Genomic DNA, 129731 nt, shown 5'->3' with positions numbered 1-129731 from the left:
GTAAGGCCAGGCACTTGCTGCGTGCTTTAGGAATGGGAGATCCTGAAGTCTTTTCACATAATCTTCCACCGTTGGAGCTGGCCCAGTGGCGAGATCCCTCTGCAAAAGGTATGTGAGACATTTGAGGGTCAAGGAGAGGTGCGAGTCGTAAAGTGTCAGTTTTGTGAAGTCTCTTCGTCCAGTATTTGCATGGTCCGATGACAGCAAGTAGTCTCGAACAGAGAGATGGGCGAGATTAACGTGTCCAGCGGACGACAATTCGAAGAGGGAATTCCCCAGCGTGAAAATATCTTTGGGGCTGCACAATCGATCTTCGTGGTCGATATGGTCACTGTCCAGATCAATCGCAAGTGCCTCATGCAGTTCATCTAGAGAGACTGGTATGAAAGAAAAGCAGAGCCATTCCAGAGTGCTTTTCATCGTTGGCTCCATATAACGAGGTACTGATGCGAGGATTCGGCCATACGTCTCTCCAAGACCCGAAGGGAGCTCCTCGAGAGCTTTTCGGATCGCTTTGACCGACTTCAATGGAGCGATAGAATCGAGTTGGCATTGAACCCAGAGAAACCTGATCCAGGTCATGTCAGCGCGGATCTCGCCTTTTCCAGCCACAAAAGATATCGCTTACATCGAGTTGGATTCTGGATTCAGCCGCCGAAGGATGTGTTCCTTGATCTCAAGGGGTAATCGCTGGAAATCCGAATCAGATTCAAATCTGCCGTTGATGTACGACTCAATGTCGTCCCGAATCTCCTTTGTGTGGTCGGTTAGGCGTATCTGCAAGTCATCAATAAAGCTCTCTTCCAAGCTCTCGATTCTGCGCCCAGTGACTAAGATTTTGGCGTTGAGATGCACATCCTTCCTCACGATCTCGTGAAGGAAGTCACCGAGTTTCTTCACCCGTGGCATCTCATCAACTCCGTCTATCAAAATATAGACTTTGTAGGCCTCAAGCATCTCTACTATAGCGTCCCGGAGCAAGGGAAGTTGTGGCCCCGCATGGTGACCTGCCGATTTCGACGTCATATATGCAGATCTGACACCTTCAGGTATGAGATCGAGTTGCGAACAGCATTGAGCAACAATGCTACCCAGGAGCTGGGATGGCTCAAGTGATTCGGGCTTCCGAAAGTCGCAGTATGCATATGTTACAACACGGCGCTGTGATTCAGTGTTTGAGTTGGCGAGAATATGTTCGACCAGTTGAGAGAACAATTGCGTTTTCCCCGTTCCGGCTGCGTTGGACGTTAGCATATCAAAATCCCCTTGTTAAACACGTCTACTAACGCGGTCCGCTCATCCATAACAGGCTTGCATCACCACGGTGCCACTGGTCAAATTCGTCCGACGTTGTTATCCAGCAGCTGGTACCATTTTGATGATGCTCCAGGTTGTCATTGTGGCTGGTGCTGTACTTCAGACCGGACAGCCATGTGAGGATTTCGTCTTGTGCTAAGTAGACAGCGTTAGGGTACCGTCATCAGTGTTTAGAGCTGTGTTGAGGTTTCACGAAGCAAAACCAACCTGAGGTCTGAGAGGCAATGGAATCTAGCTTCTCATCAAAACGAGAATGTGCCGCTTCGACTTTGGCGTGCAACGAAATGTTCGTCGTTCGGATGTCAAGAAGAAGCGAACTAACAGCCATCAATCCGAGGAATATTCACACACTGATCATACAGAATCACTTACGACTGGAACACCGATAGCCCTACATTTAGACGCGACTTGAGTCTCTCAAGCTGCTCCAAGAAAGTCTTCACGAAAGGTTCTTTCAAATGCCAGCGCACTGCTGCGGTAAGTCGGTTGTTCGGTGTGACCACTGCGGAGGTGGTAGTGGAATAGCCATTCCCAAGCTCATTGTTCAAGTCTTCTAGCACCTTTTTACACTGTGTCATTGCTTCGCTGATAGACCTCCAGGTTTTTTCATGAACCGGAGCACCTGCTGACGGAGATTGTAGATTCTGAGAATTGTCAAGCGCCAGCTGAAGGGCTTCAAACATGTCTCTCAGACCCCTCGTCTCATCGATGATACGGGTCAAGCCAGAGGGCGAGTCTCTCAGAGTGGCTCGGAATTTCAAGCAGAAGGAGAGAGTCTTGCTGACCGCTTCTATCATGGCAATGACGCCTAGAGTGATGCTTAATGGATCCATCGCAAGCGCTCAACTTGCCAGAGGATTGAGTTGAGAAACACCGACCGCTTTAGGAGCGCAAGCACGAGTTTACAAGAGCAATCACTCGACCAGATAATGTCTGAATTTCTAGCCTGATGTGCATGGAGGTAGCGGCAAAAGGCAGCCAACCTTTGGGGCGTCAGTGGCGTTGCTTGGGCAATTCTCCAATCACACAAGTCGGGCGTTGACCATGTCGCCGAAATCCTAGCAAGCCGACCTCTTGTACGAGGAGAGGGGAGGAGAGGGGCCAGGCTTTCAGTTTTTAGCCCCCAGCCGTCTCTTGCACAGCCCAGACAGACCCCTCTGATTCACGCCATCAAGTCGCTCCATTAACAAAGTGCCTTGGCTGACAGGGTGGAGGCTGAGCAACCACTGTGTTGGCCCATTGGAGCACTTGTTTTATGTGGCTCCTCCTCGATAAACTCTATGATCGCCCTTAGACAAAACTGTGATGAGAATTCTAAGTTCTGCTGGTGTAAATAATGATATTTCGAACGAGGTATAGGGTAGTCCTAAGCTAATGCTTGGTCCAAGCAAGTACTGCATTTCTCGCCTCCAATTGCAAACTCTTGTAGAGGGAGGCGAGCAATGTGCGCCTCATAGTCTCCAGTAATGGGTAATGTGACTGCGACTTTGTGAAGCACGGAGCTGGAGCTATCGTCATGACCGCTGACGATCATGAAAATGTTCCTCTTGTCGACTGTACGTGCTCCAAGATCAATGACACCAAGCCTAGCCGTTGGGACGGGACGGTCCGGCGGAAGAACTATGACCGTCTCCACAACGAGCGACTGATGGCTGACGTCGACTAGATATGCGATGCCCTCGTTGATACCAGGCATTTGTCCCATCTGAAATTCAACAAAGTCGGTCCAAACTGTTTCATTTCGCGCACTGAGTCCGCGCATGCGGAAACTCGCCTCACTGCCCTGTCGCACTGCTTTGACAGCCCAACGCCAATTCCGGGTCAATAGCTGTGCAATCATCTCGAGCTGTCGCTCATTATATCTTCCAGCGCCGAAAGCTCGAGCTATTTTGGAAGCTCTTGCCAGTCGTCCTTTGCTGAAAAGAATCAGAGTGATGTCGCGATGGATTCGGTTAGGGATCGGCTCGTGTACAGTGCCCAGGCGCTTCTTGATTGTGCAGTCTCCAATCCAGCGAGCATCGATGATGGCGGTACCTTGCTCCATGCGTACTCTACCCAGGGGTTCAACCTTATTCAAGGCACTTCCTGCTGAAAGCTTGTGCCTCATCTCAAAAGGCGGCAATATGCAGCTTTGCTTCCCTCGATGGGTCAGTGCGGTTGAACTTGCCACTGGCATTAACAACCATCTCATGTGGCCTTGCAAAATGGCTTGCTCGAACCATTTGCTCCAAGCATCTTCTCTGATTTCGGTCGTTTCCGGCAGGATCTCAACGCCGGAAGCTGCCATGATTCCATAGACTTCGTCGCGAGGCAGCTCGGCTGAACGATTCCCCAGCAATTCCATCACACGCGTGGGATCGCACCAATCTTGAGACCTATCGAGACGCTGGGTAGCCATGCCGCTCAGGTAGCCATAGAGCCTGTCAAACTCATCTGTGATGCATTCATCAATGCTCAAGGTGTCGCATATGTCCGGCAACGCGGCAAACAGGATGTCGTTGATCTTGAGGGATACGAGATCGCTGCCGATCCAGATCACCTGGCTTGCGAGAATATATTCTTGCAAAGTCCATACTCTGGTGGCCCAAGCAGTCGTAGTCACTCTCGCAAGGCCCCTCATGCCGAGGTGGAGGAGCTCCCTTCCTTTGCCATTCTGCCACTTGGTACCAGATTCCTTCCAAGCTTCTTCTTCGCGCATCCAAACTGCTGGTTCAAGTCGTCGGGACAACAAGTCAATGTCTTTTTGGCACATTTGTAAGTCACAGCTTAGAATCATGACCACGGCCAAGGCTCCACCAAAGATCTGCCCCATGAGAGGGATCTGTTCATTCATGTCTGCATCGCTGTTCTGATCGATGCAAATCGTGTCAACCCAGCAGTAATCCACACCACCTGCAAATCTCTGGTCATTGGTGGCGATTATAGCTTTGCGACCTGCGCTGTCGAGAAAGCTGACCCCGAGCGGGAATCTTTGTTCACTCCATGCGTGAGACGCTGCAAGGTATGGCGGGGAGTTGCCCAGGGAATATCTACTAACTTGCCCAGTAGCGATCTCGATCAGTCTAAAGGATGCCATGGTGTCCGTCAAGATTATACACCTGCAATGAGAAGTTTGACTTTTTCTATCAGGCTTGAACGAGTCTCAATAATGCATGCGCACATAGGAACTCGCGACAGGAAGACGACTGTGACTCTCCGCTGGCTGGTTTTTTGAGGCTGCGCCACCAGCCTGTACCTAACTAAATCGGGTGAGACCCTGAGAGATTGTGTGTGTGTAACCGACAGATGCTCAGTTCGATGCAAATTCTTAGGCTTCAAATGCCTGACTACACCTCACCGCCCGCCCATGAATTCAGTCTTGTGGGCCTGAATACCACCTCTGGAAAGTTCTCTCAAAGCAACTGTTGCATATTGACTTGATCCAAGCCGGAACTTCAACACCGCTGCCAGCTTGTGGGGTTTCTCCAAGATATTGCCGTTCTCGCCACCCCGCTCGATGTTCTGGCTGTGGTCTTGAGGTTTTCCGGCACCAGTGTCTTGAATGGTTTCCAAGTCTGTCTTGACAAATTGCTTATCGCCGTCAGAGTCGTTGTAGGTATGAACCTGGACATCGAAATCTTGGCCAATGCGAGCCATAACTTTGCGGTAGCCTCCACTCAGACTAAAGTCCTTTTGCTTTCGACGCATGTTCATCGGATCCAAACCCCCACCGAGATCACTAGCCATGAATGTTTTATACCATTCACCGACCGCATTGCTGGGATACTCTACGTCGAAGCCGGGCAGCGGGAGGACAATGTCGAAGATGGTAAAAGCGCCACTTGCGGCTTCAGCCGCAGAGAGTGGACGGGCGCGCTCAAAACGGTCTTCACGGTCGGTAGCACGGTCGTCGCTGGAGGGTTGGATGATGATCTCTCCATCAGCATCGATGTTGTGTGAAAGATTGGATGCTTGGGCAGCAGGATCCAGCGCCTTGTGTTCATGGGTCAGAATCAGATCGCCTTCGACGACCTTGCTGCCGCACAATCTCCATCGTTCACCGACAGCCAAATTCCAGACCAGGGATTGGTAAGCGTGGACGTACATTAGTCTCAGGTTCCGCTGGATACTCATGAGGGCTCCAAGATAATCATTCCTGACCCGTCCTAGGTGCCGAATGATGGAAGTCTCGGCGGAGAACCGACGAGGAAGGATGTCGAGAGCTTTCTGCCACTTGCCTGTGGTTTGCCATAAGTGTAGAGCCTCGGCGCGGGCACGATCGTCCTGGCCGACGACGATAGTCGAATCGTCTTGCTGTGACTGTGCGGCTTGCAGTGCGGCTGAGGAATAGTGAAGTATGACTTCGACAGCCGCATGATAATCTCCTTGGAGGATCTTGACACCGACGACATCGGTGCGCTGCGCGAATGTGCCGAATCGCTGTAGACCATAATAGTTGAGAAACCCGTTGTCATGAAGACTGCGAAGCGCCTCAGAGATGTATTTCTGCGTAACAGAGGCGGGGTCTTGATCTGTCTGAGAAGTCTTGTCGTTGTCACCTTCGTTTCCAATCCTGCACTCTCGCAGTGTAATCAGGAATTCATTCCCGGTCAGGTCACCAAGCTCAAGTCCTTGTTTTTCATATTTGAAATCTCCTATTGCAGCAAACTTCAAAGTTCGATTCAACGAGGCCAGTCGGCCTGAATCGACGCGGTATCCACTAATTCTTTGTACAGTAGCCGCGCGGCGATCCTTGGTGCCAGCGAATTGAAAAGTCTTGGGGTTGACTTTGAGTTGTCGACACAGGTAGCTGAGGACTTCCATGGTGTCCTTGTTTTCTTTGTAGAGATTGAAGTGGAGATATTCGCCACCACGGTCCTGCCAGGTCAGCTTGTTGTGGGCGCCACGCTCACCAGATCTCTGTGGCGCTCGGCCATGCTGATTCTTTGGGACGGTGGCGGTGAGTACAAGAATACCTTCATTGTCAGTAGATGAGTCAATCTTCCCTCCAAAGATGCGGCGGATATCCTGGTGGATTTGAGAGCGTACAGTACGGTCTGATGTGAAGGGAGTGCGGACGGTTGGGTGGTCTCTAGATTTCTTGTTGGGTGCGCGGAGAATTGCTTCGTACAGGGAGGTCAGTTCCTCGACAATATCTTCACTGAAGTATGCCACTAGCTTTGCGCGATCCTCGCTTGAGATCTGCGATTGTTAGTGATCAGTTGGAGAGTGAAAATGCACACGGCAAGACTCGCCTGTCCATCTTCGGCTGGGGCACTTGGTTCAGACTCTTTGGCTTTTGGTTGGGAGCCAGAGATTTGGGACGTAGTACCATCCTCCTTCACAGCTTCACTCTCAATGTCAACCCCTCCCGGAACTGGGGCTGTGGTGTCCGTCGGTCCATTCGTGGCTTGAACAGAAGCCTTAGTGTCCACATGTCCGCTAGACTTGTCTGTGATCTCACGCAAGTGCGCAACCGTTCCATCTGGTAGAACTTCATTGACCAAGAAGTCAGTGTATCGCTTCTTGAGGATAGCGTGGAGAGAAGGTCGTGATTCGTTGACATAAGAGGTGATGCCAACCTCAAGTTCCTTCGTTGTGTCAGCACTGGCTGTTGGCGGGGGGAGTGCGCCATCCGTGTCAAGCTTGACTCTTTTTGCAGGCCGGAGCTCTTCGCTTGGATCTGCCATGACTGGGAGGGTAGTGTTCAGCAGGAAATGGTATCAGACATGTTCATACTCACGCTGCCAATGTGAGGAATTCGACGTCGGTTGCAAAATCTAGATATGCCAAGGCTGAAGATGCGCTAGTTCAACATCGGATAAAAAATTCTCCCTTTCCGGAACAAAACTGCATCAAAATGTCATCCAGAGCCTGACTTTTACTACAATATCACCAGCAATAGAATTTCTTCAGTACTAGTATGACCAGCACAATGCTGACTATCATCAAAGTTAATGCTACCGACCACTGTCCTTGTGGGCATTTCAGCCGAAGCAAAAAGGTAGTGCATCGTGTGACTGAAGCATGATCAGCTGAGAAATCCAACTGCAGCTAACGTCGGTTCAAAGCCTCCAAATGCCTGCGAGAGTCGGCCTACTAAGGGGAATTGACCGCCATACCAAGCAGTCTCAAGTTTCGTTATCGACAATCAGCCACGGTCGCTCGAAACCTTTGAATTCTTGCTCAATCAACGCCTCCGTCTCCTCCCAGGGCACACCAAATGCGCCACTATTAAATTTGCAGGCTCGAATCTCACCTGGCTTGTCATCATCAGTATCCCAGGCCGTCTCTTCATCAAAATTTGATGGTGTGAAATCTTCAAGCTGGGAGCGGAAATTTTCGAGAGCAAGAGCAGTATGATAGAGGATCTTGGCCTTGGTATCTCGACCTGGGTTGTTGTGGCGCATGTTCTTCTTCCCATATCCCAGGCTCGTGAACAGACATGCAATCCAGAAACGTGGGTGATAGCTTTCTGACTCTCTTGACCCAGCTTTGTCGTCTTTCGGCGGTCTCCCTGAGGAATGTTTCATTCTCAATGTCTGCTCTCTGACGTCTTCCAGTTCTTCGGGGTCGATCAAGAGACATGTTCCCAACAGATCGAAGGGCTTGGCGGCTCTCTTGCAATGATCTCGGTAGATCTGAAAGGCGCCGGGGCGCTAATTCTTTGTTAGCAAAAATAATTAACATTCAGATGAATTCGAACCTGGCGTTTCAAATGTGACGCGAAGCCATATCCCCAAACACCCTGACAGTTGACCGCATCTAGGAAGAGTTATTCATCAGCAGATCTTGTGCGCCTGTGTGGCAACTTACGAACAATGACAGTCCGGTCGGGGCCGTCGAATACATCACCTTTGACTCTAATGATGGAAAATCCCGGTGCCAACACCTTGTCAGGCTCACTCGATGGCACGGGTCTGCTCAGACTCGTCAGCCTTCACGCCACGCCAGGGTTTATTTGTGGGTCGAACCTAGGCGGGATGTGTTTGTGAATCCAGAGATCCTCGAGTAAGGCGGCTTTGCTGAGCGGCACGGCCATTCGATCAATGCCTTGCTCAATTTGTCTATGTGTTAGACTGGTCTTGGCGGGTTCGAGTTGCTGAGTAGCGATGATATGCCGTAGGACTTCGATATACGCGTTGTCGATGGTGCGAACCTGCAGTTGAGCGAATTCATCATCTCCAGGATGATTTGGTACTGCCCAGATACTGATGAGATCGAGGTATCGCTGATCCAACTGCGCCAACGTGGCGTGACTGGAGATGCCAAGAATGGTATAATATGGAGAAAGGCGTTCGGAAGACGTCGCCATGATGCTGATTCAGTGGGAGAATCAAAGTGACTAATGGAATAAAAGAGTATGGGTACAAGATACTCCGTGCATTGACAGTGATGGTCTACATCAAGAGGGTCGAGGAGGCTTTCAACAGATGAACAGCGGAGAAAAAAACGTGAAAATGGCACCAAGTCAGGGAAGGCACAGTGAAGAAGATGGAGTCAGAAGTGACAGACTGATTTGCAAAATTGGAGGCGTTGGTTTTGATTTATTGGACACGTTAATGCTGGTTTCAAACAGGGTGAGGTAGAAACGATGCACTATGAACTCGGCGCAATGCACATGTACGATACAGTGTACATGGCTGGCAAAGAGGGAGTTCACATATCCACTCCTCTTATAGATATTCAAGGTGATGGTTGCTATCCTGTACAATGCCAATGAGCTGTGTCCAGTACTTGATAGTTGCGTTGTCATGCTCGAATCCAGAGTTGCTCACCGGGAGCACCGAGCCCATCCTGACATAACTCTATCAAAGGGTGCCCATGCCCCCTCTCTGTGTACATAGGGATGGATGAAGTAGAACTGGCTTTTCTAGACTCGATACGGCAAAGAGACATCATCTCTTGAAAAAGGCTAATATACTTTTCCTGCTCTTGACTTTCTTGTGCAATGGCGCGCTCGTGACGGTTGACTTTGGGTTACTGTCGGTTGCAATGGTGGCGTAGTGCTGGTGAGAAGGCGTCCCGGTTCGCAAAGAGGGCAGGCCAGCACGAACTCTTTCAGCCAACATGGGTACACCGCTGCTCGACTTCTTTGCCCTGCGGCTCTGACGACTCATGGCACGGAATCTGGAATCGTCATCCATGGACTGGCGCTCGAGGTCTTCGATCTCCTGCAGCGCAGTCAAGCCATTGGTTGCAAAGTTTTCCTCAGCCATGGTCTCAAATCTCACCACGCCTCTCTTTGGGGGAATGTCTAGGTTGTCCAGCATGAATTCTTGAAGTAAGAAGGCACTCCTTTTGTTCTTGGTGGCTGCGATTTCAGAGGACAAAGCGGTGAGGTTGAGACTATAGGCCGGCTCCAACGTGCCTGCCAAAAGCATTGTGACTTCGGTATTGAGAATGACCATGATGCAGGAGGCCGGGCGTTGGTAGATCTCAGACAATCTGAAAGACAAGTCAATCATGAAGTCCTTCTCCAATTCAACCTACAAAATGGTTAGCACTGGTGGGAAACCTTGATGGTCGACTTACGTAGCAGTTGGTTTTGATCTCCGCGACGATGACAAAGTCCTTTGTCACACGCTCTCTGGCGGTGTTGTTGATCTCTCGATAGGCAAAAGCATCGCTGTAGTACTGGCTCCTCTTTTTGGAAGTGTTCAAGCGCTGCCAGGAATTTTCCAGTGTAGCCACGTCGGAGAGCTGACTGTCCGTGGTCTTGGTCAAAGTGCCGAACTGATAGGCGTGGGTGATCTCTGGAGGTGTCGATTGGGCGCGTTGTACATTGAGGAGCCGCTGTGGGGCAGGAGAGAGTCTGCCTTTCAGGCGGTAGGTGGCATTAGGGTTGGTCTCGCCGGTGGGTGGAGTGGGAAATGCATTCTCCACAGGGGTGGCATGGATGCGACTGGTGGAGGAGGGCGCCGAACTCATCGCACAAGAGGGCACTGGTGTGAAATGGCCAGAGAGGCAAGGGGTTTCTGGAGATGCTTGTAGAGGGTTTTATTCAACAAGGCATGCGAATGTGGGCTGCGTAGGAGGAGCAGGAAACATGACCGCAAGACCCAGCTAGAGAAGCCTTGATGGCGTCGACTAATGATGAGAATGCTCCAAGGAACCAAAGAAGAATCCAAAAAGCCAACCAGGGTGGCCAAGTCGCCGATTGACGATGCCGCGTGGACGTTATGGAATGGAAACGTGCACAACAAGAGATGTGAGCAAAGACGAGTTTGGGGGATGTGGAAGACAATTGAAGTTGAGACGAGGTTGTGATGCGCCTTCCCATTGTCAGATGGCAGTGGTTCCTGCCGAATAAGGGCTGAAGGGTTGCACATGCACCGGTACAATTTTCATCACATCATTGGCAGCTGCGACCCAAGTACCGGAAGGTGAAGTCACCAAGACAGAAGACAGAAGACAACTCGATGTTCATTGCCACTGTTATGGTCAGAAGTTGCTAGTCCGACAGTGGAAGAAAACACACAGAAGCAACGAGGGTTGTGCGAGGCAATTGATCCGTCTCATTTCCTCGTAGACGGTGCTTGGTACATAGTTGTATATTGTTTGCGGAAATATATCGAACTAGGATCACGAAGTGGAGTTATGGTAGCACGGTGTGACCATTGAGATCTGGGCTTGTCGTAGTCGTCGTCGCCGTTGTCGTCACCGTTGTTGTTGTTGTTGTTGTGAAGATGAGATGTCGTCATGTATACTTCCTGCGTAAGTTGGAAAGAATGGAAACTTGGGAACAGCACGTGATTGCCCACCGATTTAGCCATCTTCCCTCTGTGCCTCTTCTATCTTTGGAGATGTGGATGATTCCCAGCAAGCAGGATTGGGGATACTCGTATTCTCTAGGCGTACCAGGTCACGATACTAGAAGGTTCATTGACGTCAGTACATCGGTCACCAAGTAACATGATGTCGTCGACTTTGAACCCCCCTTCCTCACCACACACCCCCCAAACTCTGAGCTTGGTACTTATAATCATATAATCCTCAAGCTATTAAAGCCTCCGTGAAGTGTAAGTCGTTCATCCTTACTCGGTGTCGCAGAAAGGCAGATATGAACCGTCTCGCAGGTATTCAAAATCCGGTAAAGTCGCTACTTGGATCAAAAAGATTGGGACTACTATCGATCTCCAGAAAAAGTCAGTCTACCATCATATCCTTGCCACCGTGCCGGCAAGAGAACTGACACAATGCAGAAATGTCGGACAAACCATCGAGCCTCGATGCCGACCAGGGCAAGGTTGGCGCTGCTTTTGACTCCGACGGGGCCATTGGAAAGCAAGGCGAGAAGCTTGGTAGGAAATCCCATCCCAATTTTGAATCAACATCTCCCCGACGGCTAGATTCGCTGACCACTCACTTCAGGCGGCCCTTTCTCCAGTCAAGGCGCCATTGGTAAAGAGTTCAAACCAGATGGCGCGATTGGAGGCACGGCTCAGGCTGGTGCGTTGGATCTCCCTGGCTCTGATTCATATGCTCACAGACTTCAATAGCGGCAGATCAAAGTCAAGGCAACAAACCCCCTCTTTTTGATAAGGACGGTGCCATTGGAAAGGCGTTCACCGGTGGGTTCTGCAAATCTTGTCCAACTCTTCACTGTAGCTAATTCTATGAAAGCCGAGGGCGCAATTGGTAGCGTGGGTGAGGTAAGCAACTTCCCTGTTCTACGAACCAGAGTGTTAACTTGATCTTGCCCTGGTGGCTGACTCATTGAGTGTAGAAGATTGGGGGTCCGTTTGCGTCAGATGGGGCCATTGGAAAGAATTTCAATCCGGACGGAACAGTGGGTGGAACAGTCCAAGAGAATCTAGGAAAGGGAAGCAAGTGAGGGAGAGCGACGTTGACGAGTTTGTGTAACGAGAAATATGTTTGAGATGGATGAGTTGGACAATGAAAGGAGACCAAATCTTATACCATCCGGATAATTCTTTGCCCGTACTTCCGGGACAAATGTTTCAAACCACTCATGATCACCGACCTTAGGACCTCAGATCATTTCTTCACCTGTAGAGGACACTCTAGGGAAGTTTTAACAAGGACGAGTCTTCTTAATATCGTATGCACGATATCTGGACCGCCGATGGCTGCAGCAGAAGTGGAGACTACCTAACAGCCCCCAGGTTCGATGCTCGAGACAGGTGATGTGCCCACTGTTGGCGCTTAGGCTGATGACCTGATGGAAGCCTCGCCAATGACCACGCCGCTGTACGTTGAACGGGGCCAAGTTTAGCAACAACTTCATATTTAATGGGACACCGTTTCATTGGCCGAAAATCGTGTACGCGCTCGCGACGTTTCACAACCTCGCCTCACATGCAATGCATGCTTGCTGTAAGTGCTGTGTCAAGTTTCAATGATATCCAGCATCTTGACTCCTGCATGCATGGTTGTCGATATTATAGGCCAATATGACCAAAATAGACCGCAAATATTGTCGTTTTTGGGACTCGAAGGACCACATCCCATCCAGTCACACGTGACAGTCAAGATACGTCGATGCTAAGGCAACCACAGGGCACCCGAGGCAAGCGCGATGAGAAGCGCCTGCCTACCTTACCGAACTACAGAAAGGGCAGGCACGACCGGGAATCAGGGCAGGTGCTTCATTTCGACGACGACATTATAGCAACACACGCCATCCACCAAGAACAGAAACGCACGTTCATGACCACGATGAACATGTTTAAGTGGCATTGACTGAGATAGGGTCTTCATCTCCGCTGCCGCCGGCGCCTGTGAATCGCATTCTCGCAATGCATCCACTTCCTGGCAATTTCACGCTTGTGCTCTGGAGAGACTGACCCATGGTATCTTCATCATTATATCAGACCAAATCTCAACCCCAGAGGGAGCTAATTCTCTTGGGGTGAGCCAGGCCACCCAGTCGATCAGCTATAGGAGATTTGCAGACCTCAAATGTTGCCATTGGACCTGGACTGGCTAGGGTCAAACATACCTGCGGCTCCCGCGTGGTGATGCATCTTGCATAGCCGCCGAAATGTACTGCACTGGCCGACCACCCAACGCACGTGGCCAGGTCTTCTTATCAGGAAACAAATCCCCGAGTTTTTGGTCGCTGTCAGTTCTTTTGCCTTGTTATTTTGGTCAACCTGGTGGAGGTCTCTCAATTCTAAACAATTGTGTTACAAGATCTGGTCATCCTACGGCCTCACGGGTGGCCGCAACTCTGGTCATACAGGCCTGCATTTGCCTCCCTTCTCATCAAGCCCCCATATAGCAACAATGAACGGGGCCAGTCCATCCTTTGACAACACAGTCTCTCTCATGAGAGCAATTGACGGCAGCCATCTTGTTTGGTCCGAGTTTCGTAATGTTGTTCTGGCTGCATTCCAAATCGTCCTGGCCGACGACCTCCAGTTATCCCACCTCTCAAGGCCCCTGGCCGATCGGCTGAAGGTTTCACTTCAAGATCTCGGTCGATTTAATCATCAACAACGACAGTGGCGGGACCAAGTCGAGAATGGGAAAGGTTTTGGGCCAACATTGCTCTTCCCTCCCAATATACTCCCACCGATTGCCGCGCATCATCATCTCCAACGTTGTTTGACCCCTAAACTGAGCCGTGAGGCTTTGCCTCCGAGAGTTGCACGAGCCCGAGATAGCCTGTTCGAACTGCCGGCCCCTCGACCTGGTCTGCTCACCGGCTTCACTCCTTATGCATTCAATGAAAGAGAGCTCTCCATACTCCCCAACTGTGTCTCCACAACCGGCACTGTGGTTGACTTTGCTTCTGGCTGTGTCTCACCTGGCTCCACCGCTTATTGCCCGTTTCTGGTCTTTGAGCGAATGAGGGTGGTGTCGGATGATGCAGTCCAGGCGACCAAAAATCAATGTGCCATTGCTGGAGCTCATTGTGTCCGTGCGTTTCAGATGCTGTTCAAACGATGCTGCGGACCCATTCCTGCTCTCGACAGACCGATTGCATTCTCATGTGCATTGGACAACTCGGTCGCCTTGATCAACCATCATTCGATTGATAGCGAAGGCCGCTACTACATGTCCGAGATGTCACGCTTCAACCTCGAGGACACGGATGGCTTCAACGAATTTCAAGCCTGGATTGAAGCAATCGAGCAGTGGGGCTTGACGTATATCTTTCCCATCGTTAAGATTGCATTGCAGCAGCATCTGAAAGGAAACTTCACACCGCCCATTTCCCCTATGCCTTCACTGACCCTCTCTATTGACACTGCACCGGGAGGTGAAGAAATATTGATGAAGATCTTGCGTGCGACGTATGGAAGCATCAAATGGAGATGCGATGGTGAATACGAAACACCTCTCAACAGCAGTATTGCCCATTGTGGCACGCCTTTCGGCGCTCGAAAGATGAGGACAATGGCGTTGTCTCCCGCCACACCAGCAGACGTCATGAGCGCTGTTTCTGGCAGAAGTGGCACCATTTCGAGTTGGAGAATGAAGCCCGACTATAGTGCCAGATCTCCGGTCCAGCGTCGTTTTCTTCCGCCTTCTCCTCTACGACTCAAGCATGACTTTCCAGATTCCCCAGTTCGGCGTGCTACCTTGTCTCCATGTTCACCTCCTCCCGATGCGCCTTGGACGGCGAAATCACCCATGCTTGTTTTGCAAAGGCGCATGGACTTGGCAATGGACGAAATCCAAGAACTGCGGACTCTGGTACAATTACTGCAGCGGGAGTTGCAAACAGAAAATCGGTCACCTGAGGCGACGCAGAAGCAACGCCCCAAAGCCACGACCATTGTCAACGAAGATTGGATCAGCACCCCCACTGCACCAACCTTGACTAGCCCCATCAGCTGGAATGAAGCCTTGGATCGAGCGATGCACCTTCAGGCATTTGAAGCACAGATCATACCTGCCCAGGACCCCGTCTGTGACATGTCTTCCCCGGGGATTTACTTGACTTTTATAGCTTTGTCATGGCTGCTGAAGGCTGGCATGGTGGAGAGTCTTCTGAATGTAATTGCAGCATATGCCACGTGGACCTTGATTCTAGACATGGTTGAGCGTGCTGGGGTTGCCTCGGATAGGCTCAAGGTATTCGCCAACACCTTGCTTTCCGATGAGCAGACCTCTGCCGAGTAGTGCAGTCCACATTCAACCCAGACACATAGATTGTATGCTAAACCTAGTACATAGGCTATCGCCCGTATGTAAAATAGAACAACTGAAAGCATGTCGCCGTTGTGGCTCTAGATCTTTTTTTGACTAATTGAATAGAAATAGCGGAACGGCTTTCCACCCTATCCAAGCAGGCTGGCGTGTCATCGTCCTGCATTTTTCACACTCCTCCAACTAACGCAGGATCTCAACGCCAATCTTTAACAATGCCCTGCCCGAATGTTGTTGGCTCGATGGTCCCGGATTCAGAGGCAGAGAAGTCACGCCAGCCTTGGCATAGGACGAGGTTTCTCAGAGTCATTTTGTTAGGGAATTGATACTTGGGGAATATGCGGGGATGAGGCCGAGGGGCGTGACCACGCGTTACGCGTTACGCGCCGTCGCTTCCTTCCCTCACACGACACGCGTTTTGGGCTATAGTGCTTTCCCAAATACAACATCCATGATGCATGTACTGGCAGCCAAACACCCAGCGCAACAATTGGAATTCCTCTGACTCTCAAGACTCTGGAGGGCTCTGGAGGGCTCCAATATTGCAATGTTCTCCAAGCCATTCAAACCTCTAACGATCAAACGGTCCAACACCAGCCACGAGAGCCCCTCTGAACCACCATCGAAGCGAAAGAAGTCGAATCCTGATGCACCGATTCCAAGTACCGCCGAACTCTCGTCTAAGAAACCCTCGCACCATGTCAACGAAAGGAGACCTCTGAAGAACATATATAATCCGCCCAGTCCAGAAAGAGGTACGAGCAATTCCAGCCCGGACGAGATCCAGAGTTACTATTCAGTTCTTTGGCGCATTCCCACCAACAAGAAGAACAAAACCTGGACGGACGATGGAGTCCTCGCTGTCGGTAGTGGGTATGCCACTTTATACAACAACTCCGGAAGAAGTGTTGGCCGCACTCCCTTCTCTGCACCGCTTCTCCCAGGGTCCAACTTGTCCTTAGGTGGCAAGGAAGTGGAAGTCGATTCCTGTCTCACAAGGGACCAGTACCTTGGGATGATGAAGCCAAAAGCTGCCCATGCGACCCCTGCTGTAGAAACCCAACAAGGCGATCCGCAACAAACAGAAATCCCAAAGACCAAACTGAGCATGAGAGATCAGATGAAAGCTCTAATGAAGAAAGAGAAGAGCGAAGCATCCAGGCGACCGTCACAATCTGCACTGTCAACCCAGACGTCTGTCCTAAAACAACTTCCGAAGCCTGATACACTGCAACCACGAGCTTCTGTTGCACCGCCGAAACCTCGACATGACCCCATGTCTCCAGGAGCAATCGTATTTCAAAGACCGAGGCAAGTACCAACAGGACGCCAGTTGGTCGACGTGGTGCTGGATCCGCTCCTTGGAAAGCTTCTTCGACCGCACCAGAAAGTTGGTGTGCAATTTCTCTACGAGTGCGTGATGGGCCTACGGGATTTCAACGGCCAAGGCTGTATTCTCGCTGATGACATGGGACTGGGAAAGACCCTAACCACCATCGCGTTGTTGTGGACATTACTCCGACAAAATCCTGTATACAAGGATCCGCCCGTGATACGAAAAGCCTTGATTGTGTGTCCAGTCTCCCTGATCCGAAACTGGAAGAGGGAGTTCAAAAAGTGGTTGGGCCTTGACAGACTCGGTGTTCTCGAATTTGAAGACCAACACAGCCGTGTGCGTGACTTCGATGGAAGAGTCTACCAAGTGATGATCATCGGGTATGAAAGATTACGCTCTGTTGCAGATGATCTCAACACTGGTCATCCAATAGACATTGTCGTTTGCGATGAAGGTCATCGATTGAAAACCATGAAGAGCAAGAATGCCCAAGCTATCGAATCTCTCAACACTAAAAGACGCATCATCTTGTCCGGAACACCTATCCAGAACGATCTGGGAGAATTCTTCGCCATGGCCAATTTTGTCAACGACGGGTGCCTTGGATCCCAAAAAGGCTTCGTCAAGGACTTTGAAGCCCCAATCATGAAAAGTCGTCAACCCAACGCAACCCCTGAAGACATGGAGCGTGGGCAATACGCGAGCGAAGAGTTGGCCCGTACCACTTCTCCCTTTATTCTCCGCAGGACTGCCGACATCTTAGCAGACTTCCTTCCACCAAAGACAGAGTATGTCTTGTTCTGCAAGCCCACTCCGGCGCAGGCCAAGATCTACCGAAATGTCATTCAATCACCCATGTTCCACAGTGCACTTCGAAGCAATGAGAGCGCTTTCCAGTTGATCACCATTCTCAAAAAGCTGTGCAATAGCCCGGCCCTCATGGACCCAGCTTTCGGCAACGACGATAGCACTCCATCATCCTCGCTCGTCGCCCTCAACGAAATGCTGTCTCCGGGGCTTTCCAAGTTCTATCGCAACTCGATGTCGTCCAAGATCAGATTACTCGATCATCTGTTGCAACACATCAAGAGCGACACCAGCGAGAAAATCGTGGTAATTTCCAATTATACTTCTACCCTCAACCTGATTGAACAGCTGCTCTTGAACTCCAACCTCACATACCATCGTCTTGATGGTTCAGTACCTGCCAAAAAGCGTCAAGGCATCGTCGACAAATTCAACAACTCGAATGCGAACGAGGCATTTGCGTTCTTGCTCAGCGCAAAAGCTGGAGGGGTCGGTCTCAATCTCGTTGGAGCGAGTCGACTGGTGCTCTTCGATGTTGATTGGAATCCTGCAACCGACGACCAAGCCATAGCACGTATCCACCGACAAGGCCAGAAACGTGCATGCAAAATCTACCGCTTTCTCATCAAAGGAGGTCTCGAGGAACGCATTTGGCAAAGGCAGGCCGTCAAAAGAGCTCTGGCAGACAGCATCATGCAAGCTAGCTCAGTGGCCATGTCCGGTGACGGTGAAGTTGGGAATGGGAAGACAAGCACCTCCTCATTCAGTCAAGAAGAACTCCGGGATTTGTTCAGGCTCGACGAAAGTGAGGCTCTCCAAACACACGATCTCATCGGATGCAAATGCGATGGAACTGGATTGGACACACCAACGGGTGAAAGTGGCGTCGCAACTCCCAACGAAGCACGACATGCTCTGCTAGATGAGTTAGGTGGTGAACTTCCGGACTTGGAGGACCTTCTCAGACATGGTGAAACACCCATTTTCATCGAGAAGCTGAGGGAAAAACTGGAAACTGGAAAGTTGCCTGCAAAGGTTGAAGTGCAGGCAGAAAAGATGGAATTGATGAAATACACCCATCTTGATACCTCGAACCTGAGACGCTCGAGCGTGGATCCAGATGTCAATGGCGGTTTGGCCAGTCAATTGCTGTCCGCTGTTGATGATGCTTGTCTGGAGCGTGTTTTGCAATTGGACTCTGATGAAGTTGGAGGCGGTGGAGTGGCATATTTGTTCAAAAAGACCAAAGGGTCCCTGGCTTGCGGTGGGAAAGACAAAAACTCGTAGGTACAAGCAGTCTTTTCTCACGGAAGGCATGCATTTCAACGAATCATGGACATGACACACATAGACACAGCCCGAGCATACTACAGCGGGAAAGCCATTCGAATGGATCTTGATTGGATTATAAACTATTCAAAATTTAGTATCGGCTTGGACTCTCATTGTTATGGGTCTGTTTGATCGTTTCGTTCCGCAGTAGATGTCCTTCATGCTGCCTCAAGGGAGCAATTTGCCTCTCACCCTTATAAAGAATGAATTCCTCGACCATAGATTCACTCCACCGGCGTAGGCCAACACCACAGGTCTTCGCTCTCGAGAGGGATCCCACTCCATTGCCCATGCAAGAGGGGCCTTTCAGAAAATATGGGGATGCCTGTGGAACCTGTCCTTGTGCCAAATTTCAACAAGACGACATCTAGTTGCTCATAGAAGGATTTACTCAAGCCATAAAGAGTTTGATGGGAGAAATGTGGTGGTCAAATTCACGCGGGGGACAAAGGCCCGATGCGCACTTATCTATGGCGGGACACAATGCTTCTAATGTTGTCTTGGCATGCAAGTTGACGTCGGCCCATGCAACAGTGAAGCCGTGAAGTAGTGGATGTGGTGGTTGTCTTTGTCCACAGGCATGTAAACTTGCCTAATCTCGCATTCTTACGCCTTGATATAAAATGTCTCCTCCTAGATGACATGGGCATCAACATATTCCAGAAATGGTGAATCAAGCTCTCAGAATCGACACTAGCAATGAGTCTCCTCCACCGCGGATTGCGGCAGCTTTCCTGGTCAACTTCGACCACCGCAAGGGGTATGCTGAACCAGATCTTGAAGTAAACAATGATTCTGACTGACGGATATCAGGTACACCCTGACCTGGCACAGATCGATCGATGGCGGTCAGTCAACAACCTGACGCACGCTTACCCTCCTTACTCACGCTTCCGGCGCAGTTCAAGTCGAAGGGGTGGTGGAGTTCAAGTCTCTCCCCTCGGGCCTCCACAATGTCAAAGAAGACTTAGTGTGAGTGGTCTGCACTTAGACCGTGTTAAATAGGTCCTGATTGTTCTGCAAGATACTTTGTCCATCAAGGCTATGTCGGTCTGAGTGCTTTCCTCAACCAACCTGATAAACAATCTGAACGCAAAGCACGCATGCTAGCCGTTGGCGTGTTGGTACCTCTCGACCACGGACGGATAGGACGAATATGGCTCCATGGTCAAGGTCTGAAGGATATTGCAAGGTAGCATACATTCCGAACAGAGGCGGTGTGGTGGGTTCACTGACCTTTGCAGGTCGCAGATCCAGGACGTTCAGAATACATCCAAGCTGGAAGATTTCTGGAACCAGAACAAACTTGAGCCAGGCCAGGATACTGCCAACACACCTGCCGAATCGTCGGACCAACTCTCAAAGTCCAGAGGCTATCAAAAATCGCAGTCAATGAGCTCGGGGACACATTTCATCTCTTCCCATCATACTCTCACTCCCTATCATCCTGCAACGACCCTTTTAGAGTCACTGAAACTCTTTGGGCCGCTTATCTTCCCTGTCTTTAGAGCTTCACTGCTTCGCCAAAAGATCTTGATCGTGACTGACGCCCCGGTCGAGTTTACTTGTAACCTAGGTCTGTCAACTTTGATTGGGTTCATTTTGCTTTCTAACAGTCACTCAGTGTACAACCTCTCCATCTTATCATCCATCTCGCCACAGACGTCATCGGCAAGTGGGATTCCCGACGCTTTTCACTCGAAACTTCGGCCTCTGTATACCATTGGTGTTTCCGACATCACGAGTCTGCAGGAGGACGCTAGAGACCGGAATGATGCCGCGACTACGGAGCAAGGTTGGGTTGCATGTACCACTGACGATGTCTTGAGCACCAAGCCAGAGCTCTACGACTTACTCGTCTTGATGCCGCCATCCCAATCACAACAAAGCCATGCAAGAGCGTTCCCCAAGATTGTCAGATCATCACCCTCACTCGACAAGAACTTCCCTCGGAATGGGCTCAAAGCTACACAGCGAGATCTCCACCGCTATCTTCACCTACAACAAGGTTTGGGTCAGTTTGAACCCAGCCACGTGACAAATCTGAGCAAACCGTCATCTGACGACGACAATACATCTATCTTGTCGGTCTCATCGACCTACTCGACCCATCGAACAGTAGTAGAATCTACGTCATGGTCACGAGTGGCATACACTTCGCTCGTATGGTGGGCCTCGGCTGGAGATCGACGAAGTGGATTGGCCGAATTGGAAGAGATGGAAGCTGAGCATGACCTCTCCCTCCTGCAAGACGAGGGGGGAAATGAGGATGAAACCAGAGAAGTTGCTTTGGTGGCCTACTTCCATCGGATGACGAGACTAATATTCCAGACCATAGCCGAAGCCATCGCCCGTGCAGATGGGCTCGACGGAAATGAGGATAGTTATCATGACGAGGACGATCCCAGCGAGGATGGAAGCGTCGGGGATGATACCACCTCCACCGATCAAGAGTTCAGCGGTGAGCAAGATGAGACTCAAGCTCTCCTACAGAAGGAAGAGGAACAACCGGTGGTAGAAATTTCTCAAGAAGACATGGTGATGATGGGTCTTGATACTTGGAGCGCCTCAGACAAACAGTTTATCGAGGAGTTAACAATGCTTTGGTGGGGTCGTCAAGCGCATGTTCGAGCTGCGACTGTTGAGTGCTGTGGGTTGAGAATCCTGTAGATTACCTGTCATATGGGCTGCCTGTTCGTCGGCCTGTGTCGATACAAGGAAGAAATGAAACCACGATTGTACAAACCAAAAACAAGTCATTAAGATTGGATCACAGTGTATGATTGTTTGATTGTTTCTACCAAAGAGGAGTATTGAATTCGAGTACATCCTCTGCCTTGGTTTCGAGACCAGATGAGAACGATGAAGATGAATGGCACAATTTGACTCAAAATGAATCTCCCTTGACATTTTGACTTTGCAGTCTGGATTTGGGCTCTGGGATCTGGGATCTGGGATCTAGACACGGACAAGCACATGACCAAATCTTTGAGTGAGAGTTGAGTATTAATCCAAATGGGTCCAAAGAGGATTAACATCAACTATAGCCAGACGGCGGTAGCTGCGCCAGCACCTTGGTCCAACTGAGTACGGGCAACCTCGACGAGAGTAGAACCGTCCCAGGACAAGATGAAGACAAAGCCGAGTTCACTATCAGTCAAAGCCAGATATTCTTTCCCTTGAATGGTCGGACCCGGTTGGACGGCATTGGCCCAGCCGCCACTCGTTGGGGTTTCGTACATGTAGGCCAAACCGGCGTAGGGATCCTGGTTGGCAGCAGAGGAGATGATGGGAGCGTTGACGATCAAACCATCGTCATCCAGGCCATAAACAGCGACATATCCCTTCTTGTCGGACGTCAGCCCTCTAGTGCTCGCGTACATCCATTTTGGTCGATCGCCCGCGCTAAGACTGGTTCTGACCTCATCGGCCCAGAAGTCGCCTTCTTGTTCGGTTTCGGGGATGATGCGCACGGCTTGGACGTGGGTCAGTTTCGTGCCTGTTTCGACATCTACCGTGAAGACATCCACCATGCTGGTGTGTTCCTGCAAGACGTAGACGACACGACCGTTGGGATGGGGCCATACGTGACGTGGACCGTCGGTCGGTCGAGGCGAGATGTGTTTCTCGCCTAGTTGCAATGACCCTGTCGAGGGATCGATCGAATACGTCCAGATACAGTTCCGCCCGATGTCAGCAATGTACAGGGCTGAGCCTGAAGGTGATAGGTCGACCGAGTGTGCTCCATGCCGGAGGCCACCGAAGTCCATGACCGATCCGTCGTCTCGTTGTGATTGGGCGTCGACAAAGGAGAGGAGTTGAAGAGGTTGTACGGGGGTGGCTGGATCGGTGCTTGTGGACTCGGAAGATGATGCTTTGGGGTTGACAAAGGCACCGGTGTCGTGGTCAAGAGCAAAAACCTCACCGGTGGCGCCTCCCGCAGAATAGACGGCAATTTCACTTGCAGCGACATAGCCACTACGTGATTTGGTCTGGGCTTGTCCAAGGAGTTGGATGTCGGTTGGGGAATTGACAGAGTAGGCCACCACAGAGGGAGGTTCTGTCCATGCTGTGGCGTAGAGATTGCGGATTCCATTCTTTCTGCGAGGCGATAGATGAAGCCATGAGTGGGAGCCGATGGCGGGAGATCGGTGTAGAATGTCGAGAGTGCCTTGTTGTGACTTTGCTGATGATGACGAGGAGGAAGAGTTGTCTGGTGGTGTAAACCTTAGGGTGTAGAGATGGGGAGTATTGAATGTTCCCACGAACAAGTCATGGTATGTAGATGATGATGATGATGATGCCATGTTGGGCATGTGCTCGAAGAATTCGAGATGGTGTGATGGTATGTTTATGAGCTGGTGATTGATTTGGTTCAAGATCCACGATCGACCAACGTTTAAGCAGTGTCACTATCCGTCTCCCCGCGTCGACTCCAGAATGACAGGGATTAATTAAAATGTGGTTCAATTTGAAATGTTTATAAGCCAACTATGCAGCCACATCAAGTTCAAGTAACCTTCTGTTCTGCTCTGGTGTTCATCCTCGGAGAGAAGTAGCAATATAAGATAAACACTACTAATGTACGTCGGGATGTCCCCGATCCGACGGGGTAAAGGGATGAGGATGGTGTGGGTGGCGCACGTGCTTCTAGCCGACAGGAACATATCCGACATTTTTTGCATTGCAGATTTTGGCTGCAGGAACCAAAATAATAAACCTGTACGTAGTACGCCGAGGTACGAATAGTCACGGTACCCAAGTAATTAAGCGAATTAATTGGCTTTGCGACGGTCGCTCCTGCCATGTCGAGGGGGGGTCCCAATAATCACCCCGCACCTGCCTCAAGTACACACACATGTCAAGGAATGATCACGTGGATGGGACCACATGTTCGCCCGTTGAAAGGAAGGCACTATGATCAAGAGTGATGATATCAAGGGAAGGTGTGGTCAAGTGTGAGTCAACGTCACCAAAGCATCTCAAATTCTATGCCATACAAATACCGCATTATTAATTTCGTAAACAAAGCTAAAACTGTCACGCTCGCGCTAAACAAGACTGTACATATTCACACTCCCACAGACCAATTGTTCATTCTGGCCAGAGGCAGTATGTATCCAACCTGGGTCGTCAAGTTATCGTTTATACCTGAGTCTCTGACTTTTCCGTGGTATTTGGACTGACGACAGGAGGTGCAGTCGTGGTGGCTCCTGTTTGGGTCATAGTACGGGTTCTTGTTCGATTGCTCACAGCGTCATGATGTGCTCGGCTTCTGGTGGCGTGCAGGGCAGACATTTCCAACTCCGAGTCGCTTGAGCCGTCTTCCTCAGTTGGCTTCTTGGGCGTCATGGTGGGCGCGAATTTGGACTTGAGTCGGAGTTTCTTGCCGTACAGGTAGAAGATGACGGGAATAGGCACTAGGCAGAAGGCAAAGGCTCCCAACAGAGTGCTGGCCCATTCAATCCCCATGCCATTGAACATCTGTCGTGCAAACAATGGGAAACCTGCTGCGGCGATCGACCGGAGAAAGGTGTTGGCCGCGATGGCGGAAGCGGCGCTGTCAACAAGATTAGTTGATGGGTTGTGGTCAATAGGTTAGAATCTCGACTTACAACATGAGATAGGAATCAATAATGTAGTTGAAACACTGGATGAAAATGGCCAACAGACCAAAGCCAGTGAAAAGTCCAGACAGGGTGGGCACGATCCAGTGAACAGATTGCTTGTAACCACTCCAGCCGAACCAGAAAAGGCCGATTGCAAAAAGAACACCGCCTGTGAAGAGTTAGCAATTGGACGTCATTCAATGGGAGGCAATGCACCTACCAACGATGACGGGTGGCAGACGCCATTCTGGAATAGGGATACCGCCATTTGCTTCCAACTTTTTGTTGTACTGACGCGAGGTGAAGATGATGTATCCAGCGACAATGAAGATACCCACCACCATGCCAAAGAATGGAAGTCCCGAGACACCGGGGCGAAAGTGATGAACGCCTTGAAAGACGAGGGGATAGGCGGTCAAGAAGAGATAGAGAAGTCCGTAGATGAACGACATGTAGATGGTGATGGCGAGGATGATGGGTTCGGTGATCAACAATCGAATAGGACGGGAAAAATTCTTAGTGATGAGCTCCCTGAAATCAACCTCGACTTCTTCCTGTTTGGCGTGGATACCCCAGTTCTTGGTGCGGCGACGCAACTCGGCTGCTTTGCCGACCAACACAACGGGTGGATAAGACTCCTTGAGGAAAAAGACATTGAGAATCAGGGCGGCGGAACCCATGATGCCGGGGAGGTAGACATTCCACCTCCATCCCAAATAGGAAGTATTGATGAAACCGCCGATGAAAGGACCTAACATGGGACCCATGAAGACCATGGAGGAGAAGATGACAATGGCGGGTCCACGCTGCTGGTTGTCAAACATGTCGGAGAAGACGGCGGCAACGACCGCGAGTGGACAGGATCCAAACATGCCGGTGAAAAAACGGCAAATGAGGACGGTCTGGAGATCTTTGCCCGTGGCACAGCCAAAGCAGAAGATGCTAAAGCCAAACATGCCGACCAAAATAGGTAGCCGTCTACCCTGCAACTCACTGAAGGGGCCCCAAATCAGGGGACCAAAGGCATAACCAAGGACGTACAGCGAGGTACTGAGAGTAGCGACCTCGACACCGACGCCAAAGACAGCAGCGACAGTGATGGTCGAGGCGGAGAAAATGGACGAGGTAAAGGTGGAACAGAGGCAAGTGAAGGCGAGGATAGCGCCAATGATGAGTTTTCTTTTAAACGGCCAATTCTGGGGATGTAAAGGGTCATCTTTGCCATCGAATTCCACCACATATTCTTCTCGCTCAGGTAGTAGAGGAGGAAACGGTTTGCCACCACCAAATTCTGGGAGAGGCCGTGTTTCAGAGCGCGACTTGACACTTGCACCGACGGTCTGGATATGTTGCAATCTATGCGTCTCAGTTCGGTAGTCCTCGACAGGGTGTGTTCTAACGCGACCTAGGGTCCCGGCAGAGGCGGTGGGAAACCTCTGCATGACATCTTGATCTGTGGTGGTACTGGAAGCGGAAGACGATGAAGCGACAGAGCGCTGAGACCTTTGGCTACGGAGGGATTGACGATCTTTGCTTTGTTGTGACCAAGTCCTCGTCGCCTGTATTTCGGCCCTCTCCACGCCCCGGTCAACAATATCCATCTTGTATTGCGGCGTTGGTTCGACGCTCTTGAATGGTGAGGATACGGTGGGTTAAGGATGTGTTTATGGGGGGATTAACGAGAGACGGGACACTGGCAGATTGAGTGACGGTGACTGCGACAGTGACTGCGGGTGGAATTGGAGGGTGGGGGGCCTGGATGGTGGATGGTGGGTGGGAAATGTGACAGTCAGTCAATCAATGTCGAGCAATTGTGATGGGGATAATAAGGACAGTCGAGGTCCAATATTACAGCATGGACGTCAAGATAAAGGTATAAGGAAAAGTGTGAAGATGGCAGGTTGAGGGAAATGTGATGAATTCAAATTGTGTAAAGCCGTCGACTGGAGTTAATGACTTGGCTGCGATTGCTCCATGTAATAAGTTATTATAGGTATTGTACTACCTTATTTGTTAGTTTACTTGGGGCAGATGATGGATGATGGATGATGGATGGTGGATGGTGGTGGACAGTGGGCGGTGGATGGTGGATGCTGTTGATCCACGATGACATAAGGGCGCATTCGCCAAAGATTTAGCAAAGATTTAGCGGCAAACATGCCTGCGGGTAAGCATTCATCACCTGGGCCGACAGCCCGAAAGGCCAAGTGAATTCGGGCGTCCTCCACATTCTAAGTAGAGTCTAGAGCCTACGGAGTAGAACTCCTTAGAAACCCCATCCCTATCTGGCCCTTAAGACCCTCCTGACCCACCAGATCCAGTGTTGCTCGGCCTTTAAGGCTTGACTGCGATTAGCATACTTAATAGCAATCATTCAGGCTTCGGCCAGGGGTTTAGTAACCATTATTATTGCTGGTCGGAGATCAGATTATTTTGCAATAGCATATGCTCCGTAGATGATGAATTAGAGATAGCTGCAAGTGACCATCAAGTTAACATCAGCGTATGCCTGAAGTGGTCAAGTGGTATCTTGTCTGCATCGCATAAGCATGTTTCTCGTTTAATAATGTCCACCTTAGCTTCCACGAGTACCTTATGCAGCCAGTATGGGCATAAGTTAAGCCTATTCTCAATGGCGGAAGAGCCTAAAAAGGGTGGGGGAAAGGATTCTTTAGGGTGCACAGGCGACACTTGAAATGGCAACGCAACCCAACGGCAACTCGGCGTTTTAAACTTCAAGCTCTCGAATTGTGCCTGACTCTCAATTCTTTGTCATGGGCGCAGGCAATCATCATCATCATCATCGTCGTCATTTTTCACTCAATCCCTCTCTCAACATTGCCACTTCACCGTCACCTCACTAGCCCTGTCTCTGATCTGCGCATACCCTCTTTTTGATATCCCTCACAACGACTCCAGTTCTTGGTTGTTCACAACTAAACCTGTCTACTATATTGACCACCAAAAAACAGAGAAAGAGACTGGAAAAGAGAAACCTCACTCCTTAGGCGTCCATCCACTTTTCCGTAGGTACCTACCTACCTACTTTTTCTCTTCCTCGACAACTACTACTCCAAGCAGTTAGTCCATTCTATTTGCATTCTTCCCACCCTACGGAGTATGTACGATCTCTCCCTCTCTCTCGCTCACTGGCCAAATCCCCCCCTGCTTCTGCTGACTCACCAGTCTCTAGGTTCCTCCAAAACTCAACCACCCTCGCACTGACATACATATGTCACACTCAATCCCACCGCTGACGCAACTCGTGCCTGGCCATCAAAGTTTCTAAAGTTCCTATTCCTACCCTACTCGTGCCTACTGTGCCTATGTACACAATAATGTCCACATTTTGATCGCCACCTAGCCCCAGCCAACCCAACACTCCGGAGTAACAGCTCCACCACCTATGCCCTCTATCTATCCAATCCGTTGATGCGACGGATCTCCGACCACCGAGACTGATCTCCCATCTCCAGAATGCTCAACTTGCGCGTCAACCCGCTGGGGCTCCCCAACACCACAGGCTGCCAACCTGCATCTCCACTCCGTCGTCGGTCGTGTCGAGCAGGAATCATTTGAACGCTCTTCCATCGAACCACCACCAAGCCAAACATTAACGTCAGAAACAACAACACCGAAGCCACAATCGCCCCCGCCTGCATCGCTCCATATCGTCTCTCTACCCGTCCACAGATTCCTGTCGCGATCGCTCCAAATAAAAATTGTAGCGTTTGCGTCACTGCCACCCCGGCGCTCACCCGTGGGTAGCATGAGAAGTTGGTCCGCCCCCAAGAATTTCGTCGCCCAACTGCTCGTCGAACTGGCCTACCAGTCATTCCCGGCTGCAGATCTGATGTGTCAAATGTCTGCATCATCAATGAATATGCCTCAGCACCCGTCAAGTTCGATGCTGTGCCGACCAGACCTGCAAACACGCATGGCACCGCCACCGGCATACTGGGACCTCGTGCTGTTAGAGCATATCCAATCGCCGCCAGTGGAAGGAGCAGAGTGAACACCGTCCTCCGTACCGTATGAGATTCCTAGATCATCGCCTTCTGGAATGTCATGCTATCCGTTCGCGGCGGATAGTATCGGGCTCGGCTGAAAAAGGACGCCTTCTGAAAAGGCAGTGTCAAAGCCGACCCCAGCGTCAACGACATTCCGCAAAGACCAACTCTCACAGGCGGATACCGATATTGCGTCGACACAAGCGCCCCCAGCAACTGATACACGTCAGCATTCACATCTTGGTTCTCCGACACATACGCTCACCATCAATATCAAGGTAAATTGTGCATACACCCATGCCGTGTAGATGGACAGCAGCAGAAAACCAGGCTGCTTCACCATTTTCCAACTCAGTTGCAGCCCAGCCTTGACTTCTTCTCCCCACCAGTACGGCCCGTTTCCCGTGAGATGCATCTTTACCTCGCCTCGCCCGATGCGGCTGAATCCACCCTGCTCCCCCATCATCTCCTGGATTGTTCGTCGGAATGCTGACCTCCGTACCTCGGGCGCAACGAGATTAAGTAGAGTCCCAATCATGAGAACCACTAATATGATCCAGAACCCCCAGTCCACCGACGTGCCACTGATGATGAATGCACCAAGCATGAATCCCAGGCCGATCGAGCCAATGTTGCACCATGACCAGATTGCCAGCCACACACCCTGTCCGCCACCATGTCGTCGCACGTCATTGGGATTGACTAGTCCCTCCTCCGCATGGCTGCTTTGCAATGATGCCCCGAAAACGTCCAGCAGTGTTGCGAAAGAATTGATGCTGGCGAAGCCAAGTGCTAGCCCCAACACCCCGCGTGATATCAACAAGATTGTCCGATATCTCGTCATGTCAGGGTCTCTGAAACTGCCCAGTGCGAGGCCTTGCGGTATCTGTAGACACAACGAAACCAGGAGAGAACAAAGAGTGTAGAACTTTCGGCCGTGTAGTAAAGGTAGTGGCCAAAAGATCATGGTGGAGATACCGAGTCCCACGTATAATGCCACATTTCCGAGGATGGCCACTCGGTCGAAATCAACAATGACATACTGAATTGCCGGCACTTCACCTGAGTACACCCCCAGGATCAGTCCCACACAAGCTGTATTGAAACAACTCACAAATGCTGACAGTCGCTTGCGTGATCTTGGCCAATTCCGCGCAATCGGTGCATGGTGTGAGGTCTCGTACACGTCGAACTCATCGGGGCCTTCTGGCACGTCCACATGTCGTGTACCGTTCAGATCGATCTTGTAGATGGGCGACGCTCGATCCACACCAGTGACATGCATGCTCCCCTGTCTGGAGTTGATTGCAAAAATGTGAGAGTAGTGCCGTTCATGTCCTGGCCGAGCACGGAGAAAACTGTCCTCTTCCCCAGGCCCCTCGTCTTTGTCATCCTTTAAGTCATCCTCTGAGGGTCCCAACGCCAATTTGGAACGAGCATACGGCCTGGCTGACGAGTCCTGATGGCCACCGCGTCTGCCCACTCGTGCTGAAGTTGTCCGCAGACCGATCTCCGGACGCCGCTGAAATCTGGTCTTCCCCAGCCTTGGTGTGAGTTTTGACCTGTTCCGGCTATCTAATGAGACTCTCTCAATTGTCGAGTCTTGGTCCTCCTCATGGTCTTCCACAACCGGTCGTGGTTCGAGCAGGAGTAGGTTGTCGACACTGCAGGCTCCACGACAGGTCAATGCACTCTTGCTGCTGTCAAAGGATCTGACAGATTTTGAATCTTCTAAGCCTCCTTTCTGTGGACGCTTTGTTCTTCCAGAGAAGCTAACATGACGTGGGACATTGGCATCGGCCACAGAGTCTGGATATGGTAACTGTAACTGTCGACGAGACGATGATTTGGTCGTCTTGTTGAGGTTTCCTTCTTGTTCGACCATTTTTACGGCCTCCGCCAGCAAGTTTTCAAGGTCTTGGATGGTTTGGTCGATGGTGGCAGATGCTATGCGAGGAGGTGTCTGAGCTGCATCGTCGGAGAGGGATCTCAAAGCCGAGAGTGACTTTTCTGCCGTCGGCCTGGGTGGATCAGAGGGATCTGGAGCCGCTGCGCGAGCGTCTGCAGAGGGGCTATCCTCCATTGATACATTACGCTGCGCTCATCTTGAGGCGGAAATGTCAGTTGGTGATAGAAAGGGTAGTTGTAGTAGACTGAATCATGTAGAACCACGTAGGATTGAAGGTATCTGAAACGATAGTGTTGGCAGGAGAATCATGAGGAATACCGATATGGACGAGGATTGAAACTGGTACAAATACGTGAGGCGGTTCTCTGACGATGAACAAAGGGCCTCGAGTCGAGATGCAGATTCCTCTTCGAATTCTGACTGAGAGACTTTTGACAACAGGAGGTTCCTTCCTTGCCAGAGAATCGCCGTGCCAAAGGCAGGAGCATACCTATCTTATCATTCCCCCTCGACTTCCTTCCAACACATGTTCTTTTCATTCCCAGTGGAGCTGACTCACCACCACAAGGATTTAAACCTTCAGACTGTATGCAAACGCTATGGTGGCTAAACTGTCCCTCATGAGAAGCATGGGTGGTAGAATATAGTACAATAGCATAAGATTTCGTTCCCTGATATCACACCATCATAATTCTCTCTGACAGTCTATCCAATCATGAGAGAAGAACCAAGGACCTAGACGAGAAGCTGTGAGGTTGGATTGGTCCCTAAGAATCACGTTTCCTCAGTCCACCACAGAGGCGGATTTTGGGATGAGGCGATGTTCATCATCAGAGTTACGCTGTCGCTTAATAATTATTGCCCACAGGCTGTCACGAAGGTCAAGAGTGGAGTTCCATCTGTGTAGCTCTCTGTTTTGCCTTTGATTGGGGCTTGGGATCCTTCATGGTCATTTGGTATCATTTGATCGAGACAAAGGGTTGATTCCTCTATGTGCTCAGCTAGCTATCTCTCAGATTGCATTGATATGGTAGCATGATATCACAATAAACAGCTTTTGACACAAAGCGACATCATCTCACCAGTGTAGTATCTCTGTAACCTTGTAATAGCACAGAGAGCGACCCAGAAAGCCCTTTAGCTGCGTACTCATGAACGTCTTCCAAGGCTGAAAGTAGGGATATACAAAGCTCAACATCACCCCAGTTCAGGTCGGAGGGGGGCAGCTCTTGACGATTTGCCAAGTTTGAAGCCAGAAAAGTTCCAGCTATACAAAGTGCATGTACCATCATCCACGTTATCGGATGGTTTACCGGAATTGAAGCTTGTAGAGGGTTCTTGATGTCTGTGACTGCACATCGCAGCAGATAAAGTGTTGAAAAGCAACGAATCATGGTTCCAGCCGCGGCAACCGCCTCTGTCAGGAGAACCGCTTCAGGTGCTACCTGGTGATATAAGATCATGGCTTCACAGTGGTAGAAAGTCCCGTAAGCTTCGAGTGAGGACTGGTAATTGCCGTTGTTGATATTTTCAGACGGAGGGGATTCATAACGAAGCGACATCACAGCTATTTTCCATTTTGGTAGCCATGCATTCAAGGCGTCTCGACAGCCAAAAAGCCGCCGTTCGACCAAGTAATGACTTGCGAGCGGGGTGGATAGAGAGATAAGAAGTCGATGCTTCCACCGACTCAGCTCGTAGAGCAGTGATGGAAGACGTTGTGGCCCCTCCAGGGTACAATTGAACTGTGGTCTGATGAGTTTTCTTCTATCAAGGCTGCCATTCCTTGCCTCAGACTTACCTTCGCTGGGGTCTCCACCTCGATGATTTGTGGGGGGCGTCCGAAAGCTACAGCGACATCGCTTGTGCCATGAATGTCAATAAAGCATATCGACATTTGAATAGAGAGCAGCTTACCATTCAATTCGGAATATTGTCGTAAACAATGTCCATTCCTCTAGACTGCCTCCTCCAGCAGAATTTAGTTGCCGCCGCAAGCTTTGGACTGAACGACATATGTGGCCGAGCATTCGCCAAATGCTACCAGCCGCAGGATCAAGGGCAAGATACCAGCATACGAGCGTTTCGAGCTGCAACCATGTATGAGACGGATTATGTTGTTTCGAAATTAAATGCGCATAGCTTTCAGTCGCCTTGGCAAACATCTGTCTTGACATTTTCCCAGACTGATTGCACTTCTGATCTGAGAGGCGGCAACCTACCGCTAAAGTTAGCCAGAGGATCGCCTCTTCCCACGACGGGGTCTCCACTGCTCGTTCTTTCTCAGCATAACAAGCATCGATGATACTGTTGATTGTTTCTGAGCCGAGATTGGGGCAATGGCGTTCTATACTGTAATAATACTGTTGCGCTAGCTGTCTTGCAGTATGCTCGGTCGGTAGCTCGACACCAGCCCGCGTTGTCGACTCAGAGATATGGTCTACGTGCGTCGCAGCCGTTGAAAACAACTGGCTAGTTTGATTATCGATACTCTTGTTGATTTGTGAGAGAGTGGAAGCTGCAGTTGAGAGACATGAGAAGACACTGGCCTTGCCAAAAAGAAAATGAACGATCGGGACGTGTGACTTTTCATTTTGGTGGGTGCAAATGACGGGTGGGGGTGATAGTTTGACGCTCGAGTCAGCTGAATCCAAAGCATTCTCACTCTGGATCAAGGATACTGCGGAGGATCCCTTAATTGATATCTCATGCTGGTTGATCAGCTCAGTAAGTCTTTGGACCAGCGCGTGGAGGTACCGGCGAGGCGTCTCCTGAGACAGGACTGGGTCGTAATTCTTGCATTCTTCCTCGGACTTGGCACATTGGTGACAGGAGGGTAAAAGCCTGTCACATCTTGTCCGCCGTCTTTTGCACTTGGTGCATGGCGGAAGCTGGGCTAATGCTTTGGTGAGATAGCTTTTATCGACTGTAAAGTCAACCTTGGTTGCATCAGAAGTTTGAGTCAACCGTGAAGATGATATTTGTGCAGGCGGGAATAGTTCATTCTGCGGAAACTCTCCGATAGCCAACGTTGGCGTGGTAGAGTATGCCCAATTCATATTCTCGAACTCGATTTCGGAGAACGAAAAGTCGAACATATCCCAGTCAACAGTGTCATTGAGATTGCTGGTAGAGGTTGGCCAGTGGTTAAAAGCTTCTCCCCAAATATCGACATTGTTGGTATCCTTCACATACTGCGTGTCGCCTGGCCGATGTAACACCATGTCATTTAATACGTTCAAATTGATTGTATTGGTATTGGCGATTGCGCCAACCCCGAAGAAACCTCGAAGCGTCTCTTTCTTCAGGGTGTCGAAGAACTCTGCGCATCTCAATGCCGCCGGCCACCTACTTGAGAGAAGGCAGAGGACGTTGAATACTTGATTGGTGACATCTAAGGCAGCCGCGATTGTCGTCTCGCCGATTTTCTTAAAGATGCGAGGATAGTGTATGATGAGATGAAGTAGAACTGTCCCTGCTTCGAAACAATTGTGTACGCAATGCCATACGAACTTGAGGCTATCATTTAGTGTAGTTTCCCAGTAGCCAGCCACAAGCTTCTGAATTGCACGGAAGCATGAAGCAATTGATTCTTCACAGGGATGCGGGTTTGCCTCACACGGTCGGTGGAGCATGAAGTCGTTGTAAGACGCTTTGATGTCAATAGAGTCGCTGGGATCACCAGTGTTGTCCATCGCTTTGGACTTCCATTCCTTGCATCTGGTCTCAAGCTCACTCACCCAGTCGGCGTAGGAAGGGGCAAGGAAGGGCTTGTTACAAAACTGAACCCCGCTGATTTCCGACTGTAATCGGCGACATTGAATCGCATGTTGAAAACAGGACAGATTCCGTTCGGCGATGGACGAGTCACTCCCCAAACTGGAGTAGATCTGATCAGGAACCAGTACTTTTATAGCCTCATCCCTTATGGCAAAGCAGCGATGGCCGGTGATGTTGGCAGATCTCTCAAGAGTGTAAATCTACATGAGCGTCAGTGTGATTTTTCCAATTCGTGGTGAGTTGCTACTGACCACCCAAAATAGCCCTCGCCGGAAGTTTGCTTGGCTAGAAGTCAACTCAAACGCAGACTCCTCGTGTAATCCAAGCTCCACGGCGATCCTCATTGCCTCACCTACCAGGTACACAAGTTCTCCGCACGCAGGAAGAACATATGTAAGCTGGATTACCAGGCAGAAGGACTGCAGTGCCTCTACACTAGTAGTATTCAGGTGGCCTGCATGGCTCAAGCTTTCTTCATAAAGCGACCGCGCCAAAGACAGTGACCGCTCCACATCTGAGGACTTGGATAATACCGCAGTGATAGCCAGAATCTGAAGTACGATGAAAAGATTTGATTCGGATCGTGGATGCTTGTCAGCTAAAGGGCTGTAGACGTCTTCCAGCATCTCGTTCAAGTCGTCGAGCTGAAAGATGGGATACTGGGGCAAAACTTTCTCAATGTACACATCGAACAATCTTCGGGCGACATCAGCAGGGACTATTGCCGCAATGCTTCTTTTTACATTTGATTTGCTCCGCTCATCTTCCAGGCCTTTGCAATGTGTTAGTGGAGTTGGCAAGTGAGCCTCTGCACGAAGTTGATCCAGGTATGGCAACTTTGACAGACTTGCAATCACTGGTCGCGCCGATAACATTTGTCGTGCCTCAAGCGTGGTTGCTGCTATTGTTTCTGAAAGGCTTGCTGAAGGTTGGGTTTGTTCGGGCTCAAGCAATCCATCGGAAGGAGGATCCAATGTATCGCCCTCCAGGATGGTTTGTTGTCCCACTGTGGTCGCCGAAGCAAGAAGTGCCAATTCAATTTCCAATTCTGCGATGGACTGCTCAAGGTACTGTACTAGGCTGGTAGGCTGTGAGCCTGTGGCACTAGATGTGTACCACTATCTGTCATCTACACCCTGAACACTTACCTTCGAGGTATATCATGCTCTGACTCGCGGTCAAGGGACACACATTGAACACCGGCCGCCGCGCAATTTGCGCAGGCTGGGAGTTTAGCATCACACCTTTTCTTCTTTTTGTAGCACCGAGAACAAGCAAATGTTTGACGCCGGCGCATAGCTGCAACTTGGAGATCGGTGACTCTAGAAAAGCAAATCTCAGCGGCCGCGCCCCATGACAAAGACGCCTTGTAGAATCAGAATGTCAATGGTGTCATTTTTGGACCATCGTCAGCTTCTCTCATACCTAAATAAATAGGGCGACTTGCCTGGCCGAAGTTTAGGCAAGCCTTAACGCTGAACTGGGATGACCGTAGTTCCTGGCTGGAATTTCAGTACTTTTGAAGCTGATACAACGTTCCTAGGGATGTATCTGGGACATAGATTTCAGACATGGTCAGCCGCAGGGGCAATTCGGACTAAGGCGTCACAGCACAAATACGTAGCCACCAAGGCTGAGAAAGATCTACGTTCCCTGATCAGAAAACAATGGGCCAGCCTCAGCCTGCGGGATAAGGCGAGGATTTTAGTAAAGATTTGATTGGCGGAGTGATCAAAATTTCGGTATATTCGGTGTCGGACTTGAGCGATTCGCTTGGCCCCAACTGTTGACATCAGTGTCGAAGCATCAGAGGGTCGAAGTTACCGCTAATAATCGTCTTCCAGTGGAGACCATCACGGACTGAGTGGAAGATCCCAGGTGGCCGAGGCGGAGCTAGTGCCCACTTCAACCTTTACGTTGGCTGGCCACGATCAACTCAGCCGCTGCGTGTAACTTATATCTGCTCTTTAGGAGCAAGAATGTTGAGAAAGATAGGTTCTCCGCGGTCGAACTTCAAGTCAAGCCATACACCTTGTATACGACTACACCGTCAATGAGTAAGGTCCAGCGCGTGTTAGTCGTTGGGGGAGGCCTAGGTATTGGCGCAAAGCTCACAGAGTTCCTCCTCCGGCGGCAGGATATCAAGATAGTTATCCTGGGCCTCGATGTCTCTCGAGAGGTTTTAGACCTGACACGCAATAATGACACACGCGTACGTATCGTTCGTGGCGACATTTCCATGCAAGCTGTCAGAGAAAAAGCGAGACAAGTGGTGCTTGAGTTCATGGGTGGTCTTGACACCCTAGTATGCACTGTGGGCATCATGGGCGAGATACAACTTCTCGAGGAAATGAAGCCAGCAACGATTGAGCACACCTTCTCCGTCAATGTGTTTGCTCCTATGCTACTAGTAGGTTCCAAGACTTGGCTAGGTCACCCGATCACTAAGATTTCGTTGCCATAGACTCAACTCTTTTTACCAGACTTGTCCAAGTCGCGTGGCAAGATCATCATCACATCTTCAGCCGTTGATAGGACTGTTCAATACTCTGGGTGGATCCAGTACTGTTCTACCAAAGCAGCTTTGACCAGGTTCATTGAAGTGTTGGATCATGAACAGCCAGATGTCAGAGTCTACGGAGTGTATCCCGGATTGACCCGCACCCGGATGGTAGATGACATGATTGCCCGGAAATACAAGGGTATCATGAAGGAGGATGAGATGGACAAATTTGTCAACAGTGACAAAGAGAATAGTATGGAGCCTCCAGAGTGGTGTGCGAACGCTTTGGCGAAGATGACTATGGGAGAAGTTGCCCTTATAATGAGTGGTAGAAGCAGATACTACTACGACTACGACCCAGGCTTTAAAGATTTGGACAGCTGGGCTGCCAAATTATAAACTCTATAGGCGTATCTAGCTCTAAGGTTTATGGGTTTTGATCTTCCGACTATACAGCGCGTGTGCTTGAGAGCTTAGTGGATTTTATTCCAGGAAGGGATTTCAATACAAACAATGCCCAGCCGGCCAACCCCGAATAATCCACTCAAGGGCTTCTTAGGATATAATCTATACTTCTGCAGGGATAGAAGTGTGTCGATCCAGTGTGCCGTGGATTTTTGCATAAATAGTTGAGCCGTCTGGCAAAATGGCACTTCAGGGGCTCACTTTTTGGTTGGTCTGAAACAGTGAGAGTGCCAAAGAACCCGCGGGATGAAAGTTGCTGAAGATCTATATTGCACGAGCTTAGTCTAAACCCCCAGTATTGTCGAATTCCTCCATCTAATTTCGGCTTATAAATGTGCTCAAAAGCTTTGATTCAAGCACATGACCATTTCCGCGACAATTTATGCCTTCCTCGGGCAACTTTGACTGTCAATCTTGCCATCAAATTGTCTTTCCATCCCACAGTTTTGATCGCCTCACACTTTATCGTTACCTTCGACATTTACTCGGACGGGATATTCTGTCTCAAGCTCTCTCTGTGGGAGACCTGATGCTACTTGTTCCTTTTCATTCTCCCGGTCGATAACATCTGCTGTGGCCTTGCCATCGTGAAGAGCGATCTCCTTCACGAGATTCGGGGCAATAACACTAGTCTCCGTAAAGTAGTTTGTATCTGCCACATACTTGAAGAGTACGAATATGATGCATGGAATACCGATGGTGTATAACCTAATTCGCAGTTGTCTGTCAGCGAAATTTTGTTCAGTCGTCATCGGCAGGGAGGAGTAGCTTACACAAGCTGAATTATAGTCTGATCAAGGTACTCCACGTGCTGAGCAGCAAGGACAAACGAAACAAGCATTCCACTGGCAGACCAGAACTTGAAAATGGCGGCAATCCGTGCTAGGATCTCTGGGTCGTTCGTTGTGGCCGCAAGGGTCCACTCAGTAACCATCTGGTACCCAGAGTATATGCTTCCCATGAGAATATAGATAATTCCCAAGCCTGGGTATTGTGGTCCAGACCAATCCCATGAGCGTGGTATCGAGGACCCGTCAATGTCATGAACTTGCAACCAGCCAATTAGTCCAGCAGCCGTCCCAACGGCGATGGTTCCCATGATACCAATGCCCGCTAGACCCCGGTATCTCCTCGACGAAAGAGAATGACCATTATCGAGAATGAACATAAGCACAGGAGGCACTAAGAACTGGATGACATTGAACAAAACATTGTTAAGTGCCCGAGTGCGCAGGTTGAAAGCTCGAGCTATGATTTCGTATTAGAAGGATCGTTGTGGATACGACAATTCCAGAAACTGACCGTTGACACTGCTCATGAGGCCAAGAGCCATCTCGCAGCAAAACATTGGTATAATCAGAATGATGTAGCGAACATTACACATGATCTTCGCCATTTCTTTGAGCTCAGAGAGCAACGGTGGCCGACGGAAAATTGCGAGATGGGTACCATCGTCACGAACAATCTTCTTCGGATCCACAATCTGTCCACGGGAGACTCCAGAATCAGCCATGTCTAACTCGCCCACGTTTGATTTCTGGGCTACTTACAAAGAAGAATACGATCAAGATGGCACAAGACTGAATGGCGACATATGTAGCAAATACTCCGTTAGAGACACCTTGTGCCGTCATTGATCCGAAGTTGACTCCAAAGGCAATAAATGAACCGACGGTGCCGCCGATGGATTTGATCATCCATTGTATGCCAATGTACTGGAAATGTCAATGAAAACTCTTCTCATATGCGAAATTCATTTCTCACCATTCCCTTTTCGTCTTCCTCTGGGTAGCAGAATTGGATGAAGGCACATGCTGTCCATAAAAACGCAGCCGACACACCAGAGATCGCTCCAGTAATGTAAATGAACCAGGTCTGGCCCGTAGAGTCATAATGCCATAAGCCACCAACGTACAAGGGATAAGTCGCAGCTGCGAGTAACAAACATGCTCTAGGTTTCAATACATTCAAAATAGGTCCAACGCAAAGAGAGCCAGCTGCAAATGTCGCGTAAACGATGGCGTTGTTGGTGTTTGCAACCTCGAGCGAGGAAGGTCTACCGCCACCAGCGCCGAGTCCGGTGACAGCGACGTAGATACCAGGGAGGCAGAAAAGCAAACTAAATACACTGTTAGCGTGTGATTTTTTCTTTCTGATGAAGTTTGACTGACGACGCCGCCACGAGATTCTGGTTGAACGGCCGATTCAGCCGCAACTTTCCACTGAACAATGTTATGGTCATTTTGTCAACCTTCGACTCTATTCGAGACTTGTGGACAGTATGGACTCAGGGAAAGAGAATACTATCGACATATATATCAGGTTGGATTGGATGGTCTCGGCTGTTCGAATAACCGTGTCGCTCTGTGCCGCTGACCAGTACTTTTGGCAGGGATCTTGACGGCGTTCAGCGTGCACTCGTGCTATTGCTCATACTCCCAGATACCAAAGATAGGCGGTGTCGGATATTCAAGATAACAGAGCCAGACTCCCTTATTAGTTATTCCGCCCTGTGATCCACTATTGGGGATTATCATGTTCATATCGCTGTTCTCCATTCATTGCCCACCGATCGCTGTGAATGGATTGTCAAAACCACTACGCATGAGGATCTGACTTTTCGAACGCCCAACTTGCATACCAGTCGCATCAACTGTATTTGCTGCTCCAGAATTTGTTCTCAATTGAAGAAGCATACCAACGTTGTTCAATATAGTGATGGACTTGAAACAACGGAGGGCTATTGTGTCTATGGGCAGGCCAAGGAATATCATAGAACAAGTCGCCCTCCAGTGTTAGCTCGAGAAAGTACTGGGATCAAAGAGTATGTCACACATCAAGACTAGGAGATTCATGCTTCAAACAAGGCTGCTTGACCGATAAACAAGATATTGTAAAAAGACAAACTTTAGAGTCTGGTACCTCATACATGAGCTCTCAGACTTCTCTTAGCGGATTAAATGTGAATTTAAGCCCTCATAACGGTCTCCTTCTTTCATTCACACAACCCTTCATATTGTCAAGAGATTCTAGTTACCGTATCTTCGACCTTCCTCGTCGAGCTGCTTCGCAAGAGCCTCCTTGTTCCTTGGAACAAATCTGATATTGAAAGGCTTGGGTGCATTTGCCACTCCTTGAGGTGTTGCCCCATAGGTCAGATAATCCTTTGGAGGCGGCAGGGCTTCATCAGGATGCATCTCAAATGTCAAAATCAACCGTAATAGCAACCCGTATATGATCCGATTGCTGATCTGCCACGCAGGGCATGTTCGCGAGCCAACACCGTAAGAGTAATGCGGCATTCCCGGTCCATTGATTGCTGCATCATCCAACCACCTGTCAGGCTTGAATATATGAGCATCGGGGCCAAAACGAGCGGTATCTGAGGCGAAACCAAGCATTAGCAAATGAAGTGATGTAGTAATATCATTACACCACACATCCTTACCGTGGTTCCCAGCTTCAGCGTTCATGTAGACGTAGGTCCCAGCCGGAATCTCAACTTCAACTCCGTCTTCATTCTTCAATCTGACCGTCGCCGTAGTCTCTCGTGGAAGTGAGAATGGCACGATGGTGTAATATCGCAACATCTCCTTGTATATAGCGACTAAATAAGGGACCTTTTCTTCTTGAAAGCATTTTTCGAGGGCATCTTCATCTGTAGCATAGATCTGCTGGATCTCCTTATAAGCCCGTTGCTGCATCTGGAGACCTTCCTTAGACAGCAAGCCTCCAAGTCCAGCAAAAATGTGTGACGGAATGGTTTCCAGTCCTCCTTGGAGCATCGACATACTGCATTTTATAGCCTCCTTCAGGCTGAGTCCAGCTTCCTTATCCTGCAAGACTGATGATGCAACACAATTCACTTCTTGGCCTTGATCAATCTTACTCTGAAGTTCCAAAACCACTTCTGCAATCATTCTGTCCCGGTTTTTGGAAGCATTCTTGGCTCTCAAGGCATCTTTGAGTGAATTGGGCCATAACCGCAACAGTGGGACAAAGTCAACCCATGTATTCGAACCTCCGCGAACCCTGTGAATGATAGTTAGCACCTGCCTCTGTCGGTATACGATTTCCACTCACGACGTGATTGTCTTCGCATACGATATATACTCTCTCAGCCAAGGATCATTAGCATCCCTGAAACGCTTGCCAAACGTCAGTTGGAAGGCCAAGTTCAAGCTGATCTTCCGAAAGAGTTCCAACACGAACAACGGCTTGTCTCCGAATTCACCATCATGCGTGATTGTCTGCACTAATTCAAAACCTTCTCTAGATAGCATGGAGTAGTATGACGGCCATTTCTTAGGTAAGGCAGATCTCAAGGCGGCCATGCGCTGTCTCTTAAATGGTTCGTTGAGGCTATGTGTGCCGAGATCAAAGCCTGTTAATCTGTCAGCTTCTGTCAACGCCAAACTGTGGTAATGACAAGACTCACCGACAAAATGTTTGAAAATATATTGACCAGGCCTCCCTGATGTTTGGTTCGAGTTTCGCACAAAGAGCTCTCGAACCATGCCGAAAGAGTTGGCAACCACAATTCGCCTGGTGCCATATTTGACTTGCAACAACCCCGTTCTCAACTTCTCGCCCCATTTCATCCAAAGGACACCGTCATTTACTCCACTTGCTCCTCCGTGAAGGTGCAGATGGCCGATGAACGGCCTCGCGCCGGGAAGTTCTGGTATTCCTTTTATTTTCCCGATATCCGTCACAAACGCTTGCTGTGTCCACACGATACTTAGTCAAGTTTTTTAAAACAATGCTCTCATTTACTCACCTTGAACAGGAGGAGTACAAGGCTGAAGATGATAAGTCCAAATATCAATACGTTGGCCTTGGAATATGTGGCGAGGCTTACGCCCTCTGACTGGGGCTCCAACATTGCGCAATGAGCTTATCTCTGAGGTTGCAGAAAACGACGTTCTGCCTCAACAAACTCGGCAAGATCTCTTTTGGGCAATATAAAGAGTTCATCATTAATGAAACCCACCGAAGATATGCCTGTCGAACGCAAAAACTGTGAGTTCGGTATCTCGCAGGTCACTGTGCGGCATAATCCGGAGAAGATCAAGTTTGTCCGCCTGACACGCCACGCCGCCCGTACCGAATTGTCGCTTTATTCCGCCGCGCTTCCTCCCAAGAACTTCAGCCCACATAGTGTGCTATTCTATTGCCGCATACATTATGATCAGAGAGCGATAACTGAAAGGCTCACCTAAGGATCCAGTCGTGTGGTCGAGCATAACATCGAAGATCTAGTCAACAAGTCAAATAGCTCTTGACTCACATCACAGTAAAATATACGCTAGGGTGGTTGCCCACTACTCACCCAGCATATCTCTGGTCTGGTTGACAGTGCCATGGTCGAAAGGGTGTTGATATCATACTGAATCGACGTTGACGCATGTGCAGGATGATTGAATACCAGGACTGGCATTGCAGCAAATGCAAGTGACGGCTAGAGGCGTGTGAGGAGCAAAAGCCAGGGACGGGCGTTGAGGACGTAGGGAACATTATGGTCCTCCCCTCCTGAGAAAACCGAGGCATCATATCTCCATTCTCATTATAATATTTCCTGCCATGCTTGATGCAGATTCAACGGAAAGCCCTGCCTTTAGACCGAATATTTTATTCGTCAGGAACTAACCGAATGCTCTCCACTGTCAGTAGCTTGTAATCAGATTCGTCCTTCCAATGATTGTCGCCGAGAGACTCTTCCATCTATGCAGCATCCATGCCGGCCAGCAACTCACTGTGGGGAGGTGTCCTCGTCAGCTCGGTTCTTGTGCAACAAAATCGGATTTTGGAGGCTGCTGATCAACTTACTGATCTTCACAGAGCACCTCGAGCCCAGGAACACAATCAATCAGGGTATAAATGGCGAAGGAGACCCCGAATGCCCAATTGAACCCAATAACAGCCTCAAGGATTTGGAAACCAAGCTGTCGAATATTGCCATCAAATACAGCCCCTCCAAGGATCTCTGTGGCGCCATCGTAAGCAGCAACCTAGTTTGTCCTTCATGACATAAGGACCTGCATTTGCGAGTACGACAAGTGAATACTTCACCATCATAGGCCGGCTCGTCGTATAAGTGGACCTCGTATTCGTAAGAGGCTCAGGGGATACAGCGATTCTGCTCAGCCTTGCGAAGCGAGACCAATCACAACAGCGAAATCGTCCGCCATGACGTCAAGTCTTCATTCGTACTCGTTTGCGTACAAAAATTCACCCTGCATCTCATTGGAATTTAAGGCGAGCTCGGTTGAGCGTTTGTGCCTTGGTCCTTGCCTATTCAGCATCGGAAGCAATTTAGAATTGCACAGAACAAGACCAAGGACTGTGTGATACTCTTCTTGGCTGAGGTAGACTTGTCGGCTGTAGAAAATCGTTTACAAAAGTCCACTGTTGTGCAGAAGTAATTGCCCAGTATAACCATGCCTACCCGTAATCGTAATTATCAGGACAAGGCGCGTGGAGTTGTTCATCACCTAGGTGGTATAAAATTGGCCACCTGGTACATAACGCCGTATTTATGCCACCAATATTGCAATGCTCCTCTTTCCGACAAACTCCAAGAACCGCTGTTTCTGGCATGCATGGATGGCGGGTGACAACTTTGCTTGTCGCCCGGGAGAACGCTTAGACAAGGATGGACACGCCGCCCACCTGGGCAAGGCCTTGAAGCTCAGCTTCGTTTCTCGCCCACAGAATGCCCTCCTCCCATTCCGGAGCGTAGTCATTTTGGAGCAGAGCCAAAGATACGGACAATTCTGCGACTAGATTCTTGCCCGCCGGCCGCGCCCACCACGCATCGTGGCCGAGTCGTGCCAGAAGCACTCCCCAGTGCATCAAGATGAAAAGTGCCATGGGATTTGATTCCGCCACAGCGGACGTAAACTCCTTTCCGCACAGCCCTGGAAATGCTGTACATATACAGCGGATTTCATCTTCGATTTCTTTGGCAAAGAGGAACTCGAGATTGATAATACAATTCTTGAAGAGCTGTCTTGTAGCATCAGAGGTCTTGGCTAGCCCCTGTCCGTTAGGGGTTCGATGGGCTTCGTTTACAGCGTGGAGACGCTTGATCGACTTCTTGGTGTTGTCATCTAGCAGGTGGAGCGGGTTCCGACGGAATTCTTCCAACGGAAATGTGATTGGGCCATCTTTGAGCCAGTCCCAGCAGCTGAGCGTGATGGCCGAGATTCCATGAAGTAGATCAAATGCCACCAGAACGTGGTCCAATGTGCTCGTTTGTTCGAGCCCGTCAGAGACACAATGGGGAATGACAAGGTTGATGGCCACAGCCAGCAGACCAAAGAGAAACACCGCCTGATGATTTTCTTTAGTCAAATTACTAAGTTGCCACCGGTACTGGCCACTGGCCTGTTCATAATATTGGAGAGCTGCTTGGACGTAAACGGAGACGTCAGCTGCGCAAGGGGAAACAGCAATGTCTAAAGCCGAAAGAGCCAAGATGCCGTCCATTAAGAAGTCGAATTTTAGGGCGTCTTTGGGTGCCAGAGTTTGCCAGAGTTCAATGTCATCGGGTATCCCTACAAGGCTCCGAAAGGTACGTGTCGTCCACCGATGCATGAGCTCTAACTCGAGATGTTTGCGTGTCGGCAGTGCTATGGTTGACATCTGACAGGGCGTGCTCTGCTCGCTACTCTCATGGCCCGGCTGTAAGGATGCCCTTCTATCTTCCTTTGCCTCGGGCCAGATTTCTGGCGACGCACTATAGCTGCATGGCGTGTTTCGATTCTTGCAATTTGTGCATATTGGAGTCTGCTCATCGCACTACTCCGTACAACACCAACGGTGTTAGCGTCTGTCATTTGGTCCACCTCGTAACATACCATAGCCCACCATGCGACTCATTCACTTCGAATATAGACAATCACTTACTTTCACGTGCCTAGCTTTACACCTCTTACAACCGTTTCGAGACTTGGGGTGAGACTTTCTGGTGGACATGGGGAATCGCATTTGCGCATGAGTGTCAGGATTGTGCATGTTCTAGCATAATTCCTTCTCTAATGGTGTTTGTGTCATTGGGGTGACCTTCCACCCTGATTTATGGTCCCGTCGGAAGTTGAGGCGTCCCAAGTGGACTGTCCGTCGGTAAATGGCAGCAATGATTGGTCACGATCGGCTTCCATTGCTTGGAAACGGCGGAAACCGTCGGATCTTTCCAAGAAAGGGAACGTCTGGGCATTGCAACCGTCGCATTTCGACGAATCTAAGACGAACACTGCATGTTGTAGAGTACATATACAGGCACTAGACTATCCCGAAATCTCACAACTGGGCTCGAGAAAGCGGCCGAACCACGAACCCAACCTTGGGGAAATGCACTCTCACTTCGCCCACTGCTGGGCGTTGGCTACCGATGCCGCCAGGAGAAATGACTATCTCCTCTGGGGTAATCGCGAGCAAGTTACCGGTCGTAGGGTTCCCGCGGCCAGTGTCATCTGGAGCAATACTGACCAAGCTGCCGGGTTTGATACCATTGCGAGTATCGAGAGCTGTATGAGGTGGTGCAGGGGTTGGCAAAATGGTCACCTCTTCGCTTAGGTTGGTTGATTTCAACTCTGCCAGGATTTGGCGGATGCCGTTCTCATCGTTTCTTTGGATTCTGGTCTCCGTAGAAGGAAGGCTTCCAAGGTACTGAGAAAATCGTCGAAACCATTCTGACAGGTGCGGGTACCGCTCAGCATTGAATACTACAGCGATGCCCTCCCCGCTCCCATCAACCGCCCCTCCACCCGTAAGGTCGCCGACGCCTTCGCCCCGACTAATCTTCTCAGCCCAATCCAATTGATAGAAAAGGGCGACATCTCCAGCGCTAGGGGTGGCTGTGTGGAAGAGCCACTTGTGGCCAGTGAGTTGAGGTTCCAGAATGCTTAGATGATCATCAAGCCCACTAAGATTCAGTGGCACTTTGCGGCCTAGTTTCTCTGCATCAAGCTTGTGTCCTATCAAGTTGGCCCGGTCCTGACCGAATGTGGTACGCCACACCTCCACTGGGATGACTCCAGTTGTAAGGCGGAAGAATGGTCGATCAACCCAGAAGGAGGCAAATCCTCGAATCAACGGGCGAAATGCCGGGTTGGGATATACCGTACCAAATCCTCGACTCGTAGGGAATCGATGCTCTAGTACTTCGATGATGAGAGACGTGTCGATGTATATCTGTGGAAGGAAGTCAATGCTCAGCCATGGAAGACCCTCCATATTCCAAGAAAGTGAGACCTACATCCTTCCCAATGGCAAGCACAGGGATCTTTCGGTATGTGACATTGAAATTGTCCTTCAATATTGGTCGAGGCATCATAGATGGCACAATAATGAAGGCTTTCAAGATCAGTCAAGTCGACTTGGAGTCTGGGGCTGCTTACTATAAGGGATTTGCTTCAGCCTCAGGACATGCCTGACCTTTTGGGTGAAAGGGGAGGCTGAACGTTTTGTATGAGCATTTCAACAGGTACATTAAGACGTGAAAACACTCTCGAACTCACAATCATATCCAAACAGTACCACTGGCAGATTTGTCGAGTTCGAAGAGGCCATGTTCAATTTGGTCGAGACCTACTGGTGAGGCCAAATTCACAGACGGTGATAATACCTGTTGAGATCTGACTGAGAATATTGATTTGTCTAGGTGAGGAGCACAGAGATGTTCTATGTCGTCTGGAAGACATGCAACTCTCATATATGTTTACTTGACGGATCAAGTGACGAATTTGGTGATTTTGTCGAGGCTGATGGAACAGAAGTTGATCTCCGCATATGCAAAAATTACCTCGGATGTGATCAGCACACGTCATTACAAACCTGTGTGGCAGATCTCCAAGTACATCCGCGTCCAAATTGCCCAGGTGACAATATCAAAATGTCATTTGAAAGATGGTGTCATTTCTGCCGAAAAGCTCAAGGTACCTAGATACGTAATCAACCTTCGTATTCAGTTGGCAGCGGTTCTAAGAGCACCATATAGCAGATGAGAATTCTCACGTTGCAGCCTCGCTTGGCTCATGCCATTGTTATGGTGTCATCTCTGCATGCGCCGAGGTTCATTCCCATGGAGCTGGTGCAACAGGGCATTCATGGTCCACTCGGCTATGGGACCTCGTGACCTGTCGCCGAGCTCGAAGGGCGTCTTTTTGAGTCAAGTTCGTTGATATAGAACTCCTGCACGAGGTACGGTCAAATGGATGGAGATGTTTCGGTCAGCAGTTGTTGCCGTTTGTTTCTAGAGCCGAGCCCGATTTGCCGAGCTTTCTCCTCTAGACAAAATCATTCCTCCATCACAGGCAGCTTGAGCAAGGTATGCAAGTCTGGCCATCGATTGCTCATAGAAATATCCTAATGCACAGGAGCCAAATAGGTTCCTCTCAGTGTCAGGGAAGCAAGAAATCATGCCATGATTGCATTGTGTTTGGCAAGATCACCATCAAAAACGGTGGGGACATGGACGTCCAGTATACCGCTGGCAGAAGTATATCATTCCCCGTGCAAGGCGGTTAGGAGGAACGATGGCACGTGGCAGTGTAAGTCGTCTTTGACAGTTAGATTCTCCATTTTACAATGATGCATTGAGAAAGCAACCAGAGGGCTGGACATTCTCCTAGAGATCATACTGAGCGACATGCAGAGCTCGACATCAACGATCCGTCAAGACATACCGCAGAAAGGCTTGAACTATAAATCTTAAAATCCAGCGGATCGAATCATTGCGACCAAGTACTAGGCCCCTTTAGGTTGGCAGGAGAATGCTTTGTCGTCTCCTCTCCTTGACCTAGAGAGGACCATACTCGGGCTAACAGAGTTGGCCTAGAAGAAAGTTGTTCCAGAACGGCCTTCCCTGGTTGTGCAGCTAAAATAAGGACTCATGGACGAAACCAAAGGAGAACTGCAGCCCGGTCTGGACCCCTCGTGTTGTTGTTGAGTTAGGCGCAACATTGTCAGGACCTAAGCCCAAGAAAAGTCATTGCCAGCATCAGCAACAATGGAGACAAACGTATAGGATGGCACGGATGGGGCGTGAGTCCGTCGAGTGCGAGTCCGAGCGTTCGACCGACATCGATCAAGGATTCAAGGCCGTGAGGATGTGGGGCCCATCGCCCTCTGGCGAGCTCAAAGAATTCGCAGTTTATGAGGGTAGGCGATTGTCCAACAGAGTGCACCGACAAAGTTTTCATCTCTCTCTCTCTCTCTCTCTCTCTCTCGACGCTAAATGTCGACGAGATACGTGGTCGCTTTCGGTGCCATGTGGAATTAGAAGCATGAAGAAAGGTGCTACCGTTACCCTTTCTGCTCTCTACCCACCTGGTCAAAGCTTTGAGGCCAGTGCGCCAAAGGTTCCAGAAGACAATAGTTTGATCCAAATCCGGAGACACCGTTCCAAAATGATTGATTGATAGGCTTCAAGTAGAGACCTCCACTTTTGAGCCTTTCTAACGCCTGCCATGGGTCTGATAACGAAACTCAGTGTATGCCCAGCGGGCAACCGCGAGCAAAATTCGGACTTAGACTCAGACAACAACATTAGCAAAAAAAATCTTCTGGTCATAAGTTAGTTGCTCCGGTCTTGCCAAGGGAAGGGGCTGTCCTTCGTCTTCGGCCCCATCGACAGGCATATAGCAGCACCACGGGATAGGTCTAATGGCATTACTTTGATGAAAGGCCTGATCAATCACGTCGTGCAAAAGGAATCCAAGAATGTAGACAAGTCTTGTGTCATAGACCAGCAATCTGAGTAGGCAGTCGCTAATAAGAATCGTCCCGATGCATGTTCGCTCAGAACCAAAAAGACAAGATGAACACTACAGTCATGTACAGCGTGATACCCGAGTTCTGAGCCTCAAAGGCCCAGGCAGCCCAGGTAGTTTTGGTTTTCTTGGATTCCTCCTTGGGGTATGCCACCCCAGTCACAGGGTCTCTGTCCAACAAGTCCTGCCTATCCGGCATCGATGGTGGGAACAGGGCATAATTGATGGGAACCCAACACGACAGGACACAGGTCAGCCAGATAATGGGTGGCCAGAACGCATGCGTCAGCAATGACAGCAAGATCTCCTTGGCGGTGTTGTTCTCGGGGTCAGACACATTCCAGTAGATACTCACACCGACTGCAGCCACGACGAACATGATATAGATCAAATGGAGGTAGCATTGGCAGTCCCAGATCGTCACCCATAACCGACGCCAAACAGGTGCCCGGAGGATGGGGTCTCGTTCATTAAGGTCGGCTTTCTGCGACCCAGAAGACGTAAAGACGGCGACTTTGCCACCAAGCCATTTGGGTAACAAGAAGGTGCGAATGACGGACAAGGCATGGACTAAGACTGTTAGTACATCATCGAATACGGTGCCTCGCAAAAAGCTTACATGGAGCCATCCACATCATTGCTCGCGCATCTCTTTGGCCAGTTCGATAGCCTGATGGTAGATATGAGATAAATTCGTTGACTCGGTTCAAGACAGTTGTCAAGAAATTTGCTCGAATAAGCCATTTTAGTTGGTTCATTGTCGTGTACGGAACCATATTGCCGCCCGCAACCAGGACGATTGGAGCTGTGAACATGGACATAACAAGGAAGATTGTAAAGAGTGAAGATATGGTGTACACAAATCCACAGAGGCGCTGAGGAAATGTCATGTGTTTAACGAGGGGCCCGAAGATACTGAATCGCAGTTTGAAGGATGTCTGCACGGTGCCAATCGTCTAATACGTATTAGTGGGAGAGATACCAGTATTAGAACGGACGCTCTTACCCATCGTGTACGTTGCTTCAGATGGCTGGTGAGTGAATCGGGAACTGTGCCAAACTGGAGTGGCTCATGGATAAAAGCGGTATTCCAGCCTGACCCGAGAAGCATACTAGAACAGCAAACATCTTCTGCGAGAGATCCAATGGGAAATCCTCCAATGGACTGCAGTGCAGCTCTTCTTAGCACGTAACCAGAGCCAGTGCACCATGCCACGCCCATTGAGTCCTTGATCGGCTCTGAGATGTGGACAAATGTATCAAGGCTTTGGCACAGCGGATCGTCCGGAGGGACATTGTAGAACAGCTTGGATTTCGTTAGCGATGGACTACACCCACAGTGGAGTCAAACAAACCTGAGGAGGACAAGCCATCGAACACTTTGGATCCTGAAGCATATGTGGGATCAAAGCTCTCAGCCAGTCTCTCATTGGTATCATGTCGGCGTCGAGAGCAGCAAGGAAATTTGCGGCACCACCAGGAAGTCTGGCAGTCTCTTCCAGTGCATCGTTCAAGTTACCAGCCTTAAAGTGGTGAGGGACCCCAGGATACTTGGGCCGTGATCTGTAGTAAAGATTGTCGAACTGATTGAGGGCCGTTTTCTCCGTCATCTCCTGCAGGGTTTTGGACTTGCCATCGTCACAAATAATCACCCGGAACCTCTCGGGGGGGTAGTCGATGTTACACGCAGCCTTGGCTGTGTCGAGCACCAGATCATCATCCTCACCGCAGCAGGTGATGATGACATCGACGGATGGGACATTGTCGCCAACGAGTCGTAACCTGGGTCGCTTTCGAAGGCCTACAACGTGCCAACCCCACATACGATGCAGCAGCATCGGTATCGAGACGAAGAGCTCGACCACGATAAAGGCCCAGGCCATCCAGTAGGTTTTATGTGCTGCCGATTCGGCTTGGCGTGTGAACTTAACACGCAGGGCAAAATAGATGAAGTAGGCGGCAATGGTGACGACAACCAGGATGGGGCATAACCGGTAGAGTAATCTTTTGGCAGGTGACAAAAGTTCAATGTCATCATGTGCGGCGAGACGTTGGATGGAATATTCGGCCTCTTCTTCACTCATTCCCTGTCGGACGTAGTCCACAACCGAAGTAGAAGATGGGACTGTCTTAGCGGGTTCTGGTGACTCAATAATGTCCAGGCTTGCTGAAGTGCGAGAAAACCGGCGCGCATTGAATTGACCGGGTGGAGAGTAGCCGGCAGAGGAAACTCTGCGTATTTCGTTCACTTCGAGGCCGAGCGGATTGCCTTGCGTTACTGTCAAGGGATCAAGCTTCTCCACGGCATCAACCAAGGCCACCGACGCCCTCCGCATAGTGTGCGACATTCGCCGGCGCATTTCATGCGCATTTGACATCCTGCGTGATCTTACTGGAGCAATACTTTCATTCCATGAGTTGCGGTTGGAGGTGAAGGGGTGATGCCAGTGAAAATGAGCATGTTGGCTATGGTGGCTGTGGTAGCTGTGAGGTCTTCCCGTTGTCGAGTTGGTCTGTTTTGATCAGCATCGGAGATCCAAGGCAGGAGGAAAAGAACCTCTACACACATCCTTTTTCTCCATGTTCTCTGTTTTCTCCGACTCGTCTTCATTTCCTGAGGATACCTCCACATCAGCAACGGGAGATAGTCTGCCTTCACTTGTGTCCAACGAGTGCATAGGCGACCTCGTCGACGAGGTCCTAGAATGTCGCGGGGTAAGACGATTATCCATCACTGCGTATTGCTGAAGCAAGTCCTACCTGCCGAGTCGGTATCGTCTCAGGAGCGCCGCAGCAGAGCTGAGGATATATCAATGTTTGTCGATATGGTGAACTACGATGACCAACCATATTGATTGCACCATGCAATAGTCTTTGGGACGCATGGATCATGTCTCCACCGGAGTAAGCCACTGATTGGGCCGGTATGGACAAAATTCCATCATGGCTATTAAGCCTAACGCCGATATTGTGCTTCGGTGTCTGTCCAGACCTGGTCGAAATTTGAGTTTTTGAGGTTGATAAAGACCCGCCAGATAGCCAGGCTCCTGGTGGGGTCGGACTCGGTTGCAAGATCCTCGCACGAGGTCCGGAATTTGTAGTAATGGCGTCGATTCTAGCGCAGTGCGCAGGTCCAGATCGTAGGACACCCACTCCTACCACGTTTAGCATAAAACTTCTTGCTTGATACTAGCCCAAGAGAGTAGGCATGAATCGCCTGTGACGACTAGTCTCTGAAGTCGGAGCTGGATCCAGCGAGGTTAAGGTCCTATGTGCAGAGTCCGAGGCATGAGCAAGATGCTGAGACTGGCACCTGGGCGGCACCCGGATCCTACCTGTTGTGAGACCCCAGAGAAAGACCAAATGCTTTTCGATGCTCTTCGAGCCCACAGAATGGGCAATTCTGACCCAAGATGCTGCTGTCCCGTCCCACTCGATGGGACTAGCAGGACTGAGTGCATAGCGGTCCATGCGCGACTAGAAGCAATAGCTTGGAGTGACAGTTGGTGAAAATCAGTCCACCGAGTGCGTGCACGAGCATGGGGCACGGATCACCTGTTGCCGGGAGGACCGACTATTGAGAGGGACAACGGCAACAACACAGGTTAGTAGCGGGTGTCGAGATCTCTTGTCATGTACGTATAGATCTTGGGAAACTTTTCTAGATCGCACTAGGAGTAAAGTACTCCGTATGCGTGCTAGAGAAGGGTTCAATAATGATGAACGGTCGTCATGATGTCTCTGGTACGATCGAGAATCCGATACGCGAAAAAATCGAGATATCTTGGCAGTATCTTCACGTGATATCAAGTCTTGGCACTGTTTCCACTAGGCTTAGTCAAGCGGAAGGAAGCGATTTTCATCTTCTTCAGCCTTTTCAGAAATGAATGATATCTTCTATCAACCCTTGAGCCTCTAGCTTGATGGAGACCTCAGTCCGCTCCTTTTAGACTGACTTGTACATAGTGTTGTATCCACCCGCTTTTCCTTAATGCCAGACTTGAACTCGCTGAGGCTGAAGTGGACTTGTACATGGAGGACATGAAACCCTGGGCCGCGACGATTCGACTCGTCTTCACTATTGAAGCTTTACCGGATTCATATGATTGGATTGTGAGTCATAGAAAAGATATTTTGCTTTCTACACCCCAAACGCGTCTTTGATCTTTTCATTGCCAGTTCCCATCAAGACTCAACAAGCACTCCATCAACTTGCTTCTCATCAGGTCCTAGTTGGCCCAAAGCCTCCCTTCGTGTCGGCGCAGCAGGGTCAAAGTATGGCACTTCTCCAAGAGACGTGACACGTGTACCGTGGCGCGGATAGTTGCCGGCATAATCCCAACTGGCGTTGTGGATGGTAATTCTTCTCTTGGTCAGCGTACGTCTTCAGCACGGGCATGTAAGACAAACCTGTTATCCCAGATGGCGCTTGTTCCTGGTGTCCACTTGAACCTCACCTGAATATCAATGTTCCGTTCATACACGTCGTACAGATATCCCAGGATGAGATCGCTCTCGGGTTTGTCCAAACCAACGATTCTATCGGTCATTGCCCTATTTACCCAGAGCGCTTTCCAACCTGTGGCAGGATGAACCCGAACCAGAGGATGAGTGCGCTCAATATATCGTGGGCCGGCTGTTGGGTTTTCGCGGTCTATGTAAGCATGTGCCGATCTATACACGGCACGCTTGCCGTCAATCAGCTTGCGAAAATCCGGTGACAGCTTCTCATATGCTGCGTATCCGCTGGCCCATAATGTGTCACCTCCAACAGGAGGTGCTGTGTCAAGATGCAGATGCGTGATCGAGGCGGGAGCGGCCTCGTGAACGAGATCTGAGTGCCACCGGGAAGCCCCACCGGGGCGTCTATATCCTGCTGGATATTCTGTGGCCTGCAGCGCTGGCCAAATTACGGTGGCCCCTTCGACACCAGGAACCTGTGGGACTTGGGGCTTTCGGAAACGTTAGTCAGATTTTAAGCATGACCACACTACTATTGAAGGGATCAAGGAAGTGGCCCGCACTCACATGGACTTCCACTTCACCCCAGTACTCCCCAAGAGACTTCTGTTGCTGAGGACTCAAGTCTTGATCTCGGAAGAAAACCACGCTTCGTTCAGCAACTAACAGTGCAAGTTCATCCTTTTGTTGGTCGGACAAATCTTTGAGCTGGAGTCCTTCGATCTCGGTGCCAATGTAAGCTGTCAAATCTGTCACCTTGGTTGCCGCAGAGAACAAAGCCTTCTTTTCCTTGTCTGCTCGGGCACCGCGTTCGTCATGGTCACCCGGGGAGTCTCTGATCTTGTAGACGTCCTGAAGGTAAAGAGGCTTGTTTGGTCTGTAGGGATAACCATTTGACAGATCAATTCCAGCCTTCTCAAGTCGCCTGCGAGTCGGCTCTGGGAGTGCTAAGGTATCTTTCTTCTGAACGACATAATCACTGGGCGGAAGATCAATTAAGGCTGGAGCCATTTTGATTTGAGTTACGATTTAGAGAAGTGCTTACTGAATTACATGTCAACAGGAAACAAGTGGAAGTCCACATCCTTATTATGCAGACCCTGACGCTCAACTTCGGCCGAGATCTCCTCCGGGTCAGCAGTTGGTGGGTGTTGCTGATAGATTCATTCAACTAATGATGGAATTTGTCCTAGGAATTACGTGCCGTGGAGCTCGTTCTGGACGTCAGTCTATCTTCTGACACGAAACGGATCAAGATACCAACCTTGACTAGCAGAAGCCAGAGCAACTGCGGCACAGAAGTTACACCAATCTTACAACACCTTCGCTGGCAACCCCGCCTGTTCGAAGGCCTTGTCCAGCGAATAGGTATCTCAATATTTGTGCGTTTGCAATCCCAGGCAAGCCTTCGATCTCTGACTGGATGAATGGCGATGTCGTGCCCGTCACGTGACGCATTGCGTGCTTGGACGGTGTCAGGGGGTCCTCCGCTTGCGATCTATCTTACAAACAGGGAACATGTCAAAATTGAAATGGCGATTCTGGAGTACATGGAGGTTACATTGAAGTGACTGGAGTGACTGCGTCAAAGATTCGACGTTCTCTACCGATCAATTGTGTTTACTCGCTGGGTCACACGACAAGCACAACTGTCTATGTCTCCATCGTGGCCGAAATGCTTGGAAGAGCTTAATTCACAGCCAGGCTCTTGCAAAAGCCGGGGCATGAGCGTGATCATTTACAGCACGCAATAGTGTCTCTGAATTTGACTATCCAGTCATTTTGGGAGGATGACACAAGATGCTTGATTCCCGAGGTGAAATTCATGTCTGCGAAACTGGCCCGAAAGCAGTCTTCTTTTTCGACATACTTTTCACCTTGTGCCTTTGGGGGAGATACTTGCTTAAGTGAGATCCTGAATGCGTGTGTCGTGAGAGGCTTAGTTGGCTGTGTTTGGCTTTACCTGTGAAACAAGTATTCAAGGGTTTGAGTACGCTAAGGCCGCAGTCAAAGATCAAGGGAGCAACCTCATTACACGAGTTGATACAAGGCTGTTTATTGCCTAATCAAGACAGCTTAGGCGAAAGCCACTTGTTACGTGTGTATACTGATGATCAAAAGGGGCCGTACAGTAATCTCGAGGCAGCTTTCCTTGCCTCGCGATCTGACCATTTTCGGCCTCTACATCTGATGATCCACGAACTTCTATTTTGAATACTTAGAGCCATGAACAGTGAATGATGCGTTATGGTCTCGACTTCCGCCTTGCCCAGCGTTCACTTACAGCTTTTGGGAGCAGCCGAATGTCTATCTTGTTCCCCAACTATCAGCGGGTCATGCCGCAAAACAACCTCGCTCTACAGGCGAGGATGGGTTCATTCTCTCTAGAGATGTCTAATAGAAAAGATTCGAGACCTGTACCCAATACGACTAGTGTAGATGAATGTCTCGTGCTCGCGGGACGATGAACCGGTCTAGACTCAATGTCGACAAGACGGCGTCGATGCCGCCATTTGGGCGTTTTATGAGGTCGATTTCAGACTGAAGAATGTGAAAACATCACTCCACTGACATCAACCCACAAGTATAATCAGACGAAAGTCTGGTGTTGGAGCACATGTCGTCGGGAACTCGGCAGGACCACCGGACGAAATAAGGCCGCCGTCAACGTGATGGGGCCTGAAGATCATGTTGCGCTCGTAAAACTAACGCTGACCGCACAAATCTATCTACACTTTGGAAGCCTAGTCTTACTCGGAAGCACGCAAGTAGACAATGGGATTGATAATTCAGTTGTTGGGTTTGAACTAAGGCGGACAAATATGGCGCCATGCAACCCATATGATGGCGTGATTAGGAGTTGGTTTCGATATGGACATTGCCGTGCGCTGGTGGCCCTGGACATGAATGACTGCATCTGATACCTCTTGTAACTGATCGAGGTTCTTTTGAACGCCTAATCTATCCGGTCGCACAACGGTCAGTCAGCGTAATTTCCCACGTTTGGAGTGCCCCAACTGTATCTGATTCCACTGTAGAAGATAAGATGGTGGCTCGCAAATACAAAAAGGTTGCTGTCATCGGAGCAGGCATCAGTGGAGTCAGCGCCGCAGCACATCTCATCAGGAATGGACTGGAGCCAGTTCTGTTTGAGAGGTCGAGTGCCGCGGGAGGAGTCTGGCATTTCGATGAACGCTCAGCATTAGAGCCACAGTACCCAAACGCAAAACCTTCTTTTGGTGATTATGTGGTGCGACCGGCGCAATCATACAGCACTCCTCCGCCTGAATTAGAGGATCAGAAGGATTTTGAGACCGCTCATGCTCCCCCAGGGCCATCTTACTGGGGATTGAAAAACAACATCTCCACCCGGGCCATGAAAACAAGTATCCAGGAGTGGCCTGAAGGGACGAAAGACTACGTCAAGCGACAAGTTCTTGAGGAATACATCCAGGCAATATCAAACGACCACGGAGTAGCAGCGATTACCCAGTATAACACGCGTGTCGAGGAGGTGCGTAAGCAAGGCGATGAGTGGGTTGTGCGGACGACGACATTGCAGAAATCGGACGCAGGGTTCCATTTGTTGGAACGAAGGTGGGTGTTTGACGCTGTGGTTGTCGCCTCTGGACATTACAACATGCCTCATGTGCCAGCATGGCCAGGGATCGGAGATTGGAAAGCAGCGCGACCCAAGGACGTGTGGCATTCCAAGAGATATCGCAAGCCGGATGAGCTGCGAGGCAAGAATGTTCTAGTGATCGGAGCGGGAGTGTCATCAAACGATATCATCAAGGAATCTGTCGCAATAGCCAACAAGATCTATCAGAGTGCAAGAGGCGGTGCACTTGACATACCAGTGAGCCTCCTCCCTGAAAAGGCGAGCAGAGTCGCCGGGGTGGTGTCATTCAACCTCGATCGTGATAAACTGGCGACGGCAAAGGAGACAGATCCTATACCAGGAACAATCACCCTGACCGATGGGCAAGTTTTGAGCGACATACATACCGTAGTCATCGCCACTGGGTACGTTACCTCATACCCGTTTCTCCCACAGCTGCACAACGACGACCTGCCGGCATCCGAGGCAGACGAATACGTCCTTGTCACCAAGGAAGGAGAGCAGGTTCACAACCTTCATAAGGACATATTTTATATCAAGGATCCATCTCTGGCCTTTGTCGGGGTACCGTACCATGTAGCGACGTTCTCGGTCTTTGATTTCCAGGCTCAGATTGTTGCCAGAGTCTTCAGTGGGAAAGCAGAGGTCCCTCCTGAGGAGGAACTGCGGGCAGAGTACAAAGCACGCGTGGAGAAGAAGTCGTTGGGTCGGAGCTTTCACAGCCTTAAAGAAGACAATGGAGAGATCAACTATGTCAAGGATTTGGTGGAATGGGCTAACCGAGATGCTCTGAAGCTGGCGATCGACGATCCAATGGTTGGCCATACGGAGCAATGGCACCAGGCATTCAATGAGAGCAAAGAGGCACTCAGATGGATGTTATCTCCCAAGGACAAGCGTATTGGAACCCCACCAGCATCGCTGCAAGCTTTGCTCGACGCCTTCACGGGGGTGTCGGAGAAGTAGGTTGGAAAGAGATCTCAAGAAAGACGATAGAGTCTATACCTGAGTATTTGACATTTCAACTGTAGATGGAACGAGGCGGTTAACGGCTGTGACATTGTCCGCTTTCTATTCATTTACCCAAACCAAAGAGACAAATACCTTCTTCGTTACGTATATGAAGGTCGAATGCTTCCTCGACGTTGGTTGCACGTGAGAATATCTGACGCCAAGGCTGCGTATAAGAGCCTTTATACTTGGCCATTTATACTGCCTCTCACACTTATACTCCGCTGTATGGCTAAACCCCATTAGGGTTTATTCTGGATTCGAACCAAATTTCCAGCTTTAAGGTTGAGCATCATCGCCGTCAGAGCCATCGAGAATACATCCTCCAACAGACGTTGACCCTGTTATCCCTGTGACCAGCTCCCGAGCAACTACGTTTGCTGATCCTCCGGAAGACACTGTTTCCCTCCATATAGTCGACTCCCCCGCTCTACCACCCATCATGCCACCGAAGCGCATCGCAGTTCAACCCGGCCGCCGAGGCCAACAACCCAAGGGCTACTTCAGCTCCATCTATCACGGTCTGACATCAGAAGAAAACGCCAGTGTTGTGATCAGTGTTGCATTGTTTGGCGTAAGTCTTGTCCCTATATCCCAACCACAGGCCTCAAGGCGGTACCGATGCTGGATTTCGATTATGTTTGGCCTCTTTCGCAAGAAACCCAGAATTTCTCGGTCATCGCGACTGAGACTCGAGGCCACGGGTTGATGCCATATTTGCCGGTGTTTGGTCGATGCAAAGCCATGCGAGTGACTGCACAGTATGCGAGCACTACCAAGACCAGTCATCTCCAAGGGCTACTCTCAATCCATACAGACATATTTTTCCACTTTCTCTTTATGAGGCCCTAACTAACACCACTTGTGTTTCTACCAGGCTGCTGTCGCCTTTTTCAATTCCGACTGGAGTGAGATCCTGCTCCCTGCGTAAATCGACATTACACGAATCCCCGAGTACGAAGAAAGAACCAAAGCCTCTCCCCTCCTGGGCGAGCATGTTGGAAACCAATCTGTGACTCTGTAGCCTCGGAAACCCCGGATGGCTGCGTGGCCTGTGGTGGGTTACAAACTATAAAAGCATGGCATATGGATCTGCTAGGTTGGGATCAGAACTCAAAGACACGAGATCGACAAGATTGAGAGTCGGCTATCCTTGACGGTGGTTGTGTTGTATTGTACCCATCATCCTGACTGGAGAAGGTATTTTTGTGGATGTCATAGTCATCATGGTCAACGAAACCAGGAGGTTGATGGGCTCGGTTATGTACATTATCTGACCATTCCTAGCGAGTCATTGTTAAAACCAAGAAGGGGGAGGGTTTCATAGATTGGGGCAGATCTTGACCAGATCTCCATGGCCATGATTGTACAATGATAATTGAATCAACAAGTGCTAGACATGAAATCTATGCTCTACTAAAATTTGTACTAGCAGGTGGTTGGAAATCCTATGGTATCTATAACTATTTACTCGGCGCGAGACATACACACAGGTCAACCTATTTCGCCAGTCATGCTGCCGTTCACTCAAAGGCAGCGCGTCATCTGCCAATCTGTAAAGGAGACTCTCGCCGCCCAATCCAATTTTGCCGCTTTGCACACACGCCTTTTCTCTATACAATTTGGTTCGCGTTGGTAATCATGACCTGACACAGGTTGGGATACGTAAATGGCAGCTTGCTTGAGTATGTATGATATCAGATCTCTCGACTTGGCTCGGTTCAATCAAGCCTCTTGCGCGTGCCTCGTTCGCTAAAATTCTGCGAGAGTCGAAATTGCCATTTTTGGGTGGGATTCTATACAGTTTTGGTGGGTTGAGTCTTGGTTGGAATATGTATTTGATGACGGAGTTGACAACGACAGAGACAGAACGGCGGCGATACGATGTGTACATATTGATTTTGCTGACCACGTAAGAATAGTATCGTGCCCCGCAAAGAGTTCGCCTCTGCGTCAAGCAGAGTTGAATGTAGCGATCTGGGGCGTTGTTCGGATTAAGGTCCAGGAGTGGTCGTTTGGAAGAGTACAAGGTAGATCATAAGGAAATGAGTTGTCTGCATGATGCTGAGTCCATCGCAGGGAGCTGAGGAAGATCAGCCAGCAACGCGGATGTATCTCAACATAACCATGCCCAGGATACTGCGAGCGACGGTTTCAGGATGTCGCTCCGTAGCCATTTCCATTTGCATCTGGAATCAGGGACTCGGTTGCTTCTTCGGCCTCGTGCTCGAGCTGAGCTCTCTTCAACGTTCGAGCTTTGATCGAAGTGAAGATGACTAGAGCCCCACCGACAATGACAGCCAAACTCAGCAAGATCAGGTTGATAGGCACTGGGTTCAAGTTGAACACAACATGGGTTATAGCATCGAGGGGCGACTGGAGGAAGTTGAAAAGACCTGCAAGGCAGATGATAAGTCCGTAGACTTTGCCAAACGTCTGAAAGCCAAAGACTTTGGCGGCGTAGTCGGACACGGTGGTGTAGTAGAAAGGCCGGTAGACAACAAAGAGGCAGACATTGGCAATGGCGCCCCACATGAAAGGCAGGCAGCCAAGGATACCGATGATGGTGGCCGCCACCACCAGGAAGCCCAGAGCAAACGGGGTAGATGTGTTGTCAAGGAGAATTCCGATAAAGGGGATGCTCAGAACACCGCCCAGTGGGAGTGCCACGTCGAAGAAGTCATTGACGGCCTTTGCCTTTTCCGGCGAGCCGAGGAGGTATTGTTCCTGTGGCCGGATGGTTGCGACGAAATAGTTGATACGAGTCATTTGGACGACGGTGAACATGGTAATGAGGATAAACCAAGGTGACTTGATCTGTTCAAAAGCGGTATGACCATGCATGGCACCCCAGACGCCAGAGATGGCGTTCTTGCTCTCTTGGACCTTTTGACGTTTGGCATTGGTGGACTTGTCGAGTAACTGGGTTACTTCGGTCACGGTCATTCTGCGTTCCTCGCGGATGGAAAGAATCTCGGCTTCTGTGAGGTCTGGAGGGGTGGGTGCATTGATGGCTTCTTCGGCCTCGTGCACCACTTCGCTGACGGTCTTGTAGGAATCTTTGGGCATGACAAAGACCTGGACAATGAATATGAAGACGGGGACCACCAGATAGGCCAGGAACATGTGTTGAGTCTTGATGGTCTTGTTGGACTTCTCATACAATATGCGGAAGAAGAGGAACAGGGCCGATGAAGAGTCGAAAGCACCAGTCAACACAGCCAAGATGAGACCTGAGTTTTTTGGAAAGGTGTTGGACAATTGAAAAGAAGAAATGAAGACGAAGGGGCCTCCCAAAGCGAGGAAGAAATAGCCCGGGGTGTACAGATCAGCCTCTACACGAGAGGCCGAGGAAAAGAGGAGAGCGCCGGTCAGGAGCAAGAAGCTACCAATGATGCCACAGGCTCGGGGTCCATATTTATCGAGGATGGTGCCAATGGGCAAGGCTGCGACGTTGGTCGAGACAGCTGCGATGGTGAACATGAGATTGAGATGGATTTCTTGTTGGAAACATGGCGAGACCTGCTTCTCCTTCTCGTCTGGGGTGCAAAGGTTGTCGAAGACGCCCTCATCGATGAGGACTGGCTTGATGGCAGCATAGCCAAAGACGATGCCGGCTGCGAAGAGGCAGTAGACGATGGCAATGCAAACCTGGGCTGTCATAGAACTGTCAGCACGCAGAAGGCCAGAAGATAGGCAGGACTGGGGGTGGGGTCGAACCTATGCGCTTGGTCTTGGAAACCTCTTCAAACTGGAGGGCAACCTCGACGACACTTGGACGGCGGTCGTGAGGCGGAGACCAGTCACTGATGGGATTGAAACTCATCTTTCTGGGGGCAGTGACATTGGAACCTCTCCGTTCCCTTTCGAAGCCATCGACAGAGGCAAGTCGAGTTAAAGACATACTGGGCCAACCTCGCAGAGGATTGGCAGCCTGGAATTGTGCGGTGACGGCAGAGGCCAACGGAGGATAGTGCCGGTGATGGTGTCGTAGGAGGTGCGGAGTATCGAAAGTACCTTAGTTTGGCAGAGGTGGAGGCACTCGGGGATGATCTCAGCGTCAAAGACTAAGTAAGCGGGGGAACGGCGAGATCTCGTGACCAGACAAAGGATGCGTAGTACCTGAGTGAAAACAAGAGGTGACAACGTCAGAGATGGTAGAATTGGAAGGGAAAATAAACCTTCGCGAGCAATTCAACGACGACGACGACAGACAACTTCCAGAGCTTTCAATCGGTCGATGAATGAGCTCGAGCGACTCGGCAGCATCGTCATGGCGATGGTATTGATAAGGTGCAGGCCTTTGTCGTCAAGTAATGCCCTTCGGACTCTGGTGGAGATAACGATAAGGAAAATTTTACCCTACAAATATTAGAAGTATGGTGGGCCAATTGTAACTGCGGGCCAGGGCTGTTTGTCAGATTAGTGTCTGGGCATGCCTCTAGCGTGCATCGTGGATGTTGGAGTCGTCTATGGCCTCCAATAATGGGCCAGCGGGGGTTCAGGCCCTGTGATGTTTAGGGGGTCCCCGCCTGGTGGCAGCCTCCGACCGAGAGAGAGCCTCTGGTCTTCCATCGCTCGCTCCGAGAATGATGAGGGCGGAGGACCAGTGGGGTATGTACAATTGTTTTTCATCCTCCGTACATGGTTCATGCTGGAGTATCGCTTGTTGCTCGGGCCATTTGAAGATATGAGGTATGCGCTACCGACCAAAAGTACGTAAAGGAAGTAGCAGATGTTTTCTTTCGGTCACAAATTGTCGACGGGCTTGTTGTTGGCCGCGGGCCAAGCTGGGTGGCTGGCCATTGTTAGAGTTGAGACTTGACCAGGAGACGAGTGTGGCCTTGATTCAGTCTTGGCGAATGGGACAAGAGAGAGAGAGACAGAGAGACGAGAGGCTGTCGGCACCGCATCATCGTTGCTCCGAAGAGACTGAACGGTGAATCAGAAAGGCGCTATCTAAGCCAATGACCTTTGGAAAGAGCAAGACTCGTCAACGAGCTTCAATCAGGCCAGCGGCTGCACAAATTCGCCACGGTCAAGGCCTTCGCTACCGTTATTCGCGCCAAGACAGAGTCATAATTAGATGTCAGTCAATTTCGGCGGCTGTTCGAAACATGAAACTCCAGTTCTTGTGCAATAAACACCACACCTCTCAAGTCGTGTACGCCGACTTCGAGACAATACTAAGCATGGCTGCCAACAATGATGGGGCTCATCTGTCTCATGTCAGGGTTTCCTGTATAACAATAGATCGTTGCGTACTGCTCGCCTGAAGAGCTCTCAGATACTTAAGCTTGGATCATCCAGGGTGACGATGAAATCCTCACTTTTGTCAACGTGATACCTCAATTCGGAGATCAAGTCTGGTACTGTCGTTCTTGCTCACCTTTTTGTTATTGTTGCCGTTACCGTTGCGCCGTTCAACACAATCCTTTTTGAATCTCATTTGTTCTAACCCGAATTCGCGACGGTGACAACCACACTCCTTAGAACTGTATTGTACACTGCGACCGTCTTCACTTGGTCTTCACTTCCGTCTTATATTCAACTCACCGCTCGTTTGTCGCCAAAATGGGACTGGGACCCGACCATGGAGTGTTGGGCATCACTTTCAAGGCCGCGAGAGCTCTTGAGGCTGCTTCAATGATTGCCATCATTGGCATTACCGCAAACTTCATTTCTGAGATGGTCAGCGCCGGTGCCACTCCACCTCCTGTTTTGATTGGAACCTTGAGCATTGTGAGAAACCACCTCGACCGCTTTCCATCATTGATCAAACACTTATCAAGTCTAGGTCTGTGTCGCTGTCCTCTATTGTGCAATCACCGTCATTCTTTATTTCGACCAGATACTCCCCTTTATCATCAGTGCCGGTCTTGACGCTCTTTTCTTGATTGCGCTGGTGGTGATCTCAGTCATTGTTGGGAAACCCCTTTCCTACCTGAATTGCCAAGTTCTGGATGACATGTCCAACGCCACCTCGAGTGCATATGATTTCACTTCGGCTTTGGGCAACAGTCTTAACAAAAACGGAAGCGTCGATTACTCTCAATGGATCGGTACTTCCAAGTCGACATGTCTGCAGATGAAATCGATCTGGGGTTTGAGCATCGCGTTGTGGTAAGTCTATCCATGGATTCTCAGGGGGCCTACTGCTGACGGTGTCGTTCACAAGCATTCTTTTCACCTTTTCTGCCGTGAGTGCCATTTGTTTGTGGAAGAGAACCAAGCAGCCAGCCGCCGACAAGATCGATGCTTAGAGCGGAAACTCGGCACCAGATCGTGGGACTGAAACCGGAGGAATCTTCCGGTTGAGACAGAGATCTCTGCCTCAAAGAGGTCAGTGCCAAGGTGGTACAACAAAGATTGTTCGCATAGGCATTGTTCGCTGTTGGATCAGGCGAGCTGGCGTTGAGAAGGAGTCAAATCGATTCGAGCGACAGGTCCCATCCTATCATAATTGGTCCTGTGGCGCCTTCAGGTCCGGGGATGAATTGAGGCAGCCGCTTTTCAAGAAGTGATAGGAAGGTCAAAACTAGTTAGTCCAGACATTGACTGTAATTAAAGCCCTGTTGAGTCTCTCTTTTTACAAGGGACCCTAGGAAGACCTCGATGTGACAACTGCAGGTTGCGGTCATGGGTAGTCTGGTACCCTCCAGTGATGGTAAATGTATCGGTGTCAGGGTAACCTTTGCCGATAGAGGGGCGATCAATAAGCCCATTACGATGGCAAACATGGAACATGGTGGTCGCGTGTCTAGCCCCGTCGTTTTTGAGGTATGAACATTGAAGTATTGGACAGTTGGGGAAGTGAGTGAAGGTCCAGTCGAGTTTTGAAACCACAGACCCGGGATAGTGGTTCCATGCCGACACCTGAAAATGGCGCTAAGGGGAGCAATGGGGGCAATGGGGGCAATGGGGGGGTTGAGTCCCAGGGGAGTGGTAACCCATCCACCCCCGCAGCAAACACTAAAAGTTGCCCTATAATCAGGCGCTTGAGCCCCATGCAGGACGCCCAGGTGCCCGGGTCCCAGGCCTTTCGGGCCACCCTACTTACTCTTGGTAGCACAGCACCACCAGAGACGCCACAAACGCTTATACGACGGACATCCACAATACGAAAAGAAAGACGAAGATTAAATGAGGTTTAGGGACGCCCCAGATAGCTTGCAGGTGTCTTGAGATGCTCACCGCATATACCTCTAGTACCACATCGTAGTAAATTCCAAAGGAAACAAGGCTACTTCCTGACAGACTTGGTCGAACCAGAGTACGGTTTGGACACACATACCAACATCATGTACCCAGCGTTTGTTTCCTGCGATGCATGGGACGCCTGCAGGAGAATTGCAGGGGCATGAGCCAAGAATCTGGCACTTCTGGTACCGGGGACCCAACTATTGGGACGCTCATTGACACTATGCTGGACTAGGAATTTAGGCCCGGATGGCCGAGGCGTTTTTAGATGGCGCAAACTGTTGTCCCATTGCGTTGGTAACGTGGAGGGTGTGGTTACCAATTGTTGGGTTTCTCACTTCCCTCCATCTCGTCTTAGCGGTTTAATGATGCACACCAAGTTCCCGTATGCTCATATGTATCTACTAATAATTACGGGATGAGAATGGCGTGTAGTGTCCTCTTGCTGGATGTGCAATGATGTGGCATGGATGGCTAGCAGTGTTGGAGGCAATAACTTGAGTTTGCTCCACCCACTCAATAGATCCCATCACTACGCAATCTGCAATCCACTTGAACGTGCATCGACGCCAACAGGGGCTTTGCAAAGACCAGTTGACACGTCTCTCGTACACAGCACAGCACAGCACAGGTGTAATGCAGAGGTTACGTCTAGCAAAGTTCTTTGTCGTCTTAAATCGACGAGGCCCCTCTGAAGGGATGTTGAGAACAGAATTACATTATGCAAGGTTGTTGCCACGGCCGCTCCGACGGGCCATTCCTTGCGACGATCTTACGCTTACAGTACGTCTCAATCGAGTGAATTTGTTGCTGGTCTGTATGAAAAATCTTGCGTGCAGAAGCTTAAAGGGCGCTATTATCCTTTCCAGGCGCTGGTCCGCTGCTCTAGACAAGGTTGCCACTAGGGTCGTCCCCATGAGGGAGGGAACGGAGTTCCGACCATGGAGCCAGTTTGGTTATCAAAGACCCAGAGGATGCGGACAGTCTCTAAATACCTAAGTACCTACCAAAGGCAGGCATACGAGTATGTTTCAACCATCATAATAACCATAATCACCCCAATTAACGAGTAACAGCAGTAGCGGTGACGGCCATGGTGACGGCTAAAAGGAAGGAGCGCCGCATACCCATTGTTGATTCGTGGCTCCCATAATTGGTAATTCAGTTTCTAGCGAAGCCGGCAAGCGTGGCTCCGTGCGCATCAGCGCCTTCCATGCCTATGCGTATGTACGAGTATGCGCAGACCACTCCTCCACTCACCATGTCCACGACTCGATTCATGCGGCTTGCCAGCGTTTTGCACCTGCTGCCTTTTGCGTTATGCGTCTCTCGCTCTTGCTTCGCTGGTCTCTTCGCTCCTCCCTCCTTGCCCCTCTACCATTTGCCTTTTTTCCAACCCCTCAACCTGTCAAACTTCCTCCCACCATTCAACTGCCGCTCACGCACTGCCCATCGTTGTTATGTCTAGTCCGCGTCCCACGACACCATTCATCCGTGCCATCTATCCACTCGGACATCATGTTTCCTCGTCTCGAACCTTTGTTTCCATCATCTCTTGTCTCCACTTACCACCACATACTCAGAGCTTCAGAGGTCAGACTCGTCCCACGGTCCCAAATTCTACGCCCGTTCCCACTCCCACTAACTGCATAGTTTGGCACACTTGACCGTCCTACTCAAACTCGGACCTGAAATGCAAGCCCACCTTGGATTGATCACCTGCTTGCAGCAGCACCCCCCGGGATCCTCTCGGCCCTCCATCATCACTCTATTCCCACCCTGGTTCGCATCTCGTGCCCTAGTCCCAGCAGCCCATGCTACCTCGTGTCTCGTCCTGCCAATACCCAGCACTCTGGTTCACCCTCAACCTCATTTCTCGGTACAATACCCTCCATCCTCCAACGGCCCACCTGACCCAGTTAGAAGCCGATAGTCCTGCACTAGGATTAAACATTGACAGCGGATGCTCTTTTATCTCTCCCTACCTTCCTCTCATATGCCCACAGGTCCATTTCCTCCCTTCAACTCTCCTTTCTTCCTCTTTATCTCTATTTTGTCCTTTCTTCCCGGCTGATCAACGGCCACAACCGCCCTTGTTGGTCCCCTGTTCTCACTGTGTTGCTGGCTCACGGGCTGGAACAATGTGGCAGAGTCAATATGAAACAGCATGATCAAAGGATGGACTTTCTGAACCCCCCGGCCGTCATTCCTGTCGACCAGGAATATGGTCTTCATTCGTTTGATACAGAGGATGAGGATGACACATCCGCCTTCTCCGTGACATCTTCAGTCTATAATTTTCGAGTCGAAAATGGTCGGAGATATCATGACTATAAAGACGGCCACCCCTTTCCTCATGATGAGGTTTCCGAGGAAAATGAAGTTTGTATGCACGAGATGTGCTTATCCCTCTTGGACGACAAATTTTATGTCTCTCCTATCGACGAGTCCCAACTCCGTAACGTTGCTGATGTCGGTACCGGGATGGGACTCTGGGCTGAAGGCATGGCCGAAAAGTATCCTGACACCGAGATCGTTGGCATCGATTTGACTCCCCACGAACGACCCACCCACCCAAACTGCTCCTACATCATCTCTGATGCCACCGATGAATGGGTCTTGGACGATCCGTCCACCAAGTTTGATCTGGTTCACATCAGGTCGCTCTTTGTTGGCGTCAAAGATTGGCCTGCACTATACAAACAATGCTTCGAGTAAGTCACCTGAGCCCTCACGGCAGCTGCGTCCCAAACTTTCATTGCTCATCTTTGGTCCATCGAACTCGCTCAATGCTGACGCGGTGTAGAAACATGAGATCCGGTGGCTGGATAGAACAGCTCGAAGTGGTGATTGATCCTCGAACCGACGATGGCACTGATATCAGTGATAGCTATGTCAGACAAGTCGCCAATATAAGCGTACCCATGGGCGAGGCCTCTGGCAGAGATTTTCATGTGTCGATGAGCATGAAAAGTATGATTGAACAGGCAGGATTCGTCGACGTCCACGAGCAGACTCTGAAGCTTCCCTTGGGCCCTTGGGCAAGCGACCAAAAGTACAAAAATGTTGGCCGATTTTACGAGAGATTTTACAAGACTGGTCTCCAAGGATGGCTATTACACATCTGCACCAGAAACTTGGGCGTGAGTCTCTCTTGCTGATACTGACAAGATGACCAAAGCTCTAACGCATGGATTAGTGGTCGGTTGACCAGGTCAATGACGCCTGTGTCAAAGCCTTTCAGGAAATCAATTCGCGCAAATATCTCATATATTTTCCTTTGTGAGTTTGCCTGGTCTCCCCGTGTGGGTAGTTGTGCTGACTCCAAGGCCAGCACCATAGTCGTTGGTCGAAAACCCTGACAATAATACCCACCATCCTCATACACACCTACCTTGATCAAAATCATAATCATGGCCATTTGACATTGGTTACTTGGAAAGCCTCGTTGTGCGTGCACTAGAAAACGGCCTTGTACACAGACCTCAACCACATCAAGAGCTGGTAATCATCTACATCAAGGCACGTCGAGGAGTCAATGTTAAGGACTTGGCCACAACAAAACCACAAAGCCTTTCCCAGCACCGCTCTGGTGGCACAGACGTGACTGTCAATGATCACTTACCACTGTGGCAGTGGGCAGCCGGCAATAACCCACCAAGCGATATTTTGCACCATTAACAAGAAGATCTTCGCAAGAAGCCCCCGTGGTGACGAGAAATATTGACCAAGTCCTACGATCATTCCAGAACAAACGTCTTTAGAGGGGAAGGCGACAACCAAATACTCTCGAGACTAGACGCGAACGGGAAGGGACAGGACTGAAGTTTTTGATGTTGTTTGTTGTCATTGAATTGACTTGACCAAATGTCATTCACATTTGGATGCTCTCGACTTGGTCTACCGAAGTGGTTAGTTTGGCTGGCTCCCTACGGGTCGACCATTGGCATCACGCGGATAGAGTGTGTTGGACGCTTGTCACACAGTTCAACAAATGGAATTTAAGCCCGTTCTGAGGGTTCAACGAGTCAGTTGACCATAAGTCTTCTGCTTGACATCAACCCCGTACGCAGATGCGGGTGTATTACAGAGAGTTGAACACTTAAGGCAGATAAATTACCATATCGCAACCATGTATAGGGAGCAATTTCTATAGCATGCTTCAGACCAAGGGCATTGATTGAATGATTTCTACAAGATGTTTTTGACGTAGCAGTAGTCGTATGTGGTAAGAGCTTGTTATTTATGGGATAGCACCTCTATTTAGTACACAGGTCATGAAACAAGCGGAGAATTGTATGAGCACCAAGGTAGGACACTGGATGCGTTCTTTCTGTTCCTCTTCTATCTTCCACAGACTTGATTCATTCATGCATATACAATAGTCGCCATTTTCATCATGAAAGGCTCTGTGTCAAGTCTTCATTCGTGGGTCTCTTTCATCCCACCTATTGTATGTTGCCCAAGGCATCCTGCGGTGAAAGCTGGCCACACCCAGGTCGACCCATTACCGGCTGAGGAAAAGAGCTCAAAGTTCAAGAAGATGGTATTGTGGACGCCAGCCTTAAGCCTACTACTATAATAGCATAAATGAAGAAGACGAGGCTGGCAGCCTAAGTACCTACCCACCTTGCTCAGTAGCGTTGACTGGTATTTGCATTGTTGGGCGACACTTGGGCGCCTCGGGCCTCAAGAACAAGCCACACAGCCCCGCGGACTTGGTGTCTGTAACTGGTTGAACATTTCTCCAATGAGGTACATAACGCACTCACTTGATTGATTATGGACAAGGGCTTATCCCTGAAGAGGGGTTAAGTAAAGAAGGATTGCTGACAAGACCGACACCTCTCGGCTACGCTGCTAGGATCAAAACCCGGGCGACGGATATTTGCAATTGTTGACTCAGCTCTGGCGGTTTGCCCCGACAAGTAAGTAGTATCCGTAAAGGCCAGACCAAACACTTTTACCAGACTGTCAGGCAAAAAGTTCCTATCCTGAGTTATCTGACCGCGCTGAGGTAGCTAGCTACCTACTTAGGTTGGTTCCCTCACATCACAAGCCCAGATGGATTGACGCATGGTGACGAAATCGCAGTACCTGTTTGGGCTAAAACACTTTATGATAATGTTCGGACCCCTCTTCAGGGTCGACATGGATGCGGGCATTTCTTAATCGTCAGCTTGCAGTGGGACTGAATTCCAAATCTCGCTAACACGAACTTATGGACTGGTCGTCCACGATTTTTCGTTGAGGGCCAACTACGCATATATATATAAGTGCGCAGAAGAATCTACTCGAGGTCCAAAGTCAAGATATCTATCTATCCATCTACTCGAGCATATCGACAAGTTTTAACCTTCAATATTTGCAGCCAAATAACTGTACCGTTAACCACACTTATACACCTACCCCACTATCTCAGATCAACCACCATGGCACCATATGAAGGAGAATGCCACTGCGGCCAAATCGCATGGACGGCCGAAATCTCAGAGGAATCTCATGTCCTCTGCCACTGCGGAGCGTGCAAGATTATGGGCGGTGGAGAATTCACCTTGAACCAAATCATTCCCAAGTCCAACTTGACCGTCACCAAAGGCGAACTCAAGGTCTACACCTACAAGGGCGATTCCGGTAACAACACGGATTGTTACATGTGTCCCAACTGCGGTGCCAGCCCGTACCACCATCAACATGTCATGGGTATGTCAAAAGTCAAGTGCAGTCCAGCCTGGAGTTCAGTGTTGTTTTCTGTTACTGTTCCTGCTGTTGTTATTTTTATTGTTTTCCAAATCCTACATTCAGCATCAGATGTCTCTCGACTAATTGAATCCCTTTGTTCTAGGCCCCGATACCATCGTCGTCCGCACGGGATTACTCAAGGGGACGGAGAAATGGGGCAAACCAGCGGCGGAGATCTATGACAAGGACCGGCTTTCCTGGTTGCCTCAGACGGCTTCCGTTAGCTTCAACACTACACCACCCTCGTAAATGGTACGGTTGTGATTCGAGTGGAATGCAGGACACAGGAAATAATAGGATAGTCTACGGTCATAATATGACGGACAGTACATGGCAGACAGGATATCACTCCAATCACTTCTCTCTTCTCCCAGACATCTTGATACTTCAAGTTGCTTTGAGTGATGAAATCTTATTAGCGTTGAAGGCCTCGCCGCCGTAATTCATCATTGTCCAAACTTATGTATGTTGCCAGAACACAAATCCATGTTATGCAAATACTATATCTCCTGGCTAACCCATAGGCATGTGGGCTATGTCAGGCCAGATCAGGCCATGGTCAGGACGACCGATTCTGTGATCCATCAGTCGATGAATTACCAGCGCAAGAGGCCGGCCAGAAGGCGAATGAACCAATGCTAGGGTTGTTTCACTGTCGAGTCGAAAGATGGAAGATATCAGCCGCTACTAACTGGAGGAATGACTCCGACCTCATCACCGGGGTTGATGGGAATATCCCACCCTTCGAGATGAGGGCTAGCGGTCATGTTCTTCTTATCATCGACCTCATTCTTCTCATCCCCAAACTCCACATCCACATATTCGAGATTGACGGTGAATGCACTACTGCGTAAGACCTTTTCCGTGATGCCGGGATATTGCCGTTCGAGCATGGTCAAGATATCTCCAAGTGTCGTGGGCGTCGGTGCTTTCAATGTATCGATGTCGTTGCAGTACGAGGCCGCTGAGGCGAATAGTAGAATTGTCGCATTTCCTGTCGTCGTCGTCGTCGTCGATGCTGTGGATGTGACTGTGTTTGTTGAAGTGGCCATTTTCTTCCTCTAGTCCCCCACCTTTGGGATTTGGTTTTCTTCTCCAGAGAAGAATCAATTCCCTTGTCGATAATCACAATATCTCAATGAATCGGCCCTAACAGATCCCTAGAGGGCTCGGTAGTGACCCACGAGATGCAGTGTGGTGTCGAGTGGATATATGGGTGTATGTATATATATATATATATCCAACATGCGATGGATCCAAAGGGGTATATCTTCATATAGCACACCCACAACTAGGAGAGCCTCAAATGATTAGAACATCAAGAAAATGCTCAAAGAAAAGGGCGACGATAATGATGATGATAATAGAAGTTAAAACATGTTTTAATTGTATTTACTTCAAAGTAGCATGAGAAAGAACAGCCATCTACCGGAGAAATGTTTTATGAGGTGACATACATCCTTGGCTAAGATAAGAGGGTCCTGGTTGTGAGCGGTACAACGTTGGTGCTGAGGGTTTCATTTGCACGACATGCTTCGAAGCTTACTTTACACCAACCGAATCTTCCGCGTTCTTCTTCTCATTGTGACACTAACAACTGTTCCCCCAATCTATCAGCTGCGAACAACGGGTGAAAAGTGGGGGTTGAATAAAAGTCTGCCGTGTCTCCTCACGTGGGGAGTGACGTGAATGCGTGAATGCGTGAATGACGTAGTTGTCAATAATCATCTCTCTGTGTCACTTGTTGACTACTGAAATGCACCAAAATGCTCATACTTGTTTGCATTGATGAGAAAATTACCTAATAACAACACAATGTGTTGATTAACCTAGGAGAAGATTAAACCTTCCCTACGACCAGTTCGCTCATGGCCGGTTTGGAAAATAACACCGCGGTGGACTGTATCATAATTGACACTCTAATGCTCAAGCAATCTCAAGCTGCCCTGTACAACTACATTTTCGAGGATAGATCCAGGGGGGATGTCGATAGTACTGTTCTCTGTGGCGACGATGATAACAGTGCCTAGACAATAAGTCAGTAAACATAACAGTGTAGTGAATGGCTGCAACTAACCCTTGAGGACGATTCCACGACCAAAGTTGACATCACCAGTGACGGTCAAATGGTCCAGTTCGACAATGTTGGGAATAGTACCAATTCTCTTTTGGAATTGAGCCACCTTTTTGAAGTCACTACCAAGCTTGATCAAAGGCGCAGGACCGAATCGGTTGGGATCAATGACCAGTTGACCGTGGCTGAGAGTGTAGAGGTTGGACTTGACCAGCATGAGATCAGAGCAGGTCTTGACGGGCAAGAAACGTCTTCGTGGAACGTTGACGCCGTGAGCATTCTTGAAATGCTTGATGGCGGCACCCACAGCAGTCTCGAGTTGAACAATGCTGATATCAGCTTCACCCTTCTTGTCGGCGGGGATTGCTTTGTCGTTGGGAATGATTTCCATCTCGAGCTCGTTGGCTTCCACCACACGCTTGATGGCTCGGAGGTTCATCCAGATGTTGTTGGTGTTGAAGTACTTGAACTTCTTGATCGACTTGAACTCGTTGACGTACTGTTTGGGCACTTGGGCGATTTCCAACAGCCGTGCGCGACCTTCGTAGTCAATGATAGTACCACCCTTGACGTCAGCCTTTGTCTTGTCGGTCAACTCCATAATGTACTCGGCCTTGCTCTCGACCATGTGTTGGAGAATGCGCAGGTCGACAACGGCGCCGAGATTGTCAGCGTTGGACAAAAAGATGATTTCGATGCCCCGGTCCAGGAGCTTATCCAGGATGCCACTGTTGTAGAGAGATTCAAACACGTCACCGTGGCCGGGAGGGTACCAGTCGGACAATTGGGAGTCCGAGGACTTGGGCGCAGGCAGGAGAGAATCCTTGAGGACACGAGGATATCTGGATTGGTTGAAGGTCATGATGTCGATGTTGTGGCCCTCGTATTTCTTGATAATGGCCGCGGTATCTTCGTCTGTGTTGAAACTGTTCATGAGGACAAAGGGGACATTGACATCATAGGTGCGGTTGAGGTACTCAATCTGTCGGACAGAGAGATCGAGGAAGGACATGCCGTCTCTGACTTCAATGACGGACTTGGGACCGACACAACCCATCGAAGTACCGAGACCACCGTTGAGTTTGACAACAGCGAGTTTGTTCAGAAACTCAACAGCGTCACTGTTAGGCAGGCTGTCATAGTTGACAACCTGGTCTGGGTTTGGGGGGTTGATTTTGGCCCAGTCAATGGTGTTGCCCTTGGCTCGGTCGTTGAGATATCTTCTGAAGAGGGAGAAGAAGTTGTCCATTTCGGCCTCGAAACGCTTCTTCTCTGCAGGGTCGGTGACGGTATCGGCAAGGCTGTTGAGGGCATTCCGCATCTGGCTGGCGGCAACATTGGTCGAGGTGTTTTCAAATGCCTGCATAGTAGGAGATCTCATCAGCGAAGGTCTTTGAAACTGGGCCCGCAGTTTGGAGGCCGAATGTTGTCTGCGAAGTTCAAAGGGGGGAACCTCGAGTAGAGGCATGGTGGAAGTGAGGAAGGGGTATCAAAACAGAGTGGAATGTCGCGGTTGACACAGATGAGACTGTCTCACGACCTGGTGCTCCTTGTTGCTACAAGTAGTAAGACGATGAGTCCACGACCCGCGGGGTCTTGACTATATCATCTCCAACTTGGAACATGAGATCGATGCAAAAATGCATACTCTTGCATCAGAGATCGGTGTCTCGCGGGCCAGACCAGAAGTCTAATGATGTGGCAATGTAGGTCCGTGCAGGGCGGGCATTGGCACATTTTCAATAGTGAACTTGTGATGCCATTTTGAGAAGTGGGCGTCGATCTGGAAGAACTTTGGAATATGGAACTTACCACATGGGATTGACTCTTTCCGTGGTGTCTCTTTTCACCAGCAGGAGCTGGGCCATTGCTGCCATTTGCGGCTGCGCTGGGGCGAAGGTGCGAGGGGATAGCTTTGGAAGCCATTTCTGCGGTGGGGAGTGTAGAGGACGCAGTGGTGAGAGTGTAGGTAGGATGCGGGAGGATTTTGGAGATGGTTGCTGAATTTAATGGGAAATCTGAGCAACGATGTTAGAGGGAGGATTGAACAAGAGAGGTGAGGTAGATGAGAGGAGTGAGGAACGAGAGAGAGAAAGTGAATGAGAGCTTTGAATATGTGAAGGATCGGCCCAAAAGTCAAAAGCTGTCAAGGAGTGCCGGCACGAGTGAGAAGCCAGAAAGCAAAGCAGGAAGTAGCGGGGGAGCAGAGTGTGATGTGTGAAGCTGGGGATGGAAATGCGATGGTGAGTGACAGGAGGACAGCAAGACTGCTAGCCAGACACGCATGCCATCATCTTGACCGTTCTGGCCGTGTCCGACAGAACCAGGGACGCAGTTTTGGCCGTCAGGCAAGTCTGGCAAGCTTGTGGCATTTGGGGATTAGGTGATGGTCGCCAACGCCGAGAGCCCCAATAAGGGACCCATAAGAGACCCATGCAGGTCATGGAACCCGCCCACCCCTCCCCCAAACACCAATAGCTGTCCACGTCGGAGCTTTGGTCCTTGGGTAAGAATGATGTAACCAACACTGCCATCCATGCTGTTGCCTTTCTCTTGAACGGAACCTCACCCACTCCCTCCCCAAACCCACCCATCGCAAAGGAAAAAGTGGATCAAGACTCGATCGAAATGCAGGTGGCGGTCTGTACTCACAAATGACACCCTCAAGAAATGTGCTGTCTCAGCAAAAAGCGTTCTAACTTGTATAAGGAAATGCTGCAGCAGATTTGGTCTCTAACTCGAATGAACCGTTGGCCGAGGTAAACGAGAGTATGTCGATTGAGCAATAAAAGTGATGAAACGGAAAGGTAGGTAGACAAACAGAGGGGATGCAGACGTCGACAATTTTTTCCATTCGAGTCTGTCCTCGGTAGCTTGATATAGATTTGGATGTCATAAACTGTTGGGCAATACGGTGCAACCTCAGAAAAGCCATGTAGATCCGGCGTGGGTTGCTAGCATTCAAGAGGCCGAAGAGGCATGTCTGGACTCGAGCAAGTCGCCACCCAGGTCCGTTAGTGGCTACACACCCCCCGGGGTCGCCCACACAATTGCTGGTACGGGTCCTTGGTAGGCATGATAGGCATGATAGGCATGTACCAGTGGTACCACAGCAGCATCTTCCAAGCCTGAGGGCCTGAGTTGCATGCCTCGTAGCCACTCGTGTCTCTCTGTTTTACTACCATTTTTACATTATTCTTCCATCAAAAGTTCAACATTATGTACTAGTATTTGCCCCTCCAGGTGATCGTCGGTGCCGCGAGCTCCCTAAAAGCCCTGGGCGGCGTCACCCCTCATCCTCTCCACATTGAATTGTTGCATGGATTTGGTGATCTGATCAGTGAACCATTCGCCCTCCATCAATTCACTCGATCCATCATATCGCCACGTCAGCCCAGAAGATGGCATCAATGTTGTTGTCAGATCCGACGAGCCTAACCCTCACTAGCTAGAGGGACCGCCAATTCTACGGATTCTTCCCCATTCCCATCATCGTTACCGCACCGACATGCATGGGTTGCTCCTTGATTCCCCGGGTACCTGAAGACTGATCAAAAGTCGCACCTGAAATGTCTGAGCTAGCGGACAAAGTTTTTTAATCTCTCATACCACATATTGGCTTCTAGATCCAGAAATCGGCCCTGTGATGCTAATAGATGCCCACACTAGTCCCTCACCGTTTTTCCAGAATACCTACTCTTAACTCAAGAGAGATGGGTTATCAATGCAGCGGTAGATACCTAGATACAACTAAAACTTAGATACACAATGGTTGCAGCCCAAAGACGCACACCATTTCATTCAATATCCAATCCACAATGCCCGTGCTCAATAGATCGGCCACGATTGCACCCGTGCATTGTGCCCTGGGCCTTGCTTGTTCGGCGGATCCCGCACCGTCCTGCTTTCTGACCTCCGTAGTTCAATCGATGACTTATTGTGCTTGTTTTGTGAGGGCACATAGCAATACTCCGTAGGTACCCATACTCCACTACTCATCCATCTCTTCTGTGCTCAATGCGAATTCTGCCGAGATGGCCACAAGACACCGACTTGCTCAGGCAAATGTAACGACTTGTCGAATGCTTCGTAGACAGAGAACCCACGAAAACCCCGACAGTCCTCATCCTCTCTCTTCCGTCTGTGAATCACGTACCTTGGAACCTTCCGCTGTAGTGTCCACACGTACATCGATCAGCAGCTAAGATTAAGTTAAAACTTGAGCTCGGACTGCTTGATGTGCTGATCTATCTAGAGCACATTTCGATTTCCATACTCCATAACATCAAGTGCATGTTCCAGGCTATGGCTATCTCCATTCTCTGAATTCCTAAACCGATCGATCGATCGCTAGGACCCTCATCTGATCTTGGATGATGCACCGACCATCCTCATGTTTCAAGACCTTCTCGAAGCCCACGAGCCGTCACACAATATACGGATAACTCATTGCCATCTCTGGAACCGTGCACTAAATATCGATACCCGGCACATGTGCTAATTTGACCAACATGGGCGATGGCAGAAACCATGATCACGTGATGAAGTGCGATGGGCTGACTGGCCACATCTTCATACTCTTTTCATATCTGTCAAAACACACACCATGCCTCAGTCTCAACGGTGAACTGTGCCACTCATCACCTAATTTTGCTAAGTAGATATTAAATTCAAAGGCCCATGTGGTATCATCGCGTCAAAAATTACCACCGAGGTCGAGCAACGACTCGACGCTCATTAGATCAAGCTCACACTAGCAGCAAATACGCCTCCCATTTTTGGCCGTGATCATTTTCCCGGCTCGTCTTGCTCCCTTTTCCTGCTTCCTCAGACCTCTTCAGACCTCGGCCAGGTGAACGAGTAATTATATCCTGTTGGCTGGGTTCCATCGCTGACCCCACAAGACTGCCCGGCGGAAACAGTCATATGTTCAAACCCGCCCTACCCCTGCCACTGCCCGCCACAGTTCCTCGTCGCCCCGTCCCTGTGTCACGCGAGGTCCCCCACTATTGTGCCTCGTGTTTCCCGCTGACATCTCGGCGGCCGAAGAAGCTTCGACGTCCCTCCCGCCTCGAGTCAGGGCTGTCACGACCACTTGTCGTCGGTCTCAAGCTTTCCGCATACCCTGGCGCCTGAGGTGTGAAGCTGCTGCGCAAAAGGACGCTGCCGGAACCTGCCTTGACCATCTGCTCTGAACCACTTCCTTGGTCTGACACAAAGAATAGCGCCTCTCCCAGATCCTTGGATCGGAACGTGTCATGATCCTTCACCAACAATTGGAATTGCGCATCTGCTGTCGTTGTCACCTTGAAGTTCTCTTGGTTTTCGTCATATTCCACCGTTCCCGTGCTTGATTTGATCGCTTTGGTCTTGAATAGTTCTTTGCCTTTGGCTCCCGCTTGCTTGATGTGAACTTGCACGTCCGCCTTGGCCGGGTAGCCGCTTGCAGAGACGATGATGAAGCTCGCCGTTCCCATCTCCCCAACCTTGGCAGCAGCGTCTGTCGCAATGGTTGACTGGTTACTCTTTGTGCGCGAGTGTGAAAGTGGCGTTGCAGGCGAGTCTCTGTCTCTAGCTGCTGCGTCCCCTTTACTTGGCGTCGACATGACCGGGTCCTCGTCCTCCTCTGGGTCTGCGGCGGTCAGAGACCCGTTCACTCCGTCTGCTGTGTCGGATTTGCCGCTGACGCGTCCCAAGATACCTCTCTTGATAAAGGATGCTCCTTTAACCACTCCTCCTCCGACCTTGCCCACCCCCTTGACAGGAGCGCCAATCACTTTACCTGCAGGAGCAAAAGTCCCAGAGAACGTCGAAGTTCCTTGACGAGACCGCGTGATATAGTCAGGCTTGAACAACATCTTGAGTCGAATAGCCCCAGACTTCCCATCCAGCTGATACGTGAGCTCTTGTGGCTGAAATGGTTCGAGGACAGATAGGTTGATGACGGCAGAACCAAGCCAGTCAGCCTTGTCACCAAAATCCCAATCATAGACGTCGACCTTGAATTCCGCCGCCGTCCGAGAAGGAACTGGTGTCTCAAAGAACTCGTTCCAGGCTGGATGTAAGGTTTTCTTCTGCGTTTTGGTCTTGTAAACGTCCTTCCCGTTCAGCTTGAATTTGCAGTAGGGGTCACTGAAGCCGTTGCGATCAGCTGACGGAAGGTCCGCAGCATCGAGGACATCCACTCGGAGTGTTCCCATGTTGTTGATGCTTTCGCTTGGATCAAGCTGCATCTTCACCGGCAAGTACTTCAACTCAAACACGACCTTGTTCATTCCCTTGTCGCTTTTCAGCGTAAGCGCCGTCGGTTTGTACAGACACTGCTGCAAAGTTTGCAAGGTCCCACCAGTCAATTTCGCAATCACGTCGTCTTCGTTCTGCTTCCCATCCTTTTCGTTCTTTTCGACGATGCGCAATGTCAAACGAGACATGTCGATCTCACGCACCATCGCGTCACCCGTCTCTCCAAAATGGTGGTCTCGCGTTTTGATCCTGGACGATACGTAGCTCGGGAACAGCTGATCATCAACCAAGATTTCAAGTCGACCTCCTGCCTGGGAAAAGTTTCCCTCCACGATATTGAACACAATCAAACCCGATTCTATTATATGTCAGTAGAATGAAAAGATGACGACGAAGAAAAAGAGACGTACCGTATTTTCCCAGGTCCTCGGGGGTAATTTTGACCTTTGGCGCCTGCTTCTTAACCGACAGCATAGAGTTGTCGACAGATGGGGAGCCGTTCAGAGAAGGGAGTCTTCCGGCCGTGTCCACGCTCTTTCGGATATCCACACTTGTTCTGGCGAGATCGGGAGACGGTTTGACATCGACAGAAGGCTTCTTGCTGTGAGTCGGAGTGCCAGGGTTGGTCGCAGCTTGACCGCTAACAGCCTCGATCTCCTCCTGGGCCTTTCGATCCTCCTCTTCCTCCTCAGGGTCGGCCACATTCAATGTTGGGAAGAAGGAGATGGTGTAATTGAGAGTGCCTTTCGCCTCCCCAACGCCGCCCAAGCGAAGCCCCGTATTGAAATCCTCTTTGTCATCGCGCACCTCATAGCCGCCCTCTTCACTCTCGATAATGTACTCCGAAGCACTAATTTGCACAAGGCCCAAAGAGCGGTCCTTGCCAAGTTTCTCCTCGTCCATGACTTCAAGCACCAATCGTTCAGATGGTGCATGCATAGGCACGTAGATGACTTCGTCCCATCGAGGGTTGAGATCGTTCTGAAAGGTCACAGTTCGTCCTTTGGGAATACCTGAAAGAAGGACTTTGACATATGGGTCTGATTTGCCCATTGTCTCGAAGTTACGAAGGTTGCTGGCTCCTTTGAGATGGATGCGCATGACGCCAATAGGCGTCACGTAGCCTCCAGACCCAACAGCACCTTTCAAAGCGACCGGCTTCCAGTCGAGGGAAAGCTTAGCCTTGCCTTTCGGGGTTCCGTGGAGATTGAACCATTCCTGACCTCTCTCCATCAATTTGAGCATGTCGTCCAGCTTGATTTGATAAGTTGCAAGGACGGGATCTCTCGTAAGGTCACGGTCATCTTTGATGACCAACCCCACCCGAGCCTTCCTCCGGTCGGTGATGAGAACAGATTTCGTATTGTCGGAGAAGACTGGATTGTTGGTGTGCTTAAGCTTATTCGTGATATGAATTTCCTTGCCATTGAGTAAGAGTACCGCATACGGATCCAGATTGCCGACCATGCTCCTGCTGCCATCCAAATCTTTGGCTTGTTCGATGGTGATCCTCGCAATACCGGTGTTGGATTCTGGTGGCGGAAGGATTTCTCCGCCCTCGAGTCTTTCGGGTTCGAGGACGGGAAAGAAGCGGACGTCGCACAGGACAACACCTCGCGATTTGCCATTTGCCAGGACCTCGAGATTGACATGTTCATGTTCGTTGGCAAACTCAAGTTTGTCCAAAGGAAATGTTGCGGTGCCGAGGTTCTTATCTTTGCGAACATCATTGTAGTCGTACACCTGGATGGTTAGAGCATCGGTATAGTTTGTGACGATGATATACAAGGTCTGATTCCAACGAGGGTTGGCATCTCCGGAGACAGTTTTGGTTCGTCCAAGTTCTTTGCCTCCATTCAGAGAGACAACGGCGTAGGGATCGGGAGTGCCCGAGAACTTGTCGGGGTTCTTCAGGCCGTGAGCGCTGTGCAAGGAGATTGCAACAACGCCAATAGCCATATCGATGGGATTCCCCGACAGCATCTTGGCAACTTCGATGGGAAAGACGTTTGGATCGTACATGATGGGGGCTAGGTTCCCGTGGATTTGTTCTTTGATGAAGGTTTCCAGGCCGGGAATGAAATTGATGTCAAACCCAAATGTCTCTCCACCTAGAGGTTTGCAGACATAATCGATGGTTGGTCTGCCTAGGAAGCAGATGTCGACTCGGTCAATGTGAGGGAAGGGGATTTGTAGCTTCATTCGAACACGCATCAGGCCGGAAAACTCAAAGTCCTCGACGATGACTTTCATGGCCTTGCTCACAACACCCTTGCCAATTCGGATCTCAAGGACGACTTTGGGGTTGATCTTGGTCTTTAGTTGTCGAGCAGTCATGTCCATGGTATCGGTCGGGGTGAAGCTGAATTTCCAATCCATCATGACAATATCGTCTTCTGATTTGGGATAGGTCTTGACGTGGTCCATGCGTGGAGGTTTGGTACCTAGGATGAAGGTCTCCAGACGCATACTGTCCAGAAAAGCGGGTGTCGACGTGCTGAGAACCTGGTCCACAGACTGAACGATACCTTTGGCAAGTTGTGGAGCATAGATGGGCCAGAACTTGACCAGAAAGCTGTTCATCCATTCAAGGCTCTCGGTGTCGGTTTCTAGCCGGGCTTTGGCGAGTTCTCGAGTAATGTCGTCTCTGAAATTCCGCCTGACTCGTCTGACACTGGTGCGATAGTAGGTGCCACAGGTGGCCATTATAAGAAAGATCCATCCCAGGCCACCTCCCAACGTGGCAACAAGCCATGACGAAAGACAGGCGAAGATGATGACGGCGGTGTTGTGGTACCAATCTGTGGCAAGGCTCAGTGATGATGCCATCAACGAGAGAGTGCAAAGTAATACGCACCACCAAAGAATTTCTCATCCAACTTGCCCTCGATGAAGGTCTGATGGTCGAGAAGGGTTCTTTCCTCTTTATCTTCTGCAGTCTCACCGGTGCCGAAGCGAGGAGCCCAGCCCAGTTTAGACCATTGCTCCACTTCCTCTGAGGGGACTCCATTTTCGGTTGCGGCGCTATCTGGAGCTTTACTTGCGGCTTCAGCGGCTGCGGCAGACTGGGGTGGAGGAAGGTCGTAGTCGTCTGGTTTTCCGTCATCCTAGAGAGGCGCTGGGTCAGAAGGATGCCGGAGAGTGAGGCTAGCCGAGCAGTGTATTGGTCGGGACTTACCAAGTCAGTAGCTATGCCAACACCCTTTGCTGGCCGCTTAGTATTATTTTGTTGCTAGGAGTGGTCAGTATCGAGCATGACTGGGGGTGAGAGTGGATCGTACCGAACGTGCTTGCGCGGCCTTTTCCTCTGGCGAGGCATTGGGATCGAAATGCAGGGCGGTTGAGCCGGCCTTTTGGCTCTCTTTTAAGATGACATTCTGGGCGTCTTCGGCGGTTACGGAACTGTTTGGATCTTGAGCAGCCTCGACGGCGCCTTGAGACTTGAGCTCATTCCTCAGACCGGAAAGAGCCATGGTGAAAAAGAGATTCTGCCAGAGGGCCTTGGTTATATGGCTACCCTTAGTCGAGTTGAGGCATGAGAAGGTGATGTGAGGGGAAGGTGTGGGCTTAACGAAGGACGGGGGAGAGGAGCGGTCAAGGATGGGTGGTTGTGTGACGAGGAGGCGAGAGAAAAGGAAGCAAGAAGTGTGAATGAAATGTAGTCAATCTGTGTCGAGAAAGTTGGTCGTTTGTCTGCGCTTGGGATTGACCGACAAGCAGTCGATTTTGGGCGTGGCGCCCAAGTTTCTTGGTTTTGGGAGATTGTGGCGGGAGAAGGGAGTGGATGGGGAATCAGCTTTGGTGTCACCAGGAGATGGTGTAAGGGCAAACGAGTCAAGGTTAGAGGCCGTCCCAGGTAAGTTTTATGGCTTGGATAGCGAGTGATGTGGCCTGGAGATTTGGGGATTAGTTTTGACACGGCTTTCAATTGACCTTGACAAGCTAGAGTACGTGAGTTGAGGATGCATACGGAGTACGTGAGTCCCTAGGTAGGCGCATATGCCCAATGTATGGCAGTTGGTGACGTGGTGATGGACCGAGGGACCCAGCAAAGCTCCACGACAGCTCCAAACAAGCTGTCATTTTGCATGATTTGGGAATAGGGCTTAAAAGGGTGGGTATTAAGGCTCTTGAGACTAGGGTAGTGAGCACGCTTATGCGCCCTCATCTGGGGCCTGAGAGGCCTTGGGACCTGGGTAGATCATTGCGGAAGATGGGGCACACCTCGGGCTCACGGACCTTGAAATCAAGGGTGCCGGGGCGCTCGTCCTTCTGCAAGACGCCTACTCCGTAATCCTCGGCCACTAAAGAGCCTCGCGGCCGGGTCAACCCAGCTGAACCCCTGTAGACTATCTGGTAGGGGCTCTGTGGCTGAAAGGATGCCTGCGGCCCAACGAGACCCTTCGATTGGTGAGGATTAATGCTGTTGACACACTCTATCGTCCCTCCACGAAGACTTTGCACGATCGATTCTCGCTTCCCACAACAACCATGATAGCACGCGTTGCCCGCATATTTAGCCTGGCTCGCCACTTGTTTAGCCTCATTGTTGGTCTTTGGGAGGGATCCAGTCGGTGGTTCAGAGCTGAAAATTCACTGCAACCATGGCCCGAGGCGCCCGAACGGTAGAAATACGACAGGCGTGCTTGCCAACGGTAATGATTCTTCCAACTTCCAAGGTCAGCACCTGTATTTATTCTCTCGCTTCACTCTCAAGATTGCGTCATCCTTATCGCTGACCAGGGAAAGCGCAACAACTACTACTACTCCGTATGTACTACTCCGTAGGTACTACCTACTAACCAACAGGTTTCTCCGTCCTCCCAAAATGAAACTCGCGGAAAATTAAATCTCAATCTGACATGCGTTTCTTTGGGCATGGCCGATTGACAGGACGGACCAGTCAAGCCAAGTCAGGTGCAACACGCGGGCAATACACCTCAACAGACATCTCGTACAGAGCAGTACAAAAGCAGTTGCTCAAGGCGAAGGGCGCCATGCTTGTCCGACGTGACAGTACCCCTGAACACACCCTAGACCTCCACTTCATTCCTCGTAAACAGAAGAAGTCCTGGTAAGAAATGAGCAAGGCTTGATGCTGGATCACCCGCAAACTCTAAGTCCCTTCTAACAACGGCTGTGGCACAAGCTAAAGTTTCTGCTTTTATCTATGGTTCGATGTCCTCAGTCAACTTCAGTCACAGCAGCATACTCCGTAGGGAACCATGATTAATTTTGAACTCTGGGCAAGCAATGAGTCTATCATAACATATCTCATTCTCCATCTCGAGAGAAATATGGATTTAATCATGAGAGGGCGTGGAGGGGTATAATCTACTACTGTAGCTACTCCGTACTACTTGCGACCCTGCGCTTTCTTCTTGGACTGAACCTTGGCAATAATCTCCGGCTTTTCTCGGCATGTGGGACAATACCAATCTTCGTCCTCGTCCGGCACCTTTTTCATTTGCAAGCAGCTGGTGTGGAACCATTGGTATGGACAGTCATCGTTCTCACAAGCAACCATCTCGCCATAGCTTCGTTGATTGCAGAAGCAGTATGATTTGTTGTCTTCGTTCTCATCATCCTCCATTTCTTCGTCTTCTGCAGCTTCGGGTTCTGCTTCGATCGTTTGTTTCTTGCTTCGTCGCCGACCCCGAGATTGTGATGCGTCCGTCTCTGAGGCGTCGGCCGAAGATAAAACCGAATCTGCATCTTCAGATGCAGCGGTTCCTCCCCGGCCACCTCGCACCGATGGCGATTGTCCCTTCTTGCGGCCCACAGAGAGTCTTGCTTTATTGATCCCTTTCTGTTTGAGCTTGTTGACTTGTTGATGTGGTATCACCTTCTTCGACAGACCCGACTTCTTAGGTGGAACTGTAGCTTGTTGAGTCGCGGTTGTACGGGGGATACTCCCAGACCGACCGGGAACACTGGCTGTAGGGGTGCCCGCCTTTGGCGTCCCAGGGCCGAGAGACGACTGGCGGAGGTTGCTGGGTTGAGCGGGAAGGTTTGTACCCACGATAGGGTTGCCCAATTTACGTCTCTTCGTATCTGCACCAGCAGAATGTTCACGTTCCCGCTGTCGTTGTTGTTGAACGGTCGAGGCAGGCGTGGCAGGAGCCGAGCTTCGTTGTGTCGGGGTATTGTTGGTAGAGATTTGTGGAAGCTGTCTGGGTTGTGCTTGCTGCATCGTCGAAGCTATGTGGGAATTGATTCGATGGGCGTTGGCATTCAGGGCACTGACAGAGGCATTTTGGAGTGGGAGAGTAGGTGGCACCTCGGCCAGTGTTTTTTGCGTCTCCTTGCGGTTGAAAACACTAGGTATAGGAGGGCCATCGGTCAGTTGACCGTCGTTCTGTAATTCTCGAATCTTGATGTCAAGTTTCTTAACCTGTCTTTCAAGAAGATTGCATGCCTTTTCGCTTAAGACGACCTTTTGATTTTGCAGAGCGGTAGATAAGTCATAATTCTTCTTGGCTAGTTCGGCGTATTCCGCTTCTTTGGGATATGGGGCGAGGACCCCGTTGGCCTTGATATGCTTCTGGATGTTTGCATCTTTCTGGCTGATGACGGACATGAGTTTTTGTAAATCGCGATCCTTGGCCTGGATCTCCTCAAGCATGTGAGATATTTCTGCAGGCAAATTGGACGCTTCATGGATAAAGTACTCTAGGACAGAGGCACAATCCTCATTTGATGCCATGATGACGCTTGTCTGTTCAGCGTCAAAGAGTGAGACTGAAGTTGATTTCAGAACGTTACTGTCCCAAGCTTTCGTGAGTCAGCAGGCCAAGGCAGTCACCGCCAGCGCTGGGAGTGATTGATGGTCGCTTGCAGATTCAGCAGCAAGGCGACGACGGGTTTTAAGGATATGAGAGAGTATGGATTTGACCCTCTCACGTGTTCCCAGGGATCTTTTGATGATCTGAAACGCCTGGTGATGATCAATTGATGGATTGGTGTGGGAGGTTGTCGTCAAAATTGACAGAATGGCTGGTTGCAGCAGAAAAACGCTGTAACGGCAGGATCAAGGAGCCACACGCCACCTGCAGGCACCTGCGCCACACTTCAAAAGAACATTCCAGCCTCATGAATTTTGTCACGGTCTGACAGAAACCATTATGTCAAAAGTGACTTCATTTTTAAGTGAATTCCTCTGCTATTGCTTGGTCTGACTCACATCTTTTTTCCTTTCACTGAATCTTCTTTTCAGCCACAACTACATCTTTCAACATTCAATTCTACAAGCGATCTCAAATCTTCGTCACATCATCACATTGAAAGTCATACTTCCAACGGTCCCGCGTCCCCGTGCTGAGTCAACCCGACACCACCATATACAGAATCCCTTGTTCATCATTTGCGCGCAACACCATTGAGTTGACACCATCGTCGCCTGAGATGGACACGATACCTGCCTGATACTAAGATTCTTCACATCTTGTTTTTCTGCGTCGGACATTTCTTTTTCGTGGAATATCAGTAACTACCAGATCTTGCGCATTATGATCACCGGAAAGAAACTAGATTCATTTGTATATTCCATCACCTTTACCTTTCAGTCTTGACGTGGACTCATACCCAACACCACCCCCACGCGTTATCAAACCCCGCCTTCCAAATCATGGCCCCAAGTTCCATAGTCCAAGAATATGACTCGGCAAAGTCATCAACCTTCAGTCTCTCGGCCAAAGTTCAACGTGAGGTCGAAAACAACGGCATCACACGTCCAAAAGGATACACGGTATCATGGCACTACAACCCCGAGGTTGAGGGCCATCACTTTGGCCAAACTCACCCCATGAAACCATGGCGACTAACCTTGACCAAATCTCTGGTTCTTTCTTACGGTATGCATACCGCTATGGACTCATACCTTTCTCGAGCTGCCACAAAGGACGAAATCGCAGAGTTCCACAAGGATGACTACGTCGACTTTCTCTCCATCGCCACGCCCCAGAACATATACGAAATGTACCCAGAACTCGCCACTGGCCCACAAGGCTACTCGTCTGCTATTTACGGCGTGGGTGATGATTGCCCCATCTTTGACGGTCTATTTCGTTATTGCAGCCTGTACGCCGGCGCATCTGTTGATGCCGCACGAAAACTATGCAACAAACAATCCGATATCGCCATCAACTGGTCCGGTGGATTGCACCATGCTAAAAAAGCCGAAGCATCGGGCTTCTGTTACGTTAATGATATTGTCTTAGCGATACTACAGCTCCTTCGTCATCATCCACGTGTGCTATACATCGATATTGATGTTCACCACGGTGATGGAGTGGAACAAGCCTTCTGGTCGACCGATCGAGTCATGTGTGTCAGCTTCCACAAGTACGACCGCGAGGTTTTCTTCCCCGGCACTGGGCCTCTTGAGTCAACTGGACCTCTTCACCCCGACAACCCTGGCAAAAACTTTACCATCAATGTGCCCCTGAACGATGGCATCGATGATGAAAGTTACGCCTACCTCTTCCAGAATGTCGTTGACCCCTGCATCAAAATATTCCAGCCCACAGCTGTGGTTCTCCAGTGCGGCGCCGACAGTCTAGGCCATGATCGTTTGGGCTGTTTCAACCTCAACATCCGTGGCCACGGCCAGTGTGTGTCCTATGTCAAGGGCTTCGGCCTCCCTCTTCTAGTCGTTGGTGGTGGTGGCTATACACCGCGCAACGTCGCACGCGCTTGGGCACATGAGACCAGCATCTGCATTGGCGCCGACAGCACCCTCAATCCCGAACTTCCCGACCACACCCCTTACCGCGACGCCTTCCGCCGCGAAGGCTTTACTCTCTTCCCCAATCTCAGCGGCTGGCGCAAAGAGAACATGAACACCAAAGCCGACATTGAACGCATCATCAAACACGTACGAGACCAGTTAAGCACTATCCGCACGGCACCATCGGTGCAAATGAAGTACATTCCTCCAGATATCCAGGGATGGAGAGAAGAGGCTGAAGAAGAACTCCGGGCCAAAAGAGCCGAAAAGGAGGAGAAGATGGAAGAGCGAGACGGCGCAGGCGGCCTATTCGGCAAGTTATCTAAGAGGAGAGAACTGGAAAGAAATGGCGGCGTGCCTGGCGGAGGAGGTAATGCAAACCTAGCGGCGCCAGCACTTGGTCCCACCAGTGGTGGAGGTCTTGCAGGAGGGCCAGTTGGCGGCGTCACGAGTGGAAGCGCATAAATCAGGGCGATTACTGCCAGTTTGGGGACGATAAAAGACGGCGCTCGGGAATGAAATAGGAATGGATATCCTCTGCTTAGGTCATTGTTGGATGCTTTGAAGATTCAAGGATATTGGTGCTGGAGGGCACTTGGACATTTTTGCGACAGGTCAAACTCACGACATGCATGTTGATGAAGATCGACGTCTCCTCTTGCTGGCTAAAAAGAGAAAGACAGGCATATAGTTGCACATGGATGAGAGCAAGCACCGAGCTTAGATCTTGTATAGGTGCCATTGTATAGATATGCTGTGTGTTGTGCCGCGACATTGCTTCCAGAGAAATCATGTTTCATTTTGGTAGAATGGATTTTTGACCAATGGTTCCGTTGATTCAGTAACCATGTCTAAAGTCAGGGTATCTTGCTATCTCGCTCACTCATTTTCACCAGCTAACCTCCATCTGATAGACAAACAATGTCCACATATGTGATTGAATTTTGGGCCGTCACAAGAGCCTGCTACAAATAACCGGGGCTCCAGCAGAGAAAAACGCCATCCACGATGCTTAGGAGCCGTCCATATGCTATTCAACAACTGTCATGTCAATCTTCCATCTCGATATCCACAACAGCACCTGCTTTTGAGTGGCCTTTGTCTCGTTCTCTCTGCTTCGTGGGGTGTTTGTCTGGAACTATCCCATTCCCAGCTTCGATGTCGGCCTCGGCGATCTTGGTGTACCAATCCGCAAAGTATTCACAAGTGAGAGCATTGATCGAGCCGCCGTCGCCACAAATATCAAACACAGGACAACTCATGCAAGGCACTTCATTTGCACCACCTTGGCCGATATCCTCGAGTTCTTCTTGCCTCTTAAGCGCCAGCCTGGTGTGTTGGCTAATCTCGTGACTTTCCTTCCGGCGCTCAAGATCATGCTTCTCGAGAACGGCGCCAGGAGTCTTGAATGAACGATACATCACCACGCTACCTTCGCCGTCAAAGTCCTCTTCAGGGGTAGGCCTGCGAGACATTGTGAAGAGTTTTTCATCGTACACCATGACCTGGAGAAGCTGGTGGATGGCATTCTCTGGCAAAACAGTCTGTGTCACCTTTGTCTTGAGAACATGACTAGAAATTTCTTGAAGGGTAGGGTAGGCGGTATAGCCGGGGGGGAATGGCCGGTATGACTTTTGGGGAGGTGCGGATTTAGAGGATTTCCCTTTGTCTTTGTTGTGGGCTAAGCCTTCTGTTCTGATCGCCTTGGACCGGGCATCGTTATTCTCGTCGAAGCCGGTGTCGGGAGCTTTCCGCTTGTTGTTTGAGGACGGCTCGGTAGTGTCTTGTTCTTGCCATGATCTCTGAGCGACGTAAAATTCAATCACGCCGGCAATTATTGTAAGCAAAGTGGTGTCGAGATCTCCGCTCGTGTACCAAGAGCCGCCGGTGGCCTCTTCACTGGGCTGCAGACTGGCCAGAATCCACATTTTCCTGCCTGGGTTCTTGACACTCTTCATAGGCTTGATGAGGCCCTTTGTCGACAAAGTCTTGAAAGTGCGCTCGATAACCTGGGCATGAGCCTGGATGCGCATCTTGACGGTCTTGTTCCATATGCCGGCATTGCCGGCATTGGCAATGCAGCTGTAGACGAGTTGCTCATCGCGACCTAGATTGGCAAAGCTGTGATGGAAGTCTGGTTAGGACAAGCTGAAGAGGAATGAAATAAGGTGTTGTTTGAGATAGACATACTTTGCAGCCTGCGCCTCTTCGACCAGTTCCCAGCCAATAGTGCCGCCAGACCTGTCATGGATCTTAAAAAGCGCTCTCTGGACGAGATGTTGGGTGGATGAAAGGAGGATTTCGATCTTCTGTTCGGGGATGATGCCTGCGCTGAGCAGTTCTTCTTGGGAAAAGACATAGCCCGGGTCGTAGTTTTGACGACACCAAGCATAGAGGGAGTCGGCAACTCTGTCTCTGCCTCTGTTGAAACCAGAGGGACCGGGGGTAGGAGATGCGGTAATTTTAGGAAGAGGAGGCATATTTGCCCTTGTGTCTGGATTTCGGCTTGGTTTGTGCTACCGATGCGGAGGGAAATGGCAGAACATGGTGGTCCGACGGCACTTGTGCAGACCAGATCTGGATTCTTAGTAGCAAGGGTCAATACCTGTCACCGCTTCATGCTCAGTGAAGAATCAAGAGTGTAGATTTGTTGAAGAGCTGGGAGAGAGAAATTCCACTTGGTTGGTTTTGACTGTGGATTTAATGGTGGATCTCGAAATTTTGAAGGGCAGGAACGGTAGCGGGGTTGGCCACAACTTTACGGAAAGCGCGAAGGGTCGCGAGTTGGGTCTGGAAGAAGATTGAGGTCCTCCTTCTAAATCGTTGCTCTACGCTCCTGGTGAGTGTTCCGCTGGCAAAATTAAATCGAATAAGGATGAAAACAATACGACAATCAAGTAGCTAGAATGTATGGCAATTATATCATCTTCCATACATAATACTACATCTCCATGCGCTTGTGGTTTGCTGTGGTTGCGCGTGCCTGTCTACCAATAATACGCCGGCAGCCTCGTCACACAAACAAAAGCCTCCCATTGGCCAAATCCCACCCCGCTTGCCTGGTCGAGGCACCGAATTTTCTAGACACATTCAGCCTCGTGGACATGCAACTTCAGTCCCGCCCGCAACCACACCACCTTGTAGCGTTCTTCCTTTCCTCACTGTACAACATCTTTGCCTTTTGCTTTGGTTGTTCGGATAACCACCTCAAGCCAGCCTTAATCTGACTATACCGAGCCTATCAGGAAAATCTACGTTCGATTCCATTCTCCATTCCTTCTCATTCCACTGCACCAGCCATGGCAGACGCCCTCAAGGCTGAGGGAAACAAGGCCTTTGCTGCCAAAGACTTCAAGACTGCTGTGTATGTATTTGCCTTTTCCTACACATTCCATGGCATCAGCTAACCTTGGAGTAGTGAAAAGTTCTCCCAAGCAATCGAGTTAGACCCAACAAATCATGTCCTCTACTCCAATCGTTCGGGCGCATATGCTTCACTTCGAGAATGGCAAAACGCACTCGACGATGCAAACAAAACCACCGAGATCAAGCCTGACTGGGCAAAGGGATGGGGGAGAAAGGGTGCTTCCTACCACGGTCTAGGCGACCTCATCGGTGCAAAAGATGCTTTTGAAGAAGCCCTCAAGCTTGAGCCCTCCAATGCCCAGGCGAAGTCCGGCCTCGATGCTGTCAACCGAGCCATCGAAGCTGAGGCTCGAGAAGACGGTGCAGACCTTGGTGCCGGCGGTCTCGATGGTCTTGGAAACATGTTCAACGATCCACAACTCATTCAGAAACTAGCCAGCAATCCCAAGACCTCTGGCTACCTTGCCGACCCTCAATTTATGGCCAAGCTACAGCGTCTAGCCAAGAATCCTCAAGAGATGGGTCAAGAACTGGGTGATCCTCGTTTCTTACAGGTCATGGGGGTTCTGCTGGGCGTCGATATGCAGTTAGGGAATCCTGATGCCGCAGGTGCCGGTGCCGGTGCCTCCGCTTCAGGTCGACCATTCGAAGCTGAAGAAGACGTCCCCATGCCAGATGCTCGACCACAGTCTAACCCTCCTCCGCCTCAGAAGAAAGAACCTGAGCCAGAACCCGAGCCTGAGGAGGAAGATGAAGAAGCCTTGGCTGCCAAAAAGGCAAAGGAAGAGGCCGAAGCGGAGAAGAAACTCGGTACCGAAAACTATAAAAAACGCAAATTCGACGAAGCCATTGAGCATTACAGCAAAGCATGGGACCTCCACAAAGATATCACATATTTGACCAACCTCGGGGCCGCCAAATTCGAGAAAGGCGATTATCCCGGAGCCATTGAAGCGTGCGAGAAAGCAATCGACGAAGGTCGGCAAATCTTGGCCGACTTCAAGATCATTGCGAAAGCGTTTGGTCGAATTGGGTCCGCATATGAGAAACTTGGTGATCTGCCCAAGGCAATCATCAACTACCAGAAGTCGCTGACGGAGCACCGCACCCCCGACATCCTCGCCAAACTGAAAGCCGCTGAAAAGGCACACATCAAGGCCGAGAAGGATGCTTATATTGATCCTGTCAAGGCTGAAGAAGCTAGAGTTTTGGGCGCGGAGAAATTTAAAGCTGCAGATTGGCCAGCCGCCGTCGACGCATACACGGAATTGACAAAACGAGCTCCAGATGACCCACGAGGCTACAGCAACCGAGCAGCAGCACTGATCAAATTACTCGCCTTCCCCACCGCCATCCAAGACTGTGACGAAGCCATCAAACGGGACCCGAAATTCATCAAGGCATATCTGCGAAAGGCTCAAGCATTGTTCGGTATGAAAGAGTACAACAAATGTCTGGACGTGTGCACCGAGGCCAGTGAACACGACGAGGGTGGAAAAAATGCATGGGAGATTGAACAACAACAGCAAAAAGCACTTGAGGCCATGTATTCGTCAAGACAGGGCGAAACAGAGGAAGAGACCAGTGCGAGAATCCAAAAGGACCCTGAAATCAGTAAGTTTACCCAATGATGTTTTACTTTTTTGGGGCAGAACATCATTAGCCCCAAGTGTGTAAAGGCACGCTAACAATTGTGACTGTAGTGCAAATCCTCTCCGATCCAGTCATGCAATCCATCCTGCAACAGGCCAAGGGTGATCCCGCCGCTCTCAATGAACACATGAAGAACCCGGGCATTCGATCTAAGGTGCAAAAACTTGTTGCTGCCGGCGTTATTCGCGTGGGCAGATAGTCGAATCAAACCAAATCTCCAGATATCCAGGTTTCGAAGTTGCTCTCAACATGCCCGATCCTCTTTGTCTATCATAGCCCCGGAAAATGCAAAACCTGTGCTACCTTTAATCTCGATTCAACAATCATAGCTCCCACGGGAAAGTAAGCAAATTAGCCATTGACGGAACAAATAATTTTCATTGATGGAGGAGAGGAGAGATGAAGGGCCAGTGAAGAGGAATGTATGAGTGTGAGAGAGGAGACAGTGACACGCAGATACCACTTGAATGAATTCGACACCCACTTTCTCCTTCCTTTTGCATGTAGCATATCTGAATCTTACTCTATCTTCAAAACGATTTTTATACTCTTTCGATTGATTGGTCGTTGGTGGATAGCGACTCCTATCATTTATTTATTCTCCAAATAAAGTCCCCCCTAAGCTAACATAACATCTAGGCATTATTCAATGTACACGTACGAGTATTTCAATGAGTCTGGCGAACAGTCTCGCTGGCTGACACTAGACAGCAGGGAATATGTCATTAGGTAGCTATATGTCCCACCGGGTGTCCAACACGATATGACCCCACCCAAAAGTGAACACCTTGTAGAATAAAAAATACCAACGCCTTGCCCTACCAAGGCTCCCAAGAGATCAGGGGCTGTCCCTGCGATCGATTGATCGGTTCCCAATATCCTGTATTCTTTGCTCGAAATCCTTGCTCCCGACTTACAAAAACCTGCACAATAGACACGCTGAAAGTCTCCATGACACCACGATCGCCGACTAAGCCATCACCACATCTTCACTTGTGCCTGGTCTAGTCTTCTCAGCCTCTAGTTCGGCAGGAGACTTTTCCTTCTTGCCCTGCACAACGAGGACTGCTGCTTGGATGCCCTTTTCTCGTATCGTCTTCACAATCTGTGTGCCACTTGACCCGAGGGCTCGGGTTTCACTGGCGCTGGAAACGTTGAGAATGCCACCCGAGGAAGAGGGGACAGGGTTGCGTCCAACGATGACGATGGTTTCAGCGCCACTCGGCTCAGACATGGCATGGACGAGAGGTTCGATGGACGAAGATTGGTTTGATTTTGGCTTTAAACTGGTTCCAGAGGGTCCCGTAACGATGTGATCGGTGAAGGATATCCGTGACTGGTCCGAATGTGCATGCGTCGACTGGATTGCAGCGTACTCGGCCGCGACAAGTGCGCTTGGGGACTGGGGGTCTCCCATTGCGCTATCAACACGATGGGCGCTATGTTTGATGTCATCATCATCGGAATCGTGCAATTCAAGTGCGGAGCTGGTTTGAACATTGATGATCTTGAGATCGACCAGATCATTTTTGGTGAGTTGTAGGCCTAGACGGATGGCGTAGAGATCGTCTTGAGTGCCAGTATACAGAACGAAAATTCGGTAACGGCCGGATTCGGACAGACCAAAGTGCACTGTAGTGCGAGTCTGGTCGCCCACTCCAATGCTCAGTCCTGTCTGTGTACGAGCGAGACCACGAGTAGCATCAACGACAGGATTGGAGTGTGTTCGTTGGTGGCCAGTGGAGGTGGAGGAATTGAGGTTATCCTTGGAAGAGAGGACTGTCCGATCAAGATAAACGCCGACACCGCAGTGCTCATGAGCTTTGCGATAGATTTCAAGGGCCAGAGTGCTGAAGTCGGCATTGGCGAGTGGGTCGAAAGGTTTGGTGTCAAAAAGATTGGGATATTCGCTCATGGTTCCAGTTTCAGACCAAGGAAGGAGGATCAAGTCAGATCGGAGTTCTCTTGCGCGAGACAGCAGTGTTCCACTGAAACTGTGATCGGGGACGACGGCAATCTGTCCACCGACAGCAATGTCGCGCGACTGGCCAAATGTACCAAAGGCTTTGATGACAGGATCTCGAGCGGCGAACTCTTCGATTTCCGATACACGCATAACAGAGGATTCACGCTCGGTCAATTCCATAAGGCGGAGACCGTGCATTTGGAGGGGCCGTCGAAGTGTGACGACGGAGGCCAAAGCCCCGGGATGCTTGAGCAAAGTGGGTTGACTAGGAGCGTCGGCCTCATGGGTGGTTTTGGGCTCGAGTGTGTCGAGATCTTCTCGTTTGGCGGCGAACAGATTGACCATGGTGAAGAGAGATGGCAGTCCGTCAAGTCGGAGGTATACGAGGACCTTTCGAGCAACGTCAACTCTTGTGAGAGCATCAGATTCGTTGTTGGAAGAGTCATCGTCATCAGGTTGCAGGCGGTTGCCATCCCAATCAATCTTTCCCTGTTTCCACAGCTCAAGTTTGGTTTGATACCATGGCGGATAGAGCCAGACGACGAGGGGTGTTGTGGCAAAAGTTGTGACAAGAGCCATGACAACGAAAATTGTGAAAGTTCGGGTACTAAGGATCTGTGCTTGGAGGCCAATGTTGAGAACGATCAGCTCCACTAGACCTTTACACGACATGAGGCAGCCAATTGTCAGAGACTCGCGCCAAACAAGGCCGTTCAGTCGTGAGGCTAGAGTACCTCCGGCGATTTTGCCGATGAATGCAATTGCGCAGACACCAACCACGTAACCCCAAACCATGCCACTATCGAGGAGACCCAAATTGGTATTGAGACCTGACATGGCAAAGTATAAGGGCAGGAAGAGAACGGAGACAAGATCTTCGATCTTCTCGGTAAGCTTGATTGCAAAGCCTCCTTCGTGAGGACAGATGAGACCAATCATGAAGGCACCAAAAATGGCATGAATGCCAATGATTTGGGTGAAGAAGGACGAAGCTAGAACGAGCATGACGGTGATAGCCACAACGCCTTGGGTTGGGCCGTTAGCCAAACTTCCGGTACGACGAAGGAGCCAGTAGAAGGCCCAGCGAACTGGATAGGCGACAAACAAGCAGTAACCGACAGAGACCAGGAGGATCCATAGAGCAGTGAGACCCGCACCGGAGTTCACCAGGGCGACACAAAGAGCGAGTAGGATCCAGCCCACAACATCGTTTCCTACGCCAGCGGAAAGGACGATGACACCGACGGGTGTACCAAGTAGTTTGAGAGAAGTCAAGATGCGGCACAAGACCGGAAATGCCTAGATTTTGTCAGCACAGGGAAGAAGATATTCAAAATGGGGAAGGAGAGGCTGACAGTAATGGCCATGGCAACACCGATGAAGAGCAGGTAAACCCCAAAGCTGATGGGAGCAACGCCTTCATCGTCACGAAACTCGTGATACAGACCATAGGCGATACCACCACCTAGACCAAATGGCAGGGCCATTCCGAGAGCTCCGACGCTCAGGGCAATACGCCAGTTACTGACCAAAAATCTCAAGTCGACCTCAAGGCCTACCAGGAAGAGAAAGAGGACAAGACCGAGATTGGCGACGAGGGAGAAAGCCGGCATCGAGACGGTAGGGAAGATATGCTGAGTGAAGCCGGGGATACGACCCATAATTGATGGACCCAGGACAATGCCGGTGATGACTTCGGCGATGACACGAGGTTGGCGTAGCCATGTTAAAGGCCAATGGATGATTCTGGTCAAAGCAATGACTATACTGGCCTGGATGATGAAAAGAGTGATGGGGTTTTTGGTGTCATAATGAGTGGGGTTGACACCTTCGAACACACCGCCTTGAGGAGTTGCACGATTAGAACTGGAGGCGGTGGCAGCAGTGGCGTGGATGGTGGTTGTGAGGATCTCAGTGACGGTTGCCGTGGCCATGGCTATGGCCGTGGCGAGGAAAGGGACACAGCAGTCAAGATGAAGGTGAGGTTGGATTGTAGAACGGCGAGTATACAGTGATGACAATGGCAGTGGGTTTTGGTTTGGTTAAGTAGGCCGCTGTTGAATTGCTGAAGTTGAGAGTCGTGAAGGTCAGAAGATAGAGAGTGGATGGAATGCGTGGTTGGCACAGAGTTTGCAACCAGGGTCTGGCCGGTGATGATTGGACGCCCAGTGGCGAGAGTCAGCGCAAGGCCAAAGCCAAGTCAGGCTGGCGAATTTGACGGGGTTTATACGGGGTCGATGACGAGCAGATGACCACGACGCGAGCCAGTCTCTGTTTCATGCATTGGCTTGACGGCGGGTCAATCACTGAGTCGGTGAAGTCGTTGAGCACCAAGATTCCAATGAGACGAGCAGGCGTGGCGGGTGGTTATTTGGGGGGTGAAAGTGACAGTATGACGTTCAGGGGAAGAAAGGTCATGGGATGAATCTAGGCAGAGGCTGAGGTGGATGCACGAATGCATGAATGGATGAGACTTGGGATGTTGAATGGTGGGAAAAATGGCCAAAGTGGGCACTGGACATGATAATGACATGCATGGGGGAATTAAGTGCATGTGGTTATTGTTTATTCAAGGTCATGCTGGTGTTGATCATTATTATTGTACTCGTAGACTATGACTTGGACTCTCAGACTCTTTTGTTGTCAGCGTGCCTGGTGGTAGGGGAGACTATTGTGACTGTTGAGACTGTTGTGATCAGACATCGACATCGACAGCGACATCAACAGTAACTGTTCGTGCCATTATTTGATTTGGTTGCCTGATCATCCAAACCAAACCCAAACTGCATTTCCCTTGTTTATACGTTTTTCTAGGTGGTTAATCACGCCGAAGGGCGCCATCTTGACCTGGGTTTGAGTCCGAGGCGCCCAGTGGCGACCTGTCAGGGGAATTTAAGCCTTTACATACCTACTCCGTAGGTAGGTAGGTACCTGAGGTACGCTTGAGGGTCCCCCCAACGAGTCCTCTGTGGCCATTAGGGGGTGCATATGCCCCCTGGTCCTCCTTTTCCAATGGGCAGACGCGACACTTCTTAGACACTCACTCCAGATTACACGGTCACACGTGCCTGTGGCTTTCTGACGCAGTCAGCCAGTCTGTCTATTCCAGACCAATCCAGACCCATGAACCACCACCCCTCCAACAACTCACATTCCAACCAAACACACATCGACAAATACCAACCTTAAGAGGTAGGCAGGTTCATTCCACAAGAATCCTACTAAGAAGACAAAACAGAATACACGAGAAACAAAATCACCCCAAAACGGAATCACACTGACGATCCTGGCATCCCACTCTTCGGTTCCCACTCCCCACCCCCCAATCCTTCATTCAATACGTCTTTCCATCTGGACGGCTGATTCTCCATCCATCATCCTTGGCCCATGCGAGACTGTTCAACTCGAGCAATGCCATTGAGACTTGCTTGCGATCCGGCGTCAAGTACAACAGATACACGCCTCGCACTTGTTGCAATCCACTGCCAATCCCAGTGCCGGCCCAATACCATGCAATGCGACCACAGTCATGCACAATATCGAGTGTGGTGACTTCGGGGATTCCCGCCGTCTTGACAATCGTGTCGAGAAACGCCGATTTCGAAGGGTAGGTATAATTACCGAGCTGATATAGATGAATCACAGGATATTAGCAGAAGCCCGCATCGAACTCGTCAGGGGACCTTGACTGGTCATCTCACCATTAGCCCAGCCAACGAGTTCAATGAATCACTGGTCTCGACAAACTCCTCCGCTATCAACGACTGTGCTGTGGCCAGTGCAAGCACTCGGTCTGCTGTACTGAGGATTGTCTTGAAAGAGCCCACAATCTCTCTGGCTTGACCGCTGCTCAAGCATCCAGCGGGCAATGCTGTGTTGGTTGGAGCGGCCGCGCCTGCTGCTGCTGCGGCGACTGTCTCGGTGTATGATTTGGTGATTGTTGTGGCGGCCAACGTCGTCGTCTCAACCTTTGTCACCGTCGTTGTCGTTGTCAGAAGGTCTGCCCCGACCGTGACGGTGACGCCGACCTCGGTGCAAAGGCTTGAGATCAATAGATCAAGGTATGCAGCTGACACACTGCCCGTCAGTGTTAGTGTCGTCGTCAGCAGAGCCGTCACAAGATGTTTTCCAACCATATTGGGAATTTCGCTGCAAAGATGACCCAGCAAACGTCTGTATGTCAGTCAGGCTAGCACACTCACACTCACACTATCCATGATCGACATGACCCAGACATCCGGGGTTTTATAAGGCTATCCTCGAGAAGAATGTCGTCTTCCCCCCTCTCTCTCGGGGTCCATACAAGGGTCAGTCATGTTGGTAATACTGTGCGATCGGACATCTGAAACCGCTCATTCCAGCAGCCGGGCGCCCATCCGCTTCGTGTCGTTCCCTCGTAAAGTCACACCCATTCTTTAGATCGAATATAGTTGCCAATCGCATCATGTCATGATCTGGTCCGCCCTGATGGACCAAGTTACTCAGGCAGTCAACCTTTTTTCTCCTTGCTCGTTGTTGTCTTCTGATTGGAGAGTCCTCAAGACATATCGTCCCTTCCACTCTCTCCGGGCTAGACCACGGACTCGTCTGTCACAGTTCTAGAACATCCAGTGTGTTATGTCTCTAAAGAGGAATCTTATTCATCGTTACAGTATGCTATGACAATCTCGACATGTTGAAATCGGGGACCATGCCTTTCCTAACTGTCCCACTAGCCTCCCAAGCAATGATGCATTACAATAACAAGTATGAGGAAGAGCCCCCTTGGCATGGTTGCCCATGCATGCACGTAGAACAAATGAGTCAGTCCTGCCAATTGTTCGTCCACCTACACAAACAAGACAAGCAACGCTAAATTCGCTTCAGAAAAGTGTTCAAAACAGTGTATATTTGTAACAGGGCGTGTGAACGGGAAGAGTGTTGGGACATTGTCGAGTGTGAGCGACAAAACAATAACCGTGCTTGCCACATTCATCGATATCTTTTGGCTGACTTGTGAGCAAGCGGACTTGCCGTGTTGGGCAAGACCGAAGCTCGAAGCCCTGGCTTCATCGACTCGCCTGTACGTCCGTGGCCGTTGGTCAGTCGCATCGATGTCGGCGTCTGTGAACAATAGATGCAAATGTACACTTCTGGGAGGCGACGGTGGTCGATGCCTACGCACGAAAGATGGAGCCATTTGGAACAAGAATCACTATCACAACAATCGTTAACAACAGCCCAGTATCTCTAGGTAAAATCATTGGCTCACCATTGAATCACAGGCACTTGACCATCGAAGTGCGTGCTGTGACACACGCACCGTGTGCTCATGTTGCTTGCAATGCTATCTCGATCCGTGCTCGGGGTGGCTAGGTCCGGATCTGTTATCGTGGTAGGCGAGCCTTGATACGTTGCATACTGGCTCTGAACCAGTGGTGGAGACGAATGCAGCTGCGGGTAAATGGCGCTCTCGCTCACGGCCATGCCGCGAGAGCGGTCCTGAATGATGGCCCGCAACGCTGCTTGGGCGTTGCCTTGAAAAGGTTCATCTTCCATCAAGACATCATCCTGCATCGATCGACTGGGCAACGGTCGCTTCCGGCGATTGGAAGGAAAGTCGCCTTGAACCCCGTTCGCATAGCTCGACTGTGAGCTGTTGTGCGATTGTCTCGCCGACGCTGTCGATTCCATGGTCGAATATGAGCTGTTCTTCGAATGGTTGTATGCTCGCTGGTTCAAAGTGTAATTGGGCCCTCCAACAGCTTCACCTTCATGGAAAGCAAATGAGTTGTGCTGGCTGTGAATCATGTGGAAGTCTGCCTCATCAAAAGATTCACTGGTACTGCTGATGGCATCGTCAAAATCAGGGCCGGCCTGACTTTCCGTCAGCACAGTTTTGGCCACGCCATTCTCATCAATCGCCAGCGCCAAAGAGCCTCGTTTAGTGTTGGCATTCCGGCTCGTAGCAAGGGTGCGTGAGATTGGGTCTGCTGTGCTCTTGAGAGGGGAAGACTTTCCCGGGAGAAAGCTTCGACTCGCTTCTCCGGGCATAGGAGAGCGTCGTCCATTGGGTGTCTGAGTCTGCAACTTCAACGAGCGGTCGCCACGAACGCCGGTGTGGGTCAAGCTTCTCTTCAGTCCGGGTCTACTGTCCCTCTTGGGAGAGACTGGCCGTTTGAGAGCTTCCATCACAGACCGTGTGATGGACGGCTGCTTCACATCCATCCTGCGAAGTCTCTTCATCTCCAGCTCTCGCCGAGACTCTTCCTTCTGGTGGGAATAGGCGGGTCGGTCAACAACGGCATGGTGCCCGGGTCTACCAAATGTTTGGTCAGGCCCACCGAATCGACGTGCTGGGGAGCTGAGGAACATGCTTGGGTTTTCCATCTGCGGCGGAGGTACGCGAGGGGACGTAGTGAATGGAGCAGGATATCCTGAGTGGTCAACATGGGTGAAGCTAGGTGCTCGGGGCATGTTAGGTAAGTCGAGGGCCTGGTCGTCGAAGTATGTATCCGGCTGGGAGAAGGTCGGCACAACCGTGGACGATGAGGCAAACGAGGAGCTGAAACTCGCAGGGCTCATCTGGAAAGGGTCCTGATATTGTAGAGGAAGCGTAGGTTCTTCGAATGGCATGGTGGAAGAGTCCCAAAAGAGACGTTGCTGAGGATATATTGGGGCCGTTGCAGGACCTGAAGGGAATTGATGGGCATACAAGTCGGGCGAGAACTGTAAGCTTGGGAAGAGGTTTGGAGACTGCTGGAGAAAGCGACTTGGTGTTTCCGGCGGCCCCATCACCGGCCTCTGGTTTGAAGCCATCATGCACGCTGTGTGTCCTGGTTGGAGGCGAGATGAAGAGGACTCATGTATTTGTACGGCGATGTTCCTGATCCTGCTTTGAATGGATCCTTCTCAGTAGCAGTGTATGTCTTATCTCCTGGAGACAGGATGTTGGTGGGTCGTAAAAAAATGTGCAGGATATTGTGTCCCCAGGACAGGCCTTTAAGTCTCCAGCATTTTTGATACACGAAAATTGATTTATACAGCAATGATTCAACAGGCTTTTTGACAATGTCTTCCTCTTGATCACGGCTGTTCCGTCTAAGCAGGTCTATCGTGAACTGGAGGGGGGTTGAGGTGAGTATGGCCCGACAGAGCAGAAGAGGATCGAATTAGGACAGTGTTCGGAATTTCCCAATGACGGCGTTGACTACTGTGCAAAGAACATGTGTTAGTCTTGACGCTTTAGTAAACAATGTTGGCCATAAAATTTCTCGCCAGATCCATCGCCCCGGTGCCCGTACCCACCTGAGAGTTCCCACTTGAGTGAGGGACAGTGCAGTGTATACGTACTCCGTATACTCGACAAATGTTCGGAACGCAGTAGAATTGAGAGAGGTGAGGCTCTATGACCACCAGGCGAGAACCAGGGTTCGAGGGATGAATGAAGGGACGGGCCTCGAAGGGACTAGGTGAGTCTATGTTGAGCTTTGTCCTTGAACTTTGTGTTTACGGCATGTGCTTGGTAGGGGCGAGAGAAATTGAGAGGGGACGTCTGGATGTGAAAGTTGGAGTGCGACCACACACAACATTGATCCGGGGTAAATGCAGCAACGGCTTCAAAGGTCGACAGGATGCAAAGTGTTGAAGTCGAGATCTTGCAACTTGCAGCGAGCCGTTGACGAGGTCCAGTTGGAGTCAACCGTCTATCCCCTTGATACAGCCGCAGTCATTCCTGAAGAATATCGAGGATATTCATGATTGGTCGGGTGTGGCAGAGGTCAAAAGCAAATGCGGTTAAGGTGATGGGGTCAGCGCAGGCAGAGTTTCTTGACAGCCACAGGGACTCTGGGATCATGGACCAGGACAAGGACCAGGCTCTCGCAGCCCAGGCAGGAAGGCGGCAGAGAGTTCGATAGAGCGACTGGTTGACACATGGCAAAATGCAGAAGCGGATATTAGTCCATGGTCAGTGATCCATGGTCGGGGGGGTAAAAGGTGGTGACAAGTGGGAAGCTTTAGTGGCACAGTGGGTAGGGGTGGGTATTGCTCGGATTAGGCATCGTCGTTGGGATTGGAAGATTCTGGCATGGTCAAAGTCAAGCATACAGGACACGGCACCGAGGGTCGCCTGAGCTGAAGAATTATTGGCAGAGGATGCCCCAAGATACAAAAGTTCATCAGGCCACAGGGATGCCTATCAGTGAATCAAAGGACAGCAAGCAACGAGGCTCACGCAGAGATGAAGAGGATACGATCAAGAAGCGAGAATCCTCTTGTTGGGATTCTTCTTACTGTACGTCTCCGGGTCTCTCACAGCAGACATCAGAGCAGAACCGCATTTGACTACCTAGAAACAAGACGTTGAAAACCGGAGCAATGTCACAGTGCCCACTGACAACTCCATAGTCGCCGAGCTGAGTTCTGGTCCCTGACGATGTCAAGCATTGGGACCTGCCTTGGGTCCCGCCCTGGCCGCTATGGCCGCCCAGTACAAACACACACACAAGATCTTCAGCTTTGACGGTGGCGCTGAGTGGGCTATGAAGTCAAGACCTAGACATGTCATAGACTCGGCACGGGCTACTTACAGTTGGGCATATCCACGGCTTTGTTTAGTGTTGCGACGGCTTGAAGAACAGGCATGCCAGTGAGTTTTGCAGAGGGCACGTACCGACGACAATAATCAATCAATCCAATCACCTAGGTAGGGAGGTATTTAGGCGTCGTAGTTACCTAACTACCTGTATCTAGATCCTTATCAATCGATGTGAACATGGTCGGCACGACATCCGCAAACCTGGGCGTCAATCGCCCTTGTCGGCCTGAGATCCCAGGCGTGGCTTTCCCTAATTTCCAGGGCTGTGGGGAGATTACTTGCCGTTGCCGATCTCCAAGGAGATGTGCGTGAGAAAGGGCCTTTTAGCTAAAGACATCGATAGTCATACCTACGGCAAAGCCAAGTCTTGGACGCCAGGCATGCAGTGGCGCCCCCTCGGCCCCCACCAGGCGATGTTGTCAGGAACTTGATAGGTACCTACCAGGTAAGGAAGGTAGGTACGTCCCCTAGAGACTGGGTTGCCTGATTCTTCAGGCAACGTAATGTTATACGTACAAAGTCCAGTAATGACATCGTCCGAGGAAGACGAACAACCGCATGGTCTTATAAACGTCATGTCCTCGCCTGAACCTGAACAAACTTAGATGCATGGACAGGTTAGCAGTTTGACCACATGTGCTCTATTCGACATGGCGTCAGTCTGGCCCGTCCGTGAACTTCCAGGTTGTCACTCTAGGAAAACTATAGTATCTAGATACCTAGGTACTTAATTAATAGTACGTAGCTTGGAGGAGATTAGCTTCAGAAGTACATTTGACGATAACGAAGAGTCAAGGACTGTTGCAACACCTCCCTCCAAGCTTATTTGACTCGAAACAGAGAGATGGTCCCCTCTATTTACAAGCTGTAACCCATGTGTTTGATTTCGTCTACTATCAGAAAAGGCCGAGTACTCCGTACGCCAACCCATGCATGCTCTAAGATTAGCGAAATTCTGGGGACCCAGTGGCTTTTACTTAGGTCTTTATTTCATCATCATTAATTTAGGGAACCTTCTCCAGAGCCAACCCCACAACCTTCAGTGGTGCTTGTCGACCTGCATAAACATCGACATTCCATCTCCACCAAGCCAAACTCTCGGACTGCTTGCAGCCATACGAAGCCCAAAGCGTCCTTGAAACGCCTTATGCAGGCAACAAAACTAGGGTAAGGTTTAGAGCCAGGGGCTTGGGTCTTTGTACCTACGGAGTAGGTAGGGACATCTACGGAGTACGGCCAGATGCCCATGTAATTGTACGCACAGTACTCCGTACGTACACGCATGCATCTTGTGAACTGTGCTCCATACACTTACCTTATGCATGAGCAGCGTGCGCACCTTTCCACCTACGGTAGTGCCGATTCCGTGGAAAGGTTCTTGTACATTTGCAGAAGGCCATGCGACCACTTGGTGCTGACCCTCTACATGAACCCCTTTCCCTTTCTGGCCAAAACTCTGCTTAGACTTGGACGTAGTTGTTGATAATGTGGAACAGTTGGGCCGACGATTTGGTAATAGTAACTACCTATGGTCGGGGAAGGTCGAACAAATGCTCTGCTTGCCAGAATGTAGTGCCGCAGGTGACAGGACTCACACTTGGACCGTGCCAGCTGACTGTACACACGAGTACTATCATACTCAATGAGCCACTCGCTTGATAACGAATCTGGGCATCCAAACTGGTGGTAAGTCTTGGACAAGAATTTGTCCTTATACCCGAGGGTCAACGGGCAGTTCGTATCATCTAAGACATTATGTGGGGTTTTCATGCGCTTCAAGAATCCTTTTCAACTGGGTCGAGTGTCTGCCGTCTTTCCAAGCGAGACTCCACTGAAAAAAAGGCCGAAAAGAGAGCTCAGTTTAATTCTACGAATACGGGCGAGATATGGGGGAAGGATGCTAACTTCTTGACCATCGCATAGAGTTCCTGGCCCTGGTCGAGGGCTCAATTAGTCCCAACTGTATACGAATACCCAACATCACCAGTTCCATCAACCCCTCTTAGACTGTTCCTGCGTCAATTGCAGGCATGCTCAAGAGCCATGACAGTCGTTCGTTACTAGGATCAAGGGTCTTCGACCTCTGATGATGTGAGGTTGCACATGGAATAGCCGCTAACTACGATGAGATGACTGTTATCGTGTAAGCAGCCCATTTATTATTTGCGCGCTAGGGATCCAATATCTGCCTGCACTTGAAACCTCAATCTTCGTCGGACTCGTCATTGTCATCAGAGATGGGCTCGACGATGAGGTTGGCACTTTTACCTATTCTTTCGCCAACGGAGCCACCCCCGGCCAGCTCAAAGACTGTCCTCGGCATGGGAGACACTAGTCTGAACCCATATTCATGGGTATAGCCTGCAGGCTCTTCTACGTCTTTCTCCCCCGTGGCGTCATCCGACTCGAGAATCTCGTAACACTCGACAAAAGCGTACAGCTCTTCCATATCCGTTTCAGATCTGAACTTGCGAATGACCCGTTCCCCTGAATGCATGCGGATGCTGACACGGACAACATCCTTGACCTCTGCCGGGGGCTCGTCAGGAAGTGATTGCGCCCGCCATCGCTTCCACTGAGCAATGTCTCTTTGCTTTTTGGCCAAAAGCTCCGCCTGCTCTCGTGCTTGTCGCTCGGCACGCTCGGCAGCTTCTTGTTGCTCTCGCCTCTGGCGGGCTCGTTCTCGGTCTTGTGCCAATGATCTCTCGTACGCTGAATCCTGCTCCTGGCGTAAATTACGTGATGCTTGCTGCTCTGCTCGTTGAGCCCGGGCCGCAGAGAGTTGAGCCTGGTGAGAGGTCATGGCGGCGCCGAGTTTGGCCACCAATTCCGACGCCGACATGGGCCCAGTGGCTCGCGACACCACAGTCATGTTGGAAGATCCAGATTCAGTTGTTTGACAAATGAGAGCGGCAAATGGGAACTTGGTGCATTGAAGGCTGCTAGAAACCTGATATGCTTCGGAATCTTGAACATTTCCTCCCCACAGAGTCATTTCATCTTGATGTGTTGCCAAAAAAGTACGAAACTGGTTGGACAGCAATGTCTCTCGAACCCAGTTGTGGGTTTCTTCGTGGCTGGGAGATAGAAGCACGACCAACATGAATTTGAGATCTCGCTTCGCATTATCCAGAGTCAAATTGAAACCCGTCTCTACAAATGGCAGCGGCGCTGTATTCTCGTCTCCATATTCTTCACCAAATTCTCTGACGAATCTTGCTGTGCTCTCGCCGGGTGGTAAACTCCGCCGTGTGGGCCTGGACTGGAGCTGCTGCTGTTGAAGCAGGCGGGCGAAGATGCGTGAAACCGAAGCAGGTATTAGGAAGGCGAAAGGGGAAAAGATGGCGCTAAAGATCCGGTAGATGATGTTGACAGGTGTAAAGAGGAGAGAGAAAATGAAGTTCGGGCGATAATGTGTAGTGGTGCCCGCAGTCGTATCAACTCTGCCAACCACATTGTCGGGGTCTGGACGAGGGAGAGAGGGCCGACTGGCGGCGAGCAACTCTTCGTACTGTAGATTTGCAGTCCCTCGTGAAGTGGTCGCGGGAAGGGCAGCACGTGCTTCCGCAACAGGATCTGTGGTGGGCTCTCCATCAAAGAAGCGAGCTATGGCGATCTGAACATTCCATTCTGCTCTCTGAAGAATCGGGATTGCAGCCACAGGGTCTTGGTCTGTGACTGCGGTATAGGTCTGGAGGGCTTCTTGTTGTGAGGGATTGAGATCCCCAATGTCTAGCGATGACATTGTTGAGTGGTGTGGGTGCAAGCAAGGCTTTTCTTGTCGTGGTGGTATGGTCAGGACTGTCCACGACGGGGACAGAGGAAGGCGTAAGTATTATCGGCCACAGCGAATGGACATCTCGAAGAATCCTCGTCCTGTGATAACCTAGATGCTCAGATTCATGGAGTCAGGGTGCGGGGCGTGCAGGAGATGAAGCGAGCACGGTGATTAGGTCGAACGTGTTCGAAGGTGGGAGGGAATGTGACAAGTGACAAGGTCAAAATGTGATAATAAATTGTCAGAGGCGAAGAGAAGAGCACACGATGTCATTTCGAGGCCAACGATTCACGGAATCCACAAGTTTCAAGATGAACTCCATGGCGACTTCGGAGGCTGGGCGCATTTGATTGGCTGGTACTTCAACCCCGGAAGTGTGATCCTTGAGGACGTCGAAGGTACTCCGTAGGTAGAGAAGCACCTACGGAGTAGATTTAGGCCCAGACCATATGCACCTACCACCTAAGGTACGTACCTACCTTTAATGCCCCCTACCTCATACCTCAGGTAGTTTTGGGTGTTCTTGGTGTTCTAGTAGCACCTATTAGGCCCACATGGTCACCCATCAGCTTCCCCAAGGGCCACGGCCAACCCTAATTATTTACTTATCTCTTGTACTAACTCTAGGCCACCCCCACCCAATTATCACCTATTCCTGGAGACTATGGCTGGTGCTTGTCGACTGGTCGATGTCACTGTCAAGATTCATCCAACCTTCGACCTCACCTCTTGACCTGCCTTTTACTCTGACCGACGTCGCACCCTGCTCATCATCTTTCTCCTTGTTTGGGTGGCTGGCGCATTACAAGTTCTTGCTCTTCTTTCCTCCTCTTCTTGGATACATCTTCTCACCTTGCGCAATTGTCCCGTTCTGTCAGCCTTCTGCGACCCAGTCTGCGTAGGAACATCCAACACGGTCACCACTTGCGCGAACCTCACACGTCCTACTATCCTTGTCCATCCCTCTCGCACCTCGATGACTCGAAACCATGTCCTAAAATCCACACTCGACGGTAGAGTCCACCTGTCTCCCATGGAGCCACATGTCAAGTATAAAACCAATTAAAAGTCGATAATGGCCGCTACGATAAAGAATAATAACGTCGACAACCCCACGAATTCTTCGTCGTCCCCGAGGTTCAAAGGTCGAGGTAGGTGGATATCCTTTGCTCTTGTTGGGTGATGTGATAGAGAACACTTGCCATGTCCAGAGACTGACATCCGCTGGTTGATGTGCCCAGAGAACACAAAGGATACCCTCTGTCGCAACGTTACTATTTATGGGAAATGCCGTTACGAAGACAAGGGTACGATTTGTTCAGACCCAACAAGTTTTGGTCAGAAGCTGATAGAAAACAGGCTGCGCTTTTAGCCATTCAATACCAGGTTCTACCTCAGATACCAGCCAAACGGATGCGTACGTGCTTTGTCCCAGCCCTGGACGTTTTCCGACTTATTCTAACGTCCCAAAGCCAAGCAAAGAAGATGTTGAACGTCGACTCCCCTAGCTTTACTCCCTCTTTCCTCTCGCCTAACGATTCCAACGCTGTTACGGTCAAGAAGCCTGCCGGAATATCACCAAAGGCTGCCAGTGCTGCTCCGTTCATGCCCAAGGCCATCATCACTCGTGAGAACATCTTCTCAGCCTTTTCCACCTCATCGACTCATTCAGGTTCCCAGGTCCTTCGAATACCACTCCACTCCGTCAAGACACTAGAACCCCTGACTGGGTTTTGTCTGACCTACAAGAGTTTGTACCTAGGCAACAACAGGAGTCATCTTTGGTAAGCCCGGGATCTCATGTGTCCTCCAAAGTTGTACCGTGGCTAATGTGGCGAGAGCAGGGGTCCGAAAGCGATGTTTCCATTCCGCAACAGTTTGACTCCTTTCAATCAACCCATGCCGCTAATCCCTATCTTGAACATAACATGAATGGTCAGGGATTCTACCAAGCGTCATCCTTCCAGCAGCCGGTTTGTCTTTTCCATGGCATGGGGTTCCAGCAACGCAACGTGCTAATCATCACAGGTGCAATACCATAACTATGCCCCCATCGGGCATTTCAACTCCAATCTCACACCATACCAACGCACTGCACACGACCTCTTCATTCCTAACACTCTCCGCGAGGATATTCAAAAGAAGTCTGCCGCGGCCTTGCAGACTTTACCTAGTAAATTGACTCTTCTAAGACTCGACAACCTCGACTAACGCTTCCAGATTCTCAACTTCCGAATCACATTGAATCCTACCATTCTCTAGTCCCACTCGATACAAACCACAAAGGCTCCACCATCTTTGGTGGGTATACTTCATGGGTCTACAAAGCACAATCCAGTGCCAACGGTCACTTTTTCGCGCTGCGGCGGATTGAAGGTATTTATTTGGTATTCACGGACTGGGGTTGAAGGCGACTGACCCCAAACGTAGGCTTCAGGTTAACGAATGAGATGGCCATTAGAGCCGGCCAGGCCTGGAAACAAATCAGCAATGCCAGCATTGTCCGAGTGGTCGACGTCTTCACTAATCGTGGATTCGGAGACAGTTCTCTTTTCATTGCAACAGACTACCACCCGCTCTCCAAAACATTGCTTGAACACCACCATCTAGGGCAGAACTGGTCTCGCTCGACGCGCAACACCAAAGAGCCGGTTACCGAAACTCTTCTCTGGAACTACATTGTTCAAATTACATCGGCATTGAAAACAATCCATGCCGCTGGGTTGGCTGCTCGCGTGGTGGATGCTTCGAAGATTCTGGTGACAGGCAAGAACCGTATTCGACTCAATGGCTGCAGTATATTAGACGTTGTCCAATTTGAGAGCGGCGTGTCGATTCCCCAGCTTCAACGACAAGATCTGGCCAACTTTGGCCTGGTCATTCTTTCAATTGGTAGTGGGACATCGGATCTGGGCCAGAATTTTGCCCGCAGTATGGACCTTTTCAATCGGTACTACAAACCCGAACTGCAAAATGCCGTGATGTGGCTCTATTCAGCCATACAAAACCAGGACAAAACGATCGATCAATTCGTGACCTTGATCGCAAACCAGATGGTTACATCGTTTAACGCAGCACTTCACAATGACGACGCCCTTTACACTGACCTGGCTCGAGAAGTGGAGAATGCGCGACTGGTACGGTTGATGGCCAAGATCAACTTTGTCACAGAACGAACGGAATATGAGCACGACCGGGCCTGGTCGGAAAATGGGGAGCGGTATTTCATCAAACTGTTCCGTGATTATGTGTTCCACCAAGTGGACGCACAGAATCGTCCGGTGGTGGATCTTGCGCATGTCTTGAATTGCTTGAACAAGCTAGATGCAGGATCCCACGAAAAAATGACGCTGATCAGTCGTGATGAGCAGAGCTGCTTCGTGGTAAGCTTTGCAGAGGTGAAAAAGGGCATTGAAAACGCTTTTGCAGAGTTGACTAAGGGTCAGCCTCAATTGAGATAGACGTCTTAAGTGGGGATATCAAGGTCCAGTGATCGAGACACGGAAGGGCCGATGTAAGGGGAGGGGAGAGGCACCATCGAGCAGTTGAAAATTTGGGGGTGATGTCAACAGTGGGCGGCTGGCATCTGCAACATGCACAGCCAGGATTCAAGGATGGTTGGTTGGGAGCCAGAAGAGGGGGTCGTTGGACACGACCGGCCGAGAAGCAATTGCTATTTGGCCAAGTGAATGGGACGGGCACCACATGTTGGGACAGATGGCATGACATTGTGTATTGAGGTGAGGGAATAAAGTGGCAGGTCCAACAACGACATGTTGATCAAACAGATCGAGAGGACATGAGATGATATAAAGCTGCCCGTGTTGTGTGTATGGTGTGAGGCGCAGCAAAGCAAACACGCAGAATGCAGACAGGATAACTCGTCATATATGTGAATCAATGATTGAGACCCAATCTTTGAATTTGTATTTGATGGCTGCTCCAGATGTCTTCCCGCATACTATCTAGTCTTTGTCGATGGCCGCGCACTGAAGAGACAATCAGAGGACATTCCGCGGGCATTTGCTAGCTACTCGGGACACTGGTTGAGTTGACACAGTTTTGTTTGCTCTAGCGCCGAGGAAATCTACCATTAGTCAAGGACTTTGGCTTTCTTGGTCAAGGTCACAGGCCTCTATAAAGAAGGCAAACTGTAGCTCGACGATCGATCCTTTACTTCCTCAGCCATGAAGACACACCATCGCACTATGTGTCGAGGAGTCTGAAGTCCAGTGCGGTTGCTTGATTGATTTGAGCTTTACTTGGGTTGGGAAGGCGGATTTATTGAATTCTCATCCTTCATTCCTCGGTTTGTTGCTGGAACGGGTTCTCAATTTCTTCGCTTCCGTCCAACGGTGAGATCAAGACAAGCAATGTGCCTCGGGCGACAATCAAACCAAGAGATCGTGTGGTTTCGTTGCCATCGTCGTCTATTGTTGGGGAAAGATCGGTCATATTAGTGTGAGGTTCTTATCCCAGGGTTGGTTGAGTCATCGACTTATGCCAGGGCTTACCTCGTAATGTTTCCTTGACGTCGTCGAGAACAAGATTCATCAATTGATCGTAGCCTTTCAGTACACCAACGACTATCACACAGAGAGAAAACGGTTAGTATGTCCACCTTTTGCTTGGGCAGGGGAGGATCGGGGAATGGGCTAGGGGCTCAACACTCACTCTCCCTGCCGCCGTTGAACTTGACATTGATCTGCTTGTCAATGTACTTTGTCAGATCGAGAATGTTTTCCTTCTTAGGTTTCTCATGAGCTTGGTTGCCTTGCTGGGCGCCACCAGAACCACCGCCACCTCGACCTCCGCCCCGTCCTCCACGGTTTCCGCCATGACCACCACCTCCTCCCCCTCGTCCTCCGCCCCGGAAATGACCACGTTCGGACATTACAAGGTGGATCTCTGAATCACTCCGTATGGGTTTGGTTGACGTGTGGGTGTTGAGCGATTGGACGCGAAATTCAAGTGTTTGGTAGCCGAGCCAGGGCAAGCGCTGGCACCAGGTGAAAAACCAATATTTCTTAAAAAGGTTTAGGGGGGTGGGAGGGGGAACGGGCCAATCAGAATTCGGGGCTCGTTTCCTCTTCCGCCTAGGGCAATGCGGTGATTATTTACATGGAGTAGATGGAGATAGGTCAATAGTCAGCAAGGTTGTGTTGTCAAGCCCAAGTATGTGCAAGGGTGGATTTACGACAAGCTAGGGGAGATCCAAGTCATGTGGCTAACATTGACAAGTAGGGAGAGGGTGACATCCAAGGTTGGGCGTAGGCATGTACCCAGCAACAGAAGCCCTGGGGGTTGACTTTATCGAGTTCCGCCCGGGGATTGTTTCGTCAGTGGCGAAAAGTGATTGGGCGGAGCGCGACTGGGAATCTGGAGGAGACACAACCGCGACAACTCTCTGGGCGCACGAATGATTCTGTTGTGCTCACGGCTACTTCTTGGGATATTCAGCCGAGTTGGTGATCGGCGGATTGGGCATGGTAGCAATTCTGGAAATTTACTTGGTCCGGAAGCTGTTGTAGGGATCATTTGCTGGGTTGAAACGGTTATTAACTAAACTGCTACTGCTGCTGCCGCTGTTGTTGTTCACTATGCCTTGACCATAATACTGCAGCTTCCCCAACGTGGGCAAGTTTTGGTTCGTCACGCCACCATGTAAAACAGAAGCTACGATCTACAACAAGCAGGGAAAGAGCGGCCGCGGAACGGCCGGCATTGCAGGCACTTTCTCCCACTTCGAAACGTGAGCAGGTGGTAGGCCAAGGGCTTAGGCCTTTCTGTTTCATCTTCCCGCTTCAATGCATTACGCCGGGAGTGTGCAGCCCTGCCGCTTTCTACCAGATTGGGCTACATACCTAGGTAGCTTTATGCATATCATGTCCTGGCATATTTGGTCACCAGGTAGGCACGCACGGCCAAGGTCCAAGGGAAGCGGAGAGCTCGTGTAGCTCTGCAGATCAAGCCGTTTGATGTTTGGAGAGACAATTATTCGATCATGGGGTTTGAGGCATGGTCCAGGTAGGATTTGTCCATGGTCCCACCATCCCATCAGATTTCAGTGTCTTGGGTCAATTACCTCAAGTTTATCTTTGGCTGTGGCCGCGTAACTCGGGGCATTTTAGCTTTGAATGACCAACAAGTGCATCTGGTCGTTTCCGTTTGCCTTAGGTAGCGTAGGCCGTGAGTTGGGCCCGAGGGCCCGAGATTCTAAACCCCGCCCCCCTCACCAGAAGTTAGCCGCCTAACATACTGTAGTCCCCGTTCCTCGCGACTTTACGCCACCAACCAACCGCGAGTGGGAGAAAACCACCTGTGTCCTAAGCATACTGTAGGTCGGAGCAGCCTCTTGTTGTTAAGTAATGACATGGTCGGCGCAGGATAGCCCATAGCATAATCATAACAAGGGTAGGGGCCACAGGGGCATAATTATTGTCAACTACTGAAATGAATCCTCCCACTCGGAAGCCTCAGGTCAAAGCAACGAAAAAAACCATTCCTCCCGCTTCCGCGATCCACCACCGCCCCAAGCTGCGTGGGATTGGATCAATCAAGCCCGCGACCGGAGACAGGCTGAAAGCAGTTAAGATGCTGCTGTTGTGGTGGCTCAAGCCTCACCACTCCCCGGCCCCCAAACACCCAGGCAGATGGCTCCCAGGGTTCCTCGATCCAGGGAGTGTGGCAGTCCGCACCAGGAGAGGTCGAGGCGCCGACAGCCCTTCTTCGGTTCGAGGGGCGGTAATGAGGCTTGACGGAGTAGCATCCCCGAGAGTCCCCTCGACCATCAATTATTCTCAACCCTCAACCCTCGCTCCTCACTGCCAGCTGGTGTTGGTGCGCGGGGCGCAAAACTCCTACGGGCGACAATTGATTTGTTGGCTGCGGGTGGGATCCCCACTCTTACAAGCTCCCCTCTCCCCTCTCCCCTCCCACCTTCAATTCTCCTCGACTCGATTGGATTCTTGATGCAGGAGAGGGAAAGGGAGTAGACAAAGCGCTTCTCGCGCCTCTCCTCACCACCCACCGCCCAACGCCCACAGGCCCAACACCACCTCGTGACCTGTCCCTCGCCTGCTCGCACCACCCCATTCCGCGGCGCCAGGATCCAAGCATCCACGCACCACGCACCACGGCATCAAAAAGAGTCAATGTGGTCGGAGGCCACGATCGGAGATGGAACGAGTGAATGGCCAGTCGACACCCTTGTCGTCCCTCTCGGCTTTTCCTGTGCCCTTTTTGCCTTCCCTCGCCCTGCCCACGCCTGCCCTTCAACTTCTCTTCATTCGCTCTAGCGGAGGTTTGACACGCTGCGATACTAGTAGCTCGCGGGCTAGTGATTTGGTCCGCTCTGTCGGAGGTCTCGCTGGCTTCCCGCACCCGCAGCCTCAGGCTCATCCTCAGGCTCGAGACAGGACAGGATAGGATACGACAGGACACGACAGGACACGCCCCCCTCGCTCGCGGCCTGGCCAGAAGTAGCGGCATTGAGTGTGGTACTTAGTGGCAGTCGTGTTGAACCACCATTCCAGATTCCATCTCTCGCACACTGACTGCACCTGCGCCCTGTTCCATCCCGCCAGCTGCATAGCTTCCATCCCATCCATTTGTCTACCTTTTTGTCTTCCTGGGTACCTTACCTACTAGTTACCCTCCTGTGCCTGCTCACGCTACCACCTCACCTCACCTCGCCCTACCAATCCTCTTCTCACCTCTAACCTCTAACCTCTCACTTCTGGTCTCGCCTCCCATACCATCTGACCACTCTTTCAAATCACTTTTTCTTTACACCCACCCCGCTTACCACTGTATCTTCACTTCCTTTATTTTCTGCACTTCTGCTTCAGGCGCTGCAGCTTCGACACAGCTTTACCCGCTCGGGTTTGCCTGTAACGAAGCTGAACCGGTCCACCCCTCCACCTGACCTTCCGCCTTGCTTGCCTGGCCCAACGACAGCTTCCCACCTGACCTCACCACCACCAACGGCCCGAGCGCAGCTCCAGCGCCTCGGGCTCCCTACCTGTCTTGCCACCCCATCACGTCCATGTCCTCATGATGGATACTTCTCCCGCAATGACATCTGATTCATCCTCTCTGAAGAGGCCTCGTTCGCCCACCGACAATGCCCCTCTACCCTTGGCCAAGGTCCCCCGGACTGCCACCAATCACCTACAAATCAACTACCTCGCTCGACAACAAAAAGAGACCATTCCCCTCGTCACCGCCAACGACAAGCTACCAGAGTTAGCTCGACTCTTAGGCGAATATGATGGTGTCCTGCAGCGTCATGAGAGCATGGCCGGAAACCTCGGCGCTTGTCCGCTGGGACCTATCTTGCTCAAACGCTTTGAGAGACTTTTTGACGGGCCTCCCAAAGTCCTCAAGTCCCACGCAAAAGACTCCACTATTAGTTGGTTGGATGTGGTGGAATTTGCCCAGAACAACCCAAAGCAGTTCAACCTAGAAAGAACGCGGAATGGAATTCGAGTCTGTCAGTTCTACACCAAGCAATGTCGAGTGGAGGTCTCGGAGGAAGATTATGTCCTCATTGCCAGCGGAATGCCTCAAAAGCTCATCCCTCCACAGCCCATTCCCGAGGACGAGGAAAAGGAACTGGCAGTCATGGATCTTTTGGATCGAAACCTCGGACAAATTATTCAGCTTGCAGATCAAGGTATGTCATTCCTTACAACACATGTCTGGTGACACTGTCTTGGACTAACCTTCCTCTCAGTTTCTGGCAGAGCTCGACAAATGATTCACAAGATGAAGAATCGGAGGACCGCGATCTTGGCCCGACGAGAGCATGAGGCGGAAGCGAAAAAGCAACCTCCTGATGTCCGAGCATCTCCTCTTTCTCCCGCCGAGACCAACGGCAATGTCGCCAGGCCCTTGCGCAGTATAGAGGTTTCACACTCACCTCCGGCTGGCTTTATGACGGTCAATTTGAGGCAAGCGGGACATGAACCAGAATCAAGAGCGGCGCCCACCACGACAGGTGAAACACATCGAGGTAATGTCGAAGATGCATTGAGCCAGAACCTTGCCAACCACAATGGCAGAATCGTCGACGAGCCCTCACCGAGTGTGAGAAGTGAAATGCTGCACAAGTTCTTGACACCGGCTGAACGCGAGGCAGGCTTGACAGAAGAGACCATCCGACGGTCCTCGTTGGGGACAACTCGAACGAGTGTCATGCAGCAGAACTCGGCAGAGAAGCAACGGTCGCGGTCTACTGACTTAGCAGGCGGTGTGGATGGTGGCAAGAACCCGCCCTCGGTTGCTATCCCCAGTACTCCCGTGTCACTGTTGCCCCAGATGAAACCCTCGCCCATGGACAGGGACGACGGCGGCCCTTTCAAATCAGAAATGGTGCGAAGAATGGATAACATGTGGAAAGGAGACCGCGTCATCCCCCCATGTGATCGATGTCGAAGACTACATATGGACTGTCTCAAGAATCTGACGGCGTGTATGGGGTGCACCAAGAAACATGCCAAATGCTCCTGGAAGGAGGTCAAGGCGGATGAATTACAGGGCATTAGCACGAGACATTCAGCTTCACCGGAGCGGGAGAGGGCAGCGTCCGGGCCTAGCCAGGACCCGGAGCCGGCACCGCCGTTGTCAGCGAACTCGACCATTGTGGTCTCTGACCGTCATGAAGTGGCTCCGAGGCCAACGGCTGAAGCAGGTGCTCGTGTAGAAGAAGCTGCAAAGGAGAACAGGGCTGAAGCGACTCAACCAGGCAGGAAAAGCGAGCCGGCTCTGGGCTTAGGAATGACGGCCAAATTCGACGTCCGACCACCACCACTGGGGCAAACAGCTCATGGTGCAGCAGGGCGGCGCTCATCGACTGTGCCGACACTGTATGGAGGACAGTATTCGCCAGCCGCACGGGGTGGTGAGGAGGAAGATGATGACGAGGGTGACAGACTCCTGGCACTTGCAGCGCGGGTCTATCGAACAGCGTCTCAGAGCGGACATCGCATGTAAGATGTGTGATTGACAGAGATGGAAGGGGACGAGGTGGGGTATGTCAAGATGAGTTTTGAGAAAGCTTGACTGCATTTGAGTTGACCATGGAGCAAAGGCGATAAAAGAGAGACGATGAGACCCGCTCAGGAAGGAGATGACTGGGGTGCGTACAGCGATCTATGGGTCACACAGGATCAAAAGTACTAGAAAAGAGTTCTTCTTTGGTGTATTCATATGGACGCAGTTGGCATGGTTGTGTAGTTGGCATCACGTGCACCTATGCAATGTACGAGTATTACTGTACTCGTACGATGTTGAGCGTAGAGCATGACAGTATCGCAGCATCGCAGCATCATAACACCGCAGCATGGAGATTCAAACAAGAACAAGCATTACTACTATGCTCTCTTTACCACATGCGGAACAGATTCCATCAAGGGCCAGACATCTTTGTCAGCTTGGTAGCCACGGAAAACATTGGGGGGTAAACTGACCAAGGCTGGGGTATTTCCCTCGTACCACTTCTACAGTTCCACGGAAGGGTGGCCCAAAGGTACGATTGTCTACCAGCTGCTGAATAAAGAGACGGCCAAGCAGAGGTACTAGGGATTAGTAGCTATTTCCGGGCGGGGTTTGAGGGGTCTTTTACTTGGAACTTGACTATTATTGAGGCATAATGAGGCATTCTCAGGCATAACTTCGCTTATAGGATACAGGCCTGCCATTAGTAATTCCAGAGGTGCTTCATGCCTCTCGGTACCCCATACACTGGGTGATCGATCACCTATTGATCACCTAGATACCCTGTTCTCTGGGCGGGGTCCTGTGCCTGGGCGATATTAACAGTAGGTCCTTGGACACTTTTAACTTGTTACTCTGGGTGCAGCTTCCGATGGCTTAGCCCCTGCATAGTCCGATATCGAATCATCGCTTTCGAGCCATGTCATGAGATGAAAAATGATGTACAAAATAAAGTGTCAAGCCACGGTCACTGCCGGTGTATGAATTGCATCAATCATAATTCCAGGGTCGTATTTAGTGTCAAATGATGCCCACAGATCGGTGCGCGGTCGTCCTGTATTAATGTATCAACGAGAGCACTGTCCCCCATCATTTAGTCCGATCACAATCCCACATCCGAAAATTCTCTCCAGGATTTGTATCACATCCCACATGATTCGTCTCTGCGGAATCAACCAACCCGCATCACACCTCTTGGAGTCCCTGTTCTGGGGGATAGGATTTACTATTTATTAGATATTGCGATCCGACACGCCACGCCTATTTCATATTTACTTGTATGATTTGGATTTCTTGTTGATTCTTACCTAGTAATTTTCCTACCACGACCACATCTTCTCTCTATCTTCTCTGCTACCACCACACAGACCTAACATTTCGCCGTTCACCCGTACACCATGGACCCCTCCAAGGTCACTGTCCCAGCTTTGAAGGATTTGACAATTGATAACATCACCGAAAATGTCATTGCTATCAACTCTCAAAACCCAGATGCCCGCTTTAAATACATCCTAGAACGACTAGTGGTACATTTACATGACTTTGCACGGGAAACGCGACTGAGCACTCAAGAATGGATGGCTGGTATTCAATTCCTCACTTCGACGGGGCAGATATGCTCCGATGTGCGACAGGTATGTTTATTGTCTTGAGAGGGGAGGTGTGGATGGATATTTCTGCATATTTCATGGGCAAATCTGTTCCCAACGGGACCACCACTGACAAGAAGTTCTCTCAAACCAGGAATTCATTCTACTCTCAGATATCCTGGGTCTATCGCTCCTGGTTGACAGTATCGACCACCCAAAGCCGGCCAACAGCACCGAAGGAACGGTTCTGGGACCGTTCCACACGCACGAAGCAGAGCACATGTCACACGGCGATTTGATGTCACAAGACGCCAACGGCGAGCCACTGCTGGTGCTGTGCACGGTCAAGGACGTCGACGGCAAGCCCGTGTCTGGAGTCAAGGTCGACATCTGGGAGACGGACTCATCTGGCCATTACGATGTACAGCACGCGGACCGCACAGGACCAGACGGTCGCTGTGTCATGAAGACCGACGATGAGGGTATCTTCTGGTTCAAGGCGATTGTCCCAGTCCCATATCCAATCCCTCACGATGGACCCGTTGGAAAACTGTTGATCCATCTCCAGCGGCATCCCATGCGTCCAGCTCATATGCATTTCATGTTTGAGAAGGAAGGGTTTGACCATTTGATCACGTACGTTTTTCTCCTGTCTTGTGTGCATCCCTTTTTGCTTGGCGCTTGCTGTCATTTTCTTTTGCATTTTCAAACGCTGACTTTGATATCTGCTTTTTCACGTCCAACAGAGCTCTATATCTCAAGAATGATCCATATGAGTCCTCTGATGCTGTCTTTGGTGTCAAGAACAGCCTGATTGTCGAGCTGGGTAAGGTGGACAAGGCCACCGCTGACAAATATGGCGTGAAAGAAGGCAGCGCCCTCATGACATATGACTTTGTCCTCGTCACCGAAAAGAACAGTTTCGATCTCCGCTCCGAGAACAGTGCAAAGGCACTCGAGAAGCTTGGCCGTAGAGTCAAGATCGTCAACGGTCTTCCTGTACCGGAACTTGATTAGAGGGGAAATATGAAGGAGGGTGACGGCACCACAACTCTTGTACAGCTGTATATGCCGTGAGTAACGTTGTTATATTGCCAACCATAATGCACAAATTTGTATGGACATGACAAGATATTAACCGGTTATGAAGTTGTCTTGGTCGTGTTCAAAAACACCAACATCTCCCCCGGCGGCTTGTCGTCTCCACGTGGTCACAGCCTCTCCAAAGCTCGATGCCCAGCGTCATCTGCCATCTCCCCCCTCTGACCCTCAAACTTAATATGGCCGTACTCTCTGTAGCCAGCATTGCCCAAGCCCAGGATCACTCTCCTCTGCTCAAAATGCTTGGTGTGGTGATATCGTTCGTGTTTCTCGATCGATTCCCAGCCGACGTAGACAATGTAACAATTGTCGAATCCGTCCACCTTCTCGAGCACTTTGCCACCGACACATCCAAGACATCCGTCGACATAGCGCACAACGTGGGTCCACAGTGGCCAAGCTCCTTCGTGCCATGTCGGGGTGGTAGAGATGTAAATAGCGCTGCCTGTGACAGGGGTTGAAGGAGACAAGGCTCGAGTAAGAGCTGACGGTGTAAATGCTTGGAGCTGGGTGTGGCGGGTCAGGGGCGGGTTGGATGGCGTGCTGACTGGAGTTGTGGGTAGAGCGGCTAGGAACTCTGGATATCTTGACGAATTGACAAAGTCATAGTGTTGTGATAGATGGGCGCGGACTAATTTGGATATAGGAAAGGACGAGACGGTCAGTTGTGGGCTGGTCTAAACTACCAACAGGGGCTTAAGGCAGTTCGTGATTCATCAGGCCAAGCCAAAGATGGCACCATAACAGCATATATTGACCAGTCCACCAAAGGAGTCTCATGAGAACACAAGCTCCATCACTATAGTCCAAGTGACATGTTCTCAAGAGCTATACCAAGGAATCATGGTCTCGACTTACCAACATGCAACTGGACCTTGGACCAATCCTCAGGCGATCGACCCCAATACAACGTCTGAAAGCCGATGTGTTGTTGCAATAGATCCAAAGCCCGCGACCATGATTTTCCTGCTTCTGTAGCGGTGTCTTTAAGATCTTTGTCCGGATCGACGGTCAGATAGATAATCTGGGTGGCAGGGGTCGACATGATTGTAGGGCTGAATTCATCAAAGAAGGTGGTGTGTAGGGCAACGGGAACAGTGATGACGGAGAGTGCTTTAGATCTTACTCCTTGGCCAGGGCAGTGTCAACCAGGGCATGTCAGCATGTTCGCTTCGAAGTCAGATTTACCTCGGATGGACAGAGTTGGTTCTGTACGGAGTCAGCCATCAACAAGAAATGCAAAGCTGTCAGAAGACTCTAAGATGTAGAGGGGATTCAAGAGGGGGGGGATGTGGAGGTGGAGCAGCCACGGGAATTCAACGGCCCTCGGCCATGCATGCAAGGGTCCATGGCTCTTTCCTTCCCCCGCAGTTTCCCTGTCCCAGTTTCGCACCTTCCTCACGAAAGTTAAAACGTAATAAGACACTTGCAGGAGGCAAGAGCGTTTGTGGAGATGATCGGATGACATGGCAATCACGATCGCAGTCACTACTTGCTAAGCCATTGCTACCGCTACCGCTACCACTACATACTACATACTACCACCATCCTCAACATTTACTACTACTTATACTACAACCCAACATGTTGATCCTCGACATGACTGTGTGCAACCTCCATCCCCCTTGATTTCCCTTAGCCATTTCAATTGCTGACTCCAACCTCACTCAATCATGGCTCCACCAGTTACAGACTTCGCTGTCAAGGAGAAATACATGTATCTCGAAGGGCTTGGAAACTATCACTCGTTAGGTCTTCTTCTACCTCTTCTCAAATTTCTACCTGACTCTAGGTTTCAGCTCAGAAGCCTTTCCAGGAGCCAATCCTCTGGTCAACAATACCCCCCAGAAGCCGCCGTACGGCCTTCGAACCGAGAGAATCAGTGGCACATCATTCACTGCACCACGGCATCGCAATCTTCAAACTTGGCTGTATCGTACAGCCTCGTCGCTCGACCATGACGGTTTCACGCCATATACCTCTCAACCTAGCCCCTCGCGACCCACATTCATCTCTCCTGACTCATACATGTGGCCAGCCTTACCTGACCTTGACCCCGCCACCGATTGGCTGTCCCAAAGGCTACTCGCCGGCAACGGCGATCCCCTTAACAAGACCGGTGTCGCAATATGGGTCTTTGCCATCAATCAATCCATGCCGCCCAACACAGCCTTTTCTTCTCTCGATGGCGAACTTCTTATCATCCCCCAGTCCGGCTCACTCGATATTCAGACTGAATTAGGCAAGCTCCTGGTACGTCAGAATGAGATCTGCGTTATCCCTCGTGGTATCCGACATCGAGTATCGCTGGTTCCAGATTCACCCACCTGCCGTGGCTACATCTGCGAACTCTATCAAGGGCATTTTCAACTGCCCGACCTTGGAGCCATTGGTTCAACAGGTCTCGCCAATGTCCGCGACTTCCAGATCCCCACCGCCCACTACGATGGCCAGTTGATCGACTCAATCCCGACTCCCACTCCCCTTGATCCCAAAGACGCCGATAAGAACTACACCATTATCAGTCGCCAGGCCATGCGTCTCTGGGCCACCACTCAGTCTCATACCGCTTTCGATGTTGCCGCGTGGCATGGCACCTGTTATCCCTACAAGTTCGACCTCGGTCGGTTTTGCGTCATGGGCAATGCGTTGTTCGATGAACATGATCCCAGCCTGTACGCAGTCTTGAGTGCTCCAGCAAACCGCGACACTGGTTCCGCGGCAGTCGAATTCCTCGTCATCCCACCTCGCTGGCAGGTGGCGGAAGATACCTTTTGGCTCCCCTACTTCCATCGTAACACCATGAATGAATTTTATGGGCCCATTATCACTGCTCAGGACCGGGAACACGGATTGAATGGTGGGCAACACGATACAGCACGGCAGTTCCGCCCTTTCATGGCCGGCCTGAATGGGTCGATGGTCACACATGGTAAGTGTGTGCCGTAACTGGAGCCCCAGTCTTGAATCTCCAGCACACCTACTCACTTTTCTCTTTGCTAGGTGCCACCGAACCCGATTTCAAGCACGCTAGTGAAAGATCCCTAACTCCAGAGAAACTTATGGCCGACGGCCTTAGCGTGTTCGTTCTCGAGACGGAGTTGCCGTTGTTGCTTAGTGAATGGGCTGCCAAAGCCGCCATCATGAACGGGGGCAGAAAGAAGGCAGAAGCCAAGATTTGAGCAGGGGATTCTTTCAACTCCGGAGTGGAGGTTTCCGAGGGAGAATGAAAGACCATGATGCGATTTGATCAAGAAGGAGCGGACCATATGTCTAACATCGAGAAATTGGAAGAGAGAGATCTTGTGTCACAGTCACATGATATCTATCGATTTTCTGTGTGAATCTGGAATTTTCGTCCCCTCGACGAGAAGATTAGTTAGGATAAATTATTTATGGTCTCTATTTATTTTGGCTAATCATGATCATATTTCCTCCGCCTCCAGGGTTGGGTCCAAGGTCAATCAGTCATGGTCGATCGGACTGGGACCGAATCCGATATCAATGGTGAAGATGTGAATGGGCAGTTCCAACTTGTTGGTGCCGTTATTGAAGGGAATGCCACGACTTAGCTGGGCCGCGGGCATCCATAGCTTGCCGGCCGCATCGATCCACATGGCATCTACCCACAATAGGCGATCGTCCTGGACAAAGGTGGTGCGCGTGCCGTTGGGCGCAATCTTCTCAATCAGAAGCCGATCTGTATCGGACAGATAGATGTTGCCCTCGGCGTCGATCGCCGTGCCAGCTGTCGAAGGTGTCAGCGCAAATGGTTCCACGTGGGCGCCCAGCAATTCGTTGGTGTTGAGTGAAGAATTGTAGAACGCCTGGTCAATCCATTTGGTGGCAATCCGTGATAAGCCACCATTGCACGGCTGGAAGTAATAATATTCGCCGTCAGGTGAGACCTCGTGGTGGTCCGCATACACGTATAATGGACTTCCGTCGAATCGTACAATCGACCCTTCGGCAGAGATGGGAAAATCTCTCCGCGTTGAGATGTCGTTGTCTGAACATGAAGTTGTAAGTTAGCTCTAAACTCGAACCCAACGGACCGAACCGGAAATGCGTTGGATGCAACTTACCAAGAACTCGTACCGCAGCTCCGGAATCCAGGTCCAGAACGATGATGCCAGGGGAGCCAGCATCAGTCAGATAGGCTTTGTTGGACAAAGGGTTGAAGCGAACATCGTCCAGAAGACTGTTGACTCGAGTCGCATTACCCACAGGGTATACCCTCTGTACCTCGTTGGTTGTCAAGTTGAATTGGACCAGCTTAGGCCCGTCTGGAAGAATGACCGGCTCTCCAAATCCTGGTGAACCGACATCGACAAGCCATAACGCTCCATCAGGTCCAATTCGTTGGGCGTTGGCTCTGATCAGATGTGTCGAGGGGTCCTTGTCTGCCGAAAAGGAATTCCACTCGTCGTCCGGGATAGCTGTGGTCGAGTTGTCGTCGATGTTGTATTCTACAATCTGTGGGCCTTCGGATCCATCTACTCGTGCATACAAAAGAAAGATTCGTCCGTCAGTGCTGGTGCTCACCCCTGTCACTGGTGTCTCTAGAGTGATGGCAATGTCAACGGTGGGTGGGCCTTGAGACAACGCAAGGCTGATAAGGGCTGCGCCAGTGGCAAGTAGTGTCTTTGGAAACATAATGTCTTGTGGCAAAGGAGACTTTCGGATTGGTAGCAAATGGCCTTGTCCTCTGATGTAGTCGCCCGTCAACCGGATTTCCAGTTCATGATCATGCTACCTTGGACAATGTGGCCGTTTATATAGGCTCTCACTTGCCATACAGCATCGAGGCTGCTGGCACGTCATCAACACTAAATCTTTGTCAGGCAAATTAGTGGACTAACCTGTCGGATGTCGTATGTGGAGGTAGGTTGTGGTTGATCAACATGTAGCGAGTACAAGGTACGCCTGGCCGGTTGGCAGAACGCCTAATCCGCTATGGAATGGCCTGGAGTATTGACCGATCATGCCGCCTGATGACTAGGTATAGCCAATGTCGGTCTGGATCTGATGTTTGCATGGGAACATGGGTTTTTATTTATGCGTTAGTTAAAATCTAGAGTCTGGATGGAAAGAGGGAAACATGGCTTCATCCAATGAGAAGTATAATGCTGAGGCCTTAGCAACTATGAAAATGTTCTAAATATGCTCAGTCTAACGTCCCCTTATGCTTGGTGTCTGACTGACATTCGATCAGACTCGCTTGGGGCGGAGTGTCTTTGTCCGGTCATTGACCAATTATTGGATGCCATGCAACATTGTATGCAAGATTTGGCCCTTGTATACGAGCTTCTGAAATGTCCTGGGATGACCATGGAGCTGGCCCGTCTCGATCAAAATGTCGGCCCACTATCATTGGATATGTCGTGGTCGTAGATGCTCGTACTCATACTTCTTACCTATTATGCATAATGGTTTTCGGCTATGGGTCGCTTCCTCTGCTGACAGAGAGAGGAATTTGTCCCCGAGAACCAAGTGGTCCAACACAAGCTACCATAAGCCTCAACGGAAGGACTATCTAGCTTTTGGTCGCATTGCCATTGCCCAATACAGCTGGGAGAAGGATTCACATCTTCTTCTGAGAATAGCACCATCTCGCGAGATGCATCCGATATGGTGACATTGTAGAATTCTAGTGCCCTATCCAGCCTCAAAGTCTGGGGAGATGTGTTCAACCCCGCAACTTCTCCAGACTTGAGGTATCGCCTCGGGTCCCAATCAAGAAAGGCATTGCTGAATAACAGGCTAATAAATGTAGGTACGTCCTTAGGTTCCACGACCTGATCTCAGCAATAATGCCATGCAAGCACTTAAACCGAGAATATCATCGACTTGAACCCACCTTGCATCGAACGCTTATTGTCGGATACAAGCAGGCTCTGGCAAAGAGATATCTTTTCTTCACTGGATAATCGAGCAGTTATTAATCATTGTGGCTGGAATAGTATCAAAACCCAGGATAGCAAGCCATAACTCTTACCGTAACGCTTCAAACTGCAAAAAAAGAAAGAAAGTGAAATTGATTTCACTAGAATAGCGTGACCTGGTATAGCTCGTAGAATGCTCTACCTATTTACGAGCCACAATCTCACCATGAAGATTGACATACCAGGCACGGTCATCTGCTGCCCAACGACGAAAATCCCCTATCATGCTGCCAATGTCCTGCTGGGACGTAACAATGCCTTTGGTCAACCATCCAGCACCAACCTCGGTCTGCAATCGGTCGATATTGACGCCAGCCCACCATTGGGCCTCCGACCCAACGTGGCACGTCGTACCTGCGCCGACCAGCATCTTGGCACGATCAAAGCCTGCCTGGGATGCCCAAGTCTGCAGGTTGCGGCCAGACTGGGACCCTTGAGCCCCACTGCTTCGAATGGCCCGGTCCATTGACTCGGTGTAGGCGACCAGCCCTGGCAGAGACGGATGCCAGGTCATGTGGTCGTACTCGCGCGACGCAAACAGGCCTCCTGGCTTGAGCACCCTGAACGCTTCTTTGATCACCGCCACCGGGTCTGGGATGTGGCACAGTGTCTGGTGCGTGTAGACGACGTCGACGGACTCATCGGCAAATGGTAGCCGTGACGTGATATCACCAACCTGGAACTCAAGGGTCGCTGATGACGACGTTGTTGTTTCCCTCGCCCGGCTACGCGCCTGGGAGATGACCTCTTCCGAGGCGTCGATGCCAATCACCCGCCCCTGTGGTACCAGGGCACAGAATCCCTGCGTGATTGTCCCCGGTCCGCATCCCAAGTCGACAAGCGTGTAGCCGGGCTGCAGATGCGGAGTCAGGAACGCCGCTGAATTCTCTACCGTCCGGCTCGCGTGCGAGGCTACTACGCCCGCTGAGTGGCCTTGCGTGTATGCTGATCCGGGAGATTGTGTGGTGTCTGTTCTTGGTGTTTGTGTTGCCGATGTGTTCGCCATAATCGAACTTTAGATTCTTGTAGGTCAAGGATGCCTTTGCAGGTCTTGTTGTCAATCAACTCGCAGAAGGGGGAAGAGGCGAGCCTTGTCACGGGCCAATACTACCGACGAATGGAACCTCGAATCGTTGTTTATAGTCTTTGTTGGCCGAGCTCGTAGCCCTTTAGAGCAATGATTAGTGTTCTGTATATGCAGGCCAAGTAACGATGGGTTGATTGAATAACTCATGATCAGAGCGAGTCCTCATCTCTGATCCGTCGCCTGGAAGAGGGGTCGGTGGCGTCACATTCAACGGGAATGCACGTGACGTGCTCAGCCTTACCAGAATATTTTCATTGCCCTAAATCGAAAAAGGTCCTGTCCCGATCGGGCTTCGCACGGTGATGTCAAAGCTTGATACAACCGAATTCGGCCGTTCGAGACCAAGTGTGGTTGCTATGGCGTGTTGGTTTATGGGCGCAATCATAGGAAGAAGAGAGCACAAGCATAACAAGGCTGAGAAATGAACCCTGTAGGAATTCAGCCACCAGCGCAGTTTAAGTGCTGTACGGCAGCTGACCCTGGAAACTTTGTTTCAATGACACTTGGGACATGTTGACATGAGAACATGGACCGCTCGTGCTAAAAGGGCCTCGTCATGCTCGTGCATTCGGATAATGGACCGGATGTCAAAATCGACAGCTGTCAACCACGCCGGTGGTCCCCGAACAGGCGGGTCCCAGGTTCGTGTAGCTATCGCAAGTTGAAATTAAGCAACGCATCGGCCAAAGTTTAAATGAGACAACAAGATGCACAATGTCGGTGCGTCGCATCGCGTGCAACAATGGTGTGCAACAATGGTGTGCAACCACGGACTGAGTGAATCTGGAGAAAGGAGAAGCTGTAGCAGCAGCACCATCATCATCATTCCCACGGTATAATGCATACATTGGAATTCTTCCTAAAACACCACGAGACAGATATCTGAAATGACGTGTAGGATTGCCATCATGTTCGGTCGTCACTCCCTTTTTGAAGACGTCATGATCAGAAATCTGAGAAGCGTTGCGAAACGATCAAGTATCAAATAAAGTCGTTGATCATTCTTTTGAACGGTGCCCGTGATGTTATGTCCAAAACAAAATGCAATACATGAAATGAATTGAAGCCTCTTCCCTAAAACCCTTGTGTCCGATGCTGCATGCAAGTTGTTCCAGAGCAGATGCCCAGTTCCAACAGTATCAAAGTCCAGATGACCTTCGCTTCTCCTTGGAACCATGTCGGTCGCTCAATATGAAATTCACACCCTCTAGTGGAACATTTGACGCGCCTTGAGGGCGTTGGATCCTGAATCCTTGACCTCCTGGAGCGCACACTGTTGGCCGAACGATTGGAGCCAGGCACCGTTGTCGAACTCGGCGTAGTTCTTGATGAACTTGCCATCGTCACCAACAATGAATTGGTTGATACCAATGACGGGGTATCTGGTGGACTTGATGACCCATCTCCAGGTTATCGTGTCGCAAGTGTACCACATGTTCAATGTCTCAACCTTGACCTCGGGTTGGAGAACTCCTTGGCCGTAATCGAAGGCTGCCTTGCTAGCGAAGGTGACGGAGCCAAGCTGGAGAATGACGATTAGTAAACAGCGGACGATTCAGAATGTACTTTTCACTCACAGGGAAGCCAGCCATGAAGTTGATCGAGTCGGAAATATCGACAAAGTTGTCGTTCAAAGTGGCAGCGGAAACGTCACGCTTGTAGCCACGGCCAGCAGGGATGAAGCTGCCGTTGGCGGGGACGTAGTCGGTGTACTCTAGGAGGATCTTGAAGTTGTCGACGAGCTTGCTTGCGGCAGCCTCGTTGGCCACGTTGCACTTGGTGGCTGTAGTGGTGGTAGTGGGGGCTGCGGTGGTGGTAGTTGCTGGCTTGCCGGTCGTGGCACCAGCAGTGACGGTAATGGTCTTGGTCACGATGGATGCTGTTGGGCATGTGGCGCCGGAAGTGGGCTTGACGTAAACCGTCTTGGTGGTGGTGGTAGGAGCGATGGTGGTGGTCTTGATGATGGTGTAGCCAAAGACTGAGCAGGCACTAGTGTAGTGAGCCTCGTCACAAGCGCTGGCGTAGTTGGGGACCTGGTTGGGGCACACGGTGACGGAAACACCTCGCTTCCATCCATCCTTGCCAGCAGCGGCGGTGATGGTCACGGTCTCGGTGATGGCGGGAGGGGTCACTGTGGTGGCGAGGAAGCTCTTGCAGTGGGCGGCACGGATGGCAGCGTCTCCGAGAGCAGCTTTGCCAGTGACGGCAGCCAGGCAGGCATCCTGGACGGGTCCAGAGCCTGGTGCGGCGAGGGCGCCGCTGACCATGGCAGCCAGCGGCAGGACGACCGAAAGGTACTGCATGATGGTGTTGTATTAACTAGTTGGTTAAACGAATGGCTAAGGTCAACGACCTCAAAAAAAGACAAAGAGCTTGAAACGAATGGCTGATTGAGAAATCAATCGAAAGTTGGTGAGGATGATATCAAGCTGGCCAGAGGAAAAAGATCGACACTACCGAAGGGTAGACGAGCTTCTTTATGTCACTCTTTCGACAGGGCAGCGAAGGGGACCCACGGATGATTGGTAGCGTGGACTATGCAAGCCTACTCTTGTCGAGCGCCGGCCACTTGTCTCGAGATGGCCTCGCTCGCCCGATGGAGAAAATGGATCACCTGGCTGGTCCGAGTCGTCCAAAATC

The 129731-nt window shown here is 50.4% G+C and overlaps 35 protein-coding genes across 45 annotated transcripts; 12 read left to right on the top strand and 23 right to left on the bottom strand.

The window, feature by feature from the left end:
* Positions 1 to 2683: 2683 nt before the first annotated feature.
* Positions 2684 to 4393, bottom strand: PV10_03533 (uncharacterized protein; the record flags this gene model as incomplete). Its single annotated transcript, XM_016367998.1, has 1 exon — positions 2684 to 4393. The coding sequence occupies one exon, from the start codon at positions 4391 to 4393 to the stop codon at positions 2684 to 2686; it is 1710 nt and encodes a 569-aa protein (XP_016227516.1).
* Positions 4394 to 4507: 114 nt separating this feature from the next.
* On the bottom strand, positions 4508 to 7025 carry PV10_03532 (uncharacterized protein). The gene is made up of 2 exons (XM_016367997.1): positions 6540 to 7025; positions 4508 to 6498 (listed from the first exon to the last, which is right to left on the bottom strand). Exons 1-2 carry the CDS (start codon positions 6984 to 6986, stop codon positions 4651 to 4653), a joined length of 2295 nt encoding a protein of 764 aa, XP_016227515.1. The 5' UTR covers positions 6987 to 7025; the 3' UTR covers positions 4508 to 4650.
* Positions 7026 to 9085: 2060 nt separating this feature from the next.
* Positions 9086 to 10227, bottom strand: PV10_03531 (uncharacterized protein; the record flags this gene model as incomplete). The annotated part of the gene is made up of 2 exons (XM_016367996.1): positions 9086 to 9785; positions 9832 to 10227. The coding sequence occupies 2 exons, from the start codon at positions 10225 to 10227 to the stop codon at positions 9195 to 9197; spliced, it is 987 nt and encodes a 328-aa protein (XP_016227514.1). The 3' UTR covers positions 9086 to 9194.
* A 1026-nt stretch (positions 10228 to 11253) lies between these two features.
* PV10_03530 (uncharacterized protein) lies at positions 11254 to 12133 on the top strand (the record flags this gene model as incomplete). Its single annotated transcript, XM_016367995.1, has 7 exons — positions 11254 to 11318; positions 11376 to 11444; positions 11502 to 11600; positions 11671 to 11748; positions 11799 to 11870; positions 11923 to 11951; positions 12026 to 12133. The coding sequence occupies exons 3-7, from the start codon at positions 11504 to 11506 to the stop codon at positions 12131 to 12133; spliced, it is 384 nt and encodes a 127-aa protein (XP_016227513.1). The 5' UTR covers positions 11254 to 11318; positions 11376 to 11444; positions 11502 to 11503.
* A 7337-nt stretch (positions 12134 to 19470) lies between these two features.
* On the top strand, positions 19471 to 21634 carry PV10_03529. Of its 3 annotated transcripts, XM_016367992.1 has the most exons (6): positions 19471 to 19655; positions 19709 to 19743; positions 19798 to 19867; positions 19920 to 20087; positions 20140 to 20471; positions 20520 to 21634. In XM_016367992.1, the coding sequence occupies exons 1-6, from the start codon at positions 19561 to 19563 to the stop codon at positions 21563 to 21565; spliced, it is 1746 nt and encodes a 581-aa protein (XP_016227510.1). In that variant the 5' UTR covers positions 19471 to 19560; the 3' UTR covers positions 21566 to 21634. The 3 variants fall into 3 exon arrangements, with proteins under 3 accessions (XP_016227510.1, XP_016227511.1, XP_016227512.1); XM_016367993.1 differs by having other exon boundaries at positions 19709 to 19867; XM_016367994.1 differs by lacking the exons at positions 19471 to 19655; positions 19709 to 19743; positions 19798 to 19867 and having other exon boundaries at positions 19878 to 20087.
* Positions 21635 to 21660: 26 nt separating this feature from the next.
* PV10_03528 (uncharacterized protein) lies at positions 21661 to 23469 on the bottom strand. The gene has a single exon (XM_016367991.1). The coding sequence runs from the start codon at positions 23209 to 23211 to the stop codon at positions 21937 to 21939; it is 1275 nt and encodes a 424-aa protein (XP_016227509.1). The 5' UTR covers positions 23212 to 23469; the 3' UTR covers positions 21661 to 21936.
* Positions 23470 to 23801: 332 nt separating this feature from the next.
* On the bottom strand, positions 23802 to 26568 carry PV10_03527. Of its 3 annotated transcripts, XM_016367988.1 has the most exons (3): positions 24725 to 26568; positions 24511 to 24673; positions 23802 to 24455 (listed from the first exon to the last, which is right to left on the bottom strand). In XM_016367988.1, the coding sequence occupies exons 1-3, from the start codon at positions 26103 to 26105 to the stop codon at positions 24041 to 24043; spliced, it is 1959 nt and encodes a 652-aa protein (XP_016227506.1). In that variant the 5' UTR covers positions 26106 to 26568; the 3' UTR covers positions 23802 to 24040. The 3 variants fall into 3 exon arrangements, with proteins under 3 accessions (XP_016227506.1, XP_016227508.1, XP_016227507.1); XM_016367990.1 differs by having other exon boundaries at positions 24511 to 26568; XM_016367989.1 differs by having other exon boundaries at positions 23802 to 24673.
* Positions 26569 to 31496: 4928 nt separating this feature from the next.
* On the bottom strand, positions 31497 to 35500 carry PV10_03526 (uncharacterized protein; the record flags this gene model as incomplete). The annotated part of the gene is made up of 5 exons (XM_016367987.1): positions 31497 to 32168; positions 32225 to 32285; positions 32341 to 34403; positions 34455 to 35283; positions 35352 to 35500. 5 exons carry the CDS (start codon positions 35498 to 35500, stop codon positions 31497 to 31499), a joined length of 3774 nt encoding a protein of 1257 aa, XP_016227505.1.
* A 4680-nt stretch (positions 35501 to 40180) lies between these two features.
* Positions 40181 to 42056, bottom strand: PV10_03525 (uncharacterized protein; the record flags this gene model as incomplete). Its single annotated transcript, XM_016367986.1, has 5 exons — positions 40181 to 40553; positions 40620 to 41203; positions 41255 to 41555; positions 41610 to 41895; positions 41952 to 42056. The coding sequence occupies 5 exons, from the start codon at positions 42054 to 42056 to the stop codon at positions 40201 to 40203; spliced, it is 1629 nt and encodes a 542-aa protein (XP_016227504.1). The 3' UTR covers positions 40181 to 40200.
* Positions 42057 to 43532: 1476 nt separating this feature from the next.
* On the bottom strand, positions 43533 to 44818 carry PV10_03524 (uncharacterized protein; the record flags this gene model as incomplete). The annotated part of the gene is made up of 1 exon (XM_016367985.1): positions 43533 to 44818. The coding sequence occupies one exon, from the start codon at positions 44816 to 44818 to the stop codon at positions 43817 to 43819; it is 1002 nt and encodes a 333-aa protein (XP_016227503.1). The 3' UTR covers positions 43533 to 43816.
* A 654-nt stretch (positions 44819 to 45472) lies between these two features.
* Positions 45473 to 46791, bottom strand: PV10_03523 (uncharacterized protein). Its single transcript, XM_016367984.1, has 4 exons — positions 46696 to 46791; positions 46576 to 46632; positions 46434 to 46531; positions 45473 to 46369 (listed from the first exon to the last, which is right to left on the bottom strand). The coding sequence occupies exons 1-4, from the start codon at positions 46745 to 46747 to the stop codon at positions 45476 to 45478; spliced, it is 1101 nt and encodes a 366-aa protein (XP_016227502.1). The 5' UTR covers positions 46748 to 46791; the 3' UTR covers positions 45473 to 45475.
* A 1634-nt stretch (positions 46792 to 48425) lies between these two features.
* PV10_03522 lies at positions 48426 to 52663 on the bottom strand. Of its 2 annotated transcripts, XM_016367982.1 has the most exons (5): positions 51516 to 52663; positions 50304 to 51461; positions 49955 to 50254; positions 49568 to 49904; positions 48426 to 49518 (listed from the first exon to the last, which is right to left on the bottom strand). In XM_016367982.1, exons 1-5 carry the CDS (start codon positions 51678 to 51680, stop codon positions 48977 to 48979), a joined length of 2502 nt encoding a protein of 833 aa, XP_016227500.1. In that variant the 5' UTR covers positions 51681 to 52663; the 3' UTR covers positions 48426 to 48976. The 2 variants fall into 2 exon arrangements, with proteins under 2 accessions (XP_016227500.1, XP_016227501.1); XM_016367983.1 differs by having other exon boundaries at positions 50304 to 52663.
* Positions 52664 to 58342: 5679 nt separating this feature from the next.
* Positions 58343 to 59468, top strand: PV10_03521 (uncharacterized protein). The gene is made up of 2 exons (XM_016367981.1): positions 58343 to 58616; positions 58920 to 59468. Exons 1-2 carry the CDS (start codon positions 58485 to 58487, stop codon positions 58971 to 58973), a joined length of 186 nt encoding a protein of 61 aa, XP_016227499.1. The 5' UTR covers positions 58343 to 58484; the 3' UTR covers positions 58974 to 59468.
* PV10_03520 (uncharacterized protein) lies at positions 59463 to 62281 on the bottom strand. The gene is made up of 2 exons (XM_016367980.1): positions 61763 to 62281; positions 59463 to 61698 (listed from the first exon to the last, which is right to left on the bottom strand). Exons 1-2 carry the CDS (start codon positions 61944 to 61946, stop codon positions 60197 to 60199), a joined length of 1686 nt encoding a protein of 561 aa, XP_016227498.1. The 5' UTR covers positions 61947 to 62281; the 3' UTR covers positions 59463 to 60196.
* Positions 62282 to 63616: 1335 nt separating this feature from the next.
* Positions 63617 to 64305, top strand: PV10_03519 (uncharacterized protein; the record flags this gene model as incomplete). Its single annotated transcript, XM_016367979.1, has 3 exons — positions 63617 to 63784; positions 63840 to 64165; positions 64221 to 64305. The coding sequence occupies 3 exons, from the start codon at positions 63617 to 63619 to the stop codon at positions 64303 to 64305; spliced, it is 579 nt and encodes a 192-aa protein (XP_016227497.1).
* Positions 64306 to 66794: 2489 nt separating this feature from the next.
* PV10_03518 lies at positions 66795 to 69441 on the top strand. 2 transcript variants are annotated; one of them, XM_016367977.1, is made up of 4 exons: positions 66795 to 67956; positions 68049 to 68385; positions 68442 to 68524; positions 68577 to 69441. In XM_016367977.1, exons 1-4 carry the CDS (start codon positions 67400 to 67402, stop codon positions 68602 to 68604), a joined length of 1005 nt encoding a protein of 334 aa, XP_016227495.1. In that variant the 5' UTR covers positions 66795 to 67399; the 3' UTR covers positions 68605 to 69441. The 2 variants fall into 2 exon arrangements, with proteins under 2 accessions (XP_016227495.1, XP_016227496.1); XM_016367978.1 differs by having other exon boundaries at positions 68049 to 68524.
* A 948-nt stretch (positions 69442 to 70389) lies between these two features.
* PV10_03517 (uncharacterized protein) lies at positions 70390 to 71352 on the top strand. The gene is made up of 2 exons (XM_016367976.1): positions 70390 to 70945; positions 71088 to 71352. The coding sequence occupies exons 1-2, from the start codon at positions 70675 to 70677 to the stop codon at positions 71231 to 71233; spliced, it is 417 nt and encodes a 138-aa protein (XP_016227494.1). The 5' UTR covers positions 70390 to 70674; the 3' UTR covers positions 71234 to 71352.
* PV10_03516 (uncharacterized protein) lies at positions 71296 to 72372 on the bottom strand. The gene has a single exon (XM_016367975.1). It carries the CDS (start codon positions 72034 to 72036, stop codon positions 71662 to 71664), a length of 375 nt encoding a protein of 124 aa, XP_016227493.1. The 5' UTR covers positions 72037 to 72372; the 3' UTR covers positions 71296 to 71661.
* Positions 72373 to 72706: 334 nt separating this feature from the next.
* On the bottom strand, positions 72707 to 75917 carry PV10_03515. Of its 4 annotated transcripts, XM_016367972.1 has the most exons (4): positions 75711 to 75917; positions 74871 to 75076; positions 73062 to 74418; positions 72707 to 73010 (listed from the first exon to the last, which is right to left on the bottom strand). In XM_016367972.1, exons 2-4 carry the CDS (start codon positions 74982 to 74984, stop codon positions 72904 to 72906), a joined length of 1578 nt encoding a protein of 525 aa, XP_016227490.1. In that variant the 5' UTR covers positions 74985 to 75076; positions 75711 to 75917; the 3' UTR covers positions 72707 to 72903. The 4 variants fall into 4 exon arrangements, with proteins under 4 accessions (XP_016227490.1, XP_016227492.1, XP_016227489.1 ...); XM_016367974.1 differs by having other exon boundaries at positions 73062 to 75076; XM_016367971.1 differs by lacking the exon at positions 75711 to 75917 and having other exon boundaries at positions 74871 to 75509.
* Positions 75918 to 77635: 1718 nt separating this feature from the next.
* PV10_03514 (uncharacterized protein) lies at positions 77636 to 83137 on the bottom strand. The gene is made up of 5 exons (XM_016367970.1): positions 82583 to 83137; positions 82480 to 82533; positions 82159 to 82408; positions 79712 to 82102; positions 77636 to 79659 (listed from the first exon to the last, which is right to left on the bottom strand). Exons 1-5 carry the CDS (start codon positions 82772 to 82774, stop codon positions 78065 to 78067), a joined length of 4482 nt encoding a protein of 1493 aa, XP_016227488.1. The 5' UTR covers positions 82775 to 83137; the 3' UTR covers positions 77636 to 78064.
* Positions 83138 to 84498: 1361 nt separating this feature from the next.
* On the bottom strand, positions 84499 to 86276 carry PV10_03513 (uncharacterized protein). The gene has a single exon (XM_016367969.1). The coding sequence runs from the start codon at positions 86005 to 86007 to the stop codon at positions 84658 to 84660; it is 1350 nt and encodes a 449-aa protein (XP_016227487.1). The 5' UTR covers positions 86008 to 86276; the 3' UTR covers positions 84499 to 84657.
* A 287-nt stretch (positions 86277 to 86563) lies between these two features.
* PV10_03512 (uncharacterized protein) lies at positions 86564 to 88815 on the top strand. The gene has a single exon (XM_016367968.1). It carries the CDS (start codon positions 86929 to 86931, stop codon positions 88492 to 88494), a length of 1566 nt encoding a protein of 521 aa, XP_016227486.1. The 5' UTR covers positions 86564 to 86928; the 3' UTR covers positions 88495 to 88815.
* Positions 88816 to 88840: 25 nt separating this feature from the next.
* Positions 88841 to 90915, bottom strand: PV10_03511 (uncharacterized protein). Its single transcript, XM_016367967.1, has 2 exons — positions 90220 to 90915; positions 88841 to 90150 (listed from the first exon to the last, which is right to left on the bottom strand). The coding sequence occupies exons 1-2, from the start codon at positions 90507 to 90509 to the stop codon at positions 89079 to 89081; spliced, it is 1362 nt and encodes a 453-aa protein (XP_016227485.1). The 5' UTR covers positions 90510 to 90915; the 3' UTR covers positions 88841 to 89078.
* Positions 90916 to 91151: 236 nt separating this feature from the next.
* Positions 91152 to 93633, top strand: PV10_03510 (uncharacterized protein). The gene is made up of 3 exons (XM_016367966.1): positions 91152 to 91393; positions 91448 to 93009; positions 93099 to 93633. The coding sequence occupies exons 1-3, from the start codon at positions 91329 to 91331 to the stop codon at positions 93245 to 93247; spliced, it is 1776 nt and encodes a 591-aa protein (XP_016227484.1). The 5' UTR covers positions 91152 to 91328; the 3' UTR covers positions 93248 to 93633.
* A 33-nt stretch (positions 93634 to 93666) lies between these two features.
* On the bottom strand, positions 93667 to 97270 carry PV10_03509 (uncharacterized protein). The gene is made up of 2 exons (XM_016367965.1): positions 96370 to 97270; positions 93667 to 96313 (listed from the first exon to the last, which is right to left on the bottom strand). Exons 1-2 carry the CDS (start codon positions 96946 to 96948, stop codon positions 94019 to 94021), a joined length of 2874 nt encoding a protein of 957 aa, XP_016227483.1. The 5' UTR covers positions 96949 to 97270; the 3' UTR covers positions 93667 to 94018.
* Positions 97271 to 99635: 2365 nt separating this feature from the next.
* Positions 99636 to 102825, bottom strand: PV10_03508. 2 transcript variants are annotated; one of them, XM_016367964.1, is made up of 3 exons: positions 102302 to 102825; positions 100266 to 102206; positions 99636 to 100208 (listed from the first exon to the last, which is right to left on the bottom strand). In XM_016367964.1, exons 2-3 carry the CDS (start codon positions 101813 to 101815, stop codon positions 99986 to 99988), a joined length of 1773 nt encoding a protein of 590 aa, XP_016227482.1. In that variant the 5' UTR covers positions 101816 to 102206; positions 102302 to 102825; the 3' UTR covers positions 99636 to 99985. The 2 variants fall into 2 exon arrangements, with proteins under 2 accessions (XP_016227482.1, XP_016227481.1); XM_016367963.1 differs by having other exon boundaries at positions 100266 to 102825.
* Positions 102826 to 105740: 2915 nt separating this feature from the next.
* PV10_03507 (uncharacterized protein) lies at positions 105741 to 107579 on the bottom strand. The gene has a single exon (XM_016367962.1). It carries the CDS (start codon positions 107335 to 107337, stop codon positions 105796 to 105798), a length of 1542 nt encoding a protein of 513 aa, XP_016227480.1. The 5' UTR covers positions 107338 to 107579; the 3' UTR covers positions 105741 to 105795.
* Positions 107580 to 108086: 507 nt separating this feature from the next.
* PV10_03506 (uncharacterized protein) lies at positions 108087 to 111280 on the top strand. Its single transcript, XM_016367961.1, has 9 exons — positions 108087 to 108521; positions 108612 to 108677; positions 108730 to 108787; positions 108843 to 108997; positions 109051 to 109154; positions 109215 to 109343; positions 109399 to 109543; positions 109591 to 109746; positions 109801 to 111280. Exons 1-9 carry the CDS (start codon positions 108446 to 108448, stop codon positions 110829 to 110831), a joined length of 1920 nt encoding a protein of 639 aa, XP_016227479.1. The 5' UTR covers positions 108087 to 108445; the 3' UTR covers positions 110832 to 111280.
* Positions 111262 to 112867, bottom strand: PV10_03505 (uncharacterized protein). The gene is made up of 3 exons (XM_016367960.1): positions 112045 to 112867; positions 111885 to 111956; positions 111262 to 111800 (listed from the first exon to the last, which is right to left on the bottom strand). The coding sequence occupies exons 1-3, from the start codon at positions 112262 to 112264 to the stop codon at positions 111670 to 111672; spliced, it is 423 nt and encodes a 140-aa protein (XP_016227478.1). The 5' UTR covers positions 112265 to 112867; the 3' UTR covers positions 111262 to 111669.
* A 1152-nt stretch (positions 112868 to 114019) lies between these two features.
* Positions 114020 to 117761, top strand: PV10_03504 (uncharacterized protein). Its single transcript, XM_016367959.1, has 2 exons — positions 114020 to 116047; positions 116108 to 117761. Exons 1-2 carry the CDS (start codon positions 115426 to 115428, stop codon positions 117364 to 117366), a joined length of 1881 nt encoding a protein of 626 aa, XP_016227477.1. The 5' UTR covers positions 114020 to 115425; the 3' UTR covers positions 117367 to 117761.
* Positions 117762 to 118439: 678 nt separating this feature from the next.
* PV10_03503 (uncharacterized protein) lies at positions 118440 to 120183 on the top strand. Its single transcript, XM_016367958.1, has 3 exons — positions 118440 to 119003; positions 119113 to 119594; positions 119705 to 120183. Exons 1-3 carry the CDS (start codon positions 118767 to 118769, stop codon positions 119973 to 119975), a joined length of 990 nt encoding a protein of 329 aa, XP_016227476.1. The 5' UTR covers positions 118440 to 118766; the 3' UTR covers positions 119976 to 120183.
* Positions 120170 to 121104, bottom strand: PV10_03502 (uncharacterized protein; the record flags this gene model as incomplete). The annotated part of the gene is made up of 2 exons (XM_016367957.1): positions 120170 to 120690; positions 120918 to 121104. The coding sequence occupies 2 exons, from the start codon at positions 121102 to 121104 to the stop codon at positions 120170 to 120172; spliced, it is 708 nt and encodes a 235-aa protein (XP_016227475.1).
* A 628-nt stretch (positions 121105 to 121732) lies between these two features.
* Positions 121733 to 123419, top strand: PV10_03501 (homogentisate 1,2-dioxygenase; the record flags this gene model as incomplete). The annotated part of the gene is made up of 3 exons (XM_016367956.1): positions 121733 to 121806; positions 121859 to 122991; positions 123063 to 123419. 3 exons carry the CDS (start codon positions 121733 to 121735, stop codon positions 123239 to 123241), a joined length of 1386 nt encoding a protein of 461 aa, XP_016227474.1. The 3' UTR covers positions 123242 to 123419.
* Positions 123420 to 125999: 2580 nt separating this feature from the next.
* PV10_03500 (uncharacterized protein) lies at positions 126000 to 127610 on the bottom strand. Its single transcript, XM_016367955.1, has 2 exons — positions 127333 to 127610; positions 126000 to 127171 (listed from the first exon to the last, which is right to left on the bottom strand). Exon 2 carries the CDS (start codon positions 127008 to 127010, stop codon positions 126147 to 126149), a length of 864 nt encoding a protein of 287 aa, XP_016227473.1. The 5' UTR covers positions 127011 to 127171; positions 127333 to 127610; the 3' UTR covers positions 126000 to 126146.
* Positions 127611 to 127726: 116 nt separating this feature from the next.
* Positions 127727 to 129520, bottom strand: PV10_03499 (uncharacterized protein). The gene is made up of 2 exons (XM_016367954.1): positions 128669 to 129520; positions 127727 to 128613 (listed from the first exon to the last, which is right to left on the bottom strand). Exons 1-2 carry the CDS (start codon positions 129392 to 129394, stop codon positions 128299 to 128301), a joined length of 1041 nt encoding a protein of 346 aa, XP_016227472.1. The 5' UTR covers positions 129395 to 129520; the 3' UTR covers positions 127727 to 128298.
* Positions 129521 to 129731: the final 211 nt, after the last annotated feature.

Source organism: Exophiala mesophila (assembly GCF_000836275.1).
Source record: "Exophiala mesophila strain CBS 40295 unplaced genomic scaffold supercont1.2, whole genome shotgun sequence".
NCBI lineage: Eukaryota > Fungi > Ascomycota > Eurotiomycetes > Chaetothyriales > Herpotrichiellaceae > Exophiala > Exophiala mesophila.
The sequence above is the reverse complement of the archived record's forward strand: the minus strand, read 5'-3'. Positions and strand labels throughout refer to the sequence as shown.

Coding starts and splice junctions, on each gene's coding strand:
- PV10_03532 (XM_016367997.1), bottom strand. CDS start 6,986: ATGGCAGATCCAAGCGAAGAGCTCCGGCCTGCAAAAAGAGTCAAGCTT. Junction 6,499..6,539: donor ATGGACAGGCGAGTCTTGCC/GTGTGCATTTTC, acceptor TAACAATCGCAG/ATCTCAAGCGAGGATCGCGC.
- PV10_03529 (XM_016367992.1), top strand. CDS start 19,561: ATGGTGAATCAAGCTCTCAGAATCGACACTAGCAATGAGTCTCCTCCA. Junction 19,744..19,797: donor GCACAGATCGATCGATGGCG/GTCAGTCAACAA, acceptor CTTCCGGCGCAG/TTCAAGTCGAAGGGGTGGTG. Junction 20,472..20,519: donor CGAGTTTACTTGTAACCTAG/GTCTGTCAACTT, acceptor ACAGTCACTCAG/TGTACAACCTCTCCATCTTA.
- PV10_03528 (XM_016367991.1), bottom strand. CDS start 23,211: ATGCCCAACATGGCATCATCATCATCATCATCTACATACCATGACTTG.
- PV10_03527 (XM_016367988.1), bottom strand. CDS start 26,105: ATGGATATTGTTGACCGGGGCGTGGAGAGGGCCGAAATACAGGCGACG. Junction 24,674..24,724: donor TCTGCCACCCGTCATCGTTG/GTAGGTGCATTG, acceptor AACTCTTCACAG/GCGGTGTTCTTTTTGCAATC. Junction 24,456..24,510: donor ATTGATTCCTATCTCATGTT/GTAAGTCGAGAT, acceptor TCTTGTTGACAG/CGCCGCTTCCGCCATCGCGG.
- PV10_03523 (XM_016367984.1), bottom strand. CDS start 46,747: ATGGCCTCTTCGAACTCGACAAATCTGCCAGTGGTACTGTTTGGATAT. Junction 46,532..46,575: donor GCTGAAGCAAATCCCTTATA/GTAAGCAGCCCC, acceptor TGATCTTGAAAG/CCTTCATTATTGTGCCATCT. Junction 46,370..46,433: donor TGCTTGCCATTGGGAAGGAT/GTAGGTCTCACT, acceptor TTCCTTCCACAG/ATATACATCGACACGTCTCT.
- PV10_03522 (XM_016367982.1), bottom strand. CDS start 51,680: ATGGATAATCGTCTTACCCCGCGACATTCTAGGACCTCGTCGACGAGG. Junction 50,255..50,303: donor CGATGGCTTGTCCTCCTCAG/GTTTGTTTGACT, acceptor ACGAAATCCAAG/CTGTTCTACAATGTCCCTCC. Junction 49,905..49,954: donor TGAAGCAACGTACACGATGG/GTAAGAGCGTCC, acceptor AATACGTATTAG/ACGATTGGCACCGTGCAGAC.
- PV10_03521 (XM_016367981.1), top strand. CDS start 58,485: ATGCCACCGAAGCGCATCGCAGTTCAACCCGGCCGCCGAGGCCAACAA. Junction 58,617..58,919: donor TCAGTGTTGCATTGTTTGGC/GTAAGTCTTGTC, acceptor TGTTTCTACCAG/GCTGCTGTCGCCTTTTTCAA.
- PV10_03520 (XM_016367980.1), bottom strand. CDS start 61,946: ATGTCTTTAACTCGACTTGCCTCTGTCGATGGCTTCGAAAGGGAACGG. Junction 61,699..61,762: donor TTCCAAGACCAAGCGCATAG/GTTCGACCCCAC, acceptor GTTCTATGACAG/CCCAGGTTTGCATTGCCATC.
- PV10_03518 (XM_016367977.1), top strand. CDS start 67,400: ATGAAACAGCATGATCAAAGGATGGACTTTCTGAACCCCCCGGCCGTC. Junction 67,957..68,048: donor CTATACAAACAATGCTTCGA/GTAAGTCACCTG, acceptor GACGCGGTGTAG/AAACATGAGATCCGGTGGCT. Junction 68,525..68,576: donor TATCTCATATATTTTCCTTT/GTGAGTTTGCCT, acceptor CTCCAAGGCCAG/CACCATAGTCGTTGGTCGAA.
- PV10_03517 (XM_016367976.1), top strand. CDS start 70,675: ATGGCACCATATGAAGGAGAATGCCACTGCGGCCAAATCGCATGGACG. Junction 70,946..71,087: donor CCACCATCAACATGTCATGG/GTATGTCAAAAG, acceptor CCTTTGTTCTAG/GCCCCGATACCATCGTCGTC.
- PV10_03516 (XM_016367975.1), bottom strand. CDS start 72,036: ATGGCCACTTCAACAAACACAGTCACATCCACAGCATCGACGACGACG.
- PV10_03515 (XM_016367972.1), bottom strand. CDS start 74,984: ATGGCTTCCAAAGCTATCCCCTCGCACCTTCGCCCCAGCGCAGCCGCA. Junction 74,419..74,870: donor GAAAGAGTCAATCCCATGTG/GTAAGTTCCATA, acceptor CCTACTATGCAG/GCATTTGAAAACACCTCGAC. Junction 73,011..73,061: donor TCGTGGAATCGTCCTCAAGG/GTTAGTTGCAGC, acceptor CTTATTGTCTAG/GCACTGTTATCATCGTCGCC.
- PV10_03514 (XM_016367970.1), bottom strand. CDS start 82,774: ATGGCTCTTTCCGGTCTGAGGAATGAGCTCAAGTCTCAAGGCGCCGTC. Junction 82,534..82,582: donor AGGCCGCGCAAGCACGTTCG/GTACGATCCACT, acceptor GACCACTCCTAG/CAACAAAATAATACTAAGCG. Junction 82,103..82,158: donor GGATGAGAAATTCTTTGGTG/GTGCGTATTACT, acceptor GCCTTGCCACAG/ATTGGTACCACAACACCGCC.
- PV10_03513 (XM_016367969.1), bottom strand. CDS start 86,007: ATGGCATCAAATGAGGATTGTGCCTCTGTCCTAGAGTACTTTATCCAT.
- PV10_03512 (XM_016367968.1), top strand. CDS start 86,929: ATGGCCCCAAGTTCCATAGTCCAAGAATATGACTCGGCAAAGTCATCA.
- PV10_03511 (XM_016367967.1), bottom strand. CDS start 90,509: ATGCCTCCTCTTCCTAAAATTACCGCATCTCCTACCCCCGGTCCCTCT. Junction 90,151..90,219: donor GAAGAGGCGCAGGCTGCAAA/GTATGTCTATCT, acceptor CTTCCATCACAG/CTTTGCCAATCTAGGTCGCG.
- PV10_03510 (XM_016367966.1), top strand. CDS start 91,329: ATGGCAGACGCCCTCAAGGCTGAGGGAAACAAGGCCTTTGCTGCCAAA. Junction 91,394..91,447: donor AAAGACTTCAAGACTGCTGT/GTATGTATTTGC, acceptor ACCTTGGAGTAG/TGAAAAGTTCTCCCAAGCAA. Junction 93,010..93,098: donor CCAAAAGGACCCTGAAATCA/GTAAGTTTACCC, acceptor TTGTGACTGTAG/TGCAAATCCTCTCCGATCCA.
- PV10_03509 (XM_016367965.1), bottom strand. CDS start 96,948: ATGGCCACGGCAACCGTCACTGAGATCCTCACAACCACCATCCACGCC. Junction 96,314..96,369: donor GTGTTGCCATGGCCATTACT/GTCAGCCTCTCC, acceptor GACAAAATCTAG/GCATTTCCGGTCTTGTGCCG.
- PV10_03508 (XM_016367963.1), bottom strand. CDS start 101,815: ATGATGGCTTCAAACCAGAGGCCGGTGATGGGGCCGCCGGAAACACCA. Junction 100,209..100,265: donor CAAGTGCCTGTGATTCAATG/GTGAGCCAATGA, acceptor TTGTTGTGATAG/TGATTCTTGTTCCAAATGGC.
- PV10_03507 (XM_016367962.1), bottom strand. CDS start 107,337: ATGTCATCGCTAGACATTGGGGATCTCAATCCCTCACAACAAGAAGCC.
- PV10_03506 (XM_016367961.1), top strand. CDS start 108,446: ATGGCCGCTACGATAAAGAATAATAACGTCGACAACCCCACGAATTCT. Junction 108,998..109,050: donor GCCCAAGGCCATCATCACTC/GTGAGAACATCT, acceptor TCAGGTTCCCAG/GTCCTTCGAATACCACTCCA. Junction 109,747..109,800: donor CGCGCTGCGGCGGATTGAAG/GTATTTATTTGG, acceptor CCCCAAACGTAG/GCTTCAGGTTAACGAATGAG.
- PV10_03505 (XM_016367960.1), bottom strand. CDS start 112,264: ATGTCCGAACGTGGTCATTTCCGGGGCGGAGGACGAGGGGGAGGAGGT. Junction 111,957..112,044: donor GTTCAACGGCGGCAGGGAGA/GTGAGTGTTGAG, acceptor TCTGTGTGATAG/TCGTTGGTGTACTGAAAGGC. Junction 111,801..111,884: donor CGTCAAGGAAACATTACGAG/GTAAGCCCTGGC, acceptor CCCCAACAATAG/ACGACGATGGCAACGAAACC.
- PV10_03504 (XM_016367959.1), top strand. CDS start 115,426: ATGATGGATACTTCTCCCGCAATGACATCTGATTCATCCTCTCTGAAG. Junction 116,048..116,107: donor TATTCAGCTTGCAGATCAAG/GTATGTCATTCC, acceptor CCTTCCTCTCAG/TTTCTGGCAGAGCTCGACAA.
- PV10_03503 (XM_016367958.1), top strand. CDS start 118,767: ATGGACCCCTCCAAGGTCACTGTCCCAGCTTTGAAGGATTTGACAATT. Junction 119,004..119,112: donor TATGCTCCGATGTGCGACAG/GTATGTTTATTG, acceptor CTCTCAAACCAG/GAATTCATTCTACTCTCAGA. Junction 119,595..119,704: donor GGGTTTGACCATTTGATCAC/GTACGTTTTTCT, acceptor CACGTCCAACAG/AGCTCTATATCTCAAGAATG.
- PV10_03500 (XM_016367955.1), bottom strand. CDS start 127,010: ATGGCGAACACATCGGCAACACAAACACCAAGAACAGACACCACACAA.
- PV10_03499 (XM_016367954.1), bottom strand. CDS start 129,394: ATGCAGTACCTTTCGGTCGTCCTGCCGCTGGCTGCCATGGTCAGCGGC. Junction 128,614..128,668: donor ACTTCATGGCTGGCTTCCCT/GTGAGTGAAAAG, acceptor GTCATTCTCCAG/CTTGGCTCCGTCACCTTCGC.